Raw genomic sequence first — 139,179 nt, 5'->3', positions numbered from 1 at the left:
AGATTTAGTCATTAACAACAGGTCATTGTAGAAATATGTCTGTGACTCTTCTGACAAACACAATGCCCAATTCTTCCATTCTTTGGCACTCACTTTTTATGGTTATCCATAATTGTGCTCTGTGAGAAAAGCTACTGATGGCAAAAAATGCTTAGCTCCAATTTACCAACTTTTTATGTCATCCTTTGTGGTGCAAATAAGATGGACTGAAATATTGCATTCACTTTGCCTGATTGCTCTGTCCTGTACCTTGGGAGGTCCCCAGCTTCCTGGGGAAGTATGTCCAACAGCTTTGTCTGCAGATGCTGGGGATAAACTGGTTGTGTCTGACAGTGGTCTGGGAAGTCCACAGCACTACAAAAGGTCTTTGGACATGTAAAGGAGGAGACGTTTCAGTGAGTGCATTGCAATTCTTGTAGGTGCTTTGGTACAGCTCCTAACAGAGCATTAAAGCTGCCAAAACAAAGAGAGAGGATGGGTAATGTTAGTATAGCACAAATCTGTGAGTTCTCTCAACAACAGGGTAATAACACAGAGCCAGGTCTGTGTCCTTCTTCACCCAGTCTTTCTCTGTGGCTCCTAGCACTTCTTGACAGCCATAGGAGGTCTTGTAGCCGTCCCGTTGATGCTCTCCAAAGGCCTTTGCCTCCAGCACGACCTACTGACCCAGAGCCACCTGATCAGCACCATCATCTTTGTCTCAGGAATTTGCACCCTGCTGCAAGTCCTCTTTGGAGTGAGGTAGGCCAAATGCAAGAGCTGAGAACGTGAGCAATTACTCTGTGCTAGGCCACCACCCTGTTGGAGAGTTTATCAGTGAGTCATTTGTTACCCTTGGGCAATCAGGGTCCATGCCAAAGCACCCTGAAACTGCTGAGAGCTTTGCAGGGTTACCTTGCTGTTCCAAATTTTCCATCTCCTGATACTTCATATACCTTTTGTTGGGCTTATAAGGAATCTGTCCTCAAAATAATAGAGCATTGCAACATGCAGTAAAAAGTACTTGCTTGTTCCTCACTCCAGGGATCTTCCAGCTGAGGCAGGAGCCTTCTGATTTGGGCTCAGGGTCAAGAGAACACAAATTCTACAGGAAACTCTAGGGGTCAAGTCCATCTGCCACCACTTAGGGACTCAGGGAAGAGTTCAGCAGCACATCCTGGTATGTGGTGCCACTTCACATGCTCAGGGATTTGTGGCATAAAAGGTAAATCCTTTGCTGATGAGCAGCTAGCAGTGAGATGAGCATGGAGTTGCTATTCAGTACTCAGAAAAAGCAGTATTTAGTGACAGAGATGACTGCAAGTACTCCCCTTTTCCAGAAAGACCCTGTATCTTTGCTGACCTTGAAAAATTTCTTCTATTTCCCTTGTCATAACTCTGGGCTGTCTCTGTCTTTCCACAGGCTGTTTTTTCCTCCAGTATGGTGGGAGCCTGTGTTTTTTGCTTCAAAGACAAAAGCTATACATTCTTTGACTTCTGAACCTGATGGACTCTGGTTAATCGCTGGTCAACTGCCAGCTCCACAAAATGTTTTTCCTCCTTCTGCTTCATTCACTACTGAAACTTTTCTGTCTCTCTTTGTCTTAAGAAGTGTCTGTAGACAAACTTCCTGAGGAGTGCTCCCCTTCTCCTAGATTGTTACAGGATTAGTGGAGGAAAGAGGAGCACCTTGACCACAAAAAACAGAGAAACTGGGTTTTCAGCTAAATTCAGGCTGGAGTCCATGACCATCACTGCTGGTGCAATTCAGGCATTCTGAGTTCTCCCAGGCACCCTCCAAATGCCTTGGTGCATTCCTGAGAGCTGTAATGTCCCTTGCTCTCTGTTAACTGGGGATTAAAGAGTAGCAGAGAGCCTCTCTCTCCCATGGATGAATAGCTAATTGAGGTACAACAGATCAAATTAAGTGGTAAGGAGCTGTTCCCATGGGGTAAACTTGATTGGCTTTTGCCCTGCTGAGGATGCAATTGCCTTGTTGCTGACCCCAACTATAAGGCATGAGGACATTCATGAAGCAATAGCCAAGGGAAAAGCTGACCCACTGCAACCTGCAGCTCTGTCATGTTCCACAGCATGAAAAAGCAGCAGTGGGTCCCAGACAGTCACTAGAGAGACTGTCAGAGGCTCCTGAGGGGAGACACAGGTCATTTGCTGTTATGGTGAGTCCTGCTTAGTAAATGCTTGCACATCATATACTGATTATCAAAACACAGTATTGCCTTCCCTATTTCTGCAGCTTTCCCTCTTGCAGACCCCACAGGAAAGAGTTCAGTGTACCCCATAGGTATCACCTTGGCACCCCATTTTCCTCTGAGCCTACCAATGGCAACATTGAGCCCCCCCGTGCCAACACTGTCTGTGAAATATCTTAGGGACCAACACAACAGAAACTATAAATCTATTGTTAGATTCCAAGTCATGGCCCTGGGCCTTCTCTGTTTCTTTTTGTTTGTTTCTTGTGCCTTGCCCAGCAAAATCGTTTCAAAACTTTGACAGTGTTTCAGTTGTGCATGACTAGTATAAATATTTGGTTTAGGTGACAGAGACATGGTCTGTTACAGCTACACCATCCCCTATTTCAAGAATGTTAGAAATTCCTCTGTTTCGGGGAAAGCTGTGCCCTGCAAAAGCAGTCACCTGAATTGCTGTCCCATGGCTTTTCTGAACAGGTGCCATGAGAGCTCCTGGCATAAGGAGAGGTTGCTTTGGGAGTTCCTCCTAGGGGTGCTCCCTAAAGGAAGGAAAACAGAGGCACCTTGGAGATTTCCCTTGGCTGTTTCAAGGACGTTGTGCCCACCCTTAGGCAGCTTAGGATTTTTCATGCACACTAGAGGAATGGTTAAAAAAACTTGCACTGCAATGGGGGCTTATGTGGGGCTTTGAGGAGTCAGTCAGGCCTTTTAGGTCTCTGTCTCCATTTCTTCATGTGTGGAAAAAGAGGCCGGTGAAGCTCAAAGGAGCATTGCTCTGCTGTATAAATCTCTGCATGAAGCCAGTGCTGAACTCCTCTGGAGATGCAAGTTCCTTGCTACTCTGAGGAATTCCCAGGGGGAGAAATACTCTAAGCCAGGAGACATGTGGTGTGGGGGGAGAGCCAAGGTCACCCAGTCACCCAGTCAGTGCCCATAGACCCCTCCATGCAGGTTTCCTTTCTAGTTTCAGTGCAAGTGCAGAAGAGGAATTGGCATTAAAACCCGGTGTACTAAAAGCCAGGTCACATTTTCTATCACCCTCAGACTGAGGATTGTTGTGACATGGAGAGTACTTAGTGCATGCCCTTGTGTGCATGAGCATATTGTGAAGAAAACCAAAGCACCCAAAGGGGAGAGAGGAAGCAAGTGGATATTGGCAAGATTGACTGAACTTTTCTTCAGCATTTCACTGTCTTTCTTCCTTGGTTTTCTTCCCCCCGCCAGATTTTTCCTACTCTGTGCATGTCTGTGGTCTCATCAGCCATTAGAAGCACGACTTCTTCCTTAACAGGGGGTAGCAGGGTTGGACTGTAGCACCCATGTGCCCCTCCATTGCTGGTATTTGAACCTCAGCTCTTACCCCATGTCAGTGCTCTTGCATGCAATGGGCAGCAATTCCTCCCCATGGTCAGTGACAGTGACCTGCCACAACAATTCAAAAGATCCTGTCAGAGGCCATGGGCAGACTGATTTTTAAATTTATTTTGCTTTCCTTTCTCTCACCCTTACAGAGCAGAGTTTCTAGCACTCTCACTTGTCATTTTTCCCCTCTGCTTTCCTTCCAGGCTGCCTATTATTCAAGGAGGGACTTTAACATTCCTGACCCCCACCTTGGCAATGCTGTCTCTCCCCGACTGGAAGTGCCCTGCCTGGACAAACAATGCCAGCCTGGTGAATGCCTCTTCACCAGAATTCATCCAAGTCTGGCAGACACGGATGCGAGAGGTATATTCCCTTTTCAGTGGCACCTGCTCTGTATCAGGGCTGTTTGCTTTCAGTAAAGTGCCTGACCATATCATGGTCATCACAGCTGGAAAAACTTCTATTCCCAATGAACCTTGGCCCTCAAGCTGTTGCAGCTTTCTAAGCATCTATTCTCTATCAAAAATGTAGTTGCTTCTCTGCTGCTGAACAGGGGACATGCAGACATCCTCATGTGATTTATGGTCCCTGCAAAGTCTCCCCTCGTCCAGTCAGATCCCTTCTCTATAAAGCATGGTTAGCCCAGAAGAAGAAAGGGAGGGAAAATATTTTCAAGGAAACAGCCCTGTCTAAGCACAGGAAACCTAGTAAAAAAATGCAAGGCAAAACCTACTGTAAATATTAAGGAAAAGGACATTCTTAGGTAATCAGAAGGGAGAGGGAAAAGTCAGGGGTCTCACTGCCTTGTTCTACAATTGCCTTTATCAGAGCAAGTGACTAAATTTGCCTCTGTGGATCCATTTGTTGGTGTGTTTTCCAAACCTCTGGGAAGTGTTGAAAGCTCACCAGGGGTTTGCTGTGCAGCACAGGTTGCTCTCTGCTGATTCATATAAATCTATTCCAAGGGCATTGCTGACATCTCGTTTCAGCCTGGGTCATTCACCCAGCCCCTGGAGCTGGGGGAAGGAAGGTGCTCAGCACCACCTTGCAGCCTGGGCTTGTTACCAAGTCTGAGGAGGCAGAGAGCAGCCTTGTCCCTGCCTGAAGCTGACACTGAGGTGAGCAGCATTTCAGAATGTAATTGCTGGCTCCTTAGCAGTGATTGTCAAACACTGGGAAGTTCAGGGTGATAAATGTGCTCCCAGAGTGAAACCCAGGAAAAAAAAAAGAGGCTTTGATGAGTCACTTGCCTCATCAGTGTGCTGAAGAGACCCGAGCCCTTCCCAAAAGGAAGATCAGTGGAGACCATGGCCCTGCTCCTGTTTTTGGGGCAAGAACTTTTCCCCTGTCTTGGGGGAGCAGGCAGGAGAGTGCAGGGCAGATGATGCATGCTTGGGTGGCCCAAGAGGACAGGGAGGAGGTGATCTCTGGAATAAAATTAGCCCTGGTGAGGACTAAATCCATCAGCCAAGGGGGGGGGGGGGTTGCTGTGCTGCTGCTTTGGTGGTCCTTCCCACATGTAATTCTCAGCCAGATTTTATTGTTGTCAGCAGGAGGCCTCTAAGCCACTCTGTTGCCAGAGACTGAGCCTGGCTCTCATGCTGGATTTGCACTGACATGAAGAAAAGGCTCAACAGCTGGAGTTCCTTCCAACCTCTGTTTTTTTTTCCAGGTGCAAGGAACTATCATTGTAACTTCTTGCTTTCAAATCTTCGTTGGATTTTCTGGCCTGATTGGATTTCTGATGAGGTTCATCGGCCCCCTGACAATTGCCCCCACTATCACCTTGGTTGTACTACCTCTGTTTGAGTCAGCTGGAGATATGGCTGGGCAGCACTGGGGCATAGCATTCCTGTAAGTCTCACATCTCTGTGGGAAAGATGAGAGTACACAAATCACTTGCCTCTAATATGAAACCAAGTGTCACAGTCTGTAGCAGAGTTCCCCTGGGTTCAAGGTTTATTTCTTGAGCACCAACATGTGACAGCCTTGTGCAAGGCAGCCATGTGACAAAATCATTCTCCTCCAATCCCCAGGAGGTTAAGCTCTCAGCAACAAAGCAAAACCCAAACTTGAGTTAAAAAATCACTGATTTTTGTAAAAATACAAAGTCCATAGGTCAGTAGAGACACAAGCCTTCCCCATGTGTGTGCAGTCTCCGACACAGTTGTCTACACACACTGTCTTACACACCTGTTATTTAAAAGACATTCCTAAAATGACCAAGTTGAGCATTCAGGTATTCTGTGTTGAAATAGCTGGTGCTTTATGTATTGTCTTCACATGAGTAGGAGGAATTGTTCCCTCCAGAGTCGTGAGGCTGCTGAGCACCTTTGTTAATGCAAATGGATGAAGTGTGCACTCACACAGTCTGTCTGGACTCTGTAGCATTAGAAACCCCAAATGGAAACCAGTTCCTCCTCAGACTTTCTCCCTTCAGTCATCCAGTGCTTTGAATTGTGTATGTCATGGAGTGTCTTTGCAGAGAAGTGAGGATAGAGGTTTCTTTGCACTGTTGGAATTCTGCTTGTCCCTGACTACTGCACCTACAGTTTGTCACCTTTTCACATGGGGAAAACTACCAGTTTTCCAGTGAAGTCAGTGCACTTCAGCTGGTGCAATTGATTTCTCACCATAATTCTCATCCATATTAATTCACTCCATGTATAAAATTTAGATTTGTTGTAGAATAATGAGGAGGCCTTCAGAGGCCTGGCTAACCCAGGAGATGTCCATGGTCTTCTAGCAGCTCAGCAGTTGAAGGTGGGATGCCCAGTCCCTGACCTCTTTACCCATGTGGTAGCCTCCAGCTTCATCTGGTTGGCCTCTCTGGGCAAAAGGCACATGAGGGGCAGGCTGTGAGTGCACCCAGATGTGCTGCTGTTCCCAGATGTGTCCTACACAAGGGATGGGAGAGGAGCTGCAGCTGCAGTTACTTCCATTGCCGCAAGCCCCGGGTGCTGCCAGGGACACAGGGGAGCCCCTCCACAGCTCAGCCCTTGCTGACAGAGAGCCATGCTCTCCCCTCCTTGCCTGGCTGGGAGGGCTCTGAGGGCACCATGTGCAGCCCCACAGTCCCAGCATGGTTTTTCTTTCAAAACAGGGATTTGCACAGCCAAACCAAATCCTCTTGTTTTACTCTGTGTCACAGGAGGTTTTTGCCCCTTGAAGAACAAAACCTGAAATCAGGAAACAATAAATCCTGTATTTCTAGTGTATCTGAATTACACAGGCAGAACCTGAACCTTGCATGTCTGTCAGGTCTTTCTTTTACTTATGAGGCATTTTTAACCTTTCTGCAACTGTGTCATACTCACAGATCCACTGCCTGGGGTGTCAGTGTTGAAACAATAAGGGTAAAAAAGAGTTGTTTGCAAATATGCTGAGCTATCAGTAGATTGTGATGGAAAGCTTGTTCCATGTCTGGCTTGGTAGAGTGGGGAGCCACCCTCTGCTGCTGAGAGCCTGTTTTCAGGGGTCTTCTGGAGTCCTGGGTTCTTGGGTGGCAGATCTTCACTTAATGTGGAGACAGGTGGGCACCTGGGCACCCCCTTTCTTTACAGTCTCGTTTCCCCTCCTTCTAGGACTACTTTTTTCATAGTTCTGTTCTCTCAGTACTTGAAACACGTTGCTGTGCCGCTGCCATCTTACCAGAGAGGCAAGAAGTCCCACTTCTCTCCAGTCTACCTCTTCCAGATCTTCCCGGTACGTTGGGGTTCCTGGATACCAGGGAATTGTGACAGGGACTGGCCTCACCCACTCTGGGCTGCCTGGGCTCTTTCCACTCGTGTCCAGATGAGTGAGTGCTTCCCAGCTGAGCCTGTGTGGTAAGGGGCAGAGAGGAAAAAGCTCCCCATGGCCCTGATTATTGGGAGGGAGGGAGGGAGGGAGAGAAGAAGAGAGGGCCACCAGGAGCTCCTGCTGCCTCTTTGCCTCCCTTCCGTGTGCAGGGAGAAGGGTCGGGCGGGGACCCATTGTCCACCGCAGCCGTGCTGAGGACGCAGCCATACCCTAACCAGACCCCCCTGCTTGTGATGGGCAGGTGCTGCTGGGGCTCTCGCTGAGCTGGCTGCTCTGCTACGTGCTGACAGTGACCAGCGTCCTCCCTGCGGCCCCCAGTGCCTACGGCCACCTGGCCCGGACAGACAGCCGCGGGGACGTTCTGTCACAGGCTCCCTGGTTCCGGCTGCCTTACCCAGGTACCACCGCCTCCCCTTCCCCGTCCCGCCTACTGCTGCCTCCGCCTCCACTTACCGGGAGGAGAGGAAATGTCAAAAATCAGGCGAACACCCACAGGCATTCCTGCTGTTCTTCCTCCCCCGGGGCACATTTCAGGGCAAATGAAACCTTGAAATTCCAGCTGAACCGAGCTCTTTACTTGCAGGCCAGTGGGGAACGCCAACGGTGAGCCTGGCCGGGATCTTTGGCATCCTAGCCGGGGTGATTTCCTCCATGCTGGAGTCCGTGGGCGATTACTACGCCTGTGCCCGCCTGTGCGGGGCCCCGCCGCCGCCGGAGCACGCCATCAGCCGCGGCATCGGCGTGGAGGGCATCGGCTGCCTGCTGGCCGGGGCCTGGGGCACGGGCAGCGGCACCACGTCCTACAGCGAGAATGTGGGAGCCCTGGGCATCACCAAGGTGAGCCTCGCCGCAGGGTGGTGCCTCCCGGAGGGCTCCCCCGCGGGGGTGTGCACATGGCTGCGTGCTGGACCTGCGGAGTGAGCTCAGGCCACCTCCCGAAAGTTTTATAACTTATATATTGTCGGAGTACCGGGGGGCAGGACGGTCGGGACGGATGGAGACGAGAGGTCGTGGAATTTGCGGTTTATTGCAAAGGGCCTGGGTGCAGGGCCCTGCTGGGAGCTGCCAGCCGCAGCTCGGAGCAGGCCCGAGAGAAGAGAGGGGTAGAGAGGATGAGAGAGAGAGAGTAAGGGAGTAAAAAAGGTAAGAGCGTTAAAGGGTAAAGAGAGTAAAAGGGTAATAGAGTGAGGTTCTTGTTACAATACAATAAATCTTCTATGTTGAGTATTCTAATTCTCACTAACTAATTTAGTAAAATATACAAATCTTATAGCATTTCCATACAGCCTATAAGAATCATTACATTACCATACTGTGTTACATTTTAAACCCTCAAAACTACTCTTTGGACCCCTTGTGCCAAGCTAGTAGGGTCTGCTCTGACCCTTGGAGCTGTCTGCAAGCAGAGGGTCTTGTTTCATCTAAAGGGGATTACCTTCAGTCAGGCCACACCATTGTTTTCCTGTTGTTCAGTAACTAAGGTATCTCAAAGCTTGCTTTCATTTCAATCTCACTTATAGTTTCTATATTCTCAAAATCTTTTGCCAGACAATCATATTTATAAGGCTTTCCTGTTTCATCTTCCCTGCTGCTTTCATTTCAATCTCACTTATAGTTTCTATATTCTCAAAATCTTTTGCCAGACAATCATATTTATAAGGCTTTCCTGTTTCATCTTCCCCAACAATATATAACTTAGAACATGGGAAAATTGTGCCTTGGCACATTGGTGACCAGCTCAGCAGCACTGCAAATGACTTAACAGAGGTGGGCAGTGCTTCCCTTCCTCTGCCTCTGGCCTGCATAGGGAATTAGTGCACTCACTCAGACACCTGGCCTAGGTAAGGCTGGAGAGACCATGCTACATCTGAGCTAACCCATATGGGCATGGAGAGGGAGAGGAGAGAAAGGGAAAGGATGAATATTAATAGGGCTTCAAATTCCACAACTTCTATAACCCAAGGATGGCAATCATGTGAAAGGTAGACTATTTCTTCAGGGTTACAAAATGTGATTGCAAAGGTTTGTGTGTGAGTCCCTTGAGTATATTAATTGCACTTATCAGGGAAAGAAATTTCCAGAGATAAGCTTGATAATCAGATCAAAGATTTTCACTAAGCTTTGCAGCCATAGGATAGGCTGACAGACATCTAGCTGCTAACTGGACAACATTTTCAAATCATTACCAAATAAGCAGTGATAAGCCAGAAGAGTTGTGAGCCAGTAAATAAATCCTTACAGCTTCCACTCTATAATATTGCTTATTTCACTGGATTTTACAAACCTCAGTGACAATAACCATTTTGCACACATGGCAGTGTTAGTGTTTGACTGAGGTGGCTGCCTCAAGCACCAAGGGCTGCCTGGATGTCTGCATGGAGTCCAGTTTAGCCCATCACCACGTGTGCATTGTCACTAGGAAGTCTGTGCATACTAACCATCCACCTGAGCCAGCTCTTCCTGATGTGCAGTTTGCTGCATGCTTATATGTTTGGGATGCTGCCCAAATTCATAATTACCAGATTACAGGACATGTATTCTCACAATGTATGCTAAGTCCTACAGGAGGACATGCCATCCTTGCTGATTCAGGAGAGGTGTTTGCCTTGGATCCCTCATCTGCTCACTCTGTCCACACTTGAAAGAGCTGAAAACAGAGTGTCATCTCAGTTGAAATTGAAATCAGTGTAAACACTCTGGCTGGGACAGATGGGGATGCTGAGAGCACAAGGCAGATTTAATTTCCTTTTTTACGTGGGAAACACGTTTTTCCATAACAAATGGAAACACAAGAGACTTGTTTCCTCTCTTAAACACAGATGTCCAGCACCACTGGAGAAGTCTTTGGAGATCTCAGATACATACAGGGCTGACAGATAAGGCAAGGAGAAGCTGCTAGAAACTGCCAAAATGCAACATTTTATATGGTATCAGATATTTAAATTGCTTGATCAGGCCTGGTACGCCAGTACTGAGAACTCCTTTCCAAGAAAAGGAGGATTTTAAAGAGCGGTAAAGGCACCACATATTGTGGGGAACCCTGCAGTTACTTCAGCCTTAAGAAAGAGAACTGATTTTATTGTTTTCCTGACATAATTGAAGCAAACTCCAAACTAGTGGCTTTAGCAGAATATGGTCACAGTGCTGTCACTGGATTAGGTGTTTTGCTTTTAAGGCCAACTCCATATACTTGGTAATTCAACATTTTAGCACATTGAGACTTTGAATCTTTGTTCTAATCCTGGAACAAATAGATCTGTTGATTTTTATTAATTAACATTTAGATGGTAATAGTGTCCCAAGGTTTTAAGCCAGAGTATAAAAAGCAATAAAGCAACTGAAGGAAATGCATGATTTTATTTTGAAACTCCACACCAAATCTTTTTTATTTTTCTTTCACAATCAAGAAAGACTTAAAATATTTTAAATGGACATGTTTAAGAAATACTTAAAAAGAGACACTATTAGTTACTGAGAATGTTTTTGTTGAAAGCATTCACAAAAAGCCTGTCCTGCAATTAGACATTCTTCAAATATTTGAACGGAGGGATTAAAACATTTAATTGAATTATAAAATGTTTGCAGAGGATTACAGAGCTGGCCTGACACAAATATTGTAAGTTTAGCATGATTCTTTGGCAGTCCAAGTTTTAGTGTGGGCTTGGAAGTTTAATGAATATTGCTGCTTTCCTTTTCACTTTCTATATAAATGTCTCAACCCTTTATTTAGCAGATACTCTTTTTCTTTCCTATTCATATGCTCTAACAGATCTGAATAAAGGGTATGGCTTGGTCCTTCATCCCATCTTTTTCGTAGTGCTTAACCAAACAAAGGCCTAGGGGAAAAAATGAGAAAAAAAATGTTTTACTGAAGATAGATGGGTGATGAGAGATAGGGACAGAGCAAAACACTTCCTCACTTCTTATTTTTTGACCATAGAAAGGATAGATCAGATCCCAGAGCTTAGGATGGAGTAGCCAGCCAGCTCTGGTCTCTGAAATCTTGATCTCCAGGGAATGGAGGGATCCTTGTGGGATACCTCATTGAAAGCCACTTCTGGATGTCAATCCAAACCCTGACAGAAGGATTGTCCATTGAACTGACTGGGGGGGGTTGCAGTGCCAGGCTTGTATGTATGCCAAGATATTTCTAGGCTAAAGCAAGAACAAGTGGGTATTACTGTGCTCTTAATTATTATTATTTTTTTAGATTTCAGTTTAATAGCAAACTATTGAAGTTCTGTCAATAGTAGGAGAGAGGATAACACTGAGTAAATAGGTGTGGTACTTTCAGAGTGCCTTTTGTGGTAAATATCTATGGTGCACAAACACTTACGCTTCCCATTCAGTGTCAGCATCGCAGCTCACCAGCAGCTGTATCCAGACCTGTCCCTGAACGTGCCATGCACTGCTAGGCCCAGAGCAGCAGCACCTACCTGACAGGCTGGCTCTGGAGCCTGCCCCCACACCTTCTCTGCCAGTCAGTGCGTGACTGCCTCCTCTTCCTCTTGGTGCAGGTGGGGAGCCGAATGGTGATCATTGCTGGTGCCTGTGCCATGCTCCTGAGCGGCATCTTGGGGAAGGTTGGGGCCATGCTGGCCAGCATTCCCATCCCTGTGATTGGAGGCATGTTCCTCGTCATGTTCGGAGTTATCGCGGCAGTGGGCATCTCCAGTTTGCAGGTAACAGCTGTGTGAGCACTGCTGCATCCTGGGGAAGGGGACTTCATGTCATTGAAACAGAGAATCATAGAATAAGTTCAGTTGGAAGGGACCCATCAAGACCATTGAGTCCAACTGCTGGCCCTGAGCAGGACACCCCAAGAGTCACACCCTGTACCTGAGAACATTGTTCAAACACTTCCTGAGCTCTGTCAGGCTGGTGCTGTGGCCACTTCCCTGGGGAGCCTGTTCCAGTGCCCAAACACCCTCTGGGTGAAAAGCTTCTTCCTGATATCCAACCTAAACCTCCCCTGACCCAGCTCCATGCCATTTTCTGTCACAGGTCATGAGATTTAAGAGATCAGTACTTACCCCTGTGCTTCCCCTCCTGTGGAAGCTGCAGACTGCAGTGAGGTCTCCCCTCAGTCTCCTCTTCTCCAGGCTGAACAGGCCAAGTGACCTCAGCTGCTCCTCGTATGATTCCCCTCCAGACCCTTCACCATCCCTGTGGCCCTCCTTTGGACACTCGCTAATAGCTTTACATCTTATATTGTGGTGCCCAAAACTGCACACAGCACCCTCAGTTTCAAGTCAGTTTCTTACAGACTGTGTCAGCTATAACCAGACTGCAGCAAGTGTAAACATTTATGTTGGCAATTCCTCAGGTGAAGATAAGGGGCTGTACACAGAGGGGCTGAATCCCAGAGGGCTCCCTGGCATGGGCAGGGCTGGTTGGCACTGGGGACTGCAGGATCACAAATGCCCCAGCAGCACCAGGGCTGGGTCCATTCCTGATTCCAGTGTTTGCATCCCACCATGTCTCATGAACACAACCGTAATCCAGAGTTTTGTGTATGTAATGTATGAAATTTCTCTGTGCAGTATACAGATATGAACTCCTCAAGAAACATCTTTATCTTTGGATTTTCTCTATTTGCTGGCCTCACAATTCCCAGCTGGGCAAACAAAAATAGTGCTCTGCTGAAAACAGGTAAGAAGTGACATCAGAAGCATTTTCTGCAGCATGAAATGGAAGGAAAGGCTGACCAGAGAAATCTTTTAAAATAGTTTTTTCTGTATAAAATGCTGAAATCTGTGCTTTGACTGTTGCCTGTTTCTTTCTGTGAGGGCTATTTTTGCCTTTTGCCCTGGATGCATAGCTCTGGTGCAGAAATCTCTGCTTTTGGTCAGTGACTGGATTCTCATGAATGAGGCTTTCTTATGTGCTCATAAACAATAAAATGCTGTGCTTTCAAAATGCAAGAGCATACTCCTCTACTAAATTCCATCAAGTTCACTTTATTGAAATTTTCAGTTCTCCAGCAGCTGGCCCTTCACTGTTTCTTGTGTGACTGATGTCTTCATCACAAAGGCCAGAGTGTCCTCTCTTAAAGCATACATGGTGTGCTGGGTGGGCTGATTAAAGAGCTGGGCCCACAAACCCCATGCTCTGTAGATGTCCTGTCAGCTGCTCAGTGCCACTGGGCTTAGCTCATGGCCATCAGCCCTCAAGGGGAAAGAAACATCACACCTGATGAGCTTGTGGTGCTGAAATCCCATGCTAAATATACTCACATTTCTTTGGGAACTGAAGCTCGTGCTCTGTAGGGAGCTGATAGGTGTTATGTTGTGCACATGCTGAATGTGTTTGGAGCAGAAGGTGGCTTTTTCTCAGACAGTGCTGGAGTCTGCACTGTTAATAAGCTCTTAATGTATTTATGAGCCATTTCCTGCCCACTGTGAGTCTGTGAATAATCATGTAGAATAAAACTATTAAGTCTGAAACTGGCTGTGAGATCATTCTCCCTTCCACTCCCAAATCTTACACTCTGTTTTGGATTTGCAAGTCTTGTCCAAGCAAGCATACAGCTTGCAGCCTCTTGGCATCAGAAATGTTGCTGGTAGAACAGGTAAAATGCTTTTCCTGCACCACAATCTAAAGCTTTTTTTTTTTTTGCTAGGAATCATCCAGCTTGACCAAGTGATCCTGGTGCTTCTCACCACTGGCATGTTTGTGGGTGGACTTCTGGGCTTTATCCTGGATAACACCATTCCAGGTAGGATTTGCTGAAATGAGCTGCTAGTTTGTGCCTGTATAAGGGTTTGTTCCCTGGTACTTTTTGTTTTCATGACTCCTGTTCTATGGATTGGAATTGTGCGAGCAACCATGAAATACCGGGTGACTGCACTCCTCTCAGAGAGGAGTGAGGAACAGGAGACATCACTGAAATGGTCTCTGGCTGGAAAACAGCAGCTTATCAAAAATTAAATAATTTGTCAGGAAGAACTCAGGCTGAGGAAAAGGTTTATTTGGCAAATATGTCTTTCAGGGAACATGCCTGCCTAAAACCATATTGCTAGTTAAAAGGAGAGAGGAAAGCAGCTGTAAGAAGTGGAAGGAGCCAGCATGGGAGCTGCTAAAACTGAAGCTGAACTAAAGCCACAGCAGTGGAAAGCAGTAGGAAAGGCTGGTGCTGGCCCTCAAAGGCAGCAAAGAGCTTTGGATTTTCATCTAGCATGGGGAGGGAAGGAATAAGAATAGGAGAGGAAACGCTCTTTTCTGCTGCAGGAAAAGAGCAGGAAGAAAGGACGTTCTGTTAACCAGATTCTGTTACTGTCTGTGGCTTCTCAGAAAGCCAGTCTCCTTTTGGCTCATTAATTTTCCTGCAGCCTTCAATCATCAGCTCCTCTGGGCAGAATTTACAGGTAGGATCACTCCCTTTCCCAAGAGGTTCTTTGCTGCCACAGCAGTTACAGGCACTTAGGAATTCCTTTGGCTAGGGTAAATACCTGTGACTGACTAATAATTGTTAGCTAAATCTGCTCTGAAGTGTCTGTCTGGGCAGGTAACATCCAGCCTTGCTTTCCCAGCACTGCATGAACCTCCCCTTTGAACAGTTCTTGGATCTCCTGTGGCAGGTGAAAACTTCTTGGTATACATGATTCCCATGGAAAGCATGGAGAAGGCTGCTAATCTGGAAGCTGTTGCAGGAAAAGGGGTATTGTCTGGAAGCTCATTAGTGAATATTTGTAGAGCTCTTTGGAGCTGGAAGGGTTTAAGTAGAAGGGATTTGTATTTTGTGCTGGGTCTGCTGGGATTTGAGCAGAGAGTGTGAGGCACACAAAGCAGCCCTGCTGTTTTAAACACAACAACCTCACTTTGCTCTTGCAGGAACACAGGAGGAGCGGGGGCTCCTGGCATGGAAGCAGAGCCACAAGGGAGGGATGGAGAGCTCTCAGCTCATTTCCAAGGTCTATGATCTTCCCTTTGGCATAGGCACCAGATACTGCAATGTCTCTTGGTTTCGCTATCTCCCTGCTTGCCCCAAAAAACTGTCTTGTGACAAGAGCATGGATGAACTGAAGGCTACTAGGCAGAAAACCAGTGTTGAAGCATGCTTAGAAAGAAACTCTGAGGTTGGTGCTGATACACCAGTCAGCACCAATTGGTGCTGATACAAGGATATAAACACCTTGCCTGCAAGTGAACTCATCTTAGAAACAGAGGTCTGAAAGTATGTCTGCAGCCCCTATCATCTGAGCATGAGCTGGCAGCTGTTCGAGAGGGAAGCAGGAAAAGGATAATGTCTTCCTCTTCCCAGCTCTGCTGACTGCACCACTGATGGCCTTGAGGAAGTAATTTTTTCCTTCTCTCTTCCTGCCTGCTCACTTGTAGGAAGAACCTGATCCCTCCTCGGGGAACACCAAAGCCCAAGAAATGCCTAGGAAAGGTTTTCTGTTTCCTTCTTGCACTGACCCTTGGGCACCCTAAGGGGCAGCTGTTCAGCTCAAGCAGGAGGGCTTCCTGTCCCCTGATGTGGCAGCTGAAGGAGCTTCCCTAATGTGGGCCCTGCACCACTCTCGGGCATCCCTTGGGTTGGGGTAATCCCCAGCACCTTAAAGCAACACCCACCTCTCACCTTGTGTTGTATACCTCATCCTGGCCAAGGGGAAGGAGCAAGTGCCTCTAGCTCATGATTCATCTCATTCCAAATTCCCTTCTTTTAGCCAGTCAAATGAATGTTGTAGGTGAGGCATCTAAAGTTAATGGGATGGATTGTCTTCTGAACCTGTCTCTTCTGCCTCAGAGCACAGAGGGACTCTAGAGACCTTAGTTAGGTTCTTGACCTAACAGAAAAAAACAGCCTTACTGAAATGTATTCCACCTTTGGAATGCTGGGAGGAGTCTCAGGAGAACCAGGTTGGGCACCCAGCCCTACAAAGATGAAGGAATCCTCATCAAATATAATGGAGAAAACACTTCTGCTCACAATCCTTCACATCCCTATGCTGCTTCTGTGTCCTGTGTACCCTTGCTGTACCTGTTTGGTCTAGTGTGGTGATTGTGTGGTGAAAAGCACTTCTCTGGAAAACAGGTGTGCAGGTAATTGCTCCTGTTCCCTATTAGCTTCAACCTGTAGGGCCATATGCAATGTGACACATGTGGTCCTGTGGTTCCTGGTGCTGTGTAATAAAATTGTTGCTGTAGCATAAGTTTGTGTTTCCTTCATTGAGATTAATACTTGTTTTTTGTAAGTATAATAAATAATAACATGTACACTGTAATGCTATTTCTCAGAGTGGTTGCTGGAGTGAGTGGCAGGTGGTATTCAAAATATCACATGCAGGTATTCAAAGAACCACTGCACTCCTGTGAACTCTGATCAGGCAAGAGGAGGGACCAAAGTGACATTCTTCACCTTCTCCTTAACATCATCTCACAATGCTTTTTTTAGCCTCAAAGCAATGCCAGCATGTCTAAATGAACTGGGAAGGTCAGGGAATAGCAAGGCTGCACCCTGCAGAACTCTGAAGAGCTCTTAAACCCAAACAGGACCCCTGCAACCCCACTTTCAAACACAGCAGAGTGGCAAACATTCATCTGGGGATGTTACCACAGCCTCAACTGCAGGGCCAGAAAGGGCTCTGTAGTGTTTGTTCTTCCCTTGTACTTCGGTACTCAGCTCCACGTGGTTTTGCCTGAATGTATCATGCTTTTATGCACCAAGGCAATGCTGGGCCACAGTCCAGGCCTCTTGGACTCAGTCTAAAAGTTAGCTGCTGAGGTTGGAGAGCTAGGCACAGCAGCTTCAGTTTAGGTTGTAAAATAAAACTTCCATCCTTTCTGTTTGTGATGGCAGGTAGCATGACCTCAACATAACCACTATCAGAATACAGTTTGTTCAAATCTGCAGAGAGCCTTTAATGATAACTCAGAGAGGTGAAGGACTTTATTCAATTTCACAGCACTTTTAATTCCAAGACACTATCTGAGCAGCACTACTCATCCAAGAATTAGATGTGGAAGAAGAGCACAGGGCTGATCACTCAGCTGTACACACTTCACAAAAGTAAATAATCCAAAGTGTATTACTGTGCTTGCACTTTTTTGGGTGACTGGGGAGTGGGTGCTCACTGCTGCTGTCCTCATAAAGAGACAGAAGAGCCTCATTCCACTCTCTGTGAGGAAAACCCTCTTTCCTTGTGAGCCCAAGATGAAAAATTGTACCAGAAAAATAATCACTGCCAGGAGGTGACTTTTGCAGGGTGCAGTTTGAGACCTGCATCCTGTGGGAGTGTGCAGACTGCCACTGATCTGGCCTCCCTGCTGCTCTTCCCACACCTTATGCTAGGCAAGGTCACTTAACTGTACATGCCTCCGTTTCTTTGTGAAGCAAGGCTAAACATTAAATAGCAATGGGTAAAAACATATATTAATAAATAGATAAGACCCTTAAAACCTTTAAAAAGTATAAATTACTCAACTGATATATCAAGAATTACTAATGAGGGAAGGAGAAGTCAATGATAACAAACCACTTCAACACAGTGTCTCCACACTCTGCTGAGAGAGGCAGCTCACTGAGAGAGGTGAGGCTTCTCCCATGCCTGGTGTACCTGGCAGGGCTTGGCAAAACATTGCTGGAGACACTGCTTAGAAATCTTCATCATCGAAGGTCTCCGTGCACCGCAGCATCACAGTCTCATGATCATAGTGAAGATCTTCTTCCTGAAAGCCCCCCCAAAGTCAAGATTAAAAACCAGAGGAGTTCATTGAATTTCAAATCTACAGTGAGTTGCTCAAGAGCTGATGTACCAGGAAATGCAGCATGAGCCCTCCCTCCTCTCTGAATCAACCACCAGCACTTGATGAGTTCCTGAGGTGCCTGATGAAGAAGGGCTCAAATTTTCTGCCAATTTCCTTCTAAAATCACAGGGCTCCACCCTGTGTCTATTTCCATCATCTAGACAGCTCTTACTGACTGTGGTAGCAAGTTTGTCACATAACAGGCTCTGAAGGTATGAGAGCTTCCTTGAGGCCTTAACTTCTACCAACTTCAGGCTTTGCTCCACTTTTAGCAACAGAAGGAAAGGGTCTTCTCTTTCACCAGTTTACAGAGAAGAAATGGCTCTTGAGAAATCAAAGGCTGGAAGATAAAAGTATTCATGCCTGCAGTCCATCTAGTCCACCTTCTGCCCTGATGTAAGACTTTTCAGTGAAATACTGCTTTTAAAAATAGGTGCTGTTTGAAAATGTACAGCTTAAGAAGCAGTAAATACCACTTGCTTGTCAAGTGACGCATCTAAAATCCATAATTTTAAAAGAAAGTGTGCCTTTGAAGACATGAAGGTGCTCAGTGCTATTTAGAAAAAAAACCCCACTGAGTTTCATGTAGGTAAAACCTTTGGATCTCAGTCTAAATTAACTCTTTACTGCCTTTGCTGCTAAGCTTCTCTTAGATACGACCTTAAGACAACAGCTCTTGAAAAATTACAAGATTGCTTAACTAATCTCATGCTCAGAAATATTTCTCTATCATATACTGTAGAAGCATGTTCCTGTTCTCATTTTGGTCCCTGCCCTTTTAAGAGTTCTCCCTTTCCTTGTCCAAATTATTTCCCCTCTCCTCTGGTGTGAGTCTTTCTGAAGCTTTTTATTCCAGTGGGGTGCAAGTCCCTGGCAGCCTTGAGAGCCAAGGCAGTGGCTCAAGAGGAGCTGTGCTCAGCAGCTGTGACCATCCACAGTCCAACAGCAGTAGTTGCAGTTTGTACCTGCACAGTTAACCAGAAATGACAGAACATGGCAGTGCCATGAATGACCAGCAATAAAATCCATCACCTCCTCAGCTCTGCAGATGAAAGGAAAGGAGACCATGGGCTGCCTTTAGTATTTCAGTGGGGTCCCATCACATGCCTTACCTTGGTACTTACTGTACTTGCTACCCACCTCTGTATCTCCTACAAGGTGTGTGCACAGTGCTCTGGGACACTGCTTTATCCTTGAGATAATTTGTGCCAGCACTGCCCAAACTCCTGTGCTAGCATGGCACCAGCACAGGGAAGGGGAATGGTCTGCAGAGGTTCAGTCTGATAAGGGAAGCAGGACGGGTTCCTTTCCCTGTCAAGTCCAGCAGTCTCTGATGCTCTGAGCAGCCCAATTTCTGGGGAAAGGTGAGTAGCCTATACTGATCTCTCTGCTGCTGCCTGAGTTGGTGTGTTTCAAGCTAGCTGGAACATCTTCTATCCCTGCTCTGCAACCACTTTCATAACTGTCTCAATCTGTTTGCTTTGGGATGGATCCGAATTTCTGCTCTCAAAACAAAAAATAGCTTGTCAGTCATATTTTCCTTTTTCTACTCTTTTGCCTCTTGGCAGCACTGTCTAGATGTGTTGTCTGCACTCTAAATCAAAACAGATTGTGACCTTCATATTATCTAGCCTGGGTGATTTCTTCTTAAATTCTCTTTTTATTGTATTATCACAGATAACTAAAAGTTCCTGTGTAAAAGAACCCTTTGCAGCTTTTTATTTCCTTTTGGATCTATACAGTACAGTCAACTGCCAATTTGAAGTACTTTGGGCTCTTTTGCTGCTTATCTTCCCATCACTCCCAGTCTTATTTTAAATGTGCCTCTTTAAACCTTGAAAGAGACGCTACCTGTTCCCATACCACCTCATCTGGGAGCTGTGAGATGGACTGAGGCTCACACATAACAAGGCAGCCCCAAGCAGAAGGACAAGATGAGACCATGCCAGGCATGACACTCACAAAAGAAATTTAAAACCAGAAAATGCCATGTCTTGCCTAAAGCTTTTCTTTCTTTTCTAGGCCTGCTGAGTTCATAGTCATTTACTTAAACACAAGAAGAGCTCTGCTCTTCCACAGAACATAGCTATTCACAGACCAAAGGGCTGTGGAGATCAGTGCCTGGTCTCTGACAACAGCCAGCAGAGGAAGTTTAGAAAAAAGTGCAAGAATTGGGCACACAGTGTGGTCTGTTTTACAATAAATACATGTACATTATAGCAAACTGTGCTGTGAGGCCCTCCTGCACTAGAAATTGAATCTGGACCTTCAGATTTAGTAATTGCCCATGAATTGATGACCCTGGAGTCTAAATGTGGTAATTTGTACGTGCAAATATTTTGAATATGTTGTTTGTTCACTTTATTTAGTGCTCTCTAGTTCTTCTAGTGTTAGACACAATGAGTAATCATTTTGTGTACTGAATCCACACCATGTACGAATAAAATAGTCTTGCAGTACCCCTCAGTCTTTTTTTTGTTGTAGAAAAGTCCTACTCTTAACAGTATTGAAAGCCTTTTCCTGTGCTTGCTGCCATTCTCTGCACCTTCTCTAGTGCTACCATCTCCAGCATGGGGGAACCAAAGGGCACACAGCCATCTCTCTGTGACAGATTCAGACCGTGCTGCAACACCAGTTGCTGCTTTGTTTTCTGTCTCAACAACCCCTCATCACAAACCTTCTATTTTCCTTCAAAGGAGCATCTGCTCAGGTACCAGTGGCCAGGTGGGAACTAGGCAATAGAAACCAGCAAACCAATGGCTGCTGTGGAGGTACCACTGACTGAACCAAAACAAGCTCTGCCTGAGGGGTATCCCCCTTTCAGTTCTTTACCCATGTGCAAGCTCAGAGCCACCTCCATGGCAGGGAGACAAGAAGGGGAGGAAGAACAATGCAAACACAAAGACTTCTGGCTCAGCAAACCTGCAACAGTAGGCTGAAATTAAGGGGAAGCTCAGGAGCTTTTCATCCGCTCTTGCAAGAACACAAATACCCTGCTTCTAGGGCCTGCCAGTGGAGGGCTCAGGGCAGGGAGCCTGGCTCCCAGACAAGCAGAAGGTGGTTCTGCTGAGCTCAGAATGAAGCAGCTGGGGGTTGCTGGAGAGCTGGAAAGTGAGCTTTACCTGCTCAGAGGAGATCACTCAAGGAACTTTCATGCAAACAATAATAAAAAGAAAAAAATTACAATTCCTCATGTCATTTGCCATTTTGAACAATATTCAAAGCAGTGCTCACTCATACTTAACCTCTTACAAAGGCAATCCTACTGGCCTTTTGGATTGACACATCTAAAATGATGAACCCCAAGCTCTTATTTTTAATCATTCTGGACAATATGATCAGAAGCATTGAATACAAAAATCCCTTTCTGACACTGCTCCTAAAATACATTGCTCTGAAATACACTGCTCCTTTTACAAGGAATCCTTTGGCAAGGCTTACCTGGCAAAACTGTGTATTAGTGAAGAAGAGCTGTTTTAAGAAGTCAGTGACCTGCACATAGAGTCTCTGGTGATCCTCTGGATTTTCAGAAGTGCAGCTTGCAAATGCTGAACTGAAAATGGAATCAGATACTGTATTTAATTTTCTGTTCTGTTTTCCTTACTTTCCCTCCTCCATATTTTACTTATAAATAAAAAAAATTCAAACTGTTTTCAAGATGGTTCTGATATTAAAGACAATAGCCAAGCAAGACAGGGAGGAGTTGTGATGGATGCATTGATGAGATACTGTTTGCCCAGTGCAAGGCAGATATGTAAGAACAGAGAACAGAAATACAAGAAACAGGTGTCACAAGGAGGAGATCTGCTGATACATTACAGGATAGTAACACTGTTTTGGGCAAAAGCAAATATCCATTTAAAACAGACAGCAATGGTTATTTGGGAGTGTATTTGGTAGGGCTGTGCAGAGGAACAGCTTTGATTTCTGTAAAGTTTTTGAGTGAATGCAGTAACCTGTGATCACGAAACGACATGTCAGCTATAACTGGCAGGTGTGTTCTCAGGTAACCGTGGCACAAAGCTGAATTTTTCATTCTAAACCTCACCTCTGTATTCTTCCTGGGATTTTACAAAGTTCTGCCATCACAGCTCTGTCCAGAATTACAAGGTGCAGAACAACAGGCAAGAAAGAGAAAACAATAAATGTTGACTATTGAAATACCAAACTGATTTGGGACCTAAAACAGACTTTAAAGATTATAGTAATACTTTGCAGTATTAAGGAATACTTAATCTTATTTTAAAAGCAAATGGAAATTGTGACCTAATAAATGTTATTAATAAATAAATATTTGTCAAGGTTTTTAATCCCTTCAAGTATATTTTGATAATCAGCCAAAACATTATTTTAACTTATTCCCTTCTGGAAGTGCAACCTGGAATGGTGGTGAAAGGAAAAGATTCACATTAAAGATCACTCTAAATGTTGAAAAATAAGTAGAAAATGGGATTTAACCCCCAGAGATTAAAAACACCATTTGCAAAGAAAAACAATCTTAACAAAGACTAAGTAGCAAGAATACATAAAAAATGAATCATAATGTGATTTTCCTCTGGAGGAAAACAATGCTTTTCTTTCTTTGGTCTACTGGGAAAAATCAAAGGCAGTGCCAGCTTTGTATCTGACATGTTCTCTTCTAGGTCACTCATCTGAACTGAAGAGTAAAGAGATGTTATTATTTAAAAGGTTCTGTGTTTCTTTGGTGTTACTGTTCAGGTCAACCACACTTTAACCTGATCACCTCCATGTGACTGAATTAGAGTAAGACAAGGGAGAAAATGTTGAAAAATTATCATTTTTGTTTCATTAAGTTATGATTAGCTTATGATTAGCTGATTTATTAGGGAATGCCTCTTGGTCCTCACAGGCCTGGTATGTGAGAGAGAAAAAGAAAACATTGCAAGTTTCAATTGTAAATTGAAAACACAGAAAACTGTGCAGAATGGCAAAGAGAATCAGAAAGACCTCAGTTCTCCTGAAGTGATGGGGCTCTCAGTAAGTGATTGTTACTGATTCTGCTGTAAATGACCATTAGTTGTTTCACTTTTTCCCCTTAGAAGGAAGTATTATTGTGAGCACAGCTGCTGGAGGCTGCTATTCTGACCATTTATTCAGAAAGAGAGCTGTTGTCTTACTCCACAGAGCACTTGCCATGGACTGCTGACAGTGGGCTATGAACATGCTGTGTCTGCCAAAAGGGGTGTTTGTAATTTACCTCTGGCTGGACAATCCCTGAGCCTTGCTTCTGTCAAGGAAACCAGCAGCAACATCAAATGCATCTTCAAACATCACCTAGCAGAGAAATCACTTCAGATGTCAGCATATCCAGTCACCTAAAAAGTTTTACCTAGGGCATAATTTTTAATAATGAAGTCTTTAAAAGCATGATATTCTTTCTTTACATTTAACAGGTATGGTTACAGCTAGAGTAAACCAAGAGATTTTGTGGAGGCAGGAATAATGTGGAATAACTGTATTTCATGGCTAAGAACACAAGGTCAGTCCACTCCCTTAAGCCTGTACTTTAACCTCTAGGAATTAGACTTCACATTACATCTCCTAAAAAAGTCAGTAAAAACCATGAATTGTATCAGTGCTTTAGAGACTCGACTGTGGACTGCTGCTTATGGCTGGAGATCTCAGCTGTACCAGCCAGTCTCTCCAAAAGTGACTCCAGTTAGACAAAGGAGTTTGGGTGCTCCTTATGCCAGACCACTGAAGTCATTAGTTCACTGTGCCATGATGCAGTTGACACACTCTCTGTGCCAGAAATACCATACAGGGAACATTCCCATGACATTTCCTAAGGCAATGAGCAATATCAGTTGTGTCCTGTGACTCAAAAAGAACATGTCAATGCCATTTACTTACATGCTAAACATCTGTCCCTGCCTTGCAGCTAATGAAATTACACATACCTCTTTGAGCAGCTACTTACTTCAGCAATCACTGCTCCAGGAACCATTGATAGAACTGGCTGTTATTTACTCAATCTCTTATTAATAAATGCTCTGGTCTACTCAGTCACTGACTTCTTGGCTCTGCAGAGGTGCATGGTACAGGCAGTCATTGGCCCTTTTCCACTGGGACTGGTCTAAAAATACTTTCTCTTTGCTACCAAGTGCTTTGATGAAAAAAAAACCACCCAACCCAAAACACAGCAGGCTTTGGCAAACTAGGTATCACTTCTGGATTTAGATCATCAGTGCTCTTTGGAGAGTGTGCAGAGCACAGTAACTGTGTAACTCTTGTTCTTGCTCCCTGTCCCTGGACCAAGGTAGGGGCAAACTGAACTGTTACTTAGCACAGAAACTCCACAAGTCAGTGGAGACTAGCAGGATTACTACCACTGTACTTCTGTAGCTCACTAGGTATCTCACCAAGAGAAAATCTGGTGCAGACATTTACTCAAAGACTGCTTATTGTCTCCATGTACGCATTCAATGATCTTGAGAAAACATAGCTACAACTACTGTATGTTTGCAATTAAAAGCTGCAGAGCCAATCAGCATCTGAAGGCTTGGAGTTTCAGAGGCAGACTATGAATGTTGCTGAGCACTTACTTCCTCTGGTGTGGAGACTGAGGAACCACTGGCTTCCTCACTGTTACCTCCGCTGTCCCTCACACTACCTTCAGTGCAAGCAGGCTCTGGGCAAGCAGCCTTGGGATCCATGAGGAAATCTCTCTGGCTACAGTACTGCAAGATGCTGTCCCTGCTCTCTTCAGAAAGCTCTTGCCAGAGATGGGAAATAGCTGTGGAGACCTCAGGAAGAGGCACCTCTCCAGTGCAAACAATTCCATGCTCTACCAGCAGGTCCACTGTGTGCTTATAAAAATACAGGTATCTGGAAGGAAAGGAAAGGAGAGGGAGTATCTCTTAAGAGCAGGCTACAAGGCAGCCATCTACTGCAAATCAGCAGGACACCAGGGAGTAGCTGTGATCCATAACTACTTCACTGACCCTGCCTCCCAGACTTCATACAATTACTGAATGGTGCCCAACACTGACAATTTCACCTGCAAAAAGCAGGCTCCAGCTTCAGCCTCAGCAGGACTCAGCCTCACAACAGAAGCTCTGGGCACTGCAGGTTGTACAGGCAAACCTCATTCTGGAATTTAATACATTTTCAGTTACTTGCCTTTGTATCCTTTGAACCTTTTGCACTGCAAGTGACTTTTTATACATTTATTGGCATTGCACTGCACTTTAAAGCCCTGGCTGAGGTTGTACCTGATGCATTAGGTACTGTACATACAGACAGACACTGCCCCAGGTCTGGATGCTCTGACTTATGCATGGGAGCTCCATTTCCTCCATTTTGCATCTAAGGAAACACATCCCTAACACTGACTTCTATGCAGTCTGTAGTGAAACTGGTGGTGGAACACAGGGGTGATAATTTCAATCCAGTGACTAAATCTCAGAACAAGCCTGCTTCTTCTGTTAGCACTGTGTGGCACAGGATAATAATGTCTACTTCAGAAAGCAGCACTGAAGATTATTTTACATTAATTAAATGCTCAGAGAGTCTCAGACGAAAATAAAAAGATCAAAGGAGTATAAACCAAGAGCTCTACAAACAGCAGTCATTGGTGCTATGTTTTGGCTCAAAATGATTCCTTGGAAGATGTCCCACGTGAGCACATTTCCTGATTAACTGAACAGTATTGTATGAGAAAGTAACTCTAAAGAAATAATTCTTTTTTATTTGTAAATATTTGTTCCAGCAAACCAATATTGAAAATATAATTTTGTAGGTAAACATAAATCTGTTTAAACCCAAGTTTCCACACTCTGGAGTATTTTCCACCACTGCTGGAAACAAAATACCAGAAGGGGAATAAGTGTGCTCATGTAAGGTATTGCACTCACTTAGGTTTCTGGATGTCCAGCTTCAAACAAAAGACCTGGAATTTCTCAAGCAGAAGAACATGAACCACCATTAGACTGCTCTGCTAAAGAAATTAAGTTTGAAGCACGAGTCAGCCATTTCCTTTCCAGCTGGAAGGAGACAACCACATTTTGCACTGGACAGAGTGCTGTGAAGTCCTACCAGGGTATCTCCTGCTGCTGAACATGGGAAAAAACCCAGTCAGCCAAAGCTCAAAGCATTTCTGATGCTTCTCAAATAATCTTATTAAATGGTCACCAAAAGTCTGTTGCTTTCTTTGCTGAAGAGTCCTTATCGTTTTATGCAAGTTATAAAAGGTCATTTTTTTACAAGAATTAGCTACAAACCAAATGCAATCTGCCCTAGGACAACAGGATAAGTGCCAGAGTCTACACAGTACAGGCCCTGGTCTACTTGGTCAGTAAAGAACATGAAAGGCAGGTGTTTATGGCTCTGTCGTGCAGTTTTTGATGAAGCAGATTTTTCTAATCCTGAAAATCTTGATTCAGCACATTTCAAGGTCTTCTAAACGATACCTTAACTACAGCCACCTCCAATTCTAACAGGAGCAAAAGCAGAGAAGGAGCGGGAAGCTGGTGCCATCTGCTGGTCCAGCTACAGTCTCCTTTTGAGAAAAAACCCGGTGATCAAAGGGGTTTTTAGAAATACACAGCAGTTCAAAGCAAAAGAGAAGAAGGAACAGCAGAAGTTTTTGGTTGTGGTGGTGATGCCATGGAAGAGATGCCAGCTGCAGCTCTGGATTCTCCTGCACTGCATGCTGTTAACTGTGGAATGATTAGGGTGAAATTCACTGCTTGATGGTATAGGATAGATTGCACATGCATCTATTTCTCATATCTTGGCAATCAAATAATCGTTTATCCTGTTGGAAATGCAGGATAAAACCTCTAAGTACCTCCTAGTGTTGTCTGACAGGAAGGGGAAGAACATGGACTATAATACTCGGTTTTAAGATATCACTAACTTTGGAGAAAAACAGTAATTTTACCATTATGACTTCCAAACAAAATACATAGACAACTGACATGAGAACAGTAGTCTTTGACTTTTAAGTCCTGCATCAGGCATTTAGGAGCTTGCAGGAGGAGCTTACAGGAGGTTTACAGACTCACATCCACTAGCTCCAAGTGTAACACATGAAGGTTTAGGTTCCACCCCCCTTCCCCAGTGTTTCAGAATGCCTTCTGGTATCTTCCAGACAACCACTATTCTGCAGCCCAGAGGCTGAGGACTGTAAGATCTTACTTGGTTGAATCCAGCCTTACCCTACTCTGATCCCACTAGAAAAGTACTCCAAGCTGCCAGGAGCTAAGGGTCTGCTTTTGGAAGGGGCAACAGTGTTCAAGCTCCTCCTAACAATGCCATTAGAGGAAGGATGAGCATCACTGTGAGGAAAAGAACGTGCTTACCTCTGGTTCCTGCACCTCCCTGGAACACATACAGCTAGACTCTTGGCAAATTCATCTGCTGCAGCAATTCTTACCCTCCTAAAATCTAGCCCCATGGCAGGGATACAGTGGTGAAGTGTGGCAACACAGAGACTGACACATTTGAAAGAAATTTTCTTCTTTTTCTTAAGGGGTGAAAAATCCTCAGGGATTTACCAAGGCCTGAAAAGCTGGGGGCTGCTACAACTCTAAGAGTCCATCCATGTGCAAGCTGCAGGGACTTAGGAAGTGGTCAGCTTCATCACCAGCAGGGCCAAAGTTGCTGGCACAAGGCTTCTGTGAGGCAGACACAGGCTCCAGCAGGGCTGCATGAAAGGCAGTGCCTGGATGCACAGTGATAATTGCAAACAAATGAAAAACCTGAAGAAAACCTGAAGGCAATGTGGGGTGCACCTACCGTTCAAATTCCACTAGATCTGGGGATAAAGTGTCTGAAAACTGGATCAATTCTGGCTTCTCATATTCTTCCAGTGTTTGTTTTTCACATTCTTGAAGCAAATACCAGATGGCAGAGTCACTTTCACTCATATCTTCTGAGGCTGATGTAGTGCTGGAAAGAACACAAGGGAAAAAAAGCCACATTAATAACTTCTCAACTGGATTAATAATGCCCTCGTCATGTTGACTCCACAGCCTAGGGGCATTCCTCCCAAGCCAGCTTTTTCTTTCTTCTTTTGCTTTTAAGGCAATGAGACATCCTTTCCAGAGATCAGCTACATAGGAGGGAAAAATGAGTGGAAATGAGACCAACAACATGTTTAGAATGTTTATGCACGCCATGGGATTACAGCAGTCCAGGTGAAACCTCCTTGTCCTTTCCTCATGAGGAAAAACCTCTGCTTGGAAATACAGTAGCAATGACAAGGAGTTTCAGAGATGCTGGGATGGAAGCAAGTGCAAAATATTATCATCTTTTCTTGACTGGTACAAGCCCTTACCTTTGACTGCCGAATTGCCTCCTGACATATTCCTCCCTGACTTCCTCCAAGCTGGATGGGCTCCCATCCTCCAGACTGCAGCTGGCTGTTGTCAGCAGAAAGGTCACTGTCACATCAATGGCACTTTTGGCTTCTCGCTCACCCTCAGCCCCAACCAAGCAGAACACTGTCAACAACTGGTTCTTCACAAGCCAGAGTTTTTCATTAGGCAAAAATGATGTGAAAGAAGAAACATCTGTCTCTCCTAGAACATAGCTAGTACTACTGGGAGTTTATGAGCACTGAGGAACTTAGAATCAATGCCTTCTTCCTAACACTGATTTTACAGAACTGATGGTGAAAAGAACCTGCAAATCCAACTCTGGGCACGCACTAGTCAATACAGAATTTGGTTACCTTATAATGAGCAAATTGCATGTGAAAAACCCTGACATCCAGCCTGTGATTCACAAGCAGTATGGATTTTACATATATGTGAGTACATACAAGGGGAAGCTTGCCTCAAACTCCCCTCAACCAGCCTCCCTGCTTGTTATCTTTTCAATTTTGCTCTGTCAAACTATTCTTTCTACCTGTGACTCACTTTTATGGGTTATCCGGGGATGTGGGTTCAGATGAGGTTGTTCATTTTAAGCACGGAGACTTCTAATTGATTCAAATTATTGGAGGTGCAGGTCGCATGAATAGCAGGTTTTTTTCTAGCTGACAGGAATTTGGACACTTGGAGGGACAAAAAGATGTGTCCAAAGCCTCCATGCTATCAGCCCCTAGTTCTTCTAACTGCTGTTAGAGGCAGTGGCCAGCAGGACTAAACAGAAGGCACGTTCTTGGGGGTGTGAGGCCCCCAGCAAGAGCTGCCACAAGTGCAGACAGTACCTGCTGGCCAGTGTGACTGAGGTGTCACAGGCTGTAAGAGAGCAGGGCATGGGCACGGCCTGCCAAGCTGAAAAAAAACCCTGTAGCATCTCTCTTAGCCATTTATATCAGAGTACACTCTTCATCAGAGGCTTCTATTTCCTACCCTAGGAAATCCTTTTAGCTCACACCACAGTGTGCTGTTGTGCAGTCTGTGCTCTGGCAGGGCTGGGTGCTGGTGACAGCTGTGACTGGCACCGTGCCACACTGCTGTGACCAGGAGGAGCACACAGCTCCTGCAGGCTCCAGGTGGGAGCCTAAGGATCCAGCCTGGGCACCCAAGCCAGCCCCACACCTGCTGGGCTGAAGCTGCCAAGGGTACTCAGGCTGAATGGCCTGCTGCCAGGGGATAGCAGGAATTGCTTGTTTCCCCTCCTCACCTAGGCTAGGGAGGGGTGGGAAAGGCTGAGTCAGAGGGGGATTTCTGAGATAAATACAGTGCTCAGTGCATTGACAGACTTCTCACTGTCCCTTATTGCTACAACTAAAGCCACAGCTGGCTGCAATGCTTTAATGGACAGTTCCTGTGTACTTCTGTCCCTATTTAACAAATACATAAAAACCAAGTCTAGGCTCTTTGTCCAAGCAAATACTTGCATACAGTTACCTTTCATCTTCAGCAAAGAACACAAGGTTTGCTCCAGCTTCTGGATAGATGTCTTAGCCTTACGCAAAACCTGATACTAAACATAAGAAGAAAACAGAACTGATTGTTCTCTGCTCTAACTAGATTCATGTTTTAACATGCCTTTGTTGCTTTGCTTCTCCTTCATGTTTCCCTTCAGTAATTTCCATGTCTCTGCGAAAATATATTGTGAAAATAGTGTTGTTTCACTAGCTAGCCTTATACACATGAAAAGGGGAAAGAATTAATAAAAGAGTAAACTTCAATAGGGAATAGAAATATTTGGATATCTATTATGCAATACATACACACAACACCCAGTCACACAGACATTTGCTACTTAACTCAGATCTTTTTTCATCAGCAAATGGTCTTGTTTGGATCGTTCTCTTCTTGGAGCATGTCCAGAAATACCATGCTGTGAAGTCTTGTTGGACGCCTACCAACTTAAGGCATAAGATTTTACTGATGGTTTCCCATGAGACTTTTGCTAGGAGAAGTCTTTGCCATGTTCTACATTGCTGTAACCTGGATTACAGCAGCATAAAACATGGCAAAGGCATCTCCTAGCAAAAGTCTGGATTAATTTCAGTGCTGCACATCATTCCTCCATCATCTATGCCAAATACAACTGAAAACACGTGGCCAGTGCATTTAAACATACACAACTCCAAAATATTTCAGGATTTTTGTGCATGGTGAGACCATCCATATCTACCTTGTAAAGCTTTCATGATGGATATTTTAGCTAGGTACCAAGCACTAGGATTACAAGCAACCTTCTGTATTGAGATTTTTAAAGATATTAAACTTCCTTGGCTCCCAAGAGTCACACAAGGGGCACAAGACACTGTGAAAAAGCAATTTCAAGAACTGGCATGTGAACACAGTCCCCTTAGACCAGGCAAAGGAAGTTGTTGTTTAGTCTTGGCTTTGGAGATCCTGCTGACTTCAGGTTAGCTTGTATCTTGCTCAGAACATGGCAAACTGAACTCTTACCTCAACCCACATGAGGGCTAAGGGACTCAGCAGGCACAAGCCACATATAGTGGGATTTAGCATATTCAGGGGACAATTCTTGTTCTAATCAATCATTATTCCCTCTACTTTACAAACTGGAAAACTGAAGGTAACCAGTGGAACTAAAGGAATCAGTTGCAGAGTTGGGTTGATACTCCTGAGGTTTACTCCTCTGCCTCGAGCATGGTAATTTTAGTCTTTTCAGTAGTATTTCAAGTAAATTTCATCTTCATAAACAATTTTGCTAAAATAGTTTCTTCATTTAGTTGAGACCAAGAAACAGTACTGGTGCTTGTTTTTATTCCTGAACTTATTTTTCCACTGTCATGAAGACAGAGTGCACCTCATAAAGCTGAATGAATTATTCCTTTTCCCCTAATTCCTTCTGTCCCTAAACTCACTGCTCTGATTTCAGAACAAAATGCTGTGACATCAGCTTCATCATGGGATCCCTTGATTTGTTTCCAAAATACTATAAACGAAAATGCAAAGCCATAAAAATGCTGCAAAAAGCCTGTAAGAAAAGATAAGGCACATGATAAACTCATGACCCAGCAACTACAAACTGGACAACTCGTTTAGGCTGAGTTGGCAGCTTTAAATAAAGAGATCCAGGAAAGGTGCATTCAGTGAAATTACACACACACTGGCACCCATAAAGACACAGTGATCACCCTCACAGACTGAGGCTAAGCCTGGCTCAGTGTGAACATGCTCATGTATGACAATGATGCAGAGAGAAAGAGTCACTGTTCGCACCTTCGAGGCACAGCTGTCTGACTGGGATAAAACTCTTCCCCGCAAGCTGCTGAAGAGTCTTGCCAGAGGAACCCAGTGGTGTGCCTGTGGCAAGTGCTGCTTTGCCATGCAGTGTTCTACCTCTTGCAGGTGTCTCAGGGGATTGTGACTCACTTTGGCATGTGTCTTCCTACAGTCTCCAGCTGTGCCTGTTGAAAGCTGCAATGCAACATTTATTTATACTGAATAAATATCTAAGTGAAGGGAAAGAAATCTTACAGCCTGCACAGTGGATAGAAAAAAAAAAAATCTGGCTGACCATCAAGAGCTTATCTTTCTGTAGAAAATAATGAAATTTGAAATATTTTCTTTGCCTGAGAGATACCTGTTTGTTAAGTACTTACTAAAATCTAATTCACCACTAACAATTAACAGCAACCCAGCTGAAGCCAGCCTCCTAGCTCCTGGGCCCTTCCCTACAATGATTTATGTTTCATTTCCATTGAAAATCCAGGGCTTGGCTTCACAAAGCACTAAGACTCCTTTGCTCCCACCGATGGTGCTAAATGACAGGCTTCTTTACGACACAGAATTTTTTTTTCCCAATAAACTGTGATACATTGGTGTGGGCAACGATACCAGACATACTCTTGCACGAGAGGGCCAGATCCAGGCCCAGCCAGGCCTGCCACAGCCTGAGGCGCCCGCCTGGAAAGCCCTTCCCGGCTTTCCACTGGATTAATGCCCCTTGCCTCGCTACCGACCGCAAACACAGCCCAGAGGTAAGAGTGCCCGCCCCTGCTGCTCCGTCGGAGGTCGGGAGGCGCGGGCCGGACGGGGGAAGCCCGTGAGGGGCCGCGCCGGGAGCCTCTGGAATGGCCCGCTCGCTCCGTCTATCAATCACCCCCCGTCCGTCAATCACCGCGCCCCGCCCCCAGCGCCGCCGCGCCTCCGCCGCCCGAGCCGAGCAACACCAGCCGCACGTGGCGGGCGGCCAATCGGCACGCAGTCGCAGCCCGGCGGCGACCAATCAGAAGGCGGGAAAAACGCGGGCTGGACGCGCCAGCGGGGTGGAGAGTGGGGCAGGGAAGAGGCGCGCAAGGCACGCTGGGAGTTGTAGTCCCGCTTGGGGCTGGTCTGGGCCGGGTCATCCCCTCCCCTCCCCGCCCCGGCCGTGGGCGGGCGGTGCCGGCGGCGCCGCGGGGCCCCCATGGCGGCGGCAGCGGAGCGCACGGACGAGCTGGTGCGGGAGTATCTGCTCTTCCGCGGCTTCACCGCCGCCCTGAAGCAGCTGGATGCCGAAATCAAGGCGGACCGGGAGAAGGGTTTCCGGGTAAGTGGCGAGCGCATCCCCGCTGCCGGCGGGGCGCTGGGCGCGGGCGCGCCTCTGGGAGGACGCGGTCCCCGGGCGGGCCGCGGGCGCCTCTTGGCGCTCCGGGGGCTGGGCGAGGGCAGCGGGCCTGGCGGCGGAGGGAGCCCTCGGAGCCACCGCTGGGCTGCGGTGGGCGCCGGGGCCCGGCCGGCCCGCAGGCGGGACTCCGCATCCCGGAGCCCCCCGGCCGCCCTGCCGCGCCCCTCAGGGACACGCAGCCTCCTGGCGGGGCTGTAGCCGGCTGAGGGCTCCCCTCCCGCCCGGCTCCAGGGCCCGTCAGCGCAGCACGGCGGCTCCATCCCCTCGCCTGCCTTTGAGCCGGGGGCTGCAGCTCCCGGCAGCCGCCCCGCGCCGCTGGGCAGCCCGGCCGGCTGGGAGCCCGACCTGTGACCCGCCCGCGGATCCTCGGCTTCGAGAAGAACGGAGGAGACCCGTGGAACGAGGGGGCAGGAGGACATTCCTTTGCCTGCATCTTTTCTTGGTCATGGGATTTTTATCCAGTGGCTCTACAGCTCCGCTTGTTAGTTTGTATGTCCTGAGTACCAGCTGCCTTGACTAACTCGTCTCAGAATTTGCCAGTCTCAAAAATCCAGTTTCAGTCCGTTGTGTGAGCTTTGTATTCCTGTAGCAACAGTTTTGGGCACCGAATATAGTACTTTGAAGAGTCAGATTTTTCTTTGACCAGCAATATAATAAAACTACTTTTATCCTTAATAAAGCATGTTGCTTTTATTTTTTTTAAAACACCCGCACTTTGCTGGCGACTTAATCTAAATTGTTCTCCAAGAACGGTCTACTGGGGTCACAAACTTTAGTTTTCTATATCTGTAGGAAGCCACAGAGATAAAAGTTGGGTATGTCCTAAGATACTAAGTGATGAGGGGAGAACAAACCACATATTAAACAGCCTTAGTTTAATTTTATACAGGATGCAGTTTTTTCTTTTTCCGATGCCTGTCTTGGCCATCAGAAACCACTGAACAAAAAATCTATTCCCACACTACCATTGTGCCTTATTCATACTGCAGAAATGATTTCCAAAGAGACATAATGGCAAAAAAAAAATTCTTCTGCAAAATTTTATGCTTGCCTTGTTAGTAGATGATGTTACTAAAGATAAAGGTACTTCAAAAATTGCAATGGAGCAGAACTGACTTCCTCTTTCTGTTGGCTAAATTCAGGTGTTTTTCCTTTTAGTCTAAAAATAATACTTTTTTTTCAGGTGCTGCACTTGAGTTTTAAACATTTAATCATATTAATTTTTTATTGTTATTATTAACAACACACTTTTAAAGGAGGTGGAAAGTTTTGCTTACTTGCAAAAAAATCCATCAGTTGGGTTCAACAAAATGTGATATCCCTGTCAAAATCTGTTTGGCTATGCTCTGTCATATTTCTTTTTCCTTCCTTTGCAAAGTGCTGCAGAGTGGAAGAATGCTAATGCAAAATGCACAGTGTTTCCAGGATTAGAAATTGGCTAATGCATAAGGATTGTACAGTTAAAGCTTCTCAGCACTAAGTTACAGCAAGTCTTGTGCCTCAGGAGCCCTCCCATGAGTGAAGTGTCCCTGTTTTGCCCTCTTTAGGTGGATAAGATAGTGGAGCAGCTGCAGCAGTTTGTGCAGAGCTACGACCTGGCTGCCCTGCGGGATTACTGGAGTTATCTGGACCGACGCCTTTTCAGCCGCCTGGAGGACGTGTACCGGCCAACGGTGAACAAGCTGAAAACCAGCTTGTTCAGATACTACCTGGTCCATGCTATCCAGGTAGGGTTTCATTTTTAGGCTTCTTTATAAAGGTCCTGCTCTCTGAAACCAAAGCAATAAACTGCCTCTGTGAGATTCTGCCAGGCCTGCTGGATTAGGAACAAGCAGTTCATGTGTCATGATCAGGAGTTTGATGCAGACTCACATGACAAGGTTGTGTGCAGGATAAGGAAACTCGGGCAGTAGGGAAACATGGTTTGCTGGGTGCAAGATAGTCACACTCACATAAAGACAGGTTTCCCTCAGAAGGGATAACAGTACTGTTAGCTCCATCCTGCTCAGTTAACTTGGATACTGGCAGAGAACACAAGCTTCAAACTGGAACAAGGAAATGTGGAAGAGAAAATTAATGTCTTTTTGCTTGCTATGAATAGAATAGAAAATAGTGAGTGTGAGCTTAAAATGAAACAGAGATTTTTTCTGTTCAAACCCTGGAAAGTCAGTAGAATATATTCTCCCCTTGATTCTTCTTGGTTCCATTCCCTGACTGGAGATCAAGGTGTTAGTGGAGAAGTCAAAATCTAATACATCTTACTAGAAGTGTGCTTTTTCATGGTTTGTTTTGCCATGTGCTTACCCTGAGGTGTGACAGTCCTGTCTGAATAATGTGTCAGTTGGAAACCTTTTCAAGCTGTATGTGCTGTAGACTTAAGTAATTTGAATTATACTTTGGTCCTGTATACGAATGCTTATGTTAGTGCACTTTGCACTGGTTTAACTGAAATCAGTGTGTTTGGTTCGATTGGTCTCAGCCTTTAAACAGGATTGTGGTGACTCTAAAGAAGTCTTTTGGATTAAGTACATTTGTGAGCTTCTCCTACCATATTTGGGATTCTTTTGTTTCCTGGTCAATCTGTAACTAACCACTTGTTGTGTCAGGGTGGTGAAAATAGTTGTGTTCATAACAAAAAGCGAACGTTCCTGGACCTAATCTGGTGGCATTAACAGAGTGTAAGCCCTGTTCTTCTTGCTGTGTTTCAGAATGGCCGCAATGACAAGGCGCAGGAGTTTTTCCTCAAGCAGGCTTCTGAGCTCCAGAACCAGGCAGAGTGGAAGGATTGGTTTGTCCTGCCCTTCCTCCCTGCTCCAGACTCCAACCCCACCTTTGCTACCTATTTCTCGCGCCAGTGGGCAGATACCTTCATCGTGTCTCTGCACAACTTCCTGAGTGTCTTATTTCAGTGCATGCATATCCTTCTTTTCAACTAATAGTTAAATCTCCCTTGCCCTGGTGTTACATTTTCATCAGTTATGCCAAGGATATAGTACTATGGAACTTCCTGCTTTCAGGTGATTTTTTACAGCCAAGACTTAATAGAAAGTTGGCGTTTACCAGAGGATATTGGAATAGTTACTGCTCAATTATCTGATGGTATGTGGTATTCCCTGGGCAAAACAATTATGGTTGTTGCTGATGCTGAATCATCCTCATGCTAGTGACTAGAAATCTTGTGCACATCTTGTTCTGAAATGGTTTTACTCTTTGCTTGACATAGTACAAAACAGTCATACAACCTTGGGTCATAATCCATAACTGAACTGGCATCTGCTGTTAGATCCTTCTTTGGGTACATTATGTTCACAACATTGCCTAGTGACAGCTCATTATAATAGAGCAGTTGATTTTTGGCAGGAATAAGTTTTTAGCCCCACGCTACAGAGTTCTATCTTGTTTGGTGATGGGCAGGCTTATGCTGCAGTTGGAATACAGCTCATCTTGAACTGTTCAGTGTACAGCAAAGCAGTAATAGAACTTGTCTTGCCCTCCACTTCTTACTCTAAAAAGAAATAATCTAAAATTCCTTGCAAAGTCCACATGAAATAGTTTGTGCAACAGCAAAGTGAAAAATTGACTTAATTACTTAAGCTGTTGCTAATCATCTGGTCATGCACATACTTTTTGCTAATTGTATGGACTGGGCAGCTTTGTTTTTACAGATAAATGGCCAGTATGGAGTGCTCGCTTTTAGGATTAAGCCAGGTGTACACAAGTTATCACCTCGATTTTCTTTAACATTGCTTACCAGTTCCAGTCATACTGAACTTTGAAGCTGAATGTCTCAGGACCAGTCTCATCCAAGAAGAAAATGAATCGTTGCGACATAAGGTCAGAACTGAGATCACTCTTTAGCTGCTGACTGTGTGATGTGAGTTTCGTTAAGTTGATTCCATCCATTCGAGAACATTGTAACTGTTCTGTTTGGTGCAGTTATTCTAAGGCAGATTCTTTAAGTCTTTTGTTTTATTTTGATTTATCTTTCCATTATTTCCAGTAAACTTAGGGTTGTGATCATATCGTGAAATGTGTGTTTAGGATATTCCTGTCCCTCTGCTGGAGGTGATTGTCTCCCCTCCCTGTGCTGTCTTACAGGTGACTGAATACTATACAAACTTGTTTTCTGTTACACTGCAAAGTTAAAACAAGGTGAAACTGGTAGCAGGTTAGGGATGTGTGTCGTAGAGTTATAGAATGGGTTGGAAAGGAATTGTGGCTGATTTTGTGAATAGTATTCAGTCACTTCCAGATTTTAGCTGATAGAGAAATAGAAGCACTAGAAATGGGTAGTAAATTCTGGCAAAGAGACAGAAACTGTTACTTCTGAAATGGCCCCTTCACCATGTTTGATATGTACTTAAAGCAATTTAGACCAACTAATGGAAGTGTTGTGAGTGTCTGTTTCCCAACTCTAGATCTTACAGTAAACCATAAGAAGGGTCTATTAGTTCAGACAAAATGTTGCCCCGCTCCATGTCTTCTGTTTGACAGTATCATCAGCAGATATTTAGGGAAAGGGTGTAACATGGGTCAGTCATTTCCATGTATAACTTCTGTTGGAGAAATTTGTGAAATCTGCAGTTTAAGAACTTTCTAAACTGTAGATCACATGTGGATGATCACATACAAGTAGGAAGGCTTATTCATGTAAGCAGAACTTTAATTTTGCTTCCTCAAACATACCAAGAAAAGCTCTTTCTATATAAATACTTCAGTAAAGTTTGTGCTTTACCTCCTGTGTTACAAAACATTGTTGTATGTTGTGTTTTCTGTTTGTACTGTTTTAATAGCTGTTCAACACTTTCCTAGAAATAGAAGTTAAATAGAATAATTGATTTCAAAAAGGAGGCAGTTCTTGGGAAAAACCCCAAGATTTGTCACTCTGTACTGTATGGAGTTAGAAGGTCAGTCAAACATTGACAGGAGGGTTCTGCAAAGATAGTCAGTGAGTAGGGACAGAAGATGAGATATGTTTTGCAATAGAGCTCTTTTATTTCCTCAAATTTTGTGTTCTTTAATTTTAGTCAGAATAAACCTATGGTTTGTGTTTTGCATGTTGGCTGGTATCGTTTGCAGTCTGGATTAAAGTTATCTGACAAATTGACAGAAGTAAAACTAGACTTTCCCTTTTAGTCAACTCCTCAGGTCAGAGGGGGAACCAGCTACCTCTAGAATACAGCTTTTAAAAAAGGATGTCAATAAATACTGAATTTTATGCTAGCTGAAATTAAGTAGTGATTCTGTTTTATGCTGCTGAAACAATGCAAATATATACATAGCAAGCTAAGATTTCTAAAGCTCATTTTTCTTCCTGTATTTTCTTTCCTTAAATAGTGTGCTAAAAAGAAAAAAAAATATATCTGAAAAACAAATGTACAAAAACAGAAAAGCTTGATGAACTCTTTCTGTAAGAGTCACAGGCATAAACCACATCTGTTCCAGAAAGCTGCATCCTGAGGTTCCTCTCTAGTAAAGAAGAAAAGAGATGATTTCCTTTCTCCACAATGTGGAGATAAATCTCACTATCATGCTTGGGAAGGAGTTGCACAGGGTATGGAGCTGGATTTCAGGGTGACCTGGTTTCCCTGACCTTGGTGCACCCTGCCAGTCCAGCAAGCCCTTGGCTGTGGGAAGGAGATTACCTTCTAGGCTCCGTGCCTGCCCTGCCCTGGCCTCAAACTGCCTGCACAGAGAGGGACTGGTGAGCTCTGCCCTGCCCAGCTCTTGTTTCCCAGCACCACTGATGTTCCCACAGCCAGCCCCAGGAGAGGAATGAAGGGTTTTAAGTAGGCTCCAGTTTCATGTGCCTAAAGTACTGATTGTTTTGACTAATTGGACTAATGTGGTGCTCAGCCAGTCAGAGCAACTTTTTTCCTTCCCCGCCCTTCTAGAGCTGTTGAAATAAAAGGAGTAAACAACTTCAGTGAGTGGGAAGGAGGTGAATCTCAGTGACCTCGCGTTTACTTGGCTCTTTTCTCCTGTCCTAGCTGTTTGCTCTGCAGGCTGAATCCTCCCGCATGAAGAAAGAGGAACTGGAGGTGGAACAAACAGTTCTGCATCACAAGTTGCCTGCATATGTGGCCAACATGGATCGACTGGGGGACTCTGAGCTGTGAGTGCCTGCAGGAGAAGAGCTGGGGACAGGCTCTGCTGCTTTTGTTGGGTCAGGGAGGTTCCTGGAGGGTCATTTCCATGTTCCCTGCCCTGGGATTCAATGCAGAAAGACATCCAGGCAGACCTAAGTAGGTTTAATGGAATTCATGACAGGTGTCTCTCCCATCTTTTTTGGGAGGTTCTTGCAAACCAGTGAGAGCCCAAGCACACATGGAAGTGATTCTGCTCTGCTGTCAGCATTGCACTGAGGTGTTCTGGGCATCTAGGGCATTGGCAGCAGTGCAGTACCTGCAGTATTGCTCAAGTGAAGTGGATTGGCTCTTGATTCCATTTACTTGAGTGCCTGTAGTGCCATAGGTGAATGCCCTGTGTTGTTTTGTAGATACTGTTACTGTATGACCCAAAAGGATTCTAGTTACACAGGGATGTTTTCTTGCTTTTGTAAAGTCAAGGCAGAAAGAGCTTCTCTTCTGTGAGGCTCAGTTATGCACAGATTTCCTCATGAACTTGCTGCAGTTAAAAATGTGTTTTAGGCTACATCTCTTTTGTGCTTATCTCTGGAAATTAGGCAATATACACAGTGATACAGCTTCTTTAACTGTTATTTTTTTACTCCAGTACAGGACAGGAATAGGATTGATTAAATTATCCTGTTGCCAGTGGCAGATAGAAATTGTAGCAGGTACTACACACAAAATGTTTCAATCTAAAATTTGTCTTATTAGGTAGACTTAAGTGTTTATTGAACTATCTTGGTGACAGCTCTGCAGTCTTTGTACAGTACAGGCTACAGAGTTTAGTTTGTGATATGTTTTTTTAACTATGTGGAAAGCCCTGATGCTATCTGCATGTATGGAGGAGTGTGACTTGAGGGATGGGGTAATTTATTCCTGTATTTATTTTTCTCCATTTGAATTAGAAAAACTTGCCTAAGAAGTGGCATTTCTTGCATGTGCAGCTTATCTCTTAGTCTGGGGACCAGTTCAGTTGCTTATTTTCGTGTCTCTGTTTAACCCAAAGCCCAGCTTTGGTAGAATAGTTCCATCCTTGCTGAGTGGATAGACAGTGAAGATTATTGTATTCCCCTTGCCCTTGCTGCCACTCTGCTCTCAGAGGAAACTGTAGCAGAGTGAGGTCAGACAGTTATGTTCTGGGAAGCAGCTGCTGCTCTTGGCATTGTGGACTGAAAAGGGAGATGTTTATAATCATACAAATGGGCTGTAGCTCTCTTATTTTCTTTGGGTCTGGATTTTAAGAGATTGAAGGCTTCTGCCATAAAATTGTTCAACATAACTTGCTGTTTATCAAAGGGTGTTGGTGAAATATTGGATGCTGAAAGTCTCTCAAAGTAGGTCTGTTTTATGCTATCAATTGGGAATCCCATCTGAATAAGTCCTACAGAAATCTGAATTTCCCTGCCTTTCCCTTAGGGTCTTTCTAAACAAACAGTGGGAGGAGTTTTAGGTGGCTCTAAAGGGGATTCAGCAACAGTTTGAGCTCACTGTCTCAGTGGCATGTCTGAGAAGTGAGCTTTTGGTTACAGTAACTGTAATGACCTGCTCCAGGCACTAACAGGATATTTTCAAATAGGGTTTTAGTGCATAGCGGTGCAGTGGCTTGCAAATGAACATCTGTCTTGCAGTGATTCAAACAGCTGCCACTTCATTCAACTGGGTGGTCTTTGGGCAGGTTGCCTTGCTACACTTTCATACTCTATTTGGTGGTGTTTTGTGTTTTTCATCAGTGATATGACCTGCAACCAGAGAAGTACAGCACATTCTCTTCAGTCCCGGGGCGGCTTTCTGTCCTCCTTTCTCTCCCAAAGTAAAAAGGGCCCTTCCAGACCAATCCATTCAAGTGGGGCTTCTCCAATGCAGGCTAGCAGTATGCTGCTAGGGAAGAAAGAACCAACAAATCACCAGGTAATTCTCAACTGAAAGTTACTCAGTCTCCAAGGAATTAACTTGCAGCATGGCACTGCTCCAAGGTTCTGCTTCCACCTGAAAAATGAAATGTCCTTTCCTGCCTTGCAAATGTGTGCTGGGCCTGAATGCAGCACAAGAACAGCTATTGTTATCTAAGAGCTTGTGGAGCTCTTGCAGGTGCTTGGTTGCTTTGCCGCTTCTTTTGCTCTTTGTTCTGCAGCCTATTGAAGCATAACTTTCCCCAGTCACTTCTCTGCTTTCCAGAGTGCCAAAGGAAAAGAAGGAGCAGTGAGCTCTAAGGATGGGAAGAGCCACTTCAGTGGTTTAGTGGCAGGAGAGTCCAGTTCCCTGCAGCAGCGGCAGAAGCGCTTGCAAGAGCACGGGAAAGAAAGGAAAGAATTGTTGTCAAAAGGGACCTTCCAGGTACTGGTCAGCACTGCAGGGCTGGGAGGCAGAAGGCTTGCATTTCTGTAAAACTAGGGGGTAAAACAAGTGCAAGTATTTCCTTTAAGCTTTGGAATTGCTAGTCAGGAATAACTGTATCAAAGGTTAATGTTTATAGTTAATCCAACTCCTGCACTTGGTTTATTTCTGTGTCCCTGGAAGTTAATCAGTATTGGCATTTCAGGTGGAAGAAGAATTCTTTTGTCTCTGTGTTTTTCAACAGCCTGGTCCTGAGGTTTCATTAAGGTTTTATTCACTTTCAATGGTTGTGTTCAAATACCATGTTAAAATCCCCATTCTTCGGTGGTAATGAACTTGGCTCACTCATCCAGCCAAAGTGAGTTCTCTTCCTGTAGGTTCATAAGCTGACTTATACAGGCCCTGTGCAGGACAATAAAAACTAATATAAAATTTTCCTATATAGGAATGGAACTTGCTTTCCTAGCAACATTTACTTTTTGGAGTTTTTTGTACTTTACTGTTGCAGTTTTGCCTGGGGGTGTGCCCTGCTTTAAAATCTAATGAAATAATAAACCTGTGTCCTGGATTTTAACTGCTGAAGGTCAGCACACTGCTTCTGTTCACCTGTGTGTTGTCTGGCTTTCAGCAGCTATGTTGTCAAAAACTACAGAGCACAGGCTCAGCCCTTGTTATTTTGTCTGTATGAGACATTCTGCCTTGTGGAGAGACAGTGCTGAGGGACTGTTGCCCCTTGGCCAGTGTGTGGCTGTTCTGTGTGTGGGAGTGCTGGTTAAAGAGATGTTACTCTCACTCAGCATTCAAGGCCTTGAGAGAACTTTTTTATTCATGGTTCATCTAAAACACTTTCAGCGTTGGTTGGAAAATTGCAAAGCCCAATTTCTTAGTAAGTTTCCTTTCACTTCCCTTTTTCTACTTCTGTTAAGGCAGTGATTTTTGGGATGTGTAAAGATTGGTCCTTGTGCTCTTGGGGAAGCTTGATACTCTTTAACTTTCTCTTGTACTCAAAGCATGTGAGCAAAAAAGAAACTGAAAGGTGGCACTGTTTTCTTTCACATGAGTGTCATTAACTGGTTGTTACCTCCCCATATTAACTAGCAGAATAATTCTTGGATTTATTTCCCAGTCTATTCCAGCTCTGTGATTTCAGATGATTTGATTATGCAGGGCTTGATCCATTGGTCCTGATGAGAAGCTACTGTAAATTAGGCAAGCATGTGTTACAGAACAGGAATTCATAACCATCAATACCAATACCATTTTGGGGACACTTAGCTTTCAGAGGATGGTTTATCAAAAGAATGCTAGCAGATGGTTTACCACCTTATGTGCTGTACCTGCTTCTTGTTCAACTTCTGGTGGCAAGGGAATACTGAGCTGCTTCCAAATATTTCTGCAGTGCAGATCTTGTCTCATTCGGATACTGTCACTTCCTAAAACTCCATTTGTTCTGTCTGCCCTGTCAAATTGGGTTTTAAGCTTTTGGACTCATGTGTCAGCTCTACTGTTGTCATCAGTCAGTTGGCTGCAGTGGTGACTCCAGTGTGCACAGTCTAAACCTCTGGCAGATGAGGATAATCCATCCACTGGGGCTTAAGAGCCAAGTTTTTTGCAGGTTTGCTGAACTGCATATTATACAGACTTAACTTATATTGCTGAATGCAAGAATTCCTTGAAATATGTTGCTTTTCTTGTGAATCTGAGCTCTGATGGCATGTAAATGGGCCTCTGATATTGGCTGAGGTATGCTAGAAATGTTACAGTTCTTTTAATTCTTACAGGAAAGTATATAGCTGGCACATGGAGGGGGATATAAGGGACTCAACAACTAAGCAGGTCATATTAAATAGTGCAGTTGTGCAACACATGGTCCTTGTACTCAGAAAGGTCCCTGGCAGAAAGAGTGTCAGTCTGACAATGCTTCTGTTTTGTTGCAGCTTCTTTTCTTTTTTTCTCCCAGCAGACTGGGGTAGCTGAGGAGCTTGTTATGGAGCTGCTTCCTTGTATTTCACACAGGATTTCTTCCTTCAGGGCCAAAGTGCTGAGAAGAAAACAGATACTAACACAGCTGAGGCAGAACCGTGCTCAGAGCTGCATGCTGAGCAAACAGAGACTTCAACCAAAATGCCTGGCAGCAGTGCAGAGGCTGTGGGGGTCCGGCAGGAGCAGCCTTTCATCGTCCTGAGCCAGGAGGAGTATGGGGAGCACCACTCATCCATCATGTACTGCAGGTATGGCACTGGCAGGAGAGGGCTGTCTTGTAGAAGCCTCTGCAGAAGGATCAGCTGTGTCTGCCCTCTTTCTCCCAGCCTCTGTTCTGTCCAGCACATTGGACATGTACTCTCAGTTGTTGGGCAGTCAGGTTGGTGTGACTGAAAATAACATGTAGCTTGTGCTACGTGTGAAAAAGGACAAAGATTTTTGGACAGAGATATTTGTGATTGGGCAATGCTAGCCAGGAGGAAAGTCTCTTGGAAAGCAGGTATTTTTTAAGGGCATTATGCTTTATGTCTGGAGCTTAGTGTGCTTTGTTGTGCCAGTTACTGTGAAGTGAGCAGGAAGCAGTGCAAAGAAGTTCTAATTTCTGCAGAAGGAACTGGTGTGTGGCCAGGAAAGGAAGGATTAGTGGGTTACATCTAAGAATTTGAGGGAGAAGAATATCCCATCAGTTTCATTCTACACACAGGGTTGATTGTTCTGGACGGAGGGTGGCCAGCTTGGATGTGGATGGGGTCATCAAAGTCTGGTCTTTTAACCCCATAATGCAAACAAAAGCTTCATCCATTTCCAAATCTCCATTGCTGTCCCTGGAATGGGCCACCAAGCGTGACCGGCTGGTGAGTAGTCTGTGTGTGGAAGTGCAGCAGGTGATTTGGGGCCGTGTTGCATGTTCACTTCTAGACAGCTGCACTGTGGATAAGATTGGGGCAGCAGTTAATTTCCACAGGGAACCAAAGCCTCTAAAAAGAGCTAGAGTGGGGAGTGTATGCTTTGTATTGAGCAAGGAGTTCACCACTGCTTGCCCTGAAACAGAAATTCTGAAGTGCAGTGTGGTACAGCTGCAGGATAGAAGTAGTGCCTTTGAGAGAAATGCCTGTCTTCACACAGTTTACACAGCAACTTGTAAAGACAGGCAGAGGCAACTGAGTACAACAGCCTGTGGGAGGCCTGCAGCAGAGAGCTGTGGACCTTTACTCATAGCCTGAGCCAGCAGCAGAGAAGAGGAAACAGGGTTGTGGGGGTGGCATTTTACTTGTGTGTAAAAAGGTGTGAAAAAAGCTCCATGGCCAGTTCTAGACTGGTGTCTTAAGAGCTGAGGGTTTGTGTGTGCATGAGGAGCTTGGGTCTTGTTTAAATAACATGGAAGTTTAAGTGTTTCCTACATCCCTTTTTCTCTTAATTCTGTTGCTAGAGAGGAGCCTTAAATGATATGCATTCCTTTGAGTACTTGCACTGTTGCTAGTGTTTCATGGCCTCCCTTGGCAGATACAGGCTGTATGAGAAGGCTGGCCTGCAAGTGAGGCAGTATTTTTCACATTTTGGCACTGACAATGTGTCGCTTGCTAACCCCAAAATGCCACCTGTGAAGAGCTGGTGCTAAAGCTTGTCTCTTCTTTGGCTTTTAGAAAGCAAGTTGTCAATGCAGTTGTTGCTCTTTGTTTGTTGTGAAGATGTTTCTTCTGCTTTGTGGAATTAATTTTCTTCTTGCTAACAGAAAGATTCTTCATTCTGAAATACATGTAGGATGCACCAGCAAATTAGGCACTGAAGTGACAAATATCTGGCTTGCTCAGTTTTCTTTTATAATGCATCTTTTCATTACTTACATTTTAATTGAAATTGTAACACCACTGATAAAGCATGTGTGAGCTCTTCTGGATGATTTTTATCCTCCCATGGGTGAAAGGAGTTGGCTTCTGCTTGAATTTCTCTTTACCACACAGTTAACAATCTTAAGCTTCTCTTTACTTGGACCCCTAGATACTGAGACTCCATACATGTTTTGCATCTCATAAGGTTGAGCCATGATCTAAAAAGTGGTGTTTATGCCACCTTGGTGCCTATTAGATCTTTTTCTCACTGGGAAGCAGGGTTTTTACTCTGACTTCTGTGGCTTTGGGGTAGTCCCACTCAGTGTGATTGCACAGGAAGACAGGATATACTATAATGGAGTAATATTAAGTCTGAATGCATAGAAAAAAAATTACTAAGTCTTGGTGGTTGTTGGCCAGCATCATTGTACTGCTCACTCACACTTTTTCCATCTACTTCCTTGCTGGTTTCAAGCTGTTGCTTGGCAGTGGGGTCGGGACAGTTCGTCTTTATGACACAGAAGCAAAGAAGAATCTCTGTGAAATCAGCATTGATGAAGACATGCCCAGGTAACTCTGGAATACTGATTTTTGTATATAAATAAGTGGTGTTGGTTTTAATAGTAAACATCTTAATGTTCCTGCTGCTTTTCTGCAACTGCAGGACTATCCAGCCTTCATCTAGAGGGCAGTCCCTGCCTGAACAGTGTAAAACTGTTCAGGTAAATGGGAGACACTCAAAAACTAAGCAGATGAATCTGCCCTCCTTTACAGTGCACCCTGTCTTGCAGACTCTTAATGGGAGAGCTTGTAGGTGAGTGTTTTGCATGAGGCAGCTGCAGGAGAGAGGTGATTCAGACCATGTGCCTGTGTTTCAGGATCCTCTCGCTTGCCTGCAGCCCAAGTGGTGCCTCCTTCGTCTGCTCTGCAGCAGCCCAGAGCCCTGTCTCCCACATTGACTTCTCAGTAATCAACTCTGGGGGCAAAAGCATGAACCAAGTTCCTGGGAAGCTGCTACTGTGGGACACTAAAACAATGAAACAGCAGGTACTTGCTGGGTTTCTTTCCTTTCTCAGTCTCCTTGCTGAGAATGAGTGTCTTCTGTTTCAATGTCTAGGAGCCCTCTTTCTAAATTATGCTGACTTTCTTTTCAACACCCTTCCTTTTCCTTCTTCCTCCTTTCCCTCTGTCACATTCAGGATAAAAATAAATAATGTAAGTAGCTGCTGGATTGGGTGAAGTTTTTTTGTTTTATTGGTGTGTTGGGATTTTTCTGAGGAATTCTTCAGAATAGTCCATGGCCTTGTTTCTATTCTGGCTGCACAGTTTGTGACTGGAAATATCCCAAGTGGATTGAATGACGCTTTGCTGAGGCTTTCTCCAGTTGAGCTGTACTGAAAGGTTTTCGTTGCTGCTGTTTCCCTTGCCTTCCCTGTTTTTAAGTGAAGTGCTGTCCCTGACATGTAGGAGAAAGCAACATACTCAAGCTAATGCCTGCCAGAAGCTGGTTTTGCAACCTTGAGGCCATGGCCAAGAAAGCTGTGGCTTGGCTGAGGTGAATTGCTGGTTTAGTGTCACAGAAAAATGCCGCTGCCGGACCTTGAAGTCTGTAGTCATTAGAGGCGTAGGGCTCCAAACCAGAGTTCTTGTTACTAAATACCATCTATCTTTCTTTCTTCCTTCCCCTGGAGTTCAGCTCTTCAGCGCCCCCAGCTCCATTTTCTCAGCACTAATGCAAGTTTTCCCTTCCAGCTGCAGTTCTCCCTGGAGCCTGAGCCCATTGCTATTAACTGCACAGCCTTCAACCACAATGGCAACCTTCTGGTCACCGGGGCTGCAGATGGGATTGTTCGTCTCTTTGGTACAGTGCAAAGGGACCTGGGGGCATTGGTTGGTAGCCAGCTCTGAGGCCAGGTGGCCAAGACTGGCATTTGGGCTTGGATCACAAATAGTGTGGCCAGCAGGATGAGGGAAGGGATTGTTCCCCTGCTCCTGGCACTGCTGAGGTTGCATCTCAAAGCAGCATGTTGGGTTTTGGGGCCCTCACTACATAAAGGACATTGTGGGGCTGGAGCATGTCCAAAGAACAAAACCAAAGCTGGTAAAGGGTCTGGAGCACGTGAGGAGTGGCTGCAGGAGTTGGGGTTCTTTAGCTTAGGGAAAAGGAGACTGAGGGGACACCCTACTGCTTTCTACAAGTACCTGAAAGGAGATTGTAGCCAGGTGTTGGTCAGTCTCTTCTCCCAGGTAACAAGGGATCAGACAGGAGGAAACAATCTCAAGCAGCATCGAGGGAGGTTTAGATTTGATATTAGGGAAACTTCTGTCACCAAAGGGATTGCCAAGCACTGGAGCAGGCTAGCCAAGAAAGTGCTGGAGTCACCATCCCTGGAAGTATTTAAAAGATGTTACAGATGTGGCACTTAGGAGTGCAGTTTAGTGGTGCAGTTGGCAGTGTTAAAGTTGGGCTTGATTATTTTGGAGGTCTTTTCTAACTTAAATGTTTCTGTGAAACTGAGTAGTGAGGTGGTCCCTAGTCCTCAGCTGGCTCCCCATAGCAGGGAGGCAGCTGTAGGATATGCTTGGAGAACAAGGTGGAAGCTGTTGTCTCCACAGGAGCTCTCAAGAGTGAATTGACATAGACTTTTTTGGAGGACATTGGCTGGAGACCCTGGTAGTGCTGCTGGATGTGTTGTTTCTCTCCTGCTGAAGAGGAGAGTGAATTTGCTCTTAAGCCATGTGGTCTTGTGCTGTGCCAGATAGCAGTACCACTAGAGGCTGAGTTGTGAGGAAAGCAATAAATGTGAGACCTTGCATTTAAATGCAAGAGTTTCACATTAGTCCTCCTTTTGGGAGTAATTTGTGTTTCTCAGGTTTTTGTTCTCTCCAGCCTTTTCTTGCAATAAAGGCAGCTCAGGGCTCCTACCTTTGAATGGGGAATCTGCCTCTGGTGCAGGTGGAGGCTGCAGTCCCAGGTCTTTGGGAGGACAGAGCTGTCAGCAGCTGGGAGGATGGGCAGGATAACAAGGGGAGGAGGAGGGCCAGTGGTGCTTGGATGCAGAATGCCTGCAGTTGTCAGTGAGTGTATGAGCAGCCCTGTGAAGTCAGTAGTTATAGACAATGATTTTTGTGGCCAAAGTGAGAGCAGGAGTATAGGCACAGGGTGCTGGGACTGGATTGGGCTCCCCCAGGCTGGTTTGGAGGGCTGGCACAGAGACCTCAGGAACATAAAAGGCCTCCCTCTCTTCACCTCAGCTCTGTGTGAGTAGGAGGAGTGTTCAGTGCTGGTTCTCCCCTCAGATATGCAGCAGCACGGGTGCGCCATGAGCTGGAAGGCACACGATGGGGAAGTCTACTCCGTGGAGTTCAGCTATGATGAGAACACAGTCTACAGCATAGGAGAGGATGGCAAGGTAGGCTGGGGATGGCCTCCTACTGCTCAGCTGGCAGAGAGGTTACTTCTGGAGTCTTCTCCATATAGTGGGGACAATCATAAAAATATGCTCAGATTCTGGATGAAACGTGGGCTGCTAACTGCAGTCTTAGGTGTGCAGTACCACCCTGCTCCAGGTAATCTGCAGAGAGAGTGGCTGAAAAATGTGTTCATAGTTGGAGCAGTCTTTGACCTTGTGTGAAAATCCTCCTGTTGGTGATATCCCTTTTCTAAATAGTCCATGTCAGGATGACCTTTCTCTGACCTGAGATCACCACATTTGAGATCTGGGATTCACAGGGAGGCGTATCCTTGACCACCTTGCATAAATCTCATCAGCAGCTCCCTTTATAATTGTTATTGTAATTGTTATTATTGTTTATTATAAACACTGCAATTTCTGCAGTTCTTCAGTCCTCAGCAGTAGAGAGAGGTGTGGCTCAGGGAGGGACTTTGGCTGAGGAGTAAAGCAAGTTCTCACCAGAGTACTGCATGCAGTATGGAAAGACACATAGGCAGTAGTGCTTGAGGAAGGCAGGGCATATCTTTGCCTGGATAGAAGGCACTCCTACAGCCTTTGCAGCATTAATACATATAGTCATTAGGTATAGATGTCAAAATGCCATCTTTGTTTGTGAGGAATACCCACTATTTTGCTTAAAAGCAAAAAAAGGCTACTGCACTTGCATCCCAGTTAATTTCATTATAGGCTTTTCTCATCTCTTTTTCTCATTCTAGTTTATTCAGTGGAACATCCATAAAAGTGGCTTGAAGGTGTCTGAGTATGACCTTCCCAGGGAAGCTACAGGTCCTTTTATTCTGTCTGGGTACAGTGGCTACAAGCAAGTCCAGTTCCCACGAGGACGGCTTTTTGCTTTTGACTCTGAGGGCAATTACATGTTGACATGTTCTTCTACTGGGGGAGTAATTTTTAAGGTAAGTCTGAGAAGTGATGAGGACTACTCTTAAGTATCCATACAAACTTCTGTTAATTACAAGGGTGCAACAGCAGCCACTGGAAGTTTTTAAGCAGCACATACCCATCCTGGCTCTGTCAAAGCTGCTGCTCAGTTTCACACAGTGTGCATTTTAGCAGTATGTAGTGAGTGTACAGCAAGTGTTTGTGTCCTACAGCTGGAGTATTTGTGCTCTTTCTTAAAACCTAGCTTTTAGTGTCCAAGTGACTAGGACAAAGTTTTAATTACTTTTTTAATGTATGGATACATGCCAGTTCAATGCCAAATGGATGATTGTTGACTGGTGCTCATTTTCAATCTGCCTTTTGTGCCTGCTGATTCTATGTTAGACCCAGCCTGATCCTCTTCCCTTACCATGTACTGAATTTAAACAAAGGAAAAGGCTGAATGGTTCTAAGTGCCTAAATTTCTGTGCTTCATTAACAAGTGTTACTTGTCACATGCCCATGCTCTTGCAAGGCAGATTAGAATCGGAATTTTTACTTTGCATCTGGAGCACTCAGAGCACCTGAACTAACATGAGCTATAGCTTAGGCTTATGTGCTTCTCATCGGTGTATGCTCTTAGTCTGCCTTGTTCAATTACTGCAGTTCAGTTGATGTCAGAAGTTGAGCTGCCTGAGAGCACATGGTACTGTCGTGAGACTGGAAGCTTCCTTTCCCATGTGTGCTACACACATCTCGGTATCTCTCTGATTTTCTGCTTACTTAGTGTGCTTTCTGCATGCTCTTAGAGACAGAGTGTCTCTATCAGGCTTTGGCTTGTCCTGGGTGCATTGCCCCCACTGCAGAAACATACCTCCTTAAAATCTTATGCTTTCCTTCTTTTTAGTTAAATGGTGAGGAAAAGGTTCTGGAGAGCTGCCTTTCCCTGGGAGGACACCGAGCTCCTGTTGTCACAGTGGATTGGAGCACAGCCATGGACTGCGGGACCTGCCTCACTGCTTCTATGGATGGGAAAATTAAATTAACAACCTTACTGGCTCAAAAGTCTTAACCTGGACAGTACTGAAGGGGGAAAGAGCAGTAGAGCTGACAAACCCAGTGTTAACTCACAGGAACAAACTGCATGGGAGAGAAGGCAAAGCGAAGTCCCTCTTCTCATTGTAGCTTTTGCCTCTTGATAAATACATTTGCCAAACCACTGTGCAACAGAATGCCAGTATGGGACTGGATCAGTGGCAGCACTGAAAAATAAGTCTCCACTAATCCATTGTGGCAGCTGGACTTCCCTCTGTTAGGGAGTCTTGAGTAGCACGTGGCTAAAAGGCTGTGGTCACGTCAGGGTTCTGCAGAAGAAGGTGAGGCTGGAGGAAGCAAGCATGAGGCAGCACAGTGCATGACAGTAAGATGACTCAAACTGGAAAGGCTGATGAGAAACCAGAGTATTCTTGGTATAACATTTGTTCTTATGATTTTGTTAGTTTGTTTTTATTTGGTATTTTTCTGTAAAAAGAAAATATTCCCTTGCATTTGAACTCTATGCTTTGTTCAGCAGTTGCTGCAAAACATGGAGGGTGGTGAGGGCAGTGATGTGCCAAGTCTCCTGCATGCAAAAAAGCTCTTGTGTTTTCACCAGGTGCTTCCAGCACCACATCTGCACACCAAGGTGAACCAGACATCCAGGAACAAAAACAACTGCATTTGCTTGGATGTATTGTGTTACCTTGGCATAGGTACCAACCAGAGCAGAAATTTGAGTCAGACTTTGAAATACTTATGTTGGAGTTCAGAAGCTACATAATGCCTAGCAGGTACCTGATGGTGGGTAGGGGGAGGGAGGCCAGGACCAGGACCAGTCTGGCCCTGTATAGGGCTCTCTGTCACTGGAGCTGTCTCTCCCCCTAAGCCCCCAACATCAGGCAAGTGCTGATGGTATTGCATAGCCTTTGAATGGACTAAGCAGATACATTTTATCTGCTTACACATTGCCCTGGAGCTTTCTGCTGCTTATGTCCTTGGCCTGTATTGGGAGTTTGTGGTACTGTTGTTCCTTGGCAGAGCATACACTGTGCTGGAAAATGAACAGCCATTCATGAGCCATATGGGTAGCCATTCTCACAGACAGCTGTTCAAGGATAACACTGCTGGATACTGAAATCTTCACTACAGGCATATTCATGCTACAGGTACCTGCTGTCCATGGAATAACTTGCTCCTGCTGACTACACTCCTCTTAAAACCCCACCTTCCGTTCTCCAAGACTAACATGTCCCCTGCTAGACTGACATCTAAGTACAGGCTTTCCTGTACTTAGATGGAGTGGGATGTGATATTAATGGTGCAACTGCTCTTCATGCCAGTCTGAGCTAATGTCCCCTCAAATCCAGTGCTGACTTTGAACTGGCTTCAGGAATTCCCCGGGTTAGTCTGGGAGTTTAGAGAGCTCTCAAATGGGAGCCTTTGTTTACCTCTCAAAAGGCCAAGAAAGATTGTGGCTGTATTCCAAGCCCTGCAGTGGTGACTACATTGCATAGGGGTTTTAGAATTTAGAATTACAAAATTACAGAATGGTCTGGGTTGGAAGGGACTTAAAGCTCTTCTAGTTCTAACTCTGCCATGAGCACGGCCACCTTCCACTAGACCACGTTGTCCAAAGCCCCATTTAATCCGGTCCTGAACGCTACCTACCATGGATGTTACTTTGTTCCAGATGTTATCTTCCAGCCCTCACAGAGGGTCAGTTGAGGTTTCTGGAGAGAGACTACTTTCAGGTTTGCTCCATAAGTAGGACTATGAGCAAAACAAAACCCCCAAACAGGGAAAGAAAGTATAAGAAACATGCGCCAGTCCAAGGCTGCTATGCAAAATGATAGTGCATTAGCACAACGTTGTGCCAGAAACCTGGAGGGAAGGAATGGACATGTTGTTTTGCTAGAACAATGCTCAACATGCTGTATTCCCAGAGGGGCTTTTACCCCATCCTTGGCCCAGGCTCCCCTCTCCTCGCTTCCCGGCACGAGTCCCCGCCGCTCCGGCGGAGCGCTGCTGCCCTGTGCGCCCGGGCCTGCAGAGGGCGCCCCGGCGGCGGCGGGCGCGCTCGGGGCGGCACCGTAACCGAGCGCTCGGGGCGGCACGGCGGCACCGTAACCGAGCGCTCGGGGCGGCACGGCGGCACCGTAACCGAGCGCTCGGGGCGGCACGGCGGCACCGTAACCGAGCGCTCGGGGCGGCACGGCGGCACCGTAACCGAGCGCTCGGAGCGGCGTCGGGCCCGGCCCGCCAGGCTGCCCCAGGGCTCGGAGGCTGCACGCCTCGTTCCCAACGCGCCGTCTGCTCCGCAGCTGGCTCAGAGCCGTGTTTGCTCCTTGACGGAGTATCGAGGAACGCGATATTGCCTGCCTGCCTGATCAAACACGGGACTCTGTCGTGACTTGGGTTTTAGGGCGGCCTGGGGCTGTTTTTCCAGCTCCCCTGCACTCCCGGTCGGGCGGGAAGCAGCCCCGGTGTGCCGGCGGAAGGCGCCCCGGCGGCACCGCCCCGCGTGGGCATGGCGGCTGGGGCCCGGCGGCGGCAGCTCCCGGCCTGGATGGGGGCGGCGGGGGACGGGCGGGCGGTGGCGGCCCCGGCCCCAAGCGCCGGGCGGCGGCGGGCGGCGGCGGGGCGCAGGTAGCGCCGCTGGGGCGGGGGAGCGGCCGGGGCGGCGGGCGGGAGGGCGAGCCCAGCGCTGCCCACGCTGAGCGTCCCCTGTGCATTGCCCAGGCCGGCGGCGCTGTACTGCATGAACGAGGCGGAGCTGCTGGAGGTGGCCCTGGCGGTCCTGGCCGAGGTGAGCCGGGACCTCCGGGGGTGGGGGCGGCAGGGCTCCGGAGGACGGACAGGGAGCGCTGCTGCCCGCGGCTCCCTGGCGGCCCTCTCCGGGCGGGCCAGAGGGCGCTGCCGGTGCCGCATGGCTTTCCCGGCCTCTCCTCTCTGTCCCAGCGGCCCTGCTGCCTTTACGAAGCAGAACCGCGGGCCTGGGGCCTGGCGAGGCGTGGCTCGCGGGCATGGTGGGCTGCCCTCCTGCTCCTTGGGTGCTCCCGGCATGAAGTCATGCACGGCCGGCAGTTGTTGTTTTCCCTCTGGTCAGAATCTACAGAGCGAGGAGGGTGAAGAGAAGGCCCGGTCCGGGAGCGAAGAGGAGCAGGAGATCCCGCCAACCCCAAACGAGGTTCCTGGAAGCACGGCCTGCACGGATGGAGGCAGTGACCGCGGTCCGGCACTTCCGTCCCTTCCTGCTGCTGCTGCTGCTGACGCAGAGGGCACAGGCGGGGAGAACTCTGAGGACGATGTCCTGAAATACGTCAGGGAGATCTTTTTCAGCTAACATCTCTGACTTCCCAGGAGAAGAGGGCACAGTGGGGAGGGTGTCTCCTCCCGCGGCCCTGGGAACGGAGGGAGGAGGGCCTGGAGGGGGCTGTGCGTCCATCTGCTGTGTCGGTGCCCTGTGTAGCTGGTAGGATACCCAGGAAGGCCAGAGGGGGAAAGGAAGGAGGTACTCAGTTCTCCCAATCTATGCTGGGCTCAGTGGGATTTGGCTCCAGATTAGGTGTTCATTTCTGTTTCACATTTCAGAGCATGGACAGATAAAAGAAGACATTCGGGTTTCTGTGAGTTATCCCTTTGGTGGGTTGGTGTTTGTTGGGCATGGAGGCAAGCAGGGAGCTGCTGACCTGGAAGACCTTTGCTGGCAGAGCTACATGGTCGTGGTTCAGCCTTGAGGCTCCCTTGTCCTTGTGGTCCCTCTGTCACAGCTGCAGTGGGCAGGCTGTTCCCATTGGGACTGGTGCTGAGTTTGCCTCCAGGCTCCAGCTGTCTTCCCAATGTTGAGGAACACGAATGGGGGCAGACTGGCAGGGGCTGGACTGCCCTGAGGGGGCTGACCCCGTGGGGGGGCCAGCGTGCATGGGGGTCTGGGAAGGGATGAAGATGGCTCAGTGTCCTCTTCCCAGTCAAAAAAAAACCAAAACAAACAAACCACATGAGGCCAGCTGTGAGAGCATGTATTGAAATGAAGAATCGGTGAAATCAGCATCACCAGCCTCATTCCCACCAAGGCTGAAGCAAGAGAAAACAGACCCTCATGTCCCTTGAAACAAATTCACTCAACTGCAAAGAATATCACTGTTAAGCAAACATTCTTTATTTACGTAAATTCTCCCAGTCACTGGATGAATTAATGCAGCATGTACTTACAAAGCTGTTACATATTCACTACACAGAAAATTCAATAACATAAAACTCCGGTTTTGAAAAATGATTATATGGACTGGAGTTAACCGTTTCAGTGTTTTCCGCCATCTAGTGTCCTTTAGGGGTTATTACTACCCCCTGTAGGGGTTTTGCTGGTCGTTGAATCGTCTTCCTCACTTGTTCTTTTATTGCACTTTCTTAGTTGGTGCATGCTCAGTCTGTTATCTTGTTTTCAAACTACAAACCTCCTTCTTTCTCGTGTTACTTCTGTATCGTCCTAGATGGCTTTCTTCACAGCCTTGAAGGTTGGTTATTGATTGGCTGTTTAAGTGATATGTATCCTGTCTAGTTATGAAGAAATTATCTATTTGGTTACATTTTCCTGAACATTTGTTAGTTCCTAGTTAAACATAATGTACAGATCCTGTTTTCAAACTCCCTTTGTTATATGGTAGGGTCAAATGTATCAAAAGCATTTTGTTAGTTAATTACAAATTTAACCACATACTATGAGGTACTAGCAACTTTTTTTACTTAGACTAGGTATGGGCAAAGGGCTGTGCCCACTGGTAGCTAGTTCTGCTACCTTCACTGCTCTTTGAGGCCAGAAGTGCTGTCACTTTGATGCTGTGCCCCAAACTGAGGGGTGTTACATGCTGTTGTACCGGGGCAGCTTCTGTGCTGTGGCTGTTGTCTGCTGCCAGGTTGAGGCAGGAATGCTGCACACAGCAATGTGCCAGAGGATGGCTGGACACGAGCCTTTGGACTGGGAATCAGATTTTTGCTAGGGAGTAAGGCTGTATTTGGATTACAATTTTAAATCATGTTACCAATAGCTCTTGCATCTTCTTCGCTGTCAAATCTTAGTGGGCAGGGCCTCCTCAGTTAAATGGTTTTGACACATATGTGTGTGCTTGGCCCAGCTGAGGTACACAGTGACAGTGAGAATCTGGAGCAGTAGCAGAGCCTGAGTCCCAAGCAGTGCCAGGAAGCCTCCAGTGAAATCAGAGGGATGAATCCAGTGTGAGGTTTGTAAAAGAAACATACCCAGGCCTCCAGACAGGATTATCATCTTGATGAAGAGTATGATGCGAATCATCTTCCATCCCTCTCCCTGCCCTTTAAATGTGCAATTCACATTTAAAACAAAAGGGAGGTGGAAGAGGATGAAGACCAGGCAGCTATACACACAAACCCTGGCTAGTCCCAGTTGCAGTGGGCTGATGCCCATTGCCTGCAGATGCTCGGTGTCCAGGCACTGCAGCTCCCCAGCTGTACCATTCCACAGGCAGAAGTTGTAAAAGCCAATGCGTTTGTCAGGGAGGTTCACCAGGTTCCCGGCCTCGTACAGCAGAGCGTAGGACACCAGGGCCAGGGTCCCAACAGCCTCCAGCAGAGCCAGCACGGGCAGCAGCTTCTTGGCACACCACTGTGGCAGCACGCCCATCCTGGTGCCTGCATGCTTTCTTGCTACCATGGTAAGAGCTGCTGTGGGGATGCCTGTTGCAAAACATGAAGGGGGGACTCCTCAGTTGTTGCCTCTTATGGCACCCTTCCCGAGACGGGCTCTGAGCCTTATGCCTGGGGTCTAGGGACTCCCCTTGCAAACAGAACAGGAGTGTCTCAGTCCTGCCTAGGACTGTGCTGCACATGAGTTACTGCACTGTGAGGGGGGTGCATTTGGTGCACTTCTGGTCACAGCAAAGGTGGCTTAATGGTGGACCAGTACTGGGAGGAGAGTATGACTCAGCTTCACACATGCCCTTTGCATCATGATCTCATTGGAAAAGGCATTTGTCAGCAAATTGCAGGGATGGGAGGAGAGAAAAACTGCTGTCTGGTAAGAAGCATGATAAGAGCTATTCTGGGATAATGCCTTTCTTTCAGCTTTTATCAGACAAGGACATCCCTTTTGATCCTTGGACTACTGAGTAAAGAGCAGATGTGACAGGATCTGAACTGCAGGGCTCCCCTTGCCTCCCTGCCCTTGTCCTATAGCTCTGGAACACCCAGTGCCATTGATATGGGTGTGAAATGGGTGGCCATTTCCAGCATTTCCACCTGGAGCTCTGCTACCCACTGAGGCTGGTAGACATGGTGCTCCTCTGTCTCAGTTGCCTGGGGAGCAGTGCCCTACACAGACAGGCAGGTGCCAAGCTCAGAGAGGCACCCTGGATCCTCCTGCAGCCACTGGGACATGGGTGCTACTGAGACACACCTGGGATTGGCATCCACCTTGCTCCTCTCTCAGGCTGGTTGGCAAACCTGACTCTGCTCCTCTCCCCGGAATGTGTACTGTCCTCTAGTGCCGTCCTGTAGGCTTCTGCTTCACACTGAAAAACAGGGAAGTGGCATCAGGAAAGGCTATCACTGCCTGCAGAGTCATATGGCATTGAAGCACTCTCCACCCAGGTCTGCAGAGAGGCATAAACACAGGACTCAAGGGACCTTGGCTTCAAGCCCAGCCTTGGGCTTGAGGCTTTGCAATTAACTCTTCCTCCCTCTGACAAGCTTCAGCTGCTGAGAATAATTTACCACTTTCCTTTAAGAAGTTCACATTGGCCCTACTGTCCCCTTCCACTGCCTATTACCCAGTGGTATATCATTTACTTAAGAATTGGACTCTGGGTCCCTTCCAGTTCAGAATAGTCTGTGAATTTGTGATAACCTGGATGTCCTCCTAGACCATCACCCAAAGCTGATTATGAATTTGGTATGGCCTCTGAGTTTTTAGAGTGCCAGAAGAGACTCTACTCAATCTGTACTCAGTGCCTGGTGGTGGTGCTGCTGACCAGAGACCCTTCAGCATTCCCCTCCCACTCCTCATCTCTCCCTGGAAACTTGGAAGTGGGGCACCTCTGTTTAATGAGCACAAAGATGAAGCTTCTCAGTCCCGAACTTCTTCCAAGAGAAACACACACACAGCATGGAAGGGAGGTCACAGCATCAGACACCAACCTGTCCACTTCCCCTGATCGCTTTTCCCTCACTTCTTGTAGCCTCCCTTGGAGGGCTTCTTCTCAAAAGGCTTCTGGAGAGAATGGAAGCTCACATGGAGGATGCCCATTGTTCTGAATCTGCAATGAAGACACAGGAAAAATATCTGTGCTTGGGCACAGGATGTGCTGCAAAATCAGACTTCTGGTGAAATGTAATTCACCATGGTTTCTCTTTCCCCTAGTGTTGTTGCTTGGTTTGTCTGTCTTACACATGGTCTCCTGCACCCAGGCATTGCTGCTCTTCCTGTCCTGCGAGGGCTCACACCACTCATTGTTCTTCCTGCTGCCCTGCCTTACCCTGAGAGCAAGAACAAGCTGCATTTGGAGGGAGTTCTTGGCTGGCTGACCAGGTCTACAGGGATTTCTGCAGCCCAGCTGACTCTTGGCCCTGCCCGCCCACCCACCAACCCTTGCTGTTGTATTTCTTTAGACCAGTTTCCTGGGGAAGGCAGGCTTGTAGAAAGGTGGCTTTTTGTTCAGTCATCTCATGCTCACTCCCTTGGTATCCATAAAATGTACAAGCTATTAAAATTTGTCCTAGTTGCACATGTTTACTAGAGAGGGGACAGAATTAAATTCCTATCAGGTTTATGGTAACATATGGCAGGGGTGGAGGACAGCCACCTCAGAGACCCTGTGCTGCTGTGTGATCTCTGCATGCATGGGGACCTGGGGAAAGCCCATGGTATCTCTGCCCTCTCCTCTGCTTTGAGGCTCATGTGTGTAAGGACATATTTTCCCAGTAATGTCCCTCTCTTCATGGTTAAATTGCTGGCATTTTTGCCTCCTGCTGCTTCCCCAGTAGGTAAATCCCTGTCCCTACGTGTGACTGACAGGACCAGAAACATGCCTGGGATGGCCCTGTGCCAGCTGGATCAGAACTGGCCTGGAGGCAGTGAAGGCTGAGACCTGGCACCCTGCCAGGGTGCAGCCACAGATAAGGACATTTGTGAGCTCTGCAATTCATCACTGAGGCAGGTTTAGCAGCAGCCTGGCTGAGAAGCAAGAGACAAACAGGAAAGAGCTCTCGCCCAGTCTACAGCTTGGATTTTCCCAGACAGTCTCACTGCCTCTAAGGAGGTGTCTGTGCCTTTGGATGGGAAACTCTGTGGCTCTTCCTCAAAGGTGCAAGAAAGGGGAACCTGAACATGGCACAGCAAGCCCCAGCCTAGAGTCAGCGTCCTTGTTCCTGGACTGGCATTGATGGAAACACTGGGTTTCACCATAGCAGAGCTCTGTGTCTCAGTCTCCCTGGCAGAGAGAGGGCCCATGGGAATGGCTCAGGAGCTCCCTGAGGTCTCTGTGTGGTCAGTAAGGCTCCTAGGCACCCTCTGTGCTTTTGGGACTGCACAGCCCTTTCCTCTGCTGCTCACAGGCAGTGGGCACCCTTGCCAGGCTGGGGCTGTGCCTTCCTCTGGCAAGCAGCTGGCAGAGCGCCTGGGCAAGGGGACAGGAAGGCACACAGCCCTGGCACCTGGGTTAGGGGACAGGAAGGCACACAGCCCTGGCACCTGGGCAGGGGACAGGAAGGCACACAGCCCTGGCATCTGGACAAGGGGACAGGAAGGCACACAGCCCTGGCACCTGGGCAAGGGGACAGGAAGGCACACAGCCCTGGCACCTGGACAAGGGGACAGGAAGGCACACAGCCCTGGCACCTGGGTTAGGGGACAGGAAGGCACACAGCCCTGGCACCTGGGCAAGGGGACAGGAAGACACACAGCTCTGGAACAGGATCTGTGCAGGGACGAGCATCTCTGTGAGCCACTGGATGCCGCTGCAGTGGGGCTGAGTGCAAGGAGGCAAGGGAATGGGCATTTCCTTTGGCACTGTAGAGCCTCCCAGACAGTTTGACTTTCCTATCTCCCCTCTCCCTGGCTGCTGAGGGGAGAAATGCTGTACAAGAGTAATGGGAAAGTATCCCATGGATACTTTGGACATGACACTCTTCCTTCAAGACATCTGTCCCGTCCCTTCACCACCTCCCCACCCCAGCTATCCGGATCTGTTTCCCCCTCAGGTAGGATAAGCTGTGGAGAAACCATGGGTGAAGAAAGGCCACTGACAAGCTAAGGAATGCTGGTAAACAGAAACCAACCAGCAGCAAATGGAACAGACTGTGGGGGAACTGCCCTTAAAGCAGGGGAAGGACCCTCCAAGACATCTGCACCCTGCAACACCACCTCTGGCAGTCCTCCCCAGTGCCAGTGACATTAAAAAGCGGGGGTCTCAGTGGAGAATACTTACGGGCTGCCCATCTGGGTGGGTGCGGAGCTGAAACACGCTGCAGAGGGCTGTGGTGCCGGGATAGGATACAAGCGGTTCTGCGGCTGCTGCCGGTGCTGCTGGCTGCTGTCTGTCCCCAGCCTGTTTTTGTCACGTGCAGATAGCTATCTCTGCTTTCTCTTTCGGTTCTGAGGGCAGTGCTCTTTCCCGATACAGAGTCAGCTGCCTCTGACCAAGAAAACAAGCCAAGCCCAGCTCCACAACCTGCGCCAGGCTCAGGCTTGCGTTTCCTGTCCTTCTCCCTGCTGTGCCAACCAGCACGAAAACCTGACCGGGCTAAGCTCACCCCGGTTGCTGTGCTGTTAGAGTAGCTTGGGTGTCCGTGAGGGCTTGGATTAATTTGTTTAGTTTTGTTTGGACACTTCAGAGGTGACTGAGCGTCCCAGCACGGATGTTGGTACCTCAGCACTGCCGGAGTTCGTGCACTTTGGACATGGATCCCTCCCTCCCAGCCTCTGCTTCCCAGACACAGTGTGGCCCCAGTTCCCTGCCTGCAGCCGCCGTGCTTATGCAGGCACAGAGCAAGGTGCCAAGGTGCCTGCTGCTACAGGGAACCACTGACACCTCCAGTTATGGAAGGGGAAAACTCTCCTGTCAGAACTCAGTACATCCCTCTGGGTGTCCAGAGTTGCCAGGGCCCCTGTCGGGGGGCTTGGAGACCCTGGCACGCAGCCCAGAACACCTGGGGAATTGATTTTGACCCGTGGAGCAAATTACCAGCTTTGTATGAGGACCAGAAAGTCACAGAAGTTTAAATAATGTAATTATAAAATTATCACCGGGTGAAAGGGTGGATTTTGGGATTTTTTGGATGGGGGTTTTGGGGACAAGATGGAGGGACTTAGGCATATCCAGCCTTTCTTCTTGTTCTTCTCTGCCTCCATCTTCTGCTGTGATGCTGGCACTTTGGAATTGGTTTAGAATAGAAGTGCACTGTCTAACATAGGTGATAGGTATTGGAAAGTAACTGTAAACATGTTATACATAGTTTGTAGTATAAAAAGACAACACCGCCCCAGAATGCCACTGGCTGTCCTGCTGAGCGGACCTCAGCTGGACAGGAGAAAAATTTCATAGATAAGATTTAATAAACAACGCTGAGACCGAAAACTGAAGAGCTCTGACTCGTTCTTCAGATGCGCGGGTCAAAACAGAGACTTTTCACAAATCTCAGGGCTGCAATTAACAGCAGAACTCCGAAGACTCTCCTGCCTTTAGTGCTCCTGGGCTGGTCTGGAGCTGTTTGTCCTACTAGCAGTCTTTGTGGTAGGGTTAGCCCTCCTCTGTTAGGAGGGCTGTGTGCTGGGGGTTGATGCATGTGGGGCACCTAGCCATGAAGCTGATTTTCACCTCATAATTCCATGCTTAGGCATGGTCTAGAAATGTCCATGTGGTACACATGTTGTGACCTGTAATACTGGCACTCACATCTAAGAACACAAAGTAAGTGGAAAGAAATATGGGAGGAAGTCCTAAGAGAAGCTCAGTGAACAGAGACATGCAAGTGGTGGTGGGGGGGTGCCTTCCTATGTGCATCTGTGTGTGGAATAACCTCAGCATGGAGAGGGACAAGGGTCTGCATCAAGCAGTTCAGCTCATGGGTGGTTTAGGCAGGAGTTCTGGTGAGTGGAGACAGAAATCTTGCAGCAAATGAAGTCCAGCAGTCCAGAGCTGCTGAGCTGAAAGGGGAGAAGGAAGCCTTGGGGCTGAACATGGCCATCTTCTAGCATTGAGGCTGATGGTTGGGAAACTGAGGGGTAAGAGACTTCTGAGGCAAGACCTCTGTTCCAGTGAAGTAACGTGCTTTGGCAGGGGCGTGTTTGTGCTCCCAAGAGGGAGGGGTCTTGCAGTTTGGGAACGTGATTCATTTTCAGTCATTCAGGGAGAAAAAGGGTATATAATTCTGATCTGGTGATCAACCAGCTCCTTAGCTGATCTCAGCACCAGAAGTGAATCTGCTGTTTCACTGCCATGGGCAGAAAGCACAAGCAGCTCTTTAAAAAATATCCTTGCTTTCACACTGGGGTCCTGTTTGCTGGGATAATCAGGATGACTGCCACACTGGGTCTGCTCTGCCATGCCAGAGCATTTCTCCCTGGAGTGATTGTCCCCCTGCTTGACTTCCAACATTCTGGAATTATTAACTACTGTGCTCTTAGGAAGTGATGTTTAAAAAGTTTAAATGTTTAAAATATACCATTTGGGAATGTTACTCATGAAGTGTGGCATCTCACTGGCCAGAGCTGGTTGCCTGATTGTGCCTCTGTGACAGAAGCACTTCTCGGTGTTTCCTGAGGAGCCCCATGTCTCCTCCCCAGCAGGGTCTCAGTCTCTGCTCCTTTTAATGCCTCCTGGGATGCCATAGCTGCCAAAAGGGAGAAGTCCAGTCCAAATTTGACTCAAGACTTGCCCTTGGTTCCAGCTGACCTTCTGACTCTGGAGGCTTCCTTCCACACCTTTGGCTGCCTCTCTAGCAGGCAGTTCCCCTGGCTGCTCCTTCCAGGTATTTGGGCAGGGAAGATTGTGCCTGAAGGCTGGGCAGGATGCAGTTTGCCTTTCCATTCCCCTTCCTGGGGACATTTTACAGGTGTGCTCTGCCTGCTTCTTGGGCTTCCAATGCCTAAGTCAAATGACAGAGTGCACAAGTCTCATGGGGATGAGGTGAGGAAGGACATGTCTCATGGAGAAAGAATGGGAAGGGGGAGGAGAAAGAGAGCAGGGCTTCTACCTGCGTGTGCCTGGAGCCTACTGGAGGTAGGAGAGACTGGATGGAGTGTTTGGGCTGCTGAGTCCTGCTTTCTGTGGGTGGGAAAGGAGAGCATGTTCCAGGAGCCAGCTTCTGCTAAATTCCTGTGTGACCGTTGCTTCCTGGAATTGTTTCCTGAAATGGACATCATTTTTGCATGCATTAGGAGGATTTATGTGGTTTTAAAGTGGAATTAACTGCTCTGCAGTTCTTGAGTTCTCATTTCTCATTGTGCAGTTAAAGCAAACACTCAGCAGTTTAGTAATATTATTATTATTATTAAGGAAAGCATGAGATGAACTGGAACTTTGCAAAATTTTTTGCTGATTTTACCCTTCTGTTTTAAAAGTAAACTACTACACCTTATCCCACATATGATTCTGTGGGATAATACTCCAGTCTGGCTATAAAACACAGAAACACAGAAAAAAATATTAAGAGCTGGGATATTTATTTATTTATTTGTTTGTTAAACTTCCTCTAAGCAATGCCCATTCCGGGAAAGCCTAGAAGAATGTGATCTGTTACATTTCTCCCCTTGGTTACAGTACACAATATCTAGGAATGAAATCTGCAGCTGGGGGAGGAACTGCCAAGCCTGCAAAAACATTTAAAGGGACATTCTTTATTAATCTCCTCTTTGGCAGGCAAGTTCTTACTGATCATAACACGGCAATATCCTCAACTGTACCGTGCTTAAACTGTACTTGCACTCTGCTTACCTGGACTGCCAGTCCCACAGAAGTCAATTCCAGCTGCAATGGTGTGTGCCCAGACTTAGGGGCTGGGAGAAGGGGACTCCCTTTTAACTGCATCTCTCCCTGCATGCTGTGGGTGGCTGATATGTCTTTCTTCTCAAGAGCTGTATCTCCAGTGCCTTGGCTGGTGTGACAGGCACAGCCCCCACACCGATGGCAGTGCCCAAGTCAGTGCTGCAGGCCAGGCCCCTGGGCTCTCTCTCTCAGCATGACCTGACCCAGCAGATGTGTCTCACAGCTGGACAGGGGACGGGGTAGCTGCAGCTGGCTTTAGTGCTGCACTGGACCATGATCAACAGGTGAGATGAGCCAGGCCTGACAGTGTATGGGGTGGTTTGTCCCTTGAGAAACAAAGAATATTTACAACATTTTTTAAAACCTTTTATTCTAAGCAAAGAGGTGCCTTTACAGTTGATATTGAATTTCATTAATAATATTTAGCCCAATGAGCACATTATTACAAATACATGTACCCTACTGAAAATAGGAGAAAATATTTTTTAACCTCTCTGGAATTTGCCTTGGGTTTATTTTTTCTCCACTGAGATTGTTGTCAATCAGTAAATCATAGTGTAGTAATGTGATAAAGACAGTTTAAATTACAGAAAAATGACCTCTTCCAAATGCTGAGATTGAAGGAAATCCAGCCAAAGAACTCTGTACTTCTCTTTGTGGAACATACTCTTTACTGAGGTTTGAGGTTATAGAAAAAAAAATGGCTTATTGGTATTTAAATAATTAAACAAACTTGTAATGTTTACTTTCTTTCACTGGCTCAGGTACTTGAAATATCTTAGGTTGAGTGTCACTGCCTTGTGTCTGTGAAGCAGAGTAGTGCCTTGAGTTTCTGAAAAAATAATAGAAACAGGAATGAATTATTATGGCTAACAAGTTCCAAAAGACTGGTTGACAAAGAGGTATTATCTATCAGTCAGCCACTTTAGGGGCTGTTCAGGGAATGTACACCAGGCTGGGACAGGGGAATCTTGGTAAGAGTTCAATAACTAATGGGAAAACAGTTACCATGTAAAGGCTGGTATTTTTCTTTTGGTGCCAAAATTTTTTGTTTGTGTAAAGTTACACTAATTAAATTAATTTTTTATATATCTGTCTCTGGTCAGAAAAAAAGCCCCAAACAGCCACAGCATGTTGCTCCTGGGATGAAAAATACAGGTATTTTTGCTTTTATAACTTCTGCTCTTAGCCATGCTGTGAAAATATTCTCCTGATGTTTTAGGGTGTTTTTTTTTTACGGTGTCTTGTTGAACATTTCGATTCATAGGGGAATATTAGAGTTACAAATTAAAAAAGCCCAAACAACCTAAACCAACAATTGTAAATAAACATGATAATCACAGTGCCAGAAGGAGTACATGTAAGAAAGCTGCTCAAGGTTGAATCCCTTATGCTGTTCTTTTTAGCAAATATTTATGAACCTGGATACAAACATATAATATTGACCAGGGAGCTCACTTCCTACTCAATATGGCTTGTTTATTTTTAGTCTGGGAACTGGACAGCTATGCTTTCTCAGTATTATTAATTGCCACTGCTCTGTTTTTCATATATATGTTTGGGCTTCTGAAAAAAATTATTGGCATAAAATGCCAAAAGTCGAGAAATGCTGGTCTACCTCTTGAACCAATGAAAGCATTAACAAAGCAGTCAGCATTATAAAGTGCATGTACATAAAAAGAATATCACCCATTGAAATATCAATGTGACTTCTTTCCAAATAATAGTTTGCTTTCTCTGGGCAACAATAACAGTGCTCCTATTTTACATCTTGAGGCCATACATTTTTCTAGGCTGAACATCAGCAAAGTGTTATTGAGGGCTATGTACAGCTCCAGCATGAATTTCTGTCAAAAATTCTACTGCAGCTGTGATATTCCTTGCTATTCACCTTTTTTTTCAAATGCCTTTAACAACTTTCATCAAGATCAACAACAGAAATTTTGTTAAGTCTTTTGATCTAATCAACTTACTTAGTCACTGAAGTAGATCCACATAGGGAAATGCACATACATAATCCTGAGAAGAAGAAAAGTTGTTTCTTGAAGGGATCATGATAGATTTGATAAACTGTTGTTACTTGCTTTACATAGTAACAGCATCACCCTGACAAGTTTTGCTTCTGGTAGGCATCCAGCAAAAGAACTTTATCCATTGCATGAAAGATGTATGAATGCAATCCGTACAATTTCATTGCATGAAATATGTCTTTGCTTGTATTTTAGCACCAAAATGACAGAACAGGACCTAGTGAAGCTTGGCATGACAAATAGTTTTGCAATGTATACTGCTGTTTATAGGTCGTAGCAAGCATAGCCTTACAGGGTCAGGCTCTTAGGTGGCCAAAGTGGTGTTCAGTCCTGAACATCTCCTCCTCTGCTAAGTTTTCCTTTTTTTCTGTTGTTTATTTACAGTATTTATCTCACAAACAGGAAGCAACAATTTACAGGAACTATTATTGTTGGCTAAATTTCATCCCCAAGCTTTCTAAAAGTCATTTACTCACAGGAGTTTGCTTTGCATATCTGTGGGAAACCTCTTGAGTAATAGTATGTCAATCACAAGCATGAAATAAACAAACACCAAGTAAACAAGGAGAAAAACATGCTTCAACCCTTTTTATCTCAGCAAAACAAGCAAATATAGGTTACAGAAAAAGAAAATGTCTCCTTGTCGTCCTGTGAAATCACTCTTTAAATCTGAGGCTACATTTGTCTATGAGCTTAGATGTAGGTGATGGGCCCTTAGTGACACTGTGATGGCTCTTCTGCATGTGTGAGAGGAGGACACAGCTCCTGAGCCCTCTGAACTGGGTGTTGCAAAGTACAAGTGACACCAGAGTACAGAGCACAATACTCCTTGTGTCAATGCCTGTGCCCTCCCCATCCTGACCCTGGGACTGCTTACTCAGCTGTGCTGCAGCAGCTGACAGGTGACAGCCACCTTCCTTGGGACAAAAACTGCCTCCTGGATGATCAGGGTTAAGCTACAGGGAAAATGAATACTTCTGGTCTGCACTGCTCATCTGACTTGTTCTCTGACAATGCATCAAGATCACAGAACCATCACAGAATCGTGGAGTAGTCTGGGTTGGAAGAGACCTTAAAGAACAACAGTTCCAACTCCCCTGCCATGGGCAGGGATACCTTCCATTAGACCAGGTTGCTCCAAGTCCCATCCAACCTATCTTGAGCACTTCCAGGGATAAAGCACCAACAGCTTCTCTGGCCAACCTGTTCTGCTGAGTCTTCATCCTCATAGTGAAGATTTTTTTCCTAATATTTAATCTAAGCTTATGCATGTCTTTTTATTTCTTTGCATTTCAGCACCAGTTGTGTAGCTCAGATCTCGATTTCTATCCTATGGACCTCTTAAATTTGATGATATAGATCCAACGTATTAATGTTTCCCCAAAAGAAGCATACAAAGGTTTTATTCCCTAATAAATGACCATGTTAGGGCCACAGCTCTTCATAACACACAATGCTCACCTCTCTAAAATCACCTGCACCTCTGATCTCACAGTCTACACAGAAGGAGTACTGGAGCCCTAGATTTTAGACTTTCTGTGCTGAAAGGCACAGACCCACAAGAGAACACTATGTTTTACTTGAGGCTGTGGAGAAGGCTTCCAAAATTGATTGATAACACTAGAATTGCAGATGTGTAGTTAGTTAGAAGTGTGTAATATCCCAGAATAGAAAACTTAGAGTTTAAAGTTTTAAAATATAGTAATAAATATGAAACAAATGAAAGTTTTAAGGCAGAAACACATTGTTCTTCTTTACTTTCTTCTTCCTTCTTCTTCATAAGTTTAGATGATATTTTCTCACTAAACAGAAAAGTCCACATTGTGGGCTTCAAAGGATTAGTTATTGAGTTAAAAAGGAAAACAATCTAGGTATCATTTCTTAATTGGATAGTTTAACCTTAAAAGACTTTATAACAAGAGATAGTTAACTATTTTGTACCTTACTAATGAAAGACTGCAGAACTCACAGCTATGAGGCTGTAACACTAATAAGAAACAATAAACACCTAAGTCTGAACACAAACTATTGTCTCAAGCACCTTCAATCCCAGCCCCAGAGGAGCTGATCATGTTTAATAGGTGTATTGTTTGGTCAGCATACAGATCCTTGCTCAGCTGTCAGTTACCCTGAACTTAACCAGTTTGGCTAAAAGCAGTCAGAATAGTGTCTTCCATGGTTAATGAAATAAGGTTTACACAAAACCAAACAATGCACCTTTCATTGATTGATCTGCAAAATATAAGGCTGTAGAAAAAACAGTGTATTGATTTGAGTGATGCAATAGACTGTATTTGAGTGATGCAAGCTCTGTACCACCACAGATTTTTTTCTCCTCAGAAAGGCCACCTGGCACAGATACAGTGCTTTGCTTCTTCCAGTGAACTGCCTGTTAAGGTTTGACTAAAATGTTTGTGTGCAATCTTTAAAAAGTGTTAAATTGAATAGTGTGACTCTTGAAAGTCTAGTTTAGTAACACTTCTAGCATTTACTCTGGCATTCTTTATGAGATACAGAGAAGATATAATAAATTGTGGCATATCTGAATACTTCTAAGTTACTTGGAATTCCAGTTTACACATCAAAATTCAGGACCTTGGAATTTACCCTTGCTTGCTGTTTCACTGCCTTCTCATGTTCCCTCAGGCATAGATAATAGCAAGAAATACCACAAATTTAGTTTATTGCTTAGAGAAAGCAGTTATCAAATTTATTATTGCTATAAACCTACAGCCTATTATGTTTTTTACAGCTGGACTAATGAGGCAGGAGAAAGGGTGTAGGGAAAACTTCCTTTACCTGCATATTATTTACACAGTAGTCCAAGTATTTCCACATTGTGGAAATACTGTCCTATGGACCCCAAGTCTTTTATATGGAAAGGAGTGCTTTGTCTGCAGCCTGAAGCATCAGTCTCCTGTAAGTTAGGGAACTACAGGCCAAAGTATTCATTTGAAACAAAATGAACATATTTAATACAGGCTGTAACAAGGTGAAAAACATTAAATGTACTAATTCTTATGCTGGCTTTCTGCACAAGAGTCTTTTTTGTGTTAGTTTGTTATACAAGTTAAACTGGAGAGATTTAGTTTACAGTTTGGGGTTTAGTTTATTACTAGAAGGCTTAATTTTATATCCATCAATGCCTTTGTGAGTAGAAGTCTGCACAAGAAATCAAAGCCATTTGTAGCAAAACATACAGCAAACTTGGCAATCTTTGCTATCAAAAGGACATCTGGGATCTATTCGAAACCTAACTTCATTCTCAAAAGTGGCTGTATGCCAGAAAAGAAGAAAATGAAAGAAATAAGGAATTGGATCAGTAAATTTTTGCAGAGTACATGGGGAGAAATACACTGAAAATGTCTTGAAGAACAAGACATTGTTCTTTTCTACTCTTTTACTCTGAAGATATTACCAGAAAAGAGAGAATATATCAAAAGAAATCCTGCACAATACTGAAGAAAAAATAACCCATTCTGAAAAGAAACTTAACCTAAAAAAAGCAATCAGAAAGGCTTGGGTGCAGTGCAAAGATGTAAACAATACCAAAACAATAAGGGACATCAACAGAGACATCAAACTAACAAAGATATAGTGGAAATGAGAATAGGGTATTCTAAAGGGAAAGAAAATAAGATTACATTTTGACCATGCTTTAGTTATACCAGATGGAAGGGGAACATTTCTTCACAATAGATCTGTATTTGAAGTACAGCTCCTGGCCTGTTAAAATGCAGAGGTGATTTCCCACCATCAAACCACCTGGATTAAATATAGGTACTGCTTTCAAGACAAAATTATCCTCCATGAGTTGAGCTTTACATGAGTCACCAAGAATGAAATCCATAAAGCCCTTTGTTATCCAGGAATTTTTAGTTCCTCCTGGATGCACCCTCACTGTCAGTATTGCAGCCTTCTGCTCAGTGCCCTTGCCACTTTTGGAGGGGGTAGTGGTGGTGATAGTTAAAACATAGACTGTGTTTCCCAGTGAGCAGCATAAGATGTGAACCTTGCAGAACTTAGACACCACTGGGCCTTTAGAGATGGCCACCAGGTACTCCTGCAGGTTGTTGTAGGTGTAAGGATAGTAGTGGGCAAAGTAGTAGGTGTCTTGGTCAGCCAACTGGAACATCCAAGTGAGTGAGAAATAATAATGTCTGTCTTGCCTTATACTGGTTTTGCGATACTTGATTTATTTCCAGACCTTTACCAGCCATTTCTTGTGCTGTTCCTTACAGCTGGTTTCTGAGTACAGCAGTGGCCACAAGCCATGTTTGTACAGGCTGGTTCCTTGCTAAAGCTGTCAGAAATGAAGCACTAAAGCATCCCTGCCTGCACATTGCTTGCTTGGAAGTAGCACCACTGTGTGTGTGTGCTTGTGTGAAGGTCAGTGTGGGGTCAGACAGTATTTGTAGAATTCTGAAGTTGTAGGACACAGAATTAGTAGGCAGAGAGCAGACAAACAGTGGGATGCTGCTTAGCACTGTAGCATGAGGTAGTGTCAAACAATGTGCAAGGCCATGAAGAAGCACCCTGCAGTGAATCAGGTGCAAATCTGATTCACAGTGTTATAAATCAAAGTCTAAGCAACTGCTGGGAGAGGATGCCTAATCTCACCAAGCATGGCAGTAATGCAACTGGTGTCCTCATTAGAACTCTAAGTAATAAGTAGAGCTTCTTAGAACATTCTCCACACTGTGCTTTAAAAGGAGGTGCTTAAGGAATTTGTTGAGTTTGTGTGTATGATGATCACCTAGAGAACACATTCAGTGCCAAGCAAGCACCCATGTTCTACTGCAGCTTGATGTTTGCTGTCCCAGGAATTACTAACTGCTTGTCATTCCTCAGGAACAGGAGGGACCACTGGCCACACTTCAAGGCAGCAGTTTTCTTCCTCTTGCTTGGAAAGTTTCATTAATGAAGGCTGAGAATCACAACACCACAACACCCACATTGCTGGAGAGCTGTACAGGCTGAAATAAGATTCACTTCCAGTTGCTTGTGCACAAAATTCAAGTCAGTAATTAATTCATGGAAAGTTAATTTTTAAAGCACAGCAACTAAAAGACTGTAAGAGAAATCCCTGTCCTTGTTTGCAAAAAGGCAGGGAGCTGATGTTCAGAGTGTTCTGCACATCTTTTCCCTTGCAGTAAATTAGCATGTCCAGTTGCAAAGGACAGAGTTTCCTTCCCACACAGCCCTTACCAGTTCTCCTGGGCACCAAGTGTAGCACCTTACTCATGACAGGTAATATGCCCATCCTGCAGAAGCAGCTAATTTCTAAATGAACTTATCTCAAACAGTACCACTGCTTTTCTGTGTATTACAAGCCTTTACTAACTGTATTTGCCTCAAGAAAGGTACCAAACCCCTTTCAGTTTTGAGCTTCTGAACATTTTGGGCCACAACTAGTTATCTTAGGACTGCAAACCTACTATAATCCTTTCTTATCCATGTAAAAGAATCCCAGGACCAAAATCAACAACGGTCAGAAGTTCCAAGTTCATCCAAGGCAACTGGATCAACTTTGCAAACACAGGAAAGAATAAATAAATCTGATACTCAACCAATGACAGTGGAATAAGGCAACTAATCCCTTCAACTCTGTCCAGTGAATCCTTGCCAGACAGAGAAGCCTGTATTCAAGAACTGATCCAATCTGACCAGGTTTTGTTTATAATTTTTGGCAAAAACAAAATATCCTTCCAACACAGACTTCAGTGTTGATGTTGCAGCTACACAGATCTCATATTTTTCACTTTCTCTTTTGGCTCTTATCATTCTTTGCTCATATTTTCTCAACAAACTCATTTTAAGCTGGTTCATATTGTTTTTTACTGAGAACAATGGATTGAGCTGAGCTGGACTTTTGGGATAAGTAACAGGACTGGACTTCTGGGATAAGTAAGCAGAACTTAAAGAAGATGAGGTAGATGTGTAATTGTGACTACTTTCCTTCCTCATCTATAGCAAAATAACTTATTCCCAAGTGCTTTAAAATTACATGGAAAATCACAATGATTCATCAGGTTTTGAATTATATTTGTAAAGGAGATCAAAGGGCTTCATCTGCCTACATCTGACAGCAAGGGTTCTTAGACTGTTCACATCTTCTCCTAGATAAATCCCTTCTAGATAAAACCTCCTTTGTCAGGAGTTTGCTATGGCAGCATTGTGTCCAAACCTATTGTATTGTACAATGATTCAGGGGTAGTGAGTATCCACTCTGAAAAGGAGGCAGAATAAGGTCATAGATGTCTCAGTCCCTCAGTCCCACCTCTATGCATTTCCAATTTTTATTTTATTATTTTTGAATTGCAATTTTTTGTATATATAAAGGACACAAACTGCCTTAGTCTTCACTAACTCAAAACAGGCTTGCACCAGGACTTCTGTACAGACTGCATAAAATCAGTTATTAGCTGACATTCTCATTTAACCCTGTAACCCTGAAATACAGTACTGACATTGCTAAAAACTGGACATGAGATTTGTACTGAAACTGCAGGACCTCAGGACTGAAGTCTGAACTTTATCTGCCTGCAGCTTTGTTTCACTCAATTTAGCTGTGACAGCAATTTCTCTAATTGACATGTATGGCTAATTTGTTTTATTTTGTTTGCCTTTGTGTGGTGTAAACATAGGTTTATACAGACAGTAACAAGGAGGAGTTCTGTGTAGAAATGCAGGCCTACATCTGGACAAACTGCATTTTAGAGGTAACAAGGAGACATCTGAAGTCAGTTGGGGGTTACAAGGAATAAAGGAAGGAATTCTTCGAAGTTGGGAAAAGCCACTTGAATGAAAACATGACAGGCAGAGAAAAGGCTTTGAAAAAAAAAATCTATTAATTGGATGGTTGGGACTGCTGGTACTGTGCACTGACTGCAACACTGCTTGGAGTTAGTTACTTGTCATAGGATCATAGATATGAAAGGATCCCCTTTCAAAGCATTCCCTATCCTTCCTACTATCTCCTTATATCAGGCCAAAAGACAGAAGTTTGGTTTCATGTAACTTTGTATTTGCTTTGGGTCTGAATCAGATACAGCACGAGTAGTACTAATTTTTGACCAGAAAAAAAATTCTTATTGCTTTAGGTCTGTTTTCTAGATTTAATTCTCTTCACAACAGACAAAACTCCATAATAAATAAAAGATTTTCATTTGAAGGAGCAGGTTTCAAGTGTAGATGACATCATATATGAGAAGTAAAGGAATTAAACACAAAACCTGTGAACACATTTTTAACCTGCAGTGGATACTGAGCTCTAAGGGAGGCCTGGCTCATAAACTGGTGGTTAAGGGTGAGCTGCAAGGTGAGACTGAGAGAAATACTCACCTAGGTCAAGAACAATTAAGTATGAGTAGATCAATTTCCAATTTTGTTTAGAGCCTCACAGTAATGTGATCACTAATATATTTTCCCTTTCCTTATCTACCACCTTGTGGTTTTTAAAAGGAAAATTTTCCCTTTTTTAAAGGAAAAATGTAGGGGAATAATTGAAAGGGTCTTAATATGTAAGAACAGTGCAAACTGTCATAAATTAGCTAGAGGAGAGTCTTGATCTTAAACCAATTAAACTTAAATACTAAAATAAAATTGGAAGTCCATAGCAGGCTAGTTTTTGTTTATTTCCTGAGAAGAGCTGCCTTTTTTGGTTTGTTTTGTGGCCTGCAGAAGAATCAGACCTAGTGTCTGTAATGCATGCACTGCACCACTACCCCATGCCTGGGTTACCCTCCTGCCCCTAGAGCTGGGACAGGGTGTCCTCAGCTGGCTGAGGAGGCTTGAGCAGCAAAGTCTGGTGGGTTATGTGAGGAAGGCCCAACAGAAAGGTCAGTTTGCACAGGAGATCAGGGATAACTGTGGTGTTGGAGGTCACAGCCACCTAAGCAAACTGGCTGGACTCCTCCAGCTTCCTCTCTTGTCCATGAAGGTGTGTACTCATGAGGAACAGTTCAGAACACTGAATTTTAGATCCACTTGGGTTTGCTCCCTGGAAAACCTGCTTTTCCTCCACTGGTTCTAGAGGCACCAGTGGTGAGTTCCTTGGCTGACAGAGAAGTCCAAGTAGGTTCTGTGTGAATATACATCCCCAGGATTTCTCTGAATTGCAGGTAGGCATGGCTGCCCAGCCCCCTGGACCTCGCCCAAAGCAAGTCACCAAGGGGACACATGGCCCCAGAAGGGGCTGGGGGTGATGTGTTCTTTACTGAGCAGAAGAGGGAGAATTCAAATCTTCTTGGAGTGCTCAGCATGTTACTGTGTGCTCTTGATCATGGTTGCAAACAGAAAAACAGAGCTCCACAAACATTCTCCAGTGCTAAACACTCATGGGAGTTCTGCTGTTTGCTGCCACAAGACAAATGCCACGACCTCTGTACCAGGAGTTATATTTGTTATGGGTGTATCAGTTTGTACATGACAGGAGGGACTGCCCAGCGCTTCTTCACACTCCCAGGAAAGTTTCCTCCTCCCTGTCATAGTCACACTCCACGTGTGGTTACACAACCCCCTCTAGAGTCAGACTCTGCACCTTCGGCGCTGGAAAGCAATGGATGAGTTTCTTTCTCTGTAGGGAAGATGGTCCTGAGGGGCAAGCAGGTTGATTTCCAGAATTGCTTTTTTCTTTTCCCAAAATGCCAGTTGAATGATCAGATTTACTTCCCTTGTATAAACAATAATTTCTGTAATCTAATCATAAATCAAATAAACTCAGTCATATGTTTTTATTTCAATTATCCAATTTTATTTCTATCATCGTGACACTAAAAAAATCATCATTTAAATCAGAATATTGTGTAAGGTGCAGTGTTTTGTGAAGAGTCTATCCTTTGTTTAGAGAGGTGAACAGGAGAGGCAGAGAGGGCAGGGGTAGGAGGCAGGAGTGACTGCTCAGAGTTTGGAGTGGAAGAACTGCCAATGAAAACTATGTCATAAATCTGTCTTGTCCACTGGGCAGCATTATCCCTTACATGACCTCTAAAGTTTGCTGCTGACAGGGGCAGCTTCACAGCCTAAACTTTAGTCTGGGATCCCCAGGAAATTTGGGTACCTCTGGTGAGAATTTTTGTATTCTTTCTTGGGAAAAAAAAAAAAAAAGCTTGTGTTGGTAGCAGCTTGATGTAAACTGCTTTCTTGAAGATTTAGATTGCTTTTCTAAGTCTTAATTTGTTTCTGATTGAATCAAGGGTGACAGGAATTCAGGATGAGTGCGCTAAAGATTTTTTTGATATTGAAGAAATTGTACTTCACAAATTATTAAATTTTTTTAAAGGATCTTATATTTCCAGAGAAGAGCTGCCTTTTTTGGTTTGTTTTGTGGCCTGCAGAAGAATCAGACCTAGTGTCTGTAATGCATGCACTGCACCACTACCCCATGCCTGGGTTACCCTCCTGCCCCTATAGCTGGGACAGGGTGTTCTCAGCTGGCTGAGGAGGCTTGAGCAGCAAAGTCTGGTTTTAATCTTTTAATCTTTTATAAAGGGTGTTATATTTCCTTAGAAGAATTTTATTTACTTTTGCAAAATGAAGTGATAGGTGCTATTTTCAGATTCTTGTGTAAACTTTATGAAAAGTGTTTTGGACAGGTTTTTCTTTAATCTGATTTTTTCTACAGTGTCACAGAACAGCTTTGGGTTTGCTACTTCTTTCCCAGAGAATTGTTTATTTCTAGTGGAACAGCTAAGAGGACGGGGAAAACAGAACAAGCTTTTAAGGGGGTCGGGTGCTGTTGCCAACAGAGAGAGCGAGAATGGCCACAAGATGGTAGCAGTCTGTCAGAGAAGGCCAGGAGAGGGATCTCAGCTTCTCTTCTTGATCCAGGGAAGCAAATGCACGCTGTGAGCCTTGTACCTTACAGCGGAACATTGGCAGGGTACAAGCAGAGCTATTTTAGAACGAATTTTTAAAAAATTATGTCACTCTGAGGTGATGACACGTGAGGTGAACAATGAAGAGCAGCACCACAGGCTGCTGTGCCATGGCTCAAGCAAGGATGCCAAGTGCAAATCCATTTTAAAACTGCCAGTGCAAGCTGGCATCTGGGATTGTGTCCTGCTGGGAGGCCTTGGCTGGCTCATTCACTCCTCCTTTCTGGGCTGTCCTCATGGCATCCAGGCTGGCACAGCCCCAGGCTGCAGGGTGCTGGCCTGCCACACACCCCTTCTGCCCTGTTGGATCCCTTCAGAGGAACACAAGGGGTTAAACTCGTCCTGCTGGGCCTTGTGAGAGATCAGGTGTCATCCACTCTCCCCCTGCTGACATTAACTTCATGTTAACAGAAAAAGACAGTGAAAACTCCATCATGTGCCCTGTCTGGTTTGACAGCAATGCAGTCATATGCCCACATGTGATCAAGATTAAACTTGTGCTGCAGAGTGATCTGGCAGTGTGCAAACCCCTATTCATGTGCACAAACACATGGTCTGTGGGGGGGGAAGAGAAAGTTTTTATTTCTCCTGCTTCTGCTGTAAGATAAAAGTGAAAGGGGAGCTTCTAACAGACTGCTGAGGCTTCATTTTGGTTTGGGTTCCAGTTACCAGAAAAGATACAGGAGATTTTTCTGTGAAGCAGTTCTGTGTGAATTCTAGCACAATTTCATCCTTTTTTCATGCATGGAATTTATGGGAAGGTGTGTGAAGGCTGGCAACACTTCTCGATCTTGTATCTGTTCTGCAGCATGCTTGAGTGGGGTTATTGTGTGTCAGCAGGACTTAATATAAAGGTAACATTCAACTCACAACGTTACAAACTTAATTTGACTCTGCAATGAAGACCAGCCCTGCTCTTCTTGTTGCATTTCTCTGTACAAATGCTAATTGTGCTGCAGGTTCATTTAGGCATGGTGCTCAGATGTGATGCTCAAACACCTTCCAGCATGCAGTTTAAATATTTCAAAGCCAGCAAAACGATATCAGTGTTTGCATTGAGCCAAATTTCATGACCATTTGCTTCCTGAGAGCTGTAACCAACACTCTGAGCAGCCTTTTCCTCTGTGAAGTCCGAGTTTTGTGTAAGTTTTTCTCCTCAGTGCTAATGATTTAAATACCTACTCATTACTCAGTAGGACTCTGTCCCTGGAGGCAAAGGAGGAGCCTAAATGTCACTTCATGTCCCAAAAATGAAGACTTGGTTTGCCTGAGTGCCTTAACCCAGTGCAAACATGCACACATGCTTTAGATTTCTCCCAGTCTCCATAGCACTATTCTTAGCAGCACAGTGAAATGTGCTTGTGTTAAACATGCTACAGAGAAGGTTCAAAATAAATCATGTCTCAAAGTGACCTGATTCTCTTCTTTGCTGCTTTCTTTTGGCTATAATATAGCTCACAAAAGGATAAAATGCTGTACTGAAAGTAACAGTTTAGTTTGTTTCTCTCTGATGCAACTGTTGACACATTTTTCTATTTCTGACATAATTTCCATGCTTTCCTTTGATTGCACAATTCTCAAAGGTGCATCCTCCATTTTACAGAAAGCAAATGGTTTTAAGAATATATATATATATATATTCCAGAAACTTCTAGCTAAATAAAAATAATCTACTCTCTGGATACATATACAACTGGCTCACTTATGGGATTTGGTAAATATCTATGAATTTCTACAGGTATTTGAGAAGCTCCAAGTCAAGCAAGCTCCTTTAAATCCACTTATTTCTGCCTTGTTCTTTTCTGTTCTTCACAGACATTTTGTTCTCTCAGGCCATGTCACAGCATCACATCCCTAGCAGCCAATACTGATTCTTGTGTCCATGCTTAGGGTTTTTTTTTTTTTGTTGGTTTTTTTTTTGGTTTTTTTTTTTTTTTTTTCCAGTTCCATCTTTAATAAGCCTCCTGGGCTTTCTTTGAACATTGCATTTGCAACTGCAAAGAAACCCTTGTGTATTCCAAGTCTTCTATGTGGATTAAAAATGTTTTAAAAGACTTTATTTCAAAGACTGGACATAAGAGTTCTTAAAGATACATGGAGATGGGTACTTGACACACACCTGAACTCAAGCCTGGTACACAGAAAAAGTAAAAATGTGTGAAGTATTTTTGTGCTTTCTTTAACACATTGCTTTGAGCCTGTAGTAATGTTTAAATTCCTTCCTGTGTTTACTGAGATATAAAGGAGGTCTGTAAATATGTTTCTTTCCTATTTTCCTCCAAATGTTCTGGTTCTTGTATATAAACAGAAATTTCTTCACATACTTGGGGAATAATTCAAACATTTTTCTTTGTAACTTCAATCTGTTTTAAAGTCTTGGCTGAAGTTCTTGAGACCTGTGGAAACAACCTGAGATCACCCAAAAGAAAATCTGAAATGTCATGGTACAAACCTGGCCTTGCAATGTCAGAAAGTTTGAAAGCAACAGTACATCCCTTTTTCTGAGGCAGAGCTGTTTTAACACAAGTGCTTGCCCAAATCATGTTACTGTGTTCCAGCACAATCCCTTGAGAGAAATGGGCAATGCTGAGAAACTTTTGGAAATGGCTGGGGAAAAAAAGAGTCACAGCAAATGGGTGATGACCACACATGGATCTTCCTGCTCCTGCACATGATCTCAAGAGGTCAGGAGGGTCTTTTAATTATATGGTTGAGCAGTGTTTGGCACAGCAAAGCTTTGAACCCTGCTAAAGGTTTTTGGATGTTATGGGAATGCCAGTAAATACTGTGCTATTTAACCAATGGTTATTGTAGTGCTTTCAAAATTTGTTTTGTTCCCACAGGTTTTATTTTTATCCACATTCCTCAGCTATGTGTTGGTGTGACTATCACTGCCATTGTTTTGCCAGGATTGGCCCTCACTGCATTCTAGTCTACTTTATTTTTGGGTTCTGAGTATGGCACTGACCTCTAACCAAATGCAATGTTCCTGGCTGAGCTTGGCACCTTAGGGCTTTCCCTTGCTTATGAAGAGTTAATCCTGTAGCTGAGACTGGAGCACAGCTCATGCCATGCTGGAGCAGATGCTGTGCTTGGTTAGATGAGTCCATCCTTCAGCTCCAGCACTTTTATTGACTCGATCCTCCTTGGCAGTCCTGCCATAGATGCCTAAAGCCAGGAGAGGTGCAACCATCCTTGGGCACCTGCACCATGCTGCCTGTGTAACCAAGCATGGGAACTGGTGTGTGGAGGGGGCTTAACCCAATCCCCACCAGAGGGCTGGGGGCTGCAGGGGCTGTGCCCCTGCCCACAAAAGGAGCTCCTCTCAATTTTCCCTGTTCTGTGAATCTGTCATAGCCATGTCCACAGAGCTGGCCACATCTAGGGCAGAACATGAGCTCCAGATAACAGTTTCTCTCCCTTTCTCCCTCTGCCACACCTTCCCTCCCTGCCCTGTCCTCCCCTTTGGCCAATCCCTGCTGCTGTTCCCAGTGCTATCCTGGTGCCCAGAGCCACCTGGGGTGATTAGGGCTGGTGGCAGACCAAGGGTAGCAGGGCTGATGAATTTCAGTGTTGGTACAGAGTCTGAGTTTGTGACTTGCAGTAAAGATTGCCTCTGATTTGCCTCTGACGTGGATGCCCTGAGATAACCAGGCTTGTGTCTTAGAAAGACCTCTGTAAGATACAGTGCAGCCAGAAGTCCTCTTTAGCTCAGAGATTACACCCCAAAATTGTAGAATGCAGGCTGATTGTGAGCAGCAATATGACACCAGTGCTGGGAGGAGCAGTGGCCAGCTTTCTAGAATGGCACAGAAATGAGGGGGATGTGAGAAAGCTGATGGGGAAGATGCTTTAGGGTGTGAAAAGTTCTGTTTCACAAAAGGGAAGGTGAGCAGAGAGTATGTTGTATGCTACTGCTAGCAGCTCTGATCCTGTGGCACTGCATCAATAAGCAGAAGCATTTGGAGACCAGGTGTCCTACTTGTGTAGCCTGTTAAACACCATGAACCTGGATTAACATTCCCACAGCACAAGAGATGGAAGAATGGTTTGTTATTTTCTCATTTACTTCTTTGTGGAAAGATGTTGTCTAGAGCTGAAGTGATCTGTGTGAAATACTCCACGTGCCTTCGGTGATTTTGGGGCCAGCCCATGGGGGTCCTGTCTGCATTTCATGCCTCAGAGGTCCTGGGCTAGCTCCAGTTAGAGCTGCCATACCTGAGCAGTGCTGTGCTGAGACAGCAGCCTGAACCCAGAGAGCAGCACAGCAGTTCCACTGGTGATCCATTTCCCTGCAGGAGAATTAGCTGACCAGGCTGCTGTGCTGAGGTGTCAGGCTGCTTCCCAAGGCAGAACTATCTTGCTGGGCAGTAACTCTGCAACCTTTGCAGCAGGCTCTGCTGCCTGTTTCTGCACCACACAGAGCTGTGATGTAAGAGACAACATGACAAATACTAACACAGCTGAGTTTATTTTAGTCTCTCTTGCAAGAGAGCTGTACCCAGATTAGGACAATATGGAGTAGATCTGGTGATGCTTAATAAGTCAAAAAGATCTGGGGCTGGCTGTGTAAATCAGCATAGCAGATCTATAATGCAAAAAAAACCCCAAAAATTCAATAATGTTCCTACTTTTAAGATAAGAGCAAAGCCTCTTGGCTCACTGAAATGACAACAGCTCAAATAAAGTAGCACTGAAAAGGCAATGAAACCACTGCACTAACTTTAAGCTGGCATGGATGCTGCTGAGAAAATTGGTGCAGCAGCAAGAATTCTGCATGGACTGCAAAATGCTGCTGAGAAGCTATAAAAAATCACCATAGCTTCACGTTTCAGCCAGTTGAAACTCTTACAATCCAGAAACTAGTATGTATGAAACAAGCTCCTGCTCTTCTTGGAATTTTCTAGACTGCCTCCAACCTTGGGTGATTTCTTCTATCTTTTCCCTAAACATTTAAAAATATGTTTTCTAATGGACTGACCATGAAATCAAAGCATAGTGACAAGCATCTTGCTTGCTTTGATTGTTTGTCCTGGATTCTTCAGAAATAGTTCATGAAGTCCCTGCAGACTGTAGACCACAGACTGAAAATCATTTAATAATTCTCTTTGCATGTGCCTTGCAGATTCCTGGGACACAGCCTGCCCTTCAGCAGAAAAATCAGGGTGATGCCTCACAAATGCTTTAATAGGTTATTTGAGACAGAAGGTGTGTTTTTCAGGTCAAGACAGAGGAGTATGTATGGCAAAAAGAACCTAATAGACAACAAAGGGCTAAGCAACATTTAGAGTATGATAATGAATGATGTTCTTAATTTCTTTTTGCATTCAAAAATTTTCTTTATGAGGTGAGAGGTAAGTGAGTTTGTGGAGTAGAAAACGCTGGTTAGAGTTCCTCTGCTGTGGCTAGGTTGGGGTTTTTAATGTTAAATTTGGGTTAGGAACAGTGTGTGGCTGTTACTTTCTTCTTCAGTTATATTTTTAACTTTTGGCAAAGTTCCATAGTCTTGAAGATGTTTATTTTTATAGATTTCAGAAAACAAAATAAATAAAAACAAGCCATTTGGATCTCTGTGCTTGTATAATTCAATGTCACGACTACGACTTTTTCTGGTCAAAACCAGGACCCAGCAGCTGTTTTCTTCTGCAGCTGTGGAGAACTCAAATAATATCTGATAGTGTTAAAGGTACAAAATATTTTTTAAAAAAAACCCCAACCATTGTCTTTGCTTCCAGTAAGAGAAAGTTATTTATGCAACAGCTGCCAAAAGATGAAACTCATGTTATAACACTGCGTTTTTCCAAGCAAGGCCATCCCAGCAGCTGGGGAGGGGCTTACCACTGATTTTTCTACTCTAGGAAATATTTCCATGTAGGGAGAATTTATCCTGAGACACAAAGACATCGTTGAGGATGAGCATCTTGGACACCCCTGTGCTGCTCCTGGCCCCAGTACTATGGAACTGCTCCCCTCCTGCATGACAGGGTGGTTGTGGGAGGCAGCTGGACCCCTAATGCTCTGCAGGTGCTACTGATCCTAAGATTCCTCCTCCATCAGCTTTGGAAAAGGCTGCAAATGTTTCTATGCATGGGGAACTTCCATGTGTTTCATAGTCAGAAATGGGAAGCTCAGAAGGGTCTTCACTTGGCACAGCCTCACTCAGAATGATTTTGCCTCAAGGCCTGAGAAGCATGAGCTAGTAGGGCAGAGGTTTTAGGGCTCAGTTTTTGCAGAGACTCTTAAAGAATGCCATTGTCATTAAAGGAGCTGTCTGATATTTCTGGCTCTAAAAAGTCCAATAAAAATTTAAGTGGGAAAACATACCAAAGTCACCCTTATTTTCTGTATTTATAGCTCCAGTTCTCACAATACACCACAGACTTTACTAACCATACAAGGCTGCATCCTCAATAAGGACAATCTGTGCTGGCATCTCCTGAAGTCTGGCATGGCCAGGAGCTGAGTGCCCAGCACTGTGCAGAGGGGAAGGCAGGCACAGGAGCCCTTGGAGGAGCAGCAGGCAGAGCCAGTACAAGCACACCAGGAGAGCAGGACATGTTTGGCAGCCACTGCCACCATCCTCCAAAGGGAGCTTAAAGGAGGCAGCTGAGTACAGGGCATGGGGAGGAGGACAGGGAGGGTGCCCCCTCCCACATCTGCAGCCTTGCCAACTCTAGCACTGGAACAGGAGCTCTTGCCACAGTCTGTGCATGCTACTACTGACTGCAAATCCAAAACATGGCCTTGCTTCTGCAGATGGACTTTGCTCTGAGGCAACAGGGGTGTCCTGGATACCCTCTTGTTAGGGAAACCTTATTTACTATGAAGAAATTAGCAACATCTCTCTGTTTTGAATCCCTTGGGAATCTGTAGTATTCCCTCTGCTTCTGCTATGTCAAGTGTGGGCCCTACCTGCTGGGTGATCACCCAGTTTCTGTCCTAGGTGTGTCCTGCCAGCTTTCCTGAGGCAACAATTCCCCACCTTAGCTTTGCTTTGAGTAACCCAAAAGATGCAATATGCTCAGTTAAGGTATTAGTGAGCACGAGGCAGTCTCCTCTGGTTTGCCATAGATAGCTAAAATATTAAACCAACAGCTACCTCATCTTCTCTAAAATATTCCTTCTTGCTAATTATTTAATGAAGGCTAAGAACTTTATGTCTCTTTTCACAGTAAAGCCCTCATCCCCATTGCTTCAATGAGCCTAGATGAGTTTTACTGCTGGGATCAGCTGCCAACCCTCTGGAGAAGCAGGAGGTTGACACTTGGAATGGTGATGCCCCAAAAACAAAATGTTTTTTTTGTGGAAAGAGGTACTTGCTGGAAGAAAACACAGTTCCTTGAAACAGTGCACACAAGACCACCTGAGCTTCTCCCAAGGACCCAGAAAGCTCGTTTTGTGACCAGCTGCAGTAAATGTGTGGTGACTTATGGGAACAAGGTCAATTTTCAGCAGCTATGGTTCTGATCCTGTGTGTAGAGAATGGCTGTGAAGTATATTTTTTTAATCTTGAAACTTCTGCTAGAACACAGTAATTGTAAAGATTATTTTATCTGCCCAACAGGAAATTTACTTAACCAACTTCCAGTAGCTTCTACTTTTCTTCACCATGTCCTATCTTAATTCTTTAAATGCTGCTCCTAAGTAACACTGACTTAAAAGAAAAAACCTGTCTTTAAATACAGGTGGTGTCCTAACCTCTCTAGGTAAGAAATAACGTGGACTTTTAATAGTTTTCAAGTAACAATATTCTAAATTGGAACCCAGCAATTGCAGTTGGTTACCACTGGCCAAAAAATGAATGACCACAACACCCTCTTCCTGGGAGCACCAAAATTAATAGGAATAGATTACTTTTGTCAATATAGTACTCTTGTCTCTTCCAGGGAAAGCACTGAGGAAACTTGCAGGTAGCATCAAGTAAAACAAGTTGGGGGTTTTTATGCATTCTGAGAGAAAAAGGCCACAGATCTATTAATTTATTTTCTTAGGTATGAGGGTTTATTGTGTGAACTCCTTAACTAAGGGTACCATAGATAGTAAAAGTTTCTATAGGTTCAGAAAGTGTCTCTACTGCATCATGAAGGAAAAATTTACCAAGTGCTATTGTACACAAAGACATCATCTCTGGCTCAGGATGTCCTTGAGTGCAAATCACTGGAAGCTACTAGATATGTTAGTGACATCCTGTTATATATGTAATTTGTATCTTGTCCTTTGCTACAGCTGGAGACAAAGTACTGGTCTGAAGGACTTTTTTTCTTATTTGGTAGAGACTTCTGATTCTTGTGCTTTTCTGCACATTTCTTATTTAAATTAGACACACAGCAGGCAGCAATGAAGACCTATTCTGCCTGCTCTATAGCAATAGGCTAGAAAATGTGCAGTGCCTGTGCCAGGCTCGGTGGCATTGGTTTAACATACATGCCAATCTCCATTCTTCCAATACAGGTTATTGCATTCAAAGCCAGTTCTTGCTCATGGAATCCCACCTGTGCACCAGTGGGTAAGCATGGCTATTAGCCTGTCAAACACAGCTGGCATCATCCTAGTGACATCCTGTACAGTTCTGCCTTGGAAGCTTCTCCAGTGGTTCTGCACAAGAGCTCTGAAATGCTTGAGCCACAGATGTTACCCTCAGCATATCTATCCCCCTTCCTGTCACACACTCTTGGTTTGAAGATCTACAGGGCACAGATCATGTGGAAAATTGTTTCTGAGTTTCATTATTGCCTCTGTGAGATATTAGCAATGGGGTTCTTATCTGAATTTGCCAAACCAGCCACCAGATATGATTTTACTTTTATGCTGCATATAAGAAAGACTCATCTCCTATCAGAAACAGTTCCCATGAAGACATTTCTGGGTCTGATCAAATTGCCTTTTGACCATCTCTTTAGTAAACTAAAGAGGGTTTAAGGACCTTTGATGAAAAATAACAGAACTGTTTTGGTTACTGAGTACTGTTCAGCAGCTGAGCTGCAGCAATGAGTTGCTCTTGTGCTCTGAGCTTGCTGCATGCAGAGATATGTGCAAGCCTAAGTCACTGTGAACTGTATGTTATTTGACAATTGGAGCAGCCAAAGAGGTCACCTTCTCTAACCCAGTCAGTGAGCAGCAACCCCCTTGGACTTGGATTTGTGTCCAAGCTTTGGACTGATTTATCCTCTCTGTGTACATTCAGTGCCTTGCCACAAAGCTCGAGGGACTGAAGTGCCTATGATACAGATTTTTAAGTAAAGTCAAACTGAAGACATGGGAAGGGCAGAGAATGGATTTTGCACTGTTATGTAGCTCCCAGCCACAATTACAGTTTGAAAACAAGCCAGAGGATTTGTACTATTGGGAATACTTGGGACATGTATTTGAGATTCAGAGAGAAATTCCAGGTGGCTCCCACAGTATGATTTTTCTCAGACCTTTGAAAGAGATGATTTAAAATTTCCTCTGTAACTAAATAATTATAACTAGCAACAGCTTCCTCCTGTTTGCAATTTAGTTAATATTAAATTTGTCTCTGTCATTTTTGTCTGAAGGAACTTGGAAATCCAGTTGATTTAGAGAGATCAAGAAATAATGTTCTTCTGAGAGTAGGCACCCAAAGGCTTCAAGATTCTCATGTTCTATCACCCTATCAGCCCTGGGCTGGGATATGAGGGTAAGGAAATATTTCTTCCTGAAGAGTTTATCAATAGCATCTTGTCATCAGGGTAGCTAATTATTCTGGTTAAATGCTGCTGAAGTTTTAGAGTTCTTATGAGTGCAGATTTTATACACATACAAAAGCTACTGTAAGAGAATATAAGATCATAAAGCCTTTTCAATCAGGCAGTTCACTGGTTTGCAGCAGGTTAGAGGATTTTTTTGCAGGTTGACCTGATCCAAAGCTTATGGAAGTCAGTGCAAAAACTCCAAAGAGAATCCTGGCTTTAATTCAAGGAATTAAGTTGTATGCCTTAATGCCATAGGATATTATTGCACTAAAGAGCTTATTAAGATTAAAATGGGATTAGGCATTACTATGAATGAATGCAAAAAGTTTACATGGCTGGGATAAAGATTTAAAGCTTTATTCCACATTTCAGGGAAATGGTTCTAGACTGAAGCAAAGAAAAATATATTGCATATCATAGCACTACGCACAGCACAGTGCATGTTGTGCTTTCCAAAGTAAGAAACCTGGCACTGATGGTAGGATGTGGAACGAAAATCTTACTGAATTTTCCAAAGAAGCAGTTCTCACTGAAGAGTGAAATGAAAATGTCTCGTGTGCTTCCATGTTCTCTGTTTTGAGCTCGAGATTTTTGCTGGTTTTTTTTTATTTTTTAGCAGCTGAAAACGCAACATCTCACTTTGTCTTGTTATCAGAAGCTTACAGATGGCTGCTAAACAGAGCTTCCTATGTACTTAGCTTTGATATTGTAACGGCTGAGCAAGAGTTTCATATGAAAAGCAAACTTTCTGTACATCACTAGAGTACAGTTTGAGAGACAGCAGCAATGGAGATGGCCTGGTGTGACTGCCCTGGGCCCTGCAGGAACTATGCCTGTTCTGTACCAGATGTTCTCTGCAGGGGATTCTTGGATGCTTTCTACAACACAGTCACAAATGCACTGACTATCAGAGCCTTCCCAGTTCCCATGGGGCCCATGTTTTCCCAAGGAAGGTATTTGTCAGGATTTCTTGATAACAGCTACTTAATATTTTGATGTTATTTTCAGACAGTTCTTCCTTGTTTCATCCTCACTAATATTTATCCTGCTTTGTTATCTATACCCTACAGCTACCTCCAGGTGGGAATCATAACTCCACTTGACTCTTTCAGGAGGCTGTGCATGCTGGAGCAACTTCCCTGATGCCCGTGGAGTCCCTACTCTTCCTTTCTTCATTTTTGTTTACTCTTCATTCCCCTTCTACATGAGTTCAAAATACAGAACAGTTTATCGGCTTCTGTCCTCAAAATCCTAGAACAGAATGGAGCCTTGTGGATGGGGATGCAATGGTGTTAAGATCCTCTCAGATTTATCATAATATAGCTTCTTGTGGTACTCTTTCTGTACAGGCAGCTTTAGTTCAAAATTGCCTCCTTTGCTGACAATATTTCATTCCAATGTAATTGTTGACTTGCTTTCCCTTTGCTCTTGTCTGAGACTGGTGCTTACCAGATCATCCAGCCTCAGGTTTGTGTTTGAAAGGACTTTGCCCAGTGCCTCCATCTGTGTGTTCCTCATCCCGGCTGTCTGTAGGTGACCTGGCCAGGTACTGGCATTTTCAAGACTGACTGTGCTGCATCTTTGCTGTGGCCCCCTATTAGTGAAGTTCAGCATCCTCAGGCTGGAGTAATGCCCTTGCTTGGAGACCAGGGTTATAACTAATTCATTAGTTCACAGTGATGTACTTACAAAGTGCCTAACATGGAAAGACCTTGGTCCCAGGGAATGTTTCTGGTAAAACTGCAGTTCCTGAAGCCAGATCTAACACAACTTGTTGTTTTCCACATGTTTGGCCTTCTGTTATTTTTCTTCCCCTACTTTCAGAACGGCAGCCAGTTCCCTGGTGCAGACAGATGCAGGATTGCTATGCCCATGCCAGCAGCTGTCTGGGTGATACAGATTTGAGCTGGCTTGAATCCAGATAGCTCTTGTGAGATGAGCAAATGCATTTGCCTTCTCCCTGTGCCTAGAGACACCAATGTGGTGTTTTGATCAAGCAACAGGAGTTTGTGCCTCAGGTCACTGGTGGGGCAGAAACCTATGTATGGCTGAGGAATTGGCCTTGCCTTCCATCTGCCTATAGCCTGTTTGCCCCTCTACAGCCCTGTAAACCTGCCTAGGTCATACTTCCAGCCCCTGTAAACCTGTCTAGGTCATACTTCCAAGAGATTTGTTCCAGCAGCCCTCAGTGGTGGGGGTTTTAATGATCCTGGGATTTCTATCTGTTGCTCCTTTTGGTGTCCTGTCCAGAGATGAGGAGAGGTTTATCAAGTTCTCCTACTTGCACAAGACATAGATTTTCCCACTGATGTTATTCCTGCTCCCCTACTCTGTCACCCATGATCACAGGGTCACTGTGGTGGTAGTCTTGAGCTCCCAGGCTTTGATGTGTTTTTCTCCAAGCCCTCTTCCTTCCTGGGTGGTTGTGCAGCCACTGCCTCCCAGAGAGAGCAAGGGACCAAGTTCAGCTTGCTCAGTGCTTTATAAATTATTTGTGCCTTGTGTGGATGCTCTACTTCAGCATCATAACGGGCTCAGAACCCCTGCAAGTGCTCCTTGGCCAGCTGCTACACCCTCCCTGTGTGGCACAGAGCACAGGGCAAAGCCCAGTGTGCAGCTGTGGCAAGCAGCTTTCTGGGGCTTCACTACATTCCTTCTCTGGGTTCTCCATGTTTTTGAAGGTATCCTTCCTTCCTGTGGACTTTTTCTGTGCTGACCACTGTCCTGACCAAGATCTCAGGGTACCAAAAGCATTCTTCATTCCCAGTGCCCCCCTGTCTAAAGTCCTACTCTTCACAGGGTAGTGTAGTACATCTATTTCTGTCACATCCCTGGTCTGCTCTGACATCTGGGCAGTCTGTTGTGTGTGGAGTGTGTGCTGGTGGTTGCTATGCTCAGCCACTTCATTTACAGCCTCAGGAATGTGAGAGGCCCTCAGAAAAATGCCAGAGGAAAGAACGTGTTTGAAAATTCCTGAAGGCTTTGATAGAGAAGGTATTCTTTTCACCCTGCAGGAGCAGCAACACCAGAATTCTCACCATAGTTATGCTAAACTTCAAGAAGAGGAACAACATAAAATGTGAGAGCACATGCTAAAAGTGAGTTGAAAGTGACAGGATTCAATCCAATTGTTATGTAGCCCCAGCACAGAGGCTTCAGCCATCCCACTCCCTCCAGGTGGATCGCAGTTGGTGTGGAAAAGGCTCAGAGCCATAAATGCCCCCTGCCTTGGGCTGTCAGGACAAACTTTGGAGGTGCAGGTGCCTAACATTAGGGTACTGAGCTGATCCCAGCTCCCTGGCAGCCCTATGGGGACTGGGAATAAGGCTTCAAAGTTAAGCCGTCTGGTATGAGGAAATTCCAGAGTTTGAGCACATTTATAAGCATGTGATACGATCTTTTATTTTAATTGCATAATCTTATGTTCTTTTTTTGTTGTTTTTTTTTTTTTTCAAATCTATCTAGATTTGCATCACAGTGGTGTGGTGATGCTGAAACAGACTGCTGGCTGGAATAACCTGCCCACCCAACGGAGCATTACATAAATGCTCTCAAAAATAGACTTCTTGTTCCTCAGATCTCCAAGCTGAGGCCCTGGATCTTACTGTCTGAGTGAGATCTGACTCAGAGAAAATAAGACTCACTAATGAGTACTTACAGCTGCAACCACAACTAATGACAGCTGCATTTTAAACTTCAAGATAAAATGTTAAGTGCTCTGGAAAATCAAGTATTGAAGGCCGAAAGGTGGTGGGTACTCTCAATTTACCTAACTCTCAAAATCCCATTTATAAAATAGAAAAGTGCCCCACAAAACACAGAGTGATATTTCCAGGGCACATTTTTTAGCCTACATCTTGTTGATGAATACCATAGGAAAATGTGACAGTGGCTTGATACTGAGTGAGATGCTGATTTGAAAACTGTTGGAGGATGGTAATTTTGCACTAGTGCTCTTCAGGTCTCCTGAAGAATCCAACTTACACTGAGGTGTTTTTGGTTTTTTTGGTTTTTTTTTACTTTTTTAAATTTTATTTTTATTTATTTTTAACTGAGACTCTTGAGGCGATTTAGATGGGGGGGTGGTGGGGGGAGGGGGAGAAGGAAGCAAGTCAAGTGCTTCTCACTTTTCCTAAGGTTCTTTCTTCTTTTCTTGCAGAGATTTGGGTTTAATTAACTTTTTCACTAGTCAGAAACTGGGGTCAGTGAGGATGGGACTCAAAATTTGGTTATGGCTTTAAGTAGATATATATACATGAGAAGATGTTTTTCTGGTTTTCAAAATGTGTTTGGGAAAGGTTTTGTAAAAAGCTCTCACAAAGGGAGTCCTGGACAACTCATATTTGTATCTCACAGGATAGAGAACATTCAAAGACAAAAGACCTTCAACTGGACACCCAGTAACGAGTTGCAAGAAAAAAATTCCAAAGATGGCATGAAAGAAAACACTTCCAAGGCTGAGATTTGACAGCATAACACAGGAAGGCAATTGCACTTGACCAACTTGAAACCCCTATGGACACCTGGAAAGTTCAGCAACAGAAAGAAGCAAGAGGAGATGAGTGTTTGCAGCTCTGTCTTGCAGTCAGGGCAGTGAGAAGGAACTAAGTGATATTCACACCTCAGCAATTCTTTGCTATAAGGGTAGAAAACATGCTGACATTCACTGGCACTGAGTCCTAGAAGATGTAGCTGGCCAAAAGATCTCAGCCTGAAGGAAACCATGTGCAACACTTTTGGGAGAATATACCAGTCATCACTCAGGAAAAAACTGCTTCTCAGATGATATCACAGTCAGTCTTTATTGCCCATTGTTCAGAGATAAATAGCTGTCTTTCTATTATGAGAAGTGATAAGTGACTTTCAGGGCTTTCCCCAGGAAAGGAAAGATTTCAGAAGGAAAAGCTAAGTCATCTGCCTTTCCCTGACTATATTTTGTAAGCAAGTCAGACTACATTCTTAAGATTTTTAAAACATTTTTTATTAATTTTTATTCCTTTTGACATGTTTTTATAGTAAAAGAACAGAGAATAATGTATTACAATGCATATATAGAGTGAAGTCCTTCAACAAGCTGCTTTAATATATTTGCTTTCTTGCACCATAGCCATCTCTCACTGAAAAATGGAAGTTTCAGGAATTATGGCTCATTAGAAAAAACTCAGAACCTCAGAAAAAGCAACCACAAGTGTGTTTTAAGACTCTTCTTCTAAGCCTCAAAATTCCTTACAAGTAAAGGAATGAATGTGATTATTATTAATGAATAGAAATTATTTTTAAAATAACTAACAAACTGTGTTGGCTCAAAACACCCATCTTCTGATGCAGCTCATCAGCTAGGTATGAGAACTGGGTTATGTGTGCATTCCTGCTGGACTCCTCTAGGAAGGAGAATGGGGAAGTTCTCTGATGGGAACTGGGGCTATGGCAATCAGATGGGGAACTACACCAGGACCTTCTGATTTGCTAAAACTTCAGTGCCTGGACTAAGGAGAACTTTGCTTTTACCCCAGTATGCTCTGGCAAAGTATCTCACTGTCTGTGGACTGTTTTCCAAGGTCTTGGATGAAAAGGGAGCAAAATGATGAATTAAAATTTCCTTCTCTTGTTTTTGTCACGCTTAAAAAGCTTAAAAAAGGGAAAACTCAACTGAAATAGAAGCAGCCAGCTAGAAGGATTCAGAACTGGATCTAATGGGTCTTTTCCCAGAGAGAAGAGGACACACTGAGAAGGTGGAAAAAGGATCATATGTAACAGGATGGCATAATGGGAGGGAGAGCATGAGAGTACTGCCATACGAACATTCACATTTAACTGCAGAAGGACAGGGCTAGTACATGAGCTTGAAAAAAAAAGAAATCAGTTCCCTATAGTAAAAGTTAAATAAAAGGTCATTTATATAAAGAACACTTAGGGAAAGAAGAAAAGCATTAAAAGGTGAGAAAGGCAGGAGAAGCTGGAAGTAAGTGGGAAGGACAGAGTGCCTCTGGCCAAGGAAATAGCTGAGGGCTGCAATTAGCTAAATGGTACACGGCTCCTGCGCTGCTGCGATGGTGCTGCGGTTCTGAACCGCTCCACGGCTCACTGCTGTGTCTAATGGCAGCAGGGCTGGATAATAAAGGCTGTTCTCTGGGCTGCCAACAGGAATTCATTTCCTTTAGCTTTTGGTGCCCCAGCTATATTTTAACTGAAAACTGTGAGCTTTTATTTCTGGAATAACAGTAGCAGATAACTACGGCACCGCCATGGGTTTATAGCAATGCTTTTTGCGTGGGGATCAATCGTTTAGACAGGATTTGCACTCCTCTCCACAATCACTCCTTGCTCCCATTAACATGTTCAGCCTAGGAAAGATATGATAGGGGGAGGCAGTTCTTATGCAGTGAGGCTTCTTAAGCTAAAAGCAATGACTAAAAATTCCACCTCCTCTTATGAATACTATGTAGCTACAACAAACTTGCTCCTTGCCTGCAAACAAGCCAAAAGCCCTTCCCTAATGCCAGGGAATCTCGGTGCCTTCCCTGAACATTTAAGTGGTTGTGGGTGCCTCACCACTTGGCAGCACTCAGTGCCAGAGAGCAGCAGACACAGATCGATGGGGTTAAGTGGCTTCGCTCTGTGCTTGCCTGCATGTACACATCCCGCCCTTCCCCTGCCTCCCCGCTTGCTCTGCTCTTACTTCTCTCTGGGGACACCGTTTCCCTGCTTGTCCAAACAAGCTCCAGAGCCTGAAATTGCCAGAGAGTGAAGAGAGAAAAGCCTTCCTACTTACGAGGGGCAGGGTGAAGGGAGACTTGTCCTATGCTAAATACAGGGAAGAGGGAGCAATTACCGCAATGTCATTTTCTGCTGCATGTGGCAGGACCGCTGGCACAGTCTGGTGACAGATCATAAGGATTCTCTGTCTTAATAAGCAGCAAGCATGTCCTGCGGAGCAAATGTCTCATGTAAATATGTATTGGCATGGGGACAGGTGTCACACAGGGCTTCCCATCAAAGGAGAGGAAATGCAGCATCATTTGGAGGGCTGCTTCTTTGGAAGTGCAACCACAAAGGAATGAATAATAGGATTAATTCACTTAGCTATTGATCTCAGACGCACACATTTTCATTTAACATTATGAGAACAGCCAGACTCTCATGGTTCATAGCCTGTGGGCAGTACAGCAGAGACAGCATTTGCAAGCCCTTTTCCCCATTTGCTGATGAGGTAAATCTTAGCAGCACGTTCCTTATGGGAGCTGCAGGGGAAGGATCTCCTATGGAAAACAGCCTAATGTCTGGACTGGTGTGACTCTAATGCTGCTCTCTACAGATGTACTCTGAGCAAATAATTGGTGGCCAAATAAAATGGGGACCTACCCATAAAAGTTCTATATAGAAAGCTGAAGAAAGAAGGGAAGGAAGAAAACAGAATAGGCTGATTTAATTATGTCTGGACATACATGCACACAATATCTCAGCTAATCAGGGAAAAAGTTCAGATACAGCCCCCCCATATTGCCATAAACATTGAAGATCTATGACAGTGAGAGAAGAAAGAATATGGTGCAGGGAGACATTAAGACATTTTTCAGTAGTTTCATCACATGGAACATGAGGTCTGCTCAGGGTCCCAAATAACTTCTTTGCCAAATTAATCTGCAAAGTTAAGTTTCTCATAACTAGCTCTTACAAAACCACCCTGCCCATAAGCAAGCAGATGCAAGGGCCAAAAGTAAGTGTCAAAGGTGGTAAAGACCATGCTGGGATCTGTGGAGTCACCAGGTGACACCAGCAGAGATGCTGACACCTTAGATGATCCCGAACTGGGCCAGCTCGTGCAGTTCCAGATGGCTGAAAGCTTCCCATGGGCAAATCACAGTGATATCTGCAAAAGAGGGAAAATGACAAATGTGTTCTCATAGCCCAATGCACTCCTTGGATTTATTTTTTATTAATGGAAAGGCTGATTTACTCAGGAAACATTAATAAGAATGAGATTCCGTTTGAAGGTTAAATGGGCAGATGAGCATTTCCAATCTGGTACTACCTGTCAGACCAAACCAAATCAGTGTACTTTCTCTCTGTGAACAAAAGCAAGCCAGCAGTTCCTAGTCTCTTCAGTGACTATGTAAACTGGTGTAATAGTTAATTCCAGTTATGTGGTTTCTCCTGTTCTTATAAATTACCTGTAGTCTAACTGTGATCTCCTTGAAGACATGTGCAGATTTAGATCAGATGCTGAATAATTTGGCCTACAATATTTAGGATCTGTAACTCTCTCTTCATCAATACTTCAAAGTTCTGACTGGCTACAGCTCATCCAATGCATTTTTCTCAATCCCAGATGGGTACATAAAATTCTTAAAATTAGGATTCTGATGACAACACAAATACTTGACCATCTGGGATTTAGTTTCTGTGATTTTTTGGTATTAATAGCTTAGCATTTAGCATTTGTTTGAGAATCTCATGCTGCTGAAATTCTTAGCCAGAGTATTAGCAGAAAACAAACAAGCACTTCTGCAGCCCAATGTAGGTAGTCTGAAGCTGAAACTTACATAAATAGTCTTTTCTTCACATAGTGTATAAGCATGAACGTGGCAGCTTGGGGAGGCAGAACTAGGCTTCTTTGGTGACCCTGAGAGCTGCAGACAGGCCAGGGGAACAGAGGCCACCCCAGAATCCTCTCCCATGGTCAAGTTTGTCTATGCTAGTGCTAAAGCAGGGCACGACAACATCCTGCAGAGCTTACCTGTGCCCAGCCCCTCCATGCCTGGGATGTCATCTCCAAACCTAGGAGAGAAAAGAGCAGGTAAGGAGTGAGTTTGGGGCAGCAGCAAGGAAAGGGGAGATGCCCTAACCCCAGCCAAGGAAGAAGAATTGTGGGCAGGGAGCAGAAGCTGAGAGGGGGCAGGGGGAAGCCTTCTGGATCCTTGCCCAAGGAAGATGCACAGAAGCACAACGTAGCAGTGGGGGGCGACTCAACTGGCACGGTTTCTTTTCTTTCCACAATTCCCTTACCCTCTTACTCCTTTTTTGGGGGGCTTGCTCTTGAACTGCCTTGTCTGTCTCTGCTTGAACTTGGGGGGCCCCTTGCGCGGTGTGGTGGGGCCGGTTGGAGCATCCCCGGTGTTGAGGTTGGCAGCCGGGGTCTCACTCATCGCTGGGCTGTGGGCAGCTGGCACGGGCCTCTCTCAGATCCCTCTGTCTGCAAGATAACAGCAAGGACTGGCACAACGCTCTGCTTATCTGTTCTAGGTATCAGTAGTCAGATGACAGAAGTATGGAAAATATAATTGTGACAGGATTAAAGATAATGGTATTATAGATAAAGAAAGATTGTAATGAGTACAAATTAAGCAGGGTAGTGCTGCCTTTCATCTGGCATGCTGGAATTAAGATGCCAAACAAAGAGCACTTGAGCTAAGGCCAAAAAGACATTTACCCCACAGTGCAATGTCTTGCCGAGTCATGGAGACTAACACCTCCTTTTGTCTCAAACACAGTTGCACTCTTGGAGACAAGTTGCTGCAGAAACTTGCCCCACAATTTAGATAAAACAGGAAGTTTAACACCAATGCTGGGGTTTTTTTCTAGCTAGCTTTGGAGTAGCGTTGCTGAGGTTTTTGCTTACTGCTTCAGGACCTGACTACAGGAGCCACAAAGACACATGTACGGCTTAGAGAAATATCCTGTCCTTGGGAATCACCATGATACACCACTTGTTCTCATACTTGTGCCTAAGCATTACCTTTAGAACAATGATGGACATGGGACGCTGGGCTGGATGGGTCCTTTGTCTGGGTGGAGCTGCAATTAGGGCCCAACGTTTGTCAATACCAAACTCATGGGAAATATAAGTTTTAAAATATAACTCATGGGAAATAGCACAAGATCATTGCAAGATTATGCAGAAGGCTAAGGCAACACACTGGAGACTATCTTTTAGGCAGAAGTTTATTTCACAAATTTCTCAGGATTCACAGGAGTAAAGCCTGCAACTTTCCCCAGGATGTGCCCACTTTGGTATTTTTGAGCATTATATTACATGTGCTGACCCCTCCTCACCACACTGTACATGAGCCAAACTCCACAGGAGATAAATAGTTATCAGGGTGCAATTTCTGTTTGGGAGACATGTCTCCTGTCTTAGACAGCAGAACTGCTGCACTCTGAGCCTTTTGCTTCCTTCCCAGAGAGGACAGCTATAACTCTCACCAGTGCCCAAAGGGAAGCAACCAGCCCTTCATTGAAGTTTGTGCTAATTAGTATGCTTTTAGTAATATAATGGTCTGGACAAGTGCATTTATGGATAAAAAGAAATGCAACTTCTTTCTTTCTTCCTTGAAGTCACGTTTTCCCCATGACTGTTATATATCTCCTATCTCCAGGTGATGTAATCACTGATGGAATTAACTTCAGGATTTGTTTCTAAAGACTAATCTCATTAGGTCACCATAGTACTCTGGCTTAATCCCCAACATCACCTGCCATGACACTCTGGACTTCTAATCTCAGAACTATAAATGTCATCAAAGATTTCTTTCCTTAGTCTAAAGAGAGTTCATTCCTTTATCCTGAAATAGCCAGAGCATTGGAAAGCAAATCCTTATATACGAGGAGAAAGATCATCTGAGCAATCCTCCTGTGTCACTTCCACATCCACGCAAGGTGAAGAGCCATATTTCTGTATCTGTGGCAGTCTGGAAATACTTCATCCAGAGCATCTTTCCATCTGTGGTGGCAGTAGGATGGTTCCAAATGATAGCACCTGGAGGCAGGCTAGTTCTTCTGTTGCTTGTGGTCAGGCTTCTGTCTCAGCTGTAATATCCCAAGCAGGAGACTGGACAGGTTCCAGCAGCCCCAAATGGAGGAGCAGATGGTTGTGTCTGAAGCTGCAGTATGCACAGATGCTATTCCCCCGCGTGTAACACAACGCTTCCTAAGCACACTCTGTGCCCACAAACACAAGGATCAGCTCAAACCCTGGAAGTTACTTATTTGGCTGCCATCTCTGCAGTGCCTGAACAGTTGCCCAGTATTTACAGCTTTTTCTTTTTCCTCACAGCATGGTGGCAGGACAGGCAAACACTGTCACCTTCTTCTTTTACAGAATGAGAATGGAAGTGCAGTGATAGGTATGACCTGGACTGCACTGCTGGGAGGAGAGATGAAATCTTTTGACTCACAGATTTTTAGGGCCAAACTGAGAGATGAAGGCATTTGCCTCCAAAACAAAGACAGAATTTTGTCCCTCTCTGTTACTCAGGTGGGAGGAATTCAGATGATACTGCCCTACAACAAAATGCTTTGCATCAGAAAGCCGCTCCATAGCATGTCTGCTAACGTGCCAAAGTCTATTACTATGTCTCTTTCTCAGATGCAATTCTTACCAGTAGGTCTCTGTCTCAGTGCTAGACCCCCCTCCTGAACTAAGAGACATGCATCCACTTCTAAGCACCATGTTACTTGGCACCCTTCTCAAGGGCTACTCCCAAAAGTACAACAGAAAAACAAACCAGCTAACAGATTTCCATCCCTTAGGACTGACATCCAAAACTTGAAAGATGTATTTGTGCTCCATCTCCTGCTGAATTCCTGCTCTGCTTCAATAACCTCTGCTGTGCACTGGCATGTTACCTTAACCACAAATATGTCTTTGAGAGTCAAAACCTCTTAAATCCTTGAGTCCACATTTTGTCCCCAACTTCACTCAGTAGAGGAATAGCTAATGGGAAGATTCAGCCCTTGAAGTTTCTTTTTGCCCCAACAACTGAAGTAGTTGTATCCATTTACCAGATATTCAATAACCCAGGATTTGGTAGGAAAATGCCCAAATCACACTTCATCCACTCTCACCTGCATGAATTCAATAAAGAGCACTCAACGAAACTTTTAGCTAGGGACATTTCTAACATTAGAGATAATTCTAACTTCTTCCTTACTAATCTCCCTCTACTTCTAATTCTCTCCATGCATCACTAAAAAATGACAGAGGATGGAAAGAACCTTAATGCCACATAACAGCTTTCCTCTTGCCAAAGGAAAAGTTGCCTTTCCACCATGGAGCTGGTGGGACTTGCATGCCATCATTGGAGTCAAAGAATTCTCCATTCATGCTGGAGTGGGCCCTGCCCCACAGCATGGAAACTGCCCCAGTTCCCACACCTTGGGAACAAACTGCCCCCACACACAGCCAGACAAGCACCCCAGGATCACAGGCATGATAGAAATGCCAGTAGCAGCTTCTTCCCATGGGAATTTCACAGCCTTTTGCCTTACCATACCTGGTTACTTGGATAGTCCTTGGTACCAGATCAAACAGGTGGCTTGACAAACGTTCTGAGTCTCCTCTAGATCTCTGCAAGTGCTATGCTGCCTTCTCCCAGTGTTTCCTGGTCTGCCAGAGCTCTTTTGCTCCTGCCAGCACCAGCACACAGCTCCAGGGCAAGGGCTGATGGCTGTGGATGCAAAGACTGTTGAGGCATAAGATCCTCTGCCATGCACTTCCTCTGCTCCCTCCTCTGATGAGGTGTTACCTAATTGCCCCTGACAGCATTTCTGCTCAGTCTAGGGCTTAATCCTCTAGGTAAGAGCTTTGCTTGCATCTGAATGCTAATTATACCTAATACACATTAATGGGCTTATCTCAGTTGCGTCAGAAATCCCACCTCGGGGTTGTTGGCCAGGTTAATCATCCTTCTTTTAGTTTTATTTAAATTTAAAGGGGCTTGAATACTATGACAAATGCTGACTCTTTAATCTGCTCCATCCTTAATCTCTGACTCTCTGTGGAAAATGTCTCTGGCAGATAATGTAGATGCATCACTTGATCTTCTTTTCTCTTTTCAGACTGTTTTGGTGTAGGAACTCATCTTCCCCCATCCAAAGCTTTCAAAAATACAAATTCCTCCATGTGCACTTGTCTTACACTACTCAGGGTGTCAGACACAGAACCTTCATGGGCCATGGCCCTCCATGCAGATACTCTTCTGTGAGCAGAGAGGAACCAGGGGGAAACATCCTTGTGCTCCCGTTCTCTTTATGTGTTTCTTGCATGCTCAGACCTTGGCCTCGGGAGAGCCACTAGCATCATCCTTTCAGGCTTTTGTCGGGGAGTATCAAATCCAGGGCCTTTGAGGAGTCTCACAGCTCCAGTCTCAATTGCTTGAGGTGGCTAATCATAGTGATGGGAAGAAGTCCATGCAGGTTCAGCCCTTTCTGCTCCTGTGTCTTACACAGGATTTCAAATCCTTCATTCTGGCAGCAGTTTTAAGACCAAGAACAGGTGAAAGAGGATGCACTCTAAGAGACAGAAACTTATTTCCAGTAGAACCATATTCCCAAGTGGGGATCACTGGAAAGACTATCCCAGTTGAAAGAAGGGATTCAGTGAGAGCAGAGGTACAGCACCATGTCATGAACTCCTCATTGCTGTGCCCTGCAGGTATGGCTGGGTGCTGGGGCAGGAAACACCAGCTGCCTGTCCCAGCTGCTCCCTGGCAGCCCCCCAGTGCTGCTCTCAGCAGGCTCAGCCAGCTGAGGACACAAACCAGGGGGGTTCCAGGGAGCCCCAGCAGAGGGGTGCCCACCCCAGGCGTTCCTCAGCATGAGGAACTGAGCAGCCCCTGCTTGTACAGCCAGGTTTGAGACAAACCCCTGCAGCAGCACCTGCCCTAATGATAGAGGAAACAAAGAACCCACGCAAGAATCACAACTCCCTCTCCCAGCTACTGGATCTGTTCACACTCTCCAAGCACCAACATCCAAACTTTTCCCCCATGGAGTTTTATCTGGACTTTTCTCTCCCCTGGGTTTGTTTTTCAGCCAGTTCCTTTTCCATCCCCCTGCCCCTCCTTGCTATTGCTTTGAGCTCCCAGGGAACACTTACAGTGCCAAGGGCTCCTCTTGCAAATCATTCAACTCCCGTCCTCCAGCCTGGGTAGGAAGAGTCTCGAGGTGTCCCTTGTCCTCCAGATATACCCTGCCAGCAGGTGACATCAGGCCATCCCTCGTGGGCGGTGTCTGCACGGCAGGGCTGGCAGGGGGGAGCACTGTGGGACCAGAGCTGGGCGGGCAGAGCTCCAGCAAGGTCTGGGGGAGCAGCAGAGCCTCAGCACACTCCCAAGGGGTGATGTGCCCCTTTCTGCAAGAAGGTTGTGGCTTCTCTGGAGCTTCTGGGGGACATCTCTGGAGAAGCAAAGGGAAATAAAGAAATAACCTGGCCTTTGAGGGGTGCTGCTTCTTGGAAACACACATGTCTGCACATGCCAGGGAAGGGAGGATTCCCTGTCCCTCTCCTGTGCTGGTGAATGCCTGGAGGGGTTTCCAGTGAACCTCTCAGAGGTGCTGCTGTGTGAAGACACACCTTACAGAGCCAGGCATGCAGCTAGCCCAGTGCCAGCAGGGCTGAGTCCACGCAAGGGAGTCCTGGGGAATGCTGCTGAGGTGCTGCAGGGCTCTAGGGAAGCAGATGGGAAGGCAGGGGGAGAATGGGAACCTTTGTGTTGCATGTGGGTGGCCAACCAGTCCCTCCTGAGACCCATGGTGTTGGGCTGAGGGAGCAGCCAAGTCTCATCTGGGTACCAGCACCATTGTCACTGGGAGAGGCCCTCAGAGGCAGAGCTCAGGCCACACTCCAGCCCACCAAAACTCCACGTGTGGCAATGCACACTGTTTTATACCCAGTCCTTGGAATCTCCCATGTGCTCTAATAGCCTGCTGTAACTGCCTGGAAGATCAGTGTCAGAGATGGGGAAAGAGTTGGTGGAGTCTCAGGGTGAAAAGAGAAGGTCCAGAGTCCTGAAAAAGGTGCTGGGAGATCATCCTCATCCTCAGCTGCAGCAGTGCCTCAGCCATGGCCTCTAACTGTCTGGCTGCAGGTAAAACCACAAGGTTAACAACCTTCAGGGGCTCTTGGGCCTGGTGAAGCACCTCACACTTACCCTTGTTGAGCATCCTCCTCACTGCACAAGCTCAGGCCTGGCAGGACTGAAAATAATCCCAGTAAATGGAGCAGCAGCAGGGGAATCAGAACAACACGAGGGCAGAAGGAAACCAAAGTGTGGGGTTGTTGATGATGGATGGGATTTGTCTTTGGGTGAGGCTGGAGGAGGAGATTTTGGAGCAGCCAAGCCAGCCAGGGGTGTGACTGTGTGTGGCCACGAAGGGACAGTCTCACACTGGTGTGACAGGCCCTGGCAGGGAACACCAGGGCAGCTCTGCACTGGTGCTGAGCAGGAGTCCCATAGCTGGGGCCTCTGACCCTTCAGATGCTGAAGTTAGACAAGATAAATCCTTCAGTGAGACTCTTAGCTTACATTAAAACAAATCAATAAGGTCCTAGCCCTTGAGTGGGCACTGAGAAGCTGGGAAGTAAATCCTAGATGCAGCTGAGAGGCTTTCAATCTAGCAGAGAAGGAGCAAACACACATTCCCACACATTTAAGACAATCACACAGCTTTTAGAGGATGGTGCAGTAATTTCTGGGCTCAGGAAAGAGAACAGGGGTAGCATCTTGTTGGCATCTTCTCTTTCCCTGTGATGACTAGAGCTTGTATACAAATGTGTGGAGATTGATTGCACTCATCCTCTTCTGACAGCAGAAGTGATTACTGTGGGCAGGGACCTGCTTGTGTGGATATAAAGAGGTGCAGCCTGCTGGCAGCAGACTCCCTCCCATCCCTGCTGCTCATTCCCATGCCTCCATCTGCTGCAGACAGGTTTCCAGGGGCTCCCCCTCCCCTTCTGCCTTCTTCTATGTAGGTAAAGTTGCTGGGGAAATCAGCTGTACAGCCCTCTACTGCTCCTTCCTGAGGCTTCAAAATTTACATATGTTCAGGCTGTTTGTTTTCAAAATACTCCCTTTGTTTTCCTGTTTTCCCAATGAAATCTGTCTCGTTTCCCTTTAACAAAAAGTGGACTGTGGGAAAAAATAAAATCCATGGTGTGACATGAAGATATTTTTTTTACCACTGACAAAACATGACAGAAACTCCCTAAAGGGCCCCACTTCTCATGTTCTTTCTTTATCTCCCAGGATTATCAGTCCTCTCTCTCCATCCATACTCTCTCTCCCTTCCCCTCACAAAGTGGGTGGCATTTACTTTGCAGAGTTGTGGGTGCACAGCTTCCTTTAAGAGCAAGAGGCACCTGCTTTGTGTTTGTGCCTGGCTGCTGCCCCAGATGGGTGACAAGTCCTGCCCAGGGACTGAGAACCCAATCCCTGACCCTCCCTACCCAGGCTTTTCTTCCCCAGGAAGGCCAGTGCCATTTTTTCTGGCCACAACAGTTGCCATTGGATCCAGAGCAGAGGTGCACTAGAAACCACGGTGTCCAGGTGGTAACAGGAGTGCAGTCCTTGTGGCCTCAAAGGAAAACTCAGGAGCTTCATCACCTCCAGCCAGATTATATTCTGTTCCAAGGAATCACTTAAAAAAACATCTCCAAGGTTTCTGACCCTATTTATGAGCTGGTGTAGCCATGGAAACAGTAGTTATGCCAGAAATAGCAGCTCACTTGAATGACAAAGAAAACACAAGTTTACAAGACAGTGATTTTTCCAGAGGCTGACTGAGCTCATGGGACTGTGGGAGGAAATCCCAGCTGAGGCACAGACTCAGGGATGCAGCTGATAAGGGCTGTGGCTGGTGTGGGGCACAAGAACTTTTGAAATGTATCTCTACAAGCTTGTGCCACATACTTGGGAGACTTTGTGCATTATTGATAGAGATTTATCACTTGCCACAAAGATATACCCAACTGGAAGTGAGCAGAGAATTAAGCAGGCAGTAAAATGTTGGTTTCCCTCCCGAAGATAGGCAGCCTACCAAGTGCCTCTGGATCCCAGAGGTGAGGGAACCATGGTAGGACCTGGATTTAGAAAGGTCTGTTGGTCTCATAGAAGAGCAGTGAGGTTGTCATGTCAACAGTGTTTTGGTGAGAAGCTCAGTGCAGTAAGGTGCCTGCAAATGAGGACTCACAGGCTGTAATCCTGCCCCTGCAGGGCTCACCATGCTCCTAAGCCTCGTGTCATTTATGCTAGTGTAGAAAAGAAGCACAGATACAGGGCACTGGGCTTTCCCTGCACAGATATTTGGTTGGTTGACTGCATGCAAATCAGTCCATTAAAAATGCAGAGAAGAAGACATGCTCCTGGGGAGTTTTATCATTTTTCCTTCAGGAAATCTCCCACAGTTATTTTGGTGTTGGGATGAAACATCCATAACAGCCTGCAATAAACAGGGTGTGCTGACTTTGGGAATCTGTGCCTGCTGCTGGACACAAAAGTTATGTTCAGTGTCCCTGAGCTCAGCTTGCAGAAGAGCCTGATCTTGATACTCCCACTCATACCCTGCAGGCTTCTCTGGCAATAGGGCAGAGAGGGAAGAGGCTGAGCTCTGTTTTTCCACTGGCAGGGCTCGAGAGGGAGATTTCCACGACCAACCTATAGAAAAGGGTCCTTTGAGGAAATATGAATTAAGTGATAAGGTTTTTCTGAACCATCAGCAATGGCCCTGTCTGTGCTACAAACTGGGTATTGGGGACATAGCTAAGTCCTCAAGCCAAAAGGCTATTGCAAAAGCTTCTGCAGGAAAAATGAAGTCCCTGCTTTTCTTATTTGGTCAAGGGTGCTCTACTTGCACATGTTAGAACATCATTAGAGGCCCCAGGCTTCCAGGCACAAATGCTTTAGGACATTCTGGGGCTTTTTATAGCAGATGATATAAAACCATGTAGTCTGTCCTACACTTCATTAGTTACCAGAATTATATTTTCTTCTCAGTAGTGAGTCTGGCCTTTCTTGGAACAGATAGCCAAGTCTTAGCATCTCACACTCACAAGACTGCTGATAGCATGATTTTAGTAACTTACAGAAACTTTTCCCTGATTGGCATAAATAAAAGGAAAACCAAAATAAATCCCCCCCCGCTCTCTTTTTTTTTTTTTTTTTTTTTTGAAATAGCCCTTTTTACCATCAGATCTCAGGAGACAGAGCTACATTTTTTTATCATTCTTATTTGTAAATATGGAAGAGATGGTGGAGAGAAAGTTCATGGACCTGCAGATAAGACTCAGCCATGCAGGCATCTGCTGAGGAGACTGATGTTCTTGGCCATGCAGCACAAAAAGCTCAGTGTTTCTAACTGCTTTGTGATTCATTGTTTAAGAGCATCCCCATGCTCATTGCAAAGCTGTCCCAAGAGAAAGCAATATCATTAGTGAGCATCCTTTCTGTGCACTCACTTTGCTTAATGTCTGCATCCAGGCTGTTGGTAATGACACAATAGGACTGACTTTGTTAGATTGTTTTATAAAGCATCCTTTCTTTCTCGTTTTCACTCTACCCACAATTAAAACATCTGCTTTTTTCATTTATAAGATTATTTTTCTCCTGAATGACATGTACAGAACAAGCTCAACATTAATATATTGAACAAAAACTTTGCATTTTTCCCTTTTTTATCAAGCCCAGGTAGTTAATCTGGTTATCTATGTGACGGCTATAAATCAGAGCTTGTGATTGCCCTTAAAAAATCACAGAGTTTGCATAGTATTGTCTCAAGAGCCTTTTTCAGATTTTTCTTTTCTCATAATTGATTCCTTCTGTGTGAATTACATGCCATGTACCTGTGAACAGTGATTAAATGGTACACTAGCACTCTCTAAAGTGCTAGTGCATTGAACTAAACAGAGAAGTAATACCGCCTTGTTAAAAAAAAAGAAGTGTGTTTTTATTTAAATAGAAATCAGAAAATCATATTGTTCCAGAGCTTTGTTCAGTTTAAAACAGTGTAGCAAATGATTCAGTGTCACTGGGCTAAGAAGCAGAAACTGTACACAAGTCAGCTCCAGATGTCTCCTTTCCTGACAGCTCTTTTTCTCATCTTTTTTTTTCCTTCTTCTTTTTGAATGATTGATTCTTTCTCCCTGGAAACCAGCAGCCCAATAAAGGAAGGCTTTTCCTAAACATTTTGGTAAAATGTTTCTTCCTTCTTCTTAAGGGGGCACATATCTTCCCGTGGCTTTCACACCACGCACGAGGCATTCTTCCTTCCTCCTCCTACCACATAAAAGCACTGCTGTGCAATCTCATTCAGTTCAGCCCTTTGCCACCATTATTATGATTTTCTTCATGTAGCAGTTGAGGCTTTCAGAAAGAAATGATTGCTTCTGGGGAGCATCTCACACTCTCCTTGGGAACATTTGACTAATGGGCAGAGGAGGCAGCTCTTCTGCTCCATTATCTTGTCTCTTGGGGTGCTGCTCACCTCCCAGACACATGGATGCTAAATGCTCTAGCTGCCATGTGATAGCAGATCCCTGGTGGATATAACTGTGGAAGGGGATCAAAATCTGAATAAATTAAAAAAAAAAAATTTTTTTCCTTTTATTGCTTAGGTGTACTGCTAGTACAAAGCCTTCTGTTTTCCCCCCAAGGATCTTGCACAACTGTAGAGCTTAATGTTGTAATGTTTGTTTGTTCATTTGTTTTTGTTTTTGATGGCCTTCCACTGTCAGATTCCAACCCTTTTTTTTCTTAATTTAGGTCCTCTACCCTCTTGTTTCCCACTGGAGGCACACACCTACAAATTGCTTTGAAGCTTCTTGCTGGGAGGCTGCTAAGGATATTTCTTTCAAGGACCTGGAATTGCAGCTTGCTTTCTGGTCCAGTCAAGCATCATAAACACAGCATAGAAGAAGTGAATTGTTTAGTAGCCATCATTGCATGTGGAGCATGCACATGTTGCACAAAGGATGTTCTGACAGTTTTGCATCCATGAAGATTTATTTGTGGGACACTGACAGCTGATGGTGTACTTTGACTGTAATGCTGAAAGTTATTTCTTGAAAGAAAAAGAAAATAAAGGAAAATGAGAGAGGGAAAAAGGGTAATTTTTCCCCACTGGCCAGCTGTAAAGGGCAATGATGGGGTCCCACAGGAACATCCTCCTCTGAGGACTCTCTCTGATGCTGCAGATGATGACAGATAAAGTGACCAGTAGCATGATTTCTTACCATGCTTTCCCTTGGTATGGTACAATTTCCATCAAGACCCACTTAAAACTCCTATGGATTATTTCTGGGTCTGTTTCTGTTGGATCTGGGAGGAGAACGTTCATCATGTACAAATGTTGCACATTCATTGCTTGTTAATCTTCTGTGAATATACAAAGCTGGATAATATTTACTGAGAATTTCAATAGCCATGACTCTTCTGTTGAACACCACATTTGTTTTTCTCCTTCATACACTGAAGTCTGCAATATCAAAGAAAAAGAAGGAGTGGGAGGAACAGCAATTCTCACAGCAGTTCTTGCACGAGAATCCACAATAATAACACTGTGGGGGTTTATGGAGGCAGGGCTGTGAGAGCAATAATATGTGAACAGCACAAGTGCAATAAAGGAAAAACATTGCCACAGAGAGGCTGGTAATTATTGTCTCGTGGCTTTGAGAGATGCTCTATAGCTGCAAGCAGCATGCCCTGAGCTACAGGGTATATAAAGCACCTAAGAGCTAGCCAGAGGCTGGACACAAACTGACTAGAAGCCATAAATTCTGGCACACAATCAAGCTCCTTGTTGAGAGTACTGTTTAGCACAGCAATGTCAGGGTGCAGCTGGCAAGGGAGATTTCCCAAGGTCAGCAGAGGAGGAGAGGATGCCACAGCTTCTCCTAATTTAGTCCCAGCTTCAGCTCTGGCTGTTTCAGAAGAAAGTCACAACACAGGGAGGAATGCTTGAATAAATAACTCCTAACACCCTGCTTGGTGATCAGCTTAGAACTGAGATTTGATTACACTTGCTAAGATTTGACCTTACATAACCACCTGTTTTCTGAGAGGCCCTAAAATAATCCAGTCCCCTTTTAAATCCAGCTCTGGTGGGTGACTTCCCTCGGACACCTTCACCTGCAGAACACTGACTTCTGCCCTGGCACCAAGTAAGGGATGGAGAGCAAAAGCTGCTTTCCTGCATGCTAGGCTCTGGAGAGCAGGGGATGCAGAGAAGACACCTCTGCTCCCCCATGACAAGCACCATCATCTTCCTTCACCAACCCCTGTGCTCTCACCCCCTCCCACCAATTTAGCTCTCCTCACTGAGCTGCTCTGTCCATCCTCAGCCTTCCTCAGGCTAGACTCTGAAGGAAAATGGCTCAGTTTTGCCCCTACACGCTCATCCCCCACAAAATCCTTTTCCTTCCTCTGTCTTCCTGTTTCCCTTGCTTCCTCAGGGGATTGTGAAGTGACATGTGAAGTCTTTGCACACCTCCAGGCTTGTGACAGGGGTTATGGGATTAGCACTTTAACAAGCCTGAAAGCTGCTTAGACAAGTATTAAATCTCCAATCTCTCCATCTTTCAAAGAAATCACTTCTGGAGGAGCTGAAGAGGTGGAACACACACTCATGTCTTCAGGGGTCAGCTCTTCATGCAGCTGAGAGCCCTCAAGTCCAGTGGCTAGGTGGTTTGAAAGGATTCTCATGGGACTTGGGGTTGGAAAACCCAGTTAAACCTTTACCAGGGGCTTTGTGTTGGCACCCCAAAGTGCCTTCTCTCTCCTTGCCCTCCATGATGGCTCCCTTGCCTGACATTTTATCTAGCCTCCATCCCTTCCTTCCCTTCCCACCCCAAGGGCAGCAAAAATCCTTTGCAGCACCTTAAAAGTGGTGAGTAGCACCAGGGAAGAAGAAATTAGGCACCACCTCTCCTAGGCTCACCAGGATCAACCTTACAATGCTGACTTCTAAAGCCAGTCCTGGGGCGATTTGTGCCTGTGTTTTATTCAGAGGTGAATTCATGCTTCATTGGCGGTATCGCTCTGTTTATCCCACTTAACTGAGAGTCAGAGAAGGCAGTGCTGGGATTACCAGAGTTGGGTGGCACCTCGTGGTGCAGTGAATGCTCCCCCACAAGGCAGGGAAAGCTCCTGTCTGAGCTCCTGGACCTGTCACCTTGCCCATTCCCATCCCCTCGTGACTGCCTCGGGAGCGGATTGCCTCCTCCCATCTCTGCAGGGAAGAGATCTCTGCCTGTAGAGAGGGACACCATGTGGGGACACCATCTGGGGACACCATCTGGGGGGCACCCACGGCCAGAACTGACACCTACCTTGCTGCACCTGCTGATGTGAACTTGCTGAACTGTGAGGTCGTCTTCCCAGTGTGTCACCTGTAGCCTTCCTGGGACTGAAAAAAGCTTGAGGAGGAGGCAAAACTCATGGCAGTGACAGCATTCAGCAATATTATTCACTAGACAGAAATCATAGTTAGTAACTGTGTACTAGTTCAGTGAAAATACAAATTAGTAGTTCCAAATTAAATCATTTTACAAGAGCAGCATTAAAGGTATTACTCTGTTGAGATTCTTAAAATTTCAAACATGGATTCCCTACCTGGACTGAAATTTCTTTTTATTTTTCCCCTCAGAGCTTCCAGCCTGGTAAATTTCAGCTCCAAATTAGACAGTTTTTGAAATGACAAATAGGTGAAAAAAAGAGATTGTAACAGGTAAAATTTTACTGGATTAGTCACGTCTAAAGGTCATAAAGTAGTTCTGTTCCTCAAATGCAGCGAGCAACCTGTTCCACAGAAGATGGAGATGACATTTAGCAGCACAAAGCTGCAATGCACCACCACTGCAAAAAGTTCAAATCTAGAAATACTGGATACCTAATGGCAATAATCCAAATTCAAACAGGAAAAAAAATGCCTAATTTTTTAAATCTTACTGTTTTTAAAAAAGTCAAGGTTTATTGTTTCCAATAGGGTGCTACAGACACATATGACTGTTGGGAGTACAGGCTGTATAGTTGAAGGATATGCATTTAAAATTTTGCATAAAATTTTTGAAATAAACTTAAGACACATGAGGTTGATCACACCTATTATTGTGGTCTACTAATTGTACAATCAGCTGTTGTCAATGGGGTAAAACGAAATAAGACCTAATCATAATATTTTAAGTAAAAAAATATTATTTTCCAGCTAAGAACACATTTGAAATTCTACCATGTTTTTTGCTATAAAGCAGGCACACTTTAGCTGTTGTCCCTGCCTCCTTCTGTCACAGACAAAAGAACTGGCTGGGGTTGGGCAATGTCTGCCAAGAGATGATCTTCATGGCATGGCATCAGTTTGTCACAGGTGAAATACTCAGTGGCAGAGATTTGCTGTCAATGATGTCCTGCTCCGTTGTGGTTCAAACCTTTCCTTCCTTCCAGCAGAGCAGTGACGTGGTTCCCCAGCAGGATGCTGGATATGCTGACCCAAAGGATCATGCCTGGCTTCTAGGTTCCCATCTGCTTGGCATGGTGTGATTCCAATGTCTACAGCTCCTTCTCACACTGCTTATGAACAGGAAGAGGAGGCACAGAGCAATTACATGATGTCCCCATGATTACATGCTGACTAATTTCTAATTTAGGAGTAAAATCTGTTTCCCCTGCATGCTAGGCAGATGAAGCCATGTAGGTTGAGTGCACATACATATGGTGGCACACAGCTACACATCCCTATACCTTTATGCATATTTGTGAATAAACTGATCTTAATTTATGCTCCCATGTGTTTAGAAATAGCATGTAAATAGCTACACAAAGGCATGTGTGGTCTGGTGTTTAACTAAAAAGAAGCCCACAAAAGAGACCAAGCTAATCTCAACTGTTCTTCAGCAAGAATGATTGCAATAAAACTACTTACAGTTGCACTGTACACAGTGGCTAAAACCAAGTGAATTTCAAACCAAGCCATGAGTGAACAGGAACCTCAACCCACACCTCCTCCCAGCTACACTGTGTTCAGTTTCTAAACTGAAATCAGACACTTAGACAGCAGAGAAACCAAGACAAGAAGCTGTTGTACAAGACACAGGGGCTTCCTCAAATCTTTCCATAGTTAACACATCCTACTCTTCACAGCTTTCCCAGGCCAGGACTGCTTACATGAACAATATGAGCTGCCATAAAGTGGCATTGTAGTTGAAAGAATTTGCTCTGTTCTTTCCTCATCCTCATCCCCATCCCACTCAGCCACTGGTCCTGGCATAAAGGTTTAGTCCCATTTGTCCATTATAAACAACTATGGGGAAACCTATATGGGTTGAAAATTCACCAATGTATGCTCACACATTTGCTTACATGTTTTTTCCCTGGTACCATTTGAACTCATCTAACTACTGAATTCAAGTCAGGTCCCTTGTGTTGGCCCAAGGGAAGGGTTAGTGTAGCAGTGAAAAGCAGTGGCAGAGAATGAAATAATTTTTCTTGATGGTGAAACTAATTAATGGAAGCTTGAAATGTTTCTGAGGCTATAGCCCCTGATAAATGGGAATCCATTGTCAGACAGATACATGCTCTGTTTTTCCCTTGAAATTCATGAGGCAAGGATCATTGTGCCACCCATAACCTAAATGAAACCAATATCTGGCTGGAAAAATCAATCCCCCCTCTTCTGAAATCTGTTAATCCCCAAAGAAGATCCCTTTCCCTCAGTTGTTTGCAACCTTTAAAAATTTGTGTACAATAAACACTTTTAATGGATATGTGGATCTGGGGCAGTGAATGTAAGCCCATTGGCAATAGATATGCTTTGCTTATTTTGCTGCTGTAAATGCATTAAGAGCAGTCTATCAGTCATTGCAGGCCCAGATTTGTTGTTTGCAAACCAATGATCTAATTTGTTGTGCACTGAGGACTGTGTACATGAAGGATTTATGTCACTGATGAACTAAGTGGGCACTCCATGAGGGGCAAAGAAAGAGGAAATCTGCTGATATTTCACAAAGTAAGGGATGTGAAATCTTTTTGATCGTTTAATCAACCCTGGGAAATGAGAGCTTTTTCTTCCTGAGGTAGCTGATCTTGGAAACTGCTTCTGTGAGAAGGGCTGGGAGTTGGGAACAATAAGCTGATTAAGTGCAGCAGGTAGCAGGAAAAATGAGGTTCATTTTTTTTTCATTTGCAATACTGCTTATCTTCCCACGTACGCGGGAATACACAACCCGATTCTCCGCATATTTTAATCGGTATAAATCAGCGCCACTTTTTGAAACAGACCATAATTACAGCAGGAAAATAAACAAAATAAAAGCCTGGGGAGGAAAACAAAGCCATCACCCCCTCTCTCCCGGGCACAGCAGCCCGAAGCGGCGCACGGCGAGCACTCCCGCGTCCCCGGCCGGGCTCAGCTCCGCAGACAAAGCCCTGCGCACCTCTGCGCAAAAGGAGCGGGCGCAGACAAAGCGGGGCAGGCGGCGGAGCGCCGCAGCATGCGGGGCCGCCAGGGCTTCCTCTGCTGCGGGTGGGCTGCTGCTGCTGCTGCTGCCGCTGCCGCCGCTCTTGGGGTTTTTTTTTTTTTCGCTGCGTGTGAGTGTTATTTTTTTTTTTTTCCTCTCTTCACCAACTTCCTTCCTGCTCCAACTGCCAAAGCTCGAGGCTGAGCGCTGACAGCAGAGGAGGACCCCGGCCGCAGGCGCCGCTCCGCCGGTGAGTGCGAGGGGCGGGCGGGGGCAGCGGGCACGGACGGCGCGGCCCCGGCTCGCTCCCCGCGCAGCTCCGCGCCCTCGCCCCGGGGCTGGCGCCGGTGCCCGCTCCTGCCCGGGGAGGCAGGCAGAGCCCTGCCCGACCCGAGGGGGAAGCCAGGCTGCGCGCTGCCATGGGGCAGGGCAAGGAAGGGAAGGGGCCCCCGCGGTCCCGGGCTGGCCCGGCGCTCCCCGGGCAATGGGCTCCCTTCTGCACCCCGGGGCTGGGGATGGGGAGGCCGGGGCTGGGGGCGCTGCTGAGTCCGGTGCGCTTCTCCCCCATCGCGGAAAATTACTTCCTCCCTGCTAAACCCGCTTCCTGGAGATTAGCCCTCGGCCAGGGGGTGGTTTGGAGAAGTGATGAGCAGACGGAGGGCAAGTGAAATGCTGTCCCTCTGACAGCCCTTTTTGTGCCCCGTGGAGGCATGGGGGGCCGAGGAGGTGCCCACCCTCCACCTTGTGACTGCCCCTCCTGCTGCAGGTGCGAGGGCAGCTGTCTGTCCGCGGCACAGGCAGAGCCCAGCTGCGAGACTCTCGCACCTCTCGCCAAGGCATGATTCCGTCTTTGCCTCCTGCAGCCATCTCTCTCTAACAGGGATCCCTAACCTGCCCTTGCCCCCTCCCTGCTGTTTCACGGGTGCTGCCAGGGGTGCAGGTGACACAGGACTGTGGGATGGAGCTGCAGAAAGGCAAGAAAAATGTGGCAGGGTGAGACACCAAGCACACAGATTTCTCCTTGCATATAACAGTGTAGGGTTAATTTTCTCAATTTAGTGAGGCTCTTGGTCTGAATGGGGGCTCCATATTAGGCTGGGCAGTGGCACAGAAACTCAGGAACCCCGACAGCAACATGATGTCTCTGGTGCCTGAGCTCAGGAATGTGTCTCAGCTTGCAGAGGGCACCAGCAAGTAGGGGCATGAGCTGCTGGGATGGGAGCTTTCCTCTTGGTCACCGCCTGCCTTGGAGTTTGGCAGGAAGGCAGCACCAGGTCCATGGCTTGGGGAAAAATGCCAGAACTTGGTCTGATCGGTGCCATCCTGAGGCGCCTGTGAGCCAGAGGTTGTTCATCCCAGACAGTCTGGCTGGTCCTGTTCCCTGCAGGATCTTGCTCTTGGCATGGCAGATTGTCTGTGCCCCTTTCTGGGAGGTTCAGAACCTAAAAGCATTCCCCCTCAAGTGAGCCACCCCTGGGGGCTAGCAGGGACAGTCTCTGTGGCATGTGTGGTGCAAAGGGAAGGTCTGAGCGATGAGGAGTCCAGTCTGACTCTGGTGCAGTCCTGACTCTGCCTTTTCTCTGCATGAGGGCAGAGATGCCTCTTTCCATCCCCTGTGATACACTACAGGAGGTGGACATGGGAGGATGGGGCAGGCAGGCACCCGTGCTCTGTGCTCGTGTTGGTGGCAGATGCAGCCTGGTATTGTGGAGAGCTGGGGTCAGTGCTCAGACCTGCAGCTGGAGCCCAAGCGGAAGGCAAGGCTTGGCACTGGCTGTCATGGCTAACCCCAGCCTCCTCCTGTGCTGAACGTGGAATGGCACTGAGGGCATTGTGAGGCTTTCTAAGGTGACTCTGCTGGGGCCACAGAGTGCTGGGGCATGTGTAATTGCTGCTTTAGGGAGGGAGCTTTTGGTTTCCTTTCTCATGAGGACAAGCTCAGGGGCCTTTCCCATGGTATTTGGGTATTTCACACTCCTAGGTCTGGGCATGAACTGAACCAGGGTTATTCAGTTGCTGGGACCTGTTTTTTTCTTGTTTGTTTGGGTTGAGATTCCCTTTTATTTCCCATGTGCCCATTCTGTACTAGTTCCTCATTCACCTCAAAATTGCAAAGTTGTCTTGCAATGGCCATTTCCAATTAAAATACCTGACTGAATCTTCTTGTTTGTGTGCTGGTCAGTTCTTTTCTGTCCCTTTGCAACATGCCAATGTACCACTCCTTGATTATTTTTCTTCCCTGCACTGGAATTGCTCTGAGAGGTCTGCATACTACTCAGAGTTGCCTGGCACCACTTGATGATTCACCTTAAACAGTTGTTTTTTCCTTCTTTTTTGTTCTTTTTTGTGTGTGTTTCTTTTCTATTTTAATAAATGAAAAAACTATCGCATTAGCTCCCAGTTTAACTTTTGGGAGCAGGGGCAAAAATTAAGGCTGCAGCTGCAGAGAAGGACAAATGATTTGTTTGGAAAATTGCAAATAAGGAAGCAAAAGGGGACTTTTTAGTAGGGACAGTCTCAAAGAAGCCTAAGTGGAAGTGAACTGAATGATCTGTGTAGCTTGACCAAATCCTCTTGCTGCCAAACAAAAAACAAGGAATGGCTTGGCCATGTGTGACAACTGTACCAGGGCACTGCTTTGTTTTTCAGCCTTTCTCCCAAGAGTGGGAAGGTGGCTGGGACCATATGGCTGCCTCCTGGAGGCAGGCAGCTGACTGAGGGCACCTGGCACAGCATTGCTTACCTCTCCTGCCTGCCTCCTGTTCCCCGTCCCATGCTCTGCCCATTGGCTGCTATTTCCCTGCTCTGGCTCCATTTGGGAGGCCAGCCCAGCAGTTTCACTGCCCGTGTGCCATTCAGCACCCAGCCCCGCTGACTGCGGCTCAGCTCTCCTGCCTCTCACTGCGAGGGCACCGCTGGAGCAGCACGGCTGTGCCTGGCTCCTCTGGGCTCCCCACCGTGCTTCCCTGCTCAGTGGGAAGGAGACTCCTGGTGGGTGCCTGGAGCCAGCTGTTAGTGGGAGCACAGGCAATGCCAGCACAGACTTTGCTGCCCGCTTCCTTGAGAGCTTAGCTGATTTGCTAATCTAAAAAGTGGCTGTCAGATATCCGACCTTTTTGTGAAATGTGGGGTTTAAGCCGTTATGGGAGGGTGAACGAAACATCTGTCCTTGGCTTTATTCGTGTTTCTCTGTGTTCCAGCGTGTGGCAGTGGCTCTTTGTGCGAGCCCTGTACGAGGGCTTGTAATTGCAGGGTTGCCGGCCACAACTGTGCTGCAGAGTGGCTGTAAATCACTCTGGTTTCAGCCTCTGCTCCCGCACCTCCTCCCTGGGAGCGAATAATGGTGTAGGTCTGCGTGTGCGCGTGGTGCCTGCAGGGAGAGGAGCGGGGGTAGGGGGGGATTGTGTTTGAGCCAGAATATCAGCACAGCAGTGTCTGGATTGCAGCCGATCGCCGTCGCCATTTGCCTGTAGGAATCCCGCTGCCTTCAGCACTGGGTGGGTGCCTGCCTGTCAGGGACTGAGCCACACTGTGCCCACAGTGAGTGCCCCCATTCTCCCAAGCCACAGCAATCTCACTGACTGCCCCCTCCTCTGTCACCCAGACCAAGTCACCATGACTGAGAAGACACAAGAGCCTCATGTGGAGGATGATGATGATGAGCTGGATGGGAAACTCAATTACAAACCTCCTCCCCAGAAAACACTGCAGGAGCTGCAGGAGTTGGACAAGGATGATGAAAGCCTCGCTAAGTACAAGAAGTCCCTGCTGGGAGATGGACCTGTGGTAGTAGGTAGGCTGGGGCACACTGACAGGGAGGGAATGGGGAGATGTACTGCAGCAGTGTGCTGTTGCTTCAAAGAAGAGGGATCTTGTTTGCCCAGGCACATGCACTGCTTGTGCTGGAGGACTGGGGATGGGCAGGTGGAAAGCTGCACATAAAGGAAGCACGGAAGATGCTCAGAGTGTTAGGAGTTAGGAGGATTACTGGGGAGTGCTGGCATCAGAAAAGGACTTGTGGTGGGAGATGTGTGGGTCTCAGAGGACTTTTGGGGGTTTTGAAGGGGTCAGCCTATGCTGAAATGTGGTCTTGTTGCTCAGAATGATCCTAAGAAGGAAATTTTCTGTGGTGGAAAGACCACCTGTAGGTATTGTGATGGAGGCCAGAGGGATCCATGTGGAAGGACTGGGTAGACATGTGGTCCTATTGTGCTAAGGAAGCCTGGCATTACTGGGCGTTTCATGAAATGCAGTTTCTGTGTGGCAAGGCATCCCTGTTTCTTCAGTGTCATTCCCCTCCCCTCTGATTGCATCTAATTTTGCAAGCTGACAGCTTCCCCCTGACTTTTCCTACCTGCAGACCCAACAGCTCCCAATGTGGTGGTCACCCGACTCACTCTGGTTTGTGACTCTGCTCCAGGACCCATCACCATGGACCTTACAGGTAGGCACAGGCTCTGCCCTTGGTCACAGAGGGGAACAACCAAAGGCCCTGGCATGCTGCAAGTTAAAAGAGAGTTTGTCCTTGGGATGCCACAGTGGGTTTTAGAGGAGCTCTGAAGTCATCTTAGCCCTTGTTTCTTATTTTAAGGTATACACATATAAATAAAAAAGAAGCTGATGTAACAGAGGAAAATATTGAGGTATTTTCCTTCATCTAGACTGCTGTAGGAGCTCCTGGGTTTCTCTTGCCATCTCTGCTTGCTTCCTTTCATTGACACTTCATGAGCACAAGGGATGTGCATGCATTTGGGTTGCAGGCTGTATTGAAACTTTAGAATCGAGCAATACTGCAGTTCCGGCTCCTGGGGGCATGGGGAGAGAGCCTTATATGGGCTTTTCTGCAGAGAGAGGAAGCTGGGCCTGGAGAGGCAGAGAGGCTTCCTGTTCACCCAAAACCACCCAAAACCCCTGTGGGGCCCAGGCAGCCTTCCAAGCTGGGCAGGAGCTGTGGAACACGCTCCTCTCACCAAGCCAGGCTGGGCATGGATGGAGCATACACACCCTGCTGCATCTGCTCTGCAACAAGCCTGTGCATAAACATCCTTGTGTACATGTGCTCAGACCTGTGTGTGTTCAGGCATTATCTTCTGTGGGCACAGATACATACGAGCACCCAGGAATTTCTGTGTATTTGGTCACACAACACAATCTCACAAGGATGTCTGCATGCTCTTTTTACATGTGTCATCCTTTGAAGGGATGCTCACCTCTGACAGCAACCCCATGCCCATCTTCCCCCCTGTGCCTGGTCTCTCCTTGCTGTGACATCTCTAGCTGACAGCTTGATTCTCTTCTTGCAGGTGACCTCGAAGCACTCAAGAAAGAGACCTTTGTATTAAAGGAAGGGGTGGAATACAGAGTTAAGATCCACTTCAGAGTGAGTTGTTTTCCTTCCAGTTGCTTCTTATCAGTTGCTAAGGCCAGTCAGTGGCAGTCTATCAGATAACTAGAGCCAGGCAGAATGCCTGCCCAAAAGCTCCCCTAGCTTCAGGTGCTGTTCTACCCAACAAGGGATGAGGTATTTCCAGGAAATCACTTCTGCTTGCTCACCCCTTGGAGGAAGTTGGTTTCTGTTTGCTCACACTGATAAATGAGTGGGTTAAAAGCCAGATGAGTAGTTTTGGCTGAGTTTGGTTTTGCTTTTTAGCCACTAGAAAATCTTTACTCCACACTAAGTGGAAATGAACAGGGAGGAGAGAAGAGAAGAGAAGAGAAGAGAAGAGAAGAGAAGAGAAGAGAAGAGAAGAGAAGAGAAGAGAAGACGAGAATGGCTGTTCATGAAGTACTGATTCAGTCAGTAATACTGGACTTCATGTACATATTTAGAAGATGTAATATTGTAGCATTTGGCTGAAGATACCTGAATTCTTCAGGTTGTGATATACCTAAATGGTCTTATTTCACCCTCACTCCCATTAATCAGTGTGTCAGCCATTTCTTCTGTTTACAGCTGAAAATTAAACTTGGCCACGCCAGCACTGAACTGATCATCTCTGCAAGTGCTTGCTTCAAAGATGGGCTTGGAAGAGAATGCAAAAAGGGAAGCAAGATAATTCTCCTGAGACAGATGAGGGAAGGTGTTAATACTGTGGCTTCTGTAGGGCAGATTTCCCTTTTTCTCTGAGGCTTGCTGTCTCAGAGATGAATGTCCCTCAATGCTCTCCTCTGAGACACCTCCAGCTCTCTTTTGTGCTGTGAAATATTTCCATCTGTATCTGTGCCTTGTTGACTGGAGACACCTGAAGCCAGACAGGTTATTCTAATTCCCTCCCTCAGTTCCATGGCTGGTAAGGGCTGGTACTGTGGGAATTCTACCCTGGAATGTAAAAGGATCTGTCCATCTCGTTTTCAGATTGAGTAGTGTGCACTGTGGGAAGGCAGTATATGCTGGAGGGGAGGAGCAGCACTGCATACACCCAAGCTATCCATGGGAGATTTGAGAAAAGATTTATGAAAACTGTCCCTCTCTCTTTTGAGAAGAAACTTCCCAGGTCCCCATGGAGCTTAGAGGGCACCTGGGAGCTGCCCACCCATTGGGGCTGAAGGGATGACTCTAGTTACCCATGGATGGCTTCCAGTATGAAAATTATCAAACAGGAACTCCCTGCTTCACTTTTCTTTGTCCTCATCAGCATGTCTTGAGAACTTTACTGATGTGCTCCAGTCAGCTTCAAAGTTGAGCAAATGATAGGGAAGTACAGAGTTGCACAGAGGATGCTAAAAGTCTCCAGGTACCTATGGAGAAGTTGTTTTAGGGACCTGTACAATGTGCCCTGTGCTGAGGCTCCCTTGTGTAGGGAGCCAAGATGGGTATGTCCTTCAGGAGGGGAAAAATCATCAGGTACAGAACCAAAACTCTCTCCTGACACTTCTGGTTACTTCCTGCAGGTAAACAGGGACATTGTGTCAGGACTGAAATATGTGCAGCACACCTACCGGACAGGGGTGAAGGGTGAGTAAGAGCCCTGCATGCCCTGCACAGCACTGCTCCTGCCCCTGTGTTCCCTCCTCTGGAACAAGGTTCTGCAGCTCTGGGCTGGGACAGAGGCCCCCTTGGTCCCAAGTCCCACTGTGTGCTAACACTCAGGAGGTGACTTCTCAGCAGAGTGCATAGGCCTGCTTCACCCAGGACAGCAGTTCCTTGTTTTGTGCACACTCAGTGTGAGCCAGCTCTGGGGTCTGTATGCTACACCCTGGCTGCAGCAGCAAAGTCCACAGACACTCTGCTTGGACAGTGCTTGCCACACATTGCTTTTCCATACAGAGCTCTTCTCGTCCCCTCTGCCCCCTGTGCAGTGGTTCAGCCTGTGTAGAGCTTCCCACCCTCTGAAAGCTCTTCAGAAGCCCTTGGTAAAATTCAGACCTGCTCTGTGAAACTTCCCATTGTGTGCAGGGCCCTGTATTTGCCCATGGGTTCTCCTCAGTGCTGCTCTGCTTGGACAAGGCAGAGGAAAGCCCCATTTTGTACACACACACCCCACATGCATTTTTGTGCAACCACCTCTAAGGCCTCAGCATCCTGTTCAGCACACATAACTGGTGTCTTCTCACCAGTAGAGAGAAGTAGTGGGAAATCAAGGTAGATCTTGAGCCATATGCTGGGTGTACTCACAGCCAGAATGTTCAGCTTTCTCCCAAATTAGTCTCAAATGAGGACAAGTACATCCATGTGAGAGTGCACAAACTGAGTTGCCTGTTCACCTGCCCATCCATCCGTGTTCTCCTTCCAGCTGTCCTTATGCTTCACTAACCCACTTTTCCCACTGATTTTGCTCTCCTTTGCTGCCATGGGCTGTTCCTTTCTCCCCCATCTCCTTCCTGCTCTTTTGCTCATGGCTTCCTCTCTCCCTCATCATTCCCCATGTGAGGGGCTTATTCCCTGTGGATTGTTTTCTCCTAGTGGACAAAGCCACGTTCATGGTTGGCAGCTACGGGCCACGGCCAGAGGAGTACGAGTTCCTGACGCCCGTTGAGGAGGCTCCTAAGGGTATGCTGGCTCGAGGCACCTACCACAACAAATCCTTCTTCACGGATGATGACAAGCACGACCATCTCACCTGGGAGTGGAACCTGTCCATCAAGAAGGAATGGACAGAATGAGTTCACCCAGTTTGCCTTCCCCCTTCCCATCCCCTTGCCTCCTGCACCAGTCTCCAGGCCTTTGCTGCTTCTTCTGATACACTGAGAACAACCCAGCCACCACCCCATCATGACCATAATGGGTTAAATTGGGAAGCACCTCCCTCCCTCTCCCCCAGTACTTCCTCCTGTTGTCCCCATCTCTCCCATACCAACTCCAGTCCTGGAAGTGCCTTTTCGAGGAAACAAGATCACCTGGCAGGGGTGGACTGGTCCCTGGAAAATCCCTATCTTGAGTTACACTTGCCATGTGCTCTGACTCATTGTAAAGGGTCACTTACCTCCCGTGATGGTCTCCTGGTCTGTATCTGGTGCCCTACCCTGTTAAAATCCATCCTTGTGCAGGCAAAGCCAGTCAGGGGGAATGCAGCTAGCTGCCGCAACAAGACTTCAGTGTCTGAGAATAAAACCAGTTTCTTTCTTCTTTTCTGCATGAGTGTCACATTCTTTTCTAGAGCATGTTTCTCAGTGATGTGTGTGTGGAGAATGCAGTATAGGAAGGCTTAAGAGCATATTTCAGCAGGGAAATAGCCCTCCTCCTTCAAAGCAGCAGCCTTACTCTATAAGCAAATTATTTCAGAACAGTTTCCTTCAGGGATTTCATTAATTCTTTGAAGCCAAAGTCTGGGCTGTGATGGGGGCAGACTCCAGGGGTGGACAGCCCCCACCTCTCATCCCAGATGGCCGCTGAATGAGCCAGGGAGCTGTAACATACCCTTCTCATGTTTAGCACTTACCGTAGCAGCTGTTCCCCGGAGCTAATGCAAGAGTTGCACGTCCTCGTGGCCAGCCTGCTGGCCAAGCACAAGGGAACATCAGCCTCTGGGATCCAGCACTTGGAGAGGGCTGTTCTTGACCTAGCTGGGGTGTCTGCTCACAAGGGTGCAGGGCAGCTGCCAAGTCCAGTTCCATGGGTGAGGTGACACTGCAGTGTTGGTGCCGCTCTCCAAGGCTGATTCCTGCACTGCAGGGAGGAGCTTTCTCCAGCCAGGCACTTATCTCAGAAGCTGGAGGCTTTGCCCTGGGCCAGCTGCTCCTTTCCCACCGCCCCAGGAGGGTTGTGGGTCCCCAGAGCAGCTGACGTGTCTCTCACTGAGGAGAGCACCGGAGCAGGGTGGCATGGCGAGGAGAAGGCGAGCTGGTGCCATGGGCACATCCATCTTCCCGTGCCTCTTTGGCATCCTGCTTACCAGGTGCTCCCCAGCAGGGTGTGCTGGGGGGAGTGACTCTGCGTCCCACAGTAAGTGAGCTTTCTTCCTGCCTTGGGGAAAGTCTGGGTCTACTCCTTGTCCAAGGTATGCTGCACCAACGTGTTGAGCTTGCAAGAGAGGTGTGTGGGCGGGCTTGTAAGGTTGGAATGCTTGTGTGTGTGTTGGGGGGATCCTCTTTGAGCTGCTCCTTGTGTACACTCTGCCCAACCCTGACCTTTGCTCTGCAGGCACAGCCAGCACCACAGACAAACCCATCCTGTTAGACAACGTCCCAGATGCCGAAGCCTTCATCAGTGGTGCAGAGGTGGCAGTCATTGGATTCTTCCAGGTGTGTTCACAGCACCTCCCCTCTGCCAGTTGTGAGCTCTATCCCACCCTGATGAGAGCGTGAAGGTGGATGTGGTGTAAACACCTGCCAAAGCAGCTGTTGTCGCAAAAAGTGCCCACAGTGCTGGGGCTGTGACAGGCATGTGGAGGGATTAGGTGATGGGTGACAGAGAGAGCACAGGGAATTTGGTCTGTGCATGGAAAAGGAGATGGAGCAAGGGAGGAAGATGAAGGAGGTTGTAGGAGTCCTGGAGCAGGAGGGAGGTAGATGCTGCAGGGGAAGGAACAAAGAAATGTACATGGTAGAGAAACAGTGTTGGTGAGGGGTGCATGGGAATGTCAGTTATTTGCTGTAGTCAGCAAAGGCAGAGGCACACACTGCCTGTGTGATGGGGATGAGGAAGCCAAATCTCAGGGAGAAGTGATAGTGCAGGCCCACTGAAGTCTGAGAGAGTTTGGGCTCAGGCTGAAGCCTCCTCGTGGGGAGGATGTAGGCATGGTCTCTGTTTCACTTCTTTGTTCCCCAGAGTAGGAGTAGATACCCTTGAGACCTGTCTCTTTTTATCTAAATTCCACTGAATTCAAAGGTGAGTGACAGCTATGAGCCCCTTGCCCCCTCAAATGGCATGAGTATTTTTCCTCAGAAAATAAAAGGAAAGCATTTATTGAGCTACAGCACTGTAAAACAGAGGCCTCTTTAATCGGATCCTTATCACTTTTAAGTCCCCAAGTTGCACCTTTTTCCAGGTTTTCTTTGAGCTCTGTTCTGCTCTTCTGCTGTCCACACACTGCCTAATGTCAGAGAAGGCTTCAGACTTTCAAAACCAGATCCTTTTGCAAGCACCTTCCTCCTCCTGCCCTGTGCCTGGGGCCGGAGGGCAGTTTAGGGAGGGCATCGTGCTCTTGCTACAGGGCAGCGGCATCTCCCAGCCCAGCAGAGAGTGAGTGAGGGCCGATGTGGAGGAGCGATGGCGCTGCCTGTGCAGTGCGGCAGCCGCAAGTCCGTGAGCTGTGAGTGCAGGAGGCTTATGCCCCAGGGCCTTGTAAGCACTGATCACAGAGCACCAGCCGCCTCCACTTCGGTGCCTGCAGGCGATTGGAGCTCCTTGGGGGTTGCTCTTGCAGCTCTAAAGCTGCAGTGCAAGGCAGCCAGGCAATCTGCACACGCAGAACGAAAGTGCCGAGCCCGTCCTTCCCCGAGGGCAGCTGCCGGGCTTGCGGCAGAACCGTACCCAGAGCCTCCTCCTGAGCTACAGCAGGGACACGGCTCCTTCTGTCCTGTGCCACAGTGGCCTCCCTCCGCAGGACTGCATTCTTCAGAGGCAGACGGGAGCTGCTGCCGCGCAGCCCCAGTGCCAGGAGCACGGGGCAGCCACATGTCGGGCATTCGGTGCCTGAAGCACGGCCGGGCTGCATTCGAGCAGCAGATAAAGATGTATGTGTGCCATGAAGGCCTGGCTCTCGGCCTGAAAGTATATTCATCCAAATAAAGCCCATGTTCTCCGCTCACCATGAATTACTTCTCTGCTGCAGCCTTTCAGTTCACTGCAGTATGTGGCTCGGCAAGCTTCCCGTATAATGAGCACGGCCTCCCTGACTGGGAACAGCATGCCGTGATGGAAACACAGCACACTGCTCCAGAAACCCCGCGTGTCTCTGAGAAAGGGCCGTGCTCAGCCTGATTAAACCCAAGGTTTCCCAGGAATGCTGAAAACTCAGCGAGATTATACCCACCCTCGGCTTTAGCACTCTCAACAGAGCAGTTGATGCATTGGCATTTCCAAAACAGGTCATGACAGATGTTTTTCTTTGGAACGAACAAAGAATTTTGTTTTCCATTTTCTCTGGGCTCACAAACAGCTGAGCTGACAGTTCAAACTAAAAAGAAAAACAAACCAATTTCCAAGCAGAGACCATGTCTTGAGAATTTATATCCAATAAATAGAAGTATCAAAAATACATCATTAAAAAGTTGGGAATGGGAACAGCAAGGAAGGCTTTAATACAGGCAAAGGATAGCTATAGTTAATGGTGTCTGCAAGAAAGAGAAGGGACCTCAAAATACTGAGAAATCGCACATTTCTATCCTTTGATGTACCTGAATTAACTACTTTTACAGGATGTATCTAAGATGTCCTTTTAAAAGGAACCATGACACTGATAAGGCAAGGTGTTAAAAATTGACTCTGGAATCAAGATTAGCATAAAAATGGCGATGTTTTATATATGTATATATTTTGGAAACACACACTTATATACACATGCACATATATATTTTTTGTTTTAATTTTTTTTTTAACGAGCTACACCTATGTTCTGACGAGTTCCCAAGGACTCGGCACCATCCTGGCGGGCTCCTGCATCCCGGAGCATCCCGCCCGCGCAGGAGGTGGCGGCGGCGGCCGCTCCCGCGGGGACCGAGCGGCCGGCAGGTGTCGCGCTCGGTCCGCCCGCGGCCCGTGCCGGTGCCGGTGCCGGTGCCGGTGCCGGTGCCGGTGTCGATGCCGGTGCCGGTGCCGGTGCCGGTGCCGGTGCCCGTTCTGTCTCGGCCCCTCACCGTCCCTGCTGTGCCCGCAGGACCCGCAGAGCCCCGGAGCGGAGCAGTTTCGCCGGGCGGCCGGACAGATCGCGGAGGTGCCGTTCGGGCTCAGCAGCAGCGCGGCCGTGCTGTCGCACTACGGCGCCGCGGAGAACACGGTGGTGCTGTTCCGCACGGTGCGTGGGACCGCGGCGGGGCCGGGGGGCATCACGGGCCGCTCCCTCCCTGAACACTCTGCCAGGCAAAAACCTGCATCTCCAGCACAAGGGTCTGGCTCAGCGCGCTGGTGGGACGAGTGCATAGAGCGGTAAAAAGCACAAAACTCATCTCTCCTTAGGGCAAGCCAAAAATAGGGTTGTCATTGGCAGTCAGGCTGCCTGCCCACCTCAAAGTACATCCCTCTTCTTGCCCAAAAGAGGGCTTTTGCTTTTCAACTGCAGAGTGCCTGTCACTGAGACATGGAGAGTTAATTACACCTGGTAAGACTCTCCTATTTAGGTGTTTCCCTACGGATCTGGGTCAGCACCCAGAGCTCTGCAAAGAGCAATGCCTGTGTTTCTACACGACCTGCCCAGAGCTTGGCATTAACTTGGATGGGGTTTCTGTGGTTTTGGAAAGGGTCCTGAGACACATGAAAAGCGTCTAGAGTCATGTCACAATGGATCAACACAGCAGGCTTGATACCAAAACTTGGCAAGTGTCACTTCAGGCAGGGAAAGCTGTCTCCTAGGGTACAAAACTTTTCCAATGAGACAGAAAACACATCCAGACGAGGTCTCTGCAGTTAAGAGATGCTGTGCCACCCTACACTGTGGTTTGTAGACTCATTTCCTAAATAAATTTAGGCATTAGAAATCTTGCTTTGGAGTTTCTTAGGGATGGATGCTGTGCTAGATCATATCTCTGTTGACTCCAGCTCTAAGTGTAGGTAGCTCAGTGTAGCCTCAATACAGCTATATTTGCTGAAATTTAAGGAGATGATACTGGGAAGAGCCATGTACTTGCTGCAAAAGTACCAAGAAGAGCTAAGAGCAAGTATTCTACTGGTTACATCAATTTCCCCACATTGCTCCTTCTTGCACAAGCATGGCAATTGAAAACTGCAGAGGTGGGTGTGTCTGAAGAGAAATGGGGCCCCAGGCAGCACAAGATGTCCTAAAAGCCAGTGAAGTGTTGTGAGACACCAGACCTCTAAGTGCTTGAGGTGGGGAGAAATGGGTACACACCACATGTTCTAGGGAAACTAAATATGGCAGCTTGGCCAAGTTCTAGATGCAGCTTGTACAAAGACTGGACAGTTTGTTCTCTTTTTCCCCCTCATCATTTCCTGCACCATGTTTACCACTGATATTATCCAAATAATTAAAAAAGAATGATCTAAGAGTGAGCAATAGTTAGGCAGATCCTTTTATTTAACCTTTTATTTGCTAGATGTTGCAATTTTCAACAACACCCATTTCAATTTTGGTTCTTAGTCATTGTGGTTTTCTTCCAAAAATGTTGAAAAGATCCTTTGTTTTTGCACTGTGCAGATAGTGATGATGGTTGCCCTGGGAGAGAGTTTGATAAAATAAATTGTTTGGATTGTTGGAATTTCTATTATATTGAATATTCTTTGTTCAGAGTCAAGTTTTTGCAACTGAACTCTTCTTTAATATGGAAAAAAAACAGCCAAGAAAATAATGCACTAGTCAGGTTCAAAGATGGTTGACAATTCACTTGTCTGATTGTCAGTTTTTCTTAAATTATCAGACACATTATTTTTTCTTTTATCCTGTGATGAATAATGTGTAGGAGTAAGAGGTCAGAGATAAAAAGGAATTTTAAAAGAACGGATACAGGAATTTGGAATCAAATACTCATTTGAAGGATACAAGGATGCGTCACCAGGATAGAAGTGAATCAGAGGCATAAATTAATTTTTTTCTTTGCCTTTGCAGTGTATGAAACACTTACAATGCTTAGAAGTTTAAACCATAATTACAGTAGTAGGAGGGACTGTGTCAACTGGTGAGACTTCTTTGTAAATAGGGGAAAGAAACAGATTTATTCTAGTAAGAAATCCTGATAGACCTAAAAAGAACATAGTTAACAGATGCTAACCACCTAATTATATGGAGTGATAAAGACATTTTGACTAGAGCTTCAACTATTAAATGCAGGCTATTTTCCAGCCTTATTTTCTTAAAAACATAAATGTTGAGTGCTGATTCAAGATGTTATTATCCCCAAATGGAAGTCAGAGGTTTCCAGAAGCCCATGGAAGCCAAGAGAAGACTTTCTGTAGAGTCCAAGCTACTTTAGATTGGTTCTCAAGGCCTGTCTGATCTCACCCGCCCAGGTGTTGCACTGTCCTGATCTTATTTACTTGAGCAGAGCTGCCCTTTCATGTTATGCAGGAGGAAAACCTGTGAGAGGAATCAGACCACACTGTCTGAAAATCACCAGCTTGTGTTGTCAGACAGGGCGGGTGACTGGTATCAAAGACCTTGCCAATGACCACAGAACAGCAAAAATTACTTTAGATGTCTGCACACCGCTGGAAAAACTAACACAACAACTTTCAGAGGTTGTCCACATGCAGAGAATAAAATCTGAGGTGTGCATGTGGACTGCTTCTCAGCCCCAAGAACCTCATTCAGCATGTATCAATGGCTTTCAAATCCCAAACTTTGGGATGACTCTACTTCATGTCAGACTCTACTTCATGTCAGAGACCACTGCTCCCATGGCTTAGCTCCATCATATCCTGTGGTGGTACTACACAGGAACCCTGCCCTTAAACTCTAGTGTATTGCTATCAGTCAGTGGTTGCCTGCTTTTTTCTGTTTATCAGCTCATGAAAATCTCAATAAAATCACATCATTTTGAGGGGATGAAGTGTGGGGAGATGTGTGGCAGGATGAATTTTCCTCTAAAGCTGAAATATGTTTGGCTTAATATTTTTTTTTTCTTTCCTGCTGTACTGGAAGAAAAATCCTCTTTTTATTGGAGAGATTTCCTGCTTGCACAATGTTTCCAGGAATTCCATACCGGGCGATGCCAATGTTTATTACTTGTAGAAGAAACAGAATAAGCAGATGAAGATGTTTAAAAGGGACATAAAGCCAGTATTGATGTGAGGAGTTAGACTATTTAATGACCTCTCTCCACAATGCCTAGAATAGTTTGTAGCTAATTCTCCCTGTCTCCAGCGCATCGAGAGCTGGTGGTGTAGGTATGTCTGGAGCCCTCAGAGATTTCTATTATACCATGAGCTTGTCCTTAGGAGGCTGGAGAAGGCTGGGAGACCCTTATCTCAAAGAGCAGGCTCGTTCCTGTAGGTTCTAGGCCTCCAGAATGGTGATGGGAAGAGGTGGGGATTGTGCAGTGGGGGAGAGAGCATGGTGGTGTCCCAGGGGTGGGTGTCTCTGTGAGTGAGTGCAATCAGTGCCTCTGGAGGAGGTGCTGGGAGGAGAGGACAGGACAGCTGTGACTGTAGGTGTCTTTGCCTGACTCCAGGTCGACAATGACCGGCGGGATCTGGACATGAGCAGCGGAGAGGTGGATGCCAAGAAGCTGACCCGCTTCGTTCGCATGAACGAGCTCCGCCTGGTGACAGAGTACAACCCTGTGGTAAACACCAGCTCCCCGCATCCTCACCCTCTGCTTGGCCTTCCTCTCATGGTACCCTCTGGCCCCAGTTTGCATATCCAGATGGATGTGAGGGTTGGAGTGATGGTGTAGATGGGATTGGGGACGCCACACAGCCTTTCACTGCTGCTCCACATGTGGACTGGAAGCAGATTTGCTGGGGCATGAGTGTGGTGGGAGAGGAAGGGACTCATCGCAGTTCCTTTGGCTTCCCAGTAAATTTGGGATGTTGAGGGGCAGAGAACTCCATTTCTTACTACTCTGCCAGCAGTGCTGCTTTCTCCCATGGACATTTGTCATGTTGTGCCATGCCTGCAGAGCCAGCTCAGCCAGAATGCCCTCTCTTTGACAAGCCTTGAGAAACATGGAAGCTCAAATGACCTGCTCTCAGAAGGCAGGATTTATGCATCACTCAGCACATAGGGCTTAATGTAAGCCCAGATATTTGAATGCATATTCAAGAATGGGTTGGGAACTTCCCAAGCAAAATCTTTCCCATCCTTTCCATTGTTCCTCCAGAATTCATCAGTTCAACAACCACTACCACCACCAAAACAAACAAACAAACAAACAAACAAACAAACAAACAAACCAGACACAAAATCAGGCTTAGAATGCTTCCATGTTGGCCATCTTCACTGACTCACCCATCTGACTGGCAGTGGCAGGGTCCCAGCAGCCCTCCCTGCTGCAGAGGTTGACCAAGGATTTAGGTTCTCCTGAAATCTTAGCAGTTCCTTGGTCTCATTGCTGTGGAGTCAATAGGTATTAGAAGCCCCAGTTGCTGCAAGCCTGAGATTTTATCATTGCTGATGGGGTGTTTTGTGGCCTTCTGGATAGCTATAACAGTGCTGACCAGGCTCAGCTTGTGTTAGAGAAGAATGCCCCAACCTGTTGCAGAGCTATACCTTTTCAAGATAAACTCAAGGATCATCTCAGAGAACCCAATGCGTTCAGTCAGTTCAGTTGCAACTCACCAGTAGGAGAGTATTTTGTTTTGAAGTGTAACATTTTTTTACATTTTTCCCCCAGTGAAATATGGTAGGAGTTTGTTTTTTTTCTGTAATAAAAAAACCTGTTTTTTCATCTTCAAAAGGGAAAATTACATTTTGAAATCACAAAATATTTCTGGGGACTGCTATATCCTGCTCCACTGGCCTAACAGCCCTTTAAGAATACCCAAGTCGCATCAACAGGGATGATGTTCTCATCTTTGTAATTTCCCAGACCTTCTGAAACCTTGAAGCCCCTATTAGATCCTTTTGCAATTCATGGGACAATGTCTCTTTCTTGATGCATTTCTGTTGATGCTTTGGGCTCTCACTGCATGGTGTCCTGTTTGGCACCAGGCTGTCTCCCTGACTGAGAATTCATCAGCTGTTCAGCTGGTCCCCTCCACCCTGATGTCAATACAGATGTTGTTGCAGTTTCTTTCCCAGATGCTCTGGAGCTCTATTAAGGTGTTGCAATTAACAGCGCCTCCGGCAGTCCCTGGCCCAAAGCCCTCCCAGCTCCCCTAAGGTAGCTTGGTTTTTCATAAATATTTATTCCCAGTGCATATGCTGTTTGCATCCAAAAATGCTGCAGGTCAGCAGATAATGGGGTCATATGGCTCACACCAAGTGCTGCCAAGAGTTCCTCTCCCCATCCTGGGGCCCTTACTGTTTCTCCTACACACTTTAGGAATTTTTAGGCAATGTTTACCCTGTGGGCTTTTCAGGAGAGTCAGATGTGATGCAGCCCTGCTGATGAGCTCTGCTGATTGCTCTCGCACAAGGTTGTGTGGACAAGCACACCTTTGTGTGGAGCTGCTGGAGGAGCTGCTGCTCCCTCCTTGTCTGCTCTCACCCCAGCCTTGTCAAGGGGCTTGCTGCTGGCTGGCTTCATCCTCACCTTCAGCCTCATCCTCTCCCATGAGGGCCTCTAACGCTTCCCAGCTTAGCTTGCAACCCCTCCACTGTTCCCCACCTCAGCTGCACGCTATCAGAAGAGTGAAGGGATACAAAATATCTGATAAATATTAAGCAAACAGCAGAGTCCCGGCTGACAAAGTCTAGAAGCTCTGTTATTCATGGCCCTTGCCAGCATGCACTCCCTGACCCCTTCCTTGTTACTCCTGGAGCGTGTGGAAACTTTCTGCTGCCACTGGCGGGGAGCTGCACAGGCTGTGCCTCTGTGGTTTCGGTGGCACTAGGGAGGCAGCAGGTCTGGCCCCACTCCTGTTTAATTTGAGGGAGAGGCTGCAGGCCAGCAGGAAGCAGACAGAAGTGAGATGAGGAGTGAGAGAGTTCATGGAGATGGTGCTGTGGCTTCTTGGGCAGTGCCAGCCCTGGTTCCTCACAGAGGGCCAATGTGCAGTGCCCATCTGGCCCTTGCCCAGGGTCTTCTCTCACTGTGGGACAGCAGAGACAATTTTAACCCTCAGCACTCAGGAATGTCCAGGCCCTCAGGCTGCTGAAACTGTGAACTCATCCCCATCCTGCATACAGTGTAACACCAAAGAAAGAAAATAAGGACAAACATCAACCTCGACACAACAAATCCTTCCCACTTGCTCATATTTCAGACAAGTGCTGGACCTCAGTGATTTAGGACACCCTTATATTCAGTGTTTGCTGGCCTTGCTCTTCACATCTTTAGTCTTCAGCTTCCTGTATTCTGCCCTACTCCTACTCCTCTTGCCTAGTCACTAACTAGTGATGGACCTTTGGGGTCTTCAGACTCTTGTCTGGAGAATAAGCAAAGCCAGGGGGTTAAGAGCTTCTGCAAAGAACCCAAATTGGATCCCCCCCTGCTTTACAGAAATCTGTCCTGCTTTTGATGCTGATTTGCAAAGAAGCCACAGCTGAGCCATGTCCCACAGACACTGCATCCAATGCCAACTGAGTGTTCTCAGTGTCCTTGCCTGTGTTTCTCTCTGTGCTGGGCAGACAGCAATAGGTGTGATGCAGAGCTCTCTGCAGTTTAACCTCCTCCTGATCACGGACAAGATGTCTCCAAAGCACCCCGAGCGAATGCGCAAGTTCCGGGCGGCAGCAGAGCTCTACAAGGGCAAGGTGAGTCCAAACAGAGAGAAACAGGAGCTGTTGGGAGGAAAAAACCCCAGTGATTTCTGCCATGAATGGGGAGGGCATAATCTCCTCTGTGAATTATGAGAGCAAAGGTCAAGTAGCAGGAGAAGAGGATTTTCTGGATAATTAAATGGACGGGCTGGTCCTGTTCACCTTTTCCAAATTTGCCACCTCATGGGGTAAATCCCCTCTGTATCCTGCTCTCTGCTCTCCTGGTGAAACTCAGGGACTTTGTGGCTTTTAGCCCAGTTTTGTTCCCTTGTACTGGGAGAGGACACACAGCTGCTGCTCTTCAGTCTGGCAACAGTTGTGCTCTACTGATGTGAGAGGTGAATTTCTATCTACAGCCTGCAGGATGCCAAGGCAGCTTATATAAGTAACCAGATAGCAAATAATGTCAGTGCTTCTTAATCCTTTCACTTCTGGAAATGGCTATTTTAAAGGAGCTGCAAATGTATTGTTTTGATTTCCACACTAAGGTGATGAGATAGATGAGGTGTTTCAGAGAAATTTTGCCTGAATCTCATCCCTCTGGGAACAGAGCTCCCCAAACAGTAAATCATCCGATGTCTGCATCTCAGCCAGCAGCTGGATTACAGTGGAATTTGTGTACAAGGAACAGAGGAATGAACTTGCAAGCAAAGGAGGTTTGGGAGCAACAGGAGGCATTTGTGGCAAGGGAGAACAGCAGATGGGAGGGGGCAGAATGTCAGAGAAGTCGGGAAGGATGAGCTGAGAGGCACCAAGAGGTCTTCCTCTGGGAAATGTGAAGCTGGAAAGATTTGGGATCTGAGAACTAGAATGTCTGTGTGCATCTGGTTTTGGTATTGAAGGAACAGATTATAAATCAAGCATACCCTCACCTTTGAATTCAGGGACCACCTCAGATCCATGCAATCTCAGAAGTCTTGAGACTGGCTTATGGCAGGACTGCTTTGGAACCTTTACATCTTTCCTAGCCATTGCAAGAGACTAGGCAGAAACTATACATTAAAATCAAAAGGTCTCTTCAAAAATGTTTTACTTTGATGAATATGTAGCTATAAAAGAAAACTAATTTATCTGTAAAGTTCCATTGTGAGATGTGTGTTAAAGTGACACAATTAACACTGTTCACCATGAGAAGCAGAGTCTGATACAGGTCTCCACCTAGCAGCTATTTCTTCCAACACAATGCTGTTTAGCATCCTTTGCTATCCTTTGCTGATGCAGCTGCATCTAGTTTTCATGTGTCTTGCCTAGATCTGAGTAAATAGCTATAATTTTCCTAGAAATATTTCACAAAACATTGGATAAAATGTTGAACTGAAGTTCAGACAATTTATGAATTCTCAGCAAGCCAAATCTAGGGGTTTTTTTATTTGTTCAGGCACATTTCCAACTGAATCAGTCAATAAGTTTGCCAGAGTAAAGTACAAACACTAAAGATGTGGGGATTTAACTAATTATTTCCACTTTATTGCTGTGGTACTTGAGGACACAGAGATGAAGTGACCTAGAGTCTAATAAGTTATTTTTCCCAAAGGAGTGGCACTCTGAGGAGCAAATTGTGTTTTGGACTGCCCTCCTAGAAAGGAGTGAGAGAGAGCTAAGATCCCTCTGCTTGGGTTTTAGGTCTGGATAGTAAGCAGAGTGAAATGCCTGCTTAGGTTTGTCCCCATTGCTCTGTCATGTAGAAAGACCTGACACCTAGTTTGGGTGTCAGTGGCAGCCACTGCACAATGCCATGAAGATCCCTGCTGGCTAATTTTCCTTTGTGAAGTTATGTGTTGTTGGAGCTACCAAGTTAATTGAGGTTTGCTTCAAAAAAAGTATTGATTAGATTTTGCCTTTCAGTGGCTTGGAGATTGTCTGAGAACAAATGCAAGATTCTTGACTTGAATTTTGTTCAGGATTTCCAGTGAATAATTCCTGTCCTGTGGGATAGTGGTGAAAGGTTTGTTCGTGCTGAGGGGTCAGTGGTACCAGTGGTTTGAGCAAGGAATCATTGCTGTGCAGTGGAGAGATGTTCAGGCTGCTGTGAGCACGTTCCACTGCATCCAGCACTGCTCTAAGTGGCTGCAGAGTGCCAGAACAGACCGGGGGTACTTGGTGTGTGTTGCAGCATTTCTACAAGGAGAGCAGAACACAAACAGAGCCTCAAAAGGGATCCCAAGCAGGAGAAGGGGTACTGATCCTGTCACACATCTCTGCTGCACACTGATGGAAGAGCAGTCCTTGTCACTGTCATCATCAGGGGGAGGGAAAAGAGAAACTTGTCGCATGGACAGAGAGATGAAGAGGAGCTGCTGCTGAGGGACTGACCCCAAAGAGTGAAGAAAAGCCATTGTGAAATAACTGAGGTTGGAAAACATCTCTAAGATGATTGAGTCCAACTGTTAATGGATCATGAGGAGGTCATTCACCTGCCAATTTCTGGATTATGGTCCTTTCACATCTGGTTTATGATATTTTCACTTCTGCCTGAGGGACAGCTGAAATTTTCAGCTGGAGGATCCATGAGACAGGATGGTGAGGACTTTCATTTGAAAACAGTCTGAACTGCACCTAGAGCAACATTGAGGGCCTGGAGGCAGTCTAAATTTTCTAGATTTTTTTGTGGAACCTGAGCCCTGTAAAATGTTGGAGACGAAAATGCAAATGATAGGTGATGTTAAACCAGCAGAAGCTGACCACAATAAGAAGAAATATGGTAATTTTCTAGCACTTCTGAAGAAACAGTTGTGGGTGGATAACAGCTAACAGAGTTCAGAGCACTGCAGCTGCGGGAATAAATCCACCAGCCTTCTGTATCTTCAGTCAAATATGTGCTTATTTGAGAAAGTACTGCCAAGAGTCCAGGCAAGGAAAGGAAATGCACTGGAAAGGAGATGTCAGGGTTTGCATTGCTGAGCCAAATTAGAATACTTATATTCAGTTTTCTTTCCACAGTATCAGAGTATAACATGGTAATTACAGCTGGTGTAACTCATGGGCATTTGCAGAAGTCTCAACAAGGTGATGTTGGGAATAACAAAAGCAGCTTTTGTTGTAGCTGACATAATTGGTTTCCAATGTCAAAATGATTTGGGTAGGGATGTTTGCAAACTCCCTTTTAATTTAGATGTAGGTCCATTTAGAAATGCATTTTGAGAAACTCCTGGTGTCCTTCAGGAGTTCTTCCATGGAAATGAAAAGATGATGCCCTTTCTCTTGCAGACAGTTATTCGTACAACTTTTATTCTTCTTGTCAGACACTGATGGATCCAGAACTGAGAGAGATAATATTTAGAGATGCCTTTTTTAGCCATAAACAGAGAAGTCTGTAAATACAGACTTTTAATCTCACTTAATAGATATCTGCAGTAAAGATGTTTTTACAGCTGTCTTTTTTTTTAAATTCATGACTGATGTTTTTGTTTTGCATTGATGCACTGTGATGTAAGAAATTACTCGGACATCAGAATTTGATCTTTTTGCTTATACAAAACAGTGAACTTCAGCTCTCTCTCTGAAGTTCAAAGTCAAAGACTGGATATTAGACTTGATCATCTTTTCTGTTTGTCTTTGTTGGAGGAAAACCAAGCAATGGCAAATTGGTTTCTATCATTGCCGTGCTATTTTCTATTATCTTTAATTCCCTAGGCAATAACATCATTCCATATCTTAGTATCTACCACCAACTTGATGTTCTAAAAACACTGGGCTAGGAATCAAGCTGTTAAGACACCAAGACAGCACCAGTGTACAAAATTTATGAAAGGTGGTTTATTGCAAGTGACAATGGGCAGAAAATACCATGTGTGAAGGGGACATTTTGTGTCAGGGGTTTCTCATTAATGAAGGATATCCTTCACTGCCTGAAGCAGCAGATCTCTGAACATGGGCAGGAAGATTGCTACAAAATGAAAAAAATCATGGAAATAATCTCAGATTTTAATCCTGTACAACCAGCTGTTGTACAGGATGGCATGAAATGGAAAGTGAAATTTCTGTTTGGGATGGAACTAACTGATCTCTAGCAGTGACATTAGAGTTGTCATTATAAGAGGGATTTGTTTTTGGTGAATTCTAGCTTTGGTAATTCTAGCTTTACTCATTTGAGTAAATGTTTTAGGCTCTTTTCAGCACTGAGAGAGAAGGACAGGCATATGCTTCCTTCCCCTCTAAAAGGGGTGGAATAAAGTGCCTGTCACTGTTTATTGTAGAGGTTATGCAGATGACTGGCTGAGACAAGACTAGGATCTGGATGGCAGAGGTCAGGCAATGTGAATCCTGCCTCATGGTCAATGTAATTTTACATGGTTACTGTGTTCATTCTTTATGATTAGAGCTGACTGGAAATCTCAGGACAAAATTCCTCATGAGAAAATGCCAGTTCCATGAGATGGCATCTTGTCATGGAAATGTGACAACTGAGAAATTTTCTTGGTTTTCAGCTGCTGTGGAGATCAGGCTTCCAGTGCTTGTGGCCTCTGGGCCAGCACATCCTCCCTTCTGCCCCACAGGTGTGACCCTGGGACCAGTCTGCACAACCAGCAGAGGTGGGCCCTTCTCCTGAAGGAGGACCCATCCCACATCACAGACCTCCCAGGAATGCACCATTCTCTTAGGCATTAAGGCGTCTTCTTCCGAGCTACAGTGGCCAAATGCAATTGCTCTCTTTCTTGTATTTTTGAATGTAGGCCAAGAAGGAAACTTTGCTGCGCTTTGGCACACTGTAGCTCTGTGAGCCAAACGGGAGTCATCAGAGAGACCCAAGTCAGTGACTCTGAATGACAATGATATCTCAGCCTCTCTAGCTGAGGGGCCAGTTTGTGTGTTTCTGTTTGCTCCTGCGAGGAAGAAGGCATTCGGAGTTCTAAACCTCAACCTTTTTGCTCTTTTATTCTTACTCTATTCTTGGTATTCATGGATAAAGTATGTACATATTTTTAGTTTTGGGTGTTTTAGCAAATTCTGGAAGCTTGAAAATTCTGGAAGCTTGATGAAGTGAAGAATATTGACTAACATTTATTCATGTTATTATTTTAAAATACTATTCATCTGTTTAAAGGTGGTGGAGATTTTGTATAGAAAGTGAGGTAACAATATTTTTTTAAATTTTAATGACTTCTTTAACATTTGATTAAAAAATATTGTTGTCTAGTCAATCTCTTATAGAGAAAGCTGTTGAATGCACCATGAAAACGCAGTACCATTTACTGTACTGACACTCTGAAAGTGCTTGCCTCCAACACTGGCCTCTGTTTCCAGCTTTCTAGTTGAAAAGAGAGCCCTAAAACATTGCATTCTGCTGTTCCATCTGAAAGCCCCTTAGATCATATCCCTAGACCTGTGGACCTTAAATATTTGAGCCTTTTCTAGCTTGGTGTTTTATCCTGCAAAAAGATGAATTAAGTGAAGAAATACCCCACCACCTGTCTGCTCACCAGCTTTTTGCTCTTGGGGCACAGTTGACTTTTGGAAGAAAAATTACAAATGGTGAATATCACATAGCCAGTGAAAGTGCTGTTCCTGTTTCTGTATTTCACTAAAAAACCAAAGTTAAACCTTACAGCAGCCTGAATATCCCTCCTTCCCAATAGGCTGTTGCCTAGGAAAGTTTTCAGATATATTTGTTTTTTATAGAACATAAATTTGATAAGTAAAGAATTTAGTATTTATGAAGTTTATTTTTAGAGAAGAAAACAAGTTTGGAACTAACTTGGGTGTTCTTCATTGAAAAGAAAGAAAAACATGAGTCACAGCCTGGGAACTGGGCACATAATCTTCACATTACAGTGCTTCTTTTTTTTTTTAAGCTCTTATTTTCTTGTGTAAGTGAAGCCACAGCCTTGTCCATAGGTACACTAAGTATGCTAGGCCTGGTAGATTGCACAGGGTAAAAGGAAGATAAAATTACACATGCTAGCTGGATGGTTTTTTCATTGATGTGGATCTCATCTGCTTAGGGATTCTATTTAATCAGGTCACTGATTAAATTCTTTAACTGCTATGTTTATTTTCTTTTATAAATTTTATGATAATTACTGTAGGTCATTCTCATCCTGGTTTATTCACGTTGAGCTTCTCTCCTCAGGTCTGAATGCTCTGCTGAGCAGGGCTGTATGGACATCAGTGTCCTGACAAAAACTTCTGTTTCCCAAATCCTTGCATCCTCATTTCTGCTCACTTCAATATGTCCTTTGCTTCTCTCATGTTCTTATCCTTGCAGGTTCCTGATGCCCTGTACTTCATTCTCACATTCTTGCAATTGAATTTGATTCTTCCCACACCAAAACCCCTTTTTACACTGGGTCTGGCAAGGATGTGAGCATCTTATCCAAATAACATGCAAGTAAAGGATTCAGCCTCTTTGACATTTGCTGTTAAGATAGAACACATTTTGTTTCCTTATCTATTAAGAGAATAGAAGTGGAGACTGCCTTCCTGTTGTTCTGTAGATATATTTTTAAAGGTGAAAGAAGACATTTTGTTTGGTAGTGTAAGTCTGGACTTGATAAAATACAGACAAATGTACTGCATGGAGCTGGTAGATAGTGGACAAGGAAAGTGTTGTCTTAACAGAATATGGATGGTTTTCTCAAAATCTTTCTAAAAATATCACTGTTAATCTTCATATGATCACTGTTTGCGGATCTGTTCTCTGTCTCAGCTTCTGTTTTTCTCGCGTTTTCTTTCCTATTTCCATCACAGATCCTCTTTATCCTGTTGGACAGCAATTTGGAGAGCAATGAACGAGTACTGTCATACTTCCAGCTGAAGAAGTCCCAGCTGCCAGCTCTGGCTATATTCCACACCCCGGATGATGAGCACGAAGTGGTGGCTGTGGATGACATCTCCATTGAGCGTGTACAGGACTTCTGTAACCGTTTCCTACAAAGAATGCCAAAGGTAAAGGGGGTCCTGATGCTGTTGTTTACCAGGCTCTTGGTGAAGATTACTTCAGTTCCTTGAACTCCTCCCTGTCCCTGTCACTTTCTCTTTCATGTATATTTCCACCTGAATATCAGAGAAACATTAGATTTAGGGCAGAGCAGAGGTGGATGTCTTTGCAGAGTCTCTTTCTTCATTGACCTCTGCCTTCCAGTCTACAGCAAGAAGAATTCACTGATCTCTGCAGCTGTATGAAGGTCTCTGTGAAGCATCTATCATCTATCTGTTGGGAACAGTTAGGGAGACAAAGTGAAGGGTACTTTTGGATGCTGAGAGGGGAGGTGGTGGATGGCAGCATATGAGAGCAGCTGGACAAAATTCCAGACCAGTGGCATGGATAGCAATTAAATCTACCAGGAAGACTACAGAACAGAGTATACAGATAGGGCTTTAGGACTGTACCAGTGGTCTCTGCTGGGAGAGGCACAATTAAATCTTCATGTTCATGCAGTGTTATAATTTCTCTCTCTGTCAAAATTCATCCTCCTGTAGCACAGGGTCTTTGTGTTGTGTGACAGAAATGAGATAGGGCAGTGGCATAGACAGCAGAGGGAGGCATTTGAGTTATTTTGTTTTCTTTATCCCTATTCTGAGAAACCAAGTAATGTCAAATCTGATTTCATCACTCTGATGTGTTTTAGAAAGAAGACAAATCTGAGGAGAAGCCCCTCAATGAAGAACTCTGATTGTTTCTCAGCCAAGAGGATGACTGTAGCCAGAATCTGCTTCAGGTCTATGAAGAGTTCACTCAGCCCTACAGCTCAGCAATTCCTCAGCCAAGTCAGTCATGGATTCCCATCATCATTCCATATGCATACATGCTGTCTGTCCTCTCCAGGAATCTCTTCTCTCTTATCTCTTCTCATTTGTTGGCTCCAGAGCTCTTTTTTTCAGTACTTCAGGACCTCTGGTATTGTCCTACAACATGTCTTTCTGTGTCACTGTTGAAGCAGAGGGTGGCACAGTGAAATGACAGTATCAGAAGTAAAGCTAGTATTTCCAGGGATCTGTTTCCCTCATTCTTTTGGGTTTTGGTGCCATGCTGGGATCCACTGTCAGCCTTGCCTGATACTACAAACAGGTTTGTTGCTTGGTATCACATGAAATTTTACATTTATTTTACTAAATAAAGCAATAAGTGAATGGCCTGAATTTTTATGCAAATGTTATTTCCCACTCCCCTCGTCTTTCACTTAAGGACAAAGTCTCTATTTATGAGTGGATATTTATGAGTGGATGAAAAACTTCCTTTCTCTGAGTTTAACCAATGCAATGCCTACCCAGTCAGGTTGGTTGCTAAGAGTAATTCCCTATGGAAATGGACCCATTGTCAATAGATATTTCTACCAGGACAGGAGATATCTGAAGTTTTGGGACCAGAACAGCACTAGGTAAGCAGGTCTGAGATGGTGCAGCAAAAATGAATGAGCCTAAGACATTGCAGTCAGTAATCTTACCCAGGAGAGGCTGTTGTGGATCAGAGCAAGGCACGCTCTCACCATCTGTATGGCCAGGGAAGAAAACTGTCTGCACCAGGTGACCTTTGGAATGAGTGTGTGTACAGGGGTAAAATATAAAAAAAATATGTCTGAATTCTGCTGGATGCCCTTGTGGCTTTTTGTGCATTGAAAAAAGACTATACAAGTACAGTATAGATGTTAAGAGTTGAAGGCTGTGCCCCAGAGAGAGGGGAAGGGTCTAAGGTGTCAGAATACCTTGCTGCTTTTGCCCTGGGAATGGGCAGAGCTGTATCTCCTGCCAAGAGCCTGCTCACTTTCCCTCAGTTGGAAAACTGCTCCTTTTTACAGCAATAGCTTGCTCCTCCCTAGGAAGGGTTTATTCCTTCTGCAGTCTGACAGAGAGGGAGAGGTCTTCTGGGGAGACATCTGTGAGCAGTTCTTAGCATTGTAGGTGTTTCCAGCACCAGGCACATCTGTCTGTGGTCCAGATCAAAGAGTGTGGGGGCCCTGACCTGCTGCATGAGCACCTGAAGTCTGTCTTGGCCAGCTGCAGAAACTGGGCACAGCGACGTGACTCTTTCTCAGTGCTGCAGGGAAACAAAATAGGACATGAATGAAGTTCTGGTTCTGCAAACAAGCCTGAGAGTAGAAGCAGTGTCCCCAGTGACTGTGCTCACTGTGTACACAGCTAATTATAGGGATAACTTTTCAGGAGCTTATGTACACTGGGGAGTTTAATTCCCTCTGCACCTTACAGGGCTCTGCCTCTAACCAACAAACTTGGGAGCCGCAAGCAAGGCACAGGAAAAGCCTCCTCCTCCTCCTTCTCCTCCTCCAGCAGCTCTGCAGTACTTTTCAGGACTTACACAGCACAGACAGCCCTGGGGTGCTGTACACAGGATGCCCTGTGCACAGATGTGGTGGCAGTGGGATAAGGGGGTCTGCCTTAATCCCTATGCTCAAAGGCTTCTGCAGTGCAGCTTTGGTGGGCTTAGCCACTGCCATAGGGCTTTGGAGGCAGAAACCAGGGGCAGAATCATGTGCATGGGTCTTGTGCCTTGTTGTGTGACCTCTGACCTGAACTTGTGATGGATGTGGCCCAGATGTTTTGAGCTGTCTGGGGAGGCTGGTTTGGTTTGCAAATGGAGGAAATGCTAGATGCAAATTGACAGAGGGCAGGATGAAGGGGCTCCCTTTCACCTCAGCACTGCAGACATACTGTGGTATGAGAACCCCTGCTCTGCAGCAGCATCTGAA

The 139,179-nt window shown here is 45.6% G+C and overlaps 8 protein-coding genes across 12 annotated transcripts in view; 5 read left to right on the top strand and 3 right to left on the bottom strand.

Moving 5' to 3' along the window:
* LOC129119742 (solute carrier family 23 member 1-like) overlaps positions 1-16,582 on the top strand; it is a 20,287-nt gene extending 3,705 nt beyond the window's left edge. The window contains exons 3-12 of the mRNA XM_054631912.2: positions 584-741; positions 3,758-3,917; positions 5,227-5,408; positions 7,139-7,259; positions 7,597-7,753; positions 7,939-8,192; positions 11,873-12,037; positions 12,899-13,007; positions 13,978-14,073; positions 15,189-16,582. Coding sequence (XP_054487887.2) covers positions 584-741; positions 3,758-3,917; positions 5,227-5,408; positions 7,139-7,259; positions 7,597-7,753; positions 7,939-8,192; positions 11,873-12,037; positions 12,899-13,007; positions 13,978-14,073; positions 15,189-15,472 — 1,686 coding nt within the window. The 3' untranslated portion in view covers positions 15,473-16,582. The remainder of the gene's footprint in view (positions 1-583; positions 742-3,757; positions 3,918-5,226; positions 5,409-7,138; positions 7,260-7,596; positions 7,754-7,938; positions 8,193-11,872; positions 12,038-12,898; positions 13,008-13,977; positions 14,074-15,188) is intronic.
* Positions 16,583-17,201: 619 nt separating this feature from the next.
* Positions 17,202-32,597, bottom strand: STRA8 (stimulated by retinoic acid 8). Its single transcript, XM_054632316.2, has 8 exons — positions 31,727-32,597; positions 29,930-30,005; positions 28,408-28,492; positions 27,867-28,019; positions 24,671-24,953; positions 23,323-23,399; positions 21,546-21,657; positions 17,202-18,026 (listed from the first exon to the last, which is right to left on the bottom strand). The coding sequence occupies exons 1-8, from the start codon at positions 31,832-31,834 to the stop codon at positions 17,952-17,954; spliced, it is 969 nt and encodes a 322-aa protein (XP_054488291.1). The 5' UTR covers positions 31,835-32,597; the 3' UTR covers positions 17,202-17,951.
* A 255-nt stretch (positions 32,598-32,852) lies between these two features.
* Positions 32,853-51,280, top strand: WDR91 (WD repeat domain 91). Its single transcript, XM_054631482.2, has 15 exons — positions 32,853-33,038; positions 34,664-34,843; positions 35,825-36,032; positions 36,868-36,950; positions 39,107-39,231; positions 40,978-41,155; positions 41,423-41,581; positions 43,613-43,812; positions 44,268-44,418; positions 45,869-45,963; positions 46,272-46,440; positions 47,146-47,254; positions 48,694-48,806; positions 49,565-49,762; positions 50,635-51,280. The coding sequence occupies exons 1-15, from the start codon at positions 32,916-32,918 to the stop codon at positions 50,797-50,799; spliced, it is 2,256 nt and encodes a 751-aa protein (XP_054487457.1). The 5' UTR covers positions 32,853-32,915; the 3' UTR covers positions 50,800-51,280.
* A 1,650-nt stretch (positions 51,281-52,930) lies between these two features.
* CYREN (cell cycle regulator of NHEJ) lies at positions 52,931-55,042 on the top strand. The gene is made up of 3 exons (XM_054630806.2): positions 52,931-53,411; positions 53,505-53,571; positions 53,872-55,042. The coding sequence occupies exons 1-3, from the start codon at positions 53,293-53,295 to the stop codon at positions 54,106-54,108; spliced, it is 423 nt and encodes a 140-aa protein (XP_054486781.2). The 5' UTR covers positions 52,931-53,292; the 3' UTR covers positions 54,109-55,042.
* TMEM140 (transmembrane protein 140) lies at positions 54,903-60,349 on the bottom strand. Of its 3 annotated transcripts, XM_054630804.2 has the most exons (4): positions 60,221-60,349; positions 57,933-58,051; positions 57,193-57,307; positions 54,903-56,474 (listed from the first exon to the last, which is right to left on the bottom strand). In XM_054630804.2, the coding sequence occupies exons 3-4, from the start codon at positions 57,203-57,205 to the stop codon at positions 55,831-55,833; spliced, it is 657 nt and encodes a 218-aa protein (XP_054486779.2). In that variant the 5' UTR covers positions 57,206-57,307; positions 57,933-58,051; positions 60,221-60,349; the 3' UTR covers positions 54,903-55,830. The 3 variants fall into 3 exon arrangements, with proteins under 3 accessions (XP_054486779.2, XP_054486780.2, XP_077034805.1); XM_054630805.2 differs by lacking the exon at positions 57,193-57,307; XM_077178690.1 differs by lacking the exons at positions 57,193-57,307; positions 57,933-58,051 and having other exon boundaries at positions 60,221-60,312.
* Positions 60,350-90,405: 30,056 nt separating this feature from the next.
* PDE6H (phosphodiesterase 6H) lies at positions 90,406-99,350 on the bottom strand. Of its 2 annotated transcripts, none has more exons than XM_054632250.2 (4): positions 99,276-99,350; positions 94,406-94,592; positions 94,137-94,177; positions 90,406-93,269 (listed from the first exon to the last, which is right to left on the bottom strand). In XM_054632250.2, the coding sequence occupies exons 2-4, from the start codon at positions 94,543-94,545 to the stop codon at positions 93,193-93,195; spliced, it is 258 nt and encodes an 85-aa protein (XP_054488225.1). In that variant the 5' UTR covers positions 94,546-94,592; positions 99,276-99,350; the 3' UTR covers positions 90,406-93,192. The 2 variants fall into 2 exon arrangements, with proteins under 2 accessions (XP_054488225.1, XP_077034803.1); XM_077178688.1 differs by lacking the exon at positions 99,276-99,350 and adding an exon at positions 97,672-98,017.
* An 11,058-nt stretch (positions 99,351-110,408) lies between these two features.
* ARHGDIB (Rho GDP dissociation inhibitor beta) lies at positions 110,409-119,187 on the top strand. 2 transcript variants are annotated; one of them, XM_054631231.2, is made up of 6 exons: positions 110,409-110,871; positions 114,226-114,414; positions 114,982-115,065; positions 115,925-116,001; positions 117,513-117,576; positions 118,525-119,187. In XM_054631231.2, the coding sequence occupies exons 2-6, from the start codon at positions 114,237-114,239 to the stop codon at positions 118,722-118,724; spliced, it is 603 nt and encodes a 200-aa protein (XP_054487206.1). In that variant the 5' UTR covers positions 110,409-110,871; positions 114,226-114,236; the 3' UTR covers positions 118,725-119,187. The 2 variants fall into 2 exon arrangements, with proteins under 2 accessions (XP_054487206.1, XP_054487207.1); XM_054631232.2 differs by lacking the exon at positions 110,409-110,871 and adding an exon at positions 113,977-114,118.
* A 695-nt stretch (positions 119,188-119,882) lies between these two features.
* ERP27 (endoplasmic reticulum protein 27) lies at positions 119,883-137,609 on the top strand. Its single transcript, XM_054632421.2, has 7 exons — positions 119,883-120,003; positions 120,202-120,302; positions 122,879-123,016; positions 126,342-126,455; positions 129,404-129,529; positions 136,223-136,420; positions 137,104-137,609. Exons 1-7 carry the CDS (start codon positions 119,883-119,885, stop codon positions 137,146-137,148), a joined length of 843 nt encoding a protein of 280 aa, XP_054488396.2. The 3' UTR covers positions 137,149-137,609.
* The last annotated feature ends 1,570 nt before the right edge of the window (positions 137,610-139,179 follow it).

This window comes from Agelaius phoeniceus, chromosome 5 (genome assembly GCF_051311805.1).
Source record: "Agelaius phoeniceus isolate bAgePho1 chromosome 5, bAgePho1.hap1, whole genome shotgun sequence".
Lineage (NCBI taxonomy): Eukaryota > Metazoa > Chordata > Aves > Passeriformes > Icteridae > Agelaius > Agelaius phoeniceus.
Note: the sequence above shows the minus strand (reverse complement) of the source record. Positions and strands in the feature narration are given on the sequence as shown.

Bases quoted from the DNA above. Each gene is read 5' to 3' on its own strand.
- ERP27 (XM_054632421.2), top strand. From the start codon at position 119,883: ATGGCGAGGAGAAGGCGAGCTGGTGCCATGGGCACATCCATCTTCCCG. The intron at 129,530-136,222 runs GTGAGTCCAAAC...TTTCCATCACAG, and splicing joins CAGAGCTCTACAAGGGCAAG to ATCCTCTTTATCCTGTTGGA. The intron at 136,421-137,103 runs GTAAAGGGGGTC...GATGTGTTTTAG, and splicing joins TCCTACAAAGAATGCCAAAG to AAAGAAGACAAATCTGAGGA.
- CYREN (XM_054630806.2), top strand. From the start codon at position 53,293: ATGGCGGCTGGGGCCCGGCGGCGGCAGCTCCCGGCCTGGATGGGGGCG. The intron at 53,412-53,504 runs GTAGCGCCGCTG...TGCATTGCCCAG, and splicing joins CGGGCGGCGGCGGGGCGCAG to GCCGGCGGCGCTGTACTGCA. The intron at 53,572-53,871 runs GTGAGCCGGGAC...CCCTCTGGTCAG, and splicing joins CCCTGGCGGTCCTGGCCGAG to AATCTACAGAGCGAGGAGGG.
- WDR91 (XM_054631482.2), top strand. From the start codon at position 32,916: ATGGCGGCGGCAGCGGAGCGCACGGACGAGCTGGTGCGGGAGTATCTG. The intron at 34,844-35,824 runs GTAGGGTTTCAT...GCTGTGTTTCAG, and splicing joins ACCTGGTCCATGCTATCCAG to AATGGCCGCAATGACAAGGC. The intron at 48,807-49,564 runs GTAGGCTGGGGA...TTCTCATTCTAG, and splicing joins GCATAGGAGAGGATGGCAAG to TTTATTCAGTGGAACATCCA.
- ARHGDIB (XM_054631231.2), top strand. From the start codon at position 114,237: ATGACTGAGAAGACACAAGAGCCTCATGTGGAGGATGATGATGATGAG. The intron at 115,066-115,924 runs GTAGGCACAGGC...CTCTTCTTGCAG, and splicing joins CATCACCATGGACCTTACAG to GTGACCTCGAAGCACTCAAG. The intron at 116,002-117,512 runs GTGAGTTGTTTT...TACTTCCTGCAG, and splicing joins GAGTTAAGATCCACTTCAGA to GTAAACAGGGACATTGTGTC.
- PDE6H (XM_054632250.2), bottom strand. From the start codon at position 94,545: ATGAGTGAGACCCCGGCTGCCAACCTCAACACCGGGGATGCTCCAACC. The intron at 94,178-94,405 runs GTAAGGGAATTG...TTTCTCTCCTAG, and splicing joins CCCAAAAAAGGAGTAAGAGG to GTTTGGAGATGACATCCCAG. The intron at 93,270-94,136 runs GTAAGCTCTGCA...CCTCTTTTGCAG, and splicing joins CATGGAGGGGCTGGGCACAG to ATATCACTGTGATTTGCCCA.
- STRA8 (XM_054632316.2), bottom strand. From the start codon at position 31,834: ATGGCAAAGCAGCACTTGCCACAGGCACACCACTGGGTTCCTCTGGCA. The intron at 30,006-31,726 runs GTGCGAACAGTG...TCTTATGTTTAG, and splicing joins CAGACAGCTGTGCCTCGAAG to TATCAGGTTTTGCGTAAGGC. The intron at 28,493-29,929 runs GTAACTGTATGC...TGCTGACAACAG, and splicing joins TTCTTTGCTGAAGATGAAAG to CCAGCTGCAGTCTGGAGGAT.